This window comes from Nomascus leucogenys, chromosome 22a, assembly GCF_006542625.1.
Source record: "Nomascus leucogenys isolate Asia chromosome 22a, Asia_NLE_v1, whole genome shotgun sequence".
NCBI classification, from domain to species: domain Eukaryota; kingdom Metazoa; phylum Chordata; class Mammalia; order Primates; family Hylobatidae; genus Nomascus; species Nomascus leucogenys.
The window spans coordinates 81,377,038-81,521,216 of NC_044402.1; the positions used below are offsets into that span (position 1 = coordinate 81,377,038).

Genomic DNA, 144,179 nt, shown 5'->3' on the forward strand with positions numbered 1-144,179 from the left:
CTTTCAGAATGTTTCCTTAAAGTACATTTCTTTTGAAATGGAGAAATCTGGTCAAAGGATATGGCCACATTTAAGGCTCCTGAAAAAAATTTCCAAATTCCTTTTCGAAACATGTACCAATTTTCATTCCTACTAGAAATGGACAAAGGGATTTTTTTTAAAACCGATTTGCCAGGGATTATTATAATAACTAAAAATTGTTTTTGTTATTTTGATATATATTTCATTTCAACTTTCCTTTCTGGATAACTAGCAAGACTAAATTTTTGTTATAATGTTAAATATTTCTTTAAAAAGTTTTGCCTTTTGACATACTAAGGTGCTCATGGTTTTGTTTCATGTATACAGGCTCCTTACCATGACATGAGCCTTTTTTGGTATATACCTTCCCTGAGAGTTATCTCAAAAGAGAAATACAGAAAATAATCACTGAGTTATCTGATGTCAAAGCAAGGCTTATGCACCTTTCCAACTCCAGGGCCCAGCCCTTGGTGTAGCACACAGCAGGTTTTCCCCTCAGGATGCAGTGGAAGTGCACCCAGATGTCAAGCGGTGCATTGGATTCTGGGGGTCCAAAGACACGGGGACTAACAATGACAAACAAGGCTGTGTAAACTAAGGCTGAGCCAAGAAATACCTTCCTAGTAAACCAATCCAGTCTTTATGGGTAGAGAGACAAAATTTCTTAGCCAGAGGACTGACGATACAAGTAACTGGAAAGCATCAGAAACAGCCAGTAAAAATGAAGGGACTCTTAGAAAAGTTATTGACTGGAAGGAAACAAAGTACCTTAAAATCAACAAAATAAATTCATATTTATTCTACATTTTTTATGTGTGAGGGATGCTGCTGGTCATGGTGGATGAGTAGAGGTCTATACCCCAGCTTACATAATCATTCAATTCAGAAACTTCTTAGGTAACTCGGTGATAGATCCTGTGAAATTCTTAGTTATACATACTCACAGTTATGTACACAGATAACACTGAGACTCATTGAAAGGCGCAGGAAAAAGCATCTCCCAAACTAGGGAGGTGCAAAGGATTCTGGGGTCTGCCTTATTTGCCCTTAGGTAGGCCTCTTTTTGTCACAACATTTGGTGGATAAGGGGATAAGAGATAATCATTGTAATACTTACTGCAATCGGATTCGGCATCTTTCCTCTTACCACTGCCCTTCTCAGTGTTGTGAGAGGCTGGCACGACCCCACACCAAGAGAAAATAAAAGAGACTGAGAGGAAACAATCTTCTTTGTGGTAGCTGGTGTCTGCTTGTGGAACTATTCTGAGGGATCTTATGGGAAAAGGGCCCTTTTTATTATATATTTTATGAAATAATTGCATTAGGTCAAATTTGTATGCTCCCAAGAGTGCCTGTGAAACATGATCCTTAATTTCAAGGATTAACATCGCAAAAACAACAGAGAGAGAAAAAATAATTACAAAAGAGGTTGTCACGCGAGGAAGAACTAAACATTAGAAACAATTTATACCTTACAAGTTACTTCTGGTGGAGGTGATGCCATGTCACCTGGGAGAGGAGCTGTGAGCTGAAATCATTTGAGCAACCCCTTGAGTCAGCTGAATGAAGGCAGCCAGGCACCTCACATTGTAGGGGCGGGGCACTACTGCCCCTAACCTTACAGAGCTATTCATTAGGAGCCATTCATTATCTTTACGGTGACTTTAACAATAGGTATTATTTGTTGAACACCCAAATTCCAGGTATTTTGCCAAGAGCATTATCTATATTATCTACATTATCACTGGCCCTAGTGCTCTCTCCAGGACCAATCTAATGTTTCCTTCGTTGACGTTTACCCCATGCCCCACAATTCCAACCTGAATTAATAGTTCCATTATTAATTAATTGATGATTAGTAACGCTCTTTTCTCATTCTCTTTACTTCTTTAATACAGCACTTCTCATTCTGCAGGCTACGTTTCTGGCTGCCCCACCACAATTGAGCTTAAGAGCATGACCCATGTTTCACTCCAGTTTCCCAAGCAGTTAGTAGATCCTAAATATTCTGTTGGGTGAATGTTAAGTTAAACTCCATGACTTCAAATTCACCAAAGAATCACGGAATCATGGAATTTTTGAGCAGGAGAGGACTTAGAATCTTTGACACAATCTTCTTTTACATAAAAGTAATTGAAATAACTTGCCTGAGGTCATATGAACTTCGTAGAATGAGGATTAGAATACACTTCCCTTGCTTTTCAACCCAATACTATTTCTTCTATAGAAGATGTTACCAAACAACGAAATATCTTTCTTCCCTAAGCTCCTTACCCCACTAAATCCTATCAGCAATTGGCCTTTGGGCCTTCAGGCTATTTCTGTTCTTAAATTTCCTAAAAGAATCCATGTTTAACATACAGCTTTCCTTTTATATCTCCCCATTCCAAACAAAGCAAAGCTTCAACTCCAAGTTGGCTGGCTTTTGCTGTAACATCACATCGTGTAAAGCTGGGGGAAAATTCTGCTTTTATTTTCACTAACAAGCTTTTCCCACAAGCACTCTTTGACCCAGCCAAATCAAAATACTTGTCCACACACAGACCATGGATCTTTTTTGAGGCATGAGATATTCTATCTGTTCATTCTGAGTGGAATATCCTTAGTACTTATGAACCTAGCGAACTTTAATGAACTGTTCCCCTTCTGGACTAGGGGCTCTTAGCACAGAGTAGAGACCTGGCTTTAGTCACACAGCAATTGAATGAGTGTGTGTTCAGCACCTAGCAACATATAGCCCTCAATAAAGTTAACTGAATGACTGTGACTTTGGAAAATTACGGAAATGTAACTTACTCTTCAGAGTTGTTATCAAGCCTTTACCAAAAGTTTTCTATTAGGAGAAATAATAAGCAAATACGTTGGCTCACTCAGTCTTTGCTTCTTTCCCTTAACTCTGGTACATGTTTTGACTCTGCCATTCTCACTCACTCTGTGAACTGCACGTTCTCACAGCACCCCTGCCCCTGGACACTTGTGGGAGAGGAATCCACAAATTCCTTTGAGGCTCCATCACCGGAACAAGTTCTCAGTAGCTGGAGAAGGTCTGGGCGGCAAACAGGAAGTTTTTGTATTCTGGCTACTTTGTGCCGCGGGGTAAAAACCGCAGAGTCCACCTGAACACTGCAAAAAGAATGGTAGAACAAACGAAACTGTCACTATCTCCACCTAAAGCTTTTCTGGGTGGACATTCTGACCCAACATCACTCAGGACTTTTCTTTCCAGAACTGGCACCTCATGTGCAAGACAGAAGAGTCCCGCAGAAAAGTGTCATGTTTTAGCTCTCATTGCCATCCCCCCCCCAACCCCAAACTCTTCTCCTTCACTTTTAAGAATGTTGAGCGGGACATTTTAAACATTGTTTTGGATTTTTAAGGTTTCAAAGAATCCGAAGGACAGTTCCCTTTGGCAGCCACAGTTGCAAGCTATGAGCCAAAAAGAAATAGAGGTTGGTCCCCTAATCTCCAAATACATTCTACCCTCTTCAATTCCCAGGACCCCAACTTGTCCCTTTCTCCAGCTTACGCGAGGGGTAAGTGGCAGCTCTTCTCCGCCTGCGTGCCTGGCCTCGTCAACAACACCCATTAGTCTCCCGTCTCCCGGGGCGGCGGGGTACTCCCAACCACGCGCCCAGTGCCCTTGCCCAGGTACTGGGGCCCCGAGAGCCACGACGGCCCCCGTGCAGGCGGACGGGATGGAACCAGCCCTGGGCACGCGGGTAGCCCAATGGGCAGCCTCTGCCCGGAGGCGGGCCCAGGCCGGAAGCCATCCCGCGGCACAGCGGCCCCGCGATACGGTGCCCGCGCCCCCGCCTTCTCTGGCACAGGCTCCGCGGCCAAGGGCGGCAGGGGCCAGCCCGCCGGGTCCCCGCCGCGCTCTTTGTCCTGGCCGCGCGCGGGCGGACGCGTGCACCCCCCGGGTGAGGGGAGGTGCGGAGAGCGCGCGCGGGAGCGCGCGGGAGCAGCTCGCGCCCGCCGGGCGTCGGCGGCGCGCGCCCCTCCGCCAGGCAAGCAGCGAGCACGCGCGTCGCCGCCGCGCCCGCCCCTCCCCCCGCGCTCGCCTCGGAACTTGCTGACTGCGCGGCCGGGAGGAGCCCAGCCGGGCGGCGGCGGCGGGAGGCTACAGCGCGCGGGGGTCTCCCGCGTCCCCTCCGCCTCGCCGGGAGCTCGCGCCCTCGCCCAGCCGAGCTCCCACCACCCCCCCCTTTTTTCCGAAGGCGCTGGGCGGCGCCACCCTCCGGCCGGAGCCCGGCACTGCACAACCCCCTCCGACTTTCAATGTTCCACACTCCCCGGCCAGAGCCTCCTCGGCTTCTTTTTTTCCCTCCCCCCCCTTCCCCCCCCCACAGCTGCCTCCATTTCCTTAAGGAAGGGTTTTTTTCTCTCTCCCTCCCCCACACCGTAGCGGCGCGCGAGCGGGCCGGGCGGGCGGCCGAGGTAAGGCGGCGGGGCCGGGGGGCCGCGTGGGGGGCGGCCGGGGCGGCGGCGGTGGTGGTGGGGGAGGGGGCGGGGGCGGGCAGCTTTGTTCGCGCCGGGCGCCCGCGCCGCCGGTGTCCGCGAGCCGCGGCGAGGCCGGCCGGGCTGCTCGCATCACTTGGCGCCCGGCGCGGCGAGCGCTACCCGCGGCCCCCGCGCGGCCCTCCCCACAAAGGGCCGCGGAGCTGCGTGGCCGCCGCCGCCGGCCGTGGCTCGCCTCCGCGGGCGCGGAAATTTGTTGCACTTCTTGGGGCTTTGTTTATTTGTTTGTTTTTCCTCTGGGTTTCTTATTTTTTTCGTTATTTTGGACAAAATGTCGGTCCGTGATATAAAAATTGAGCGAGGAACCTTGGTGGCATTGGGAGCTTTGCAGAAGGTGCAGTTTGAATTCTGCTTTTCCCAGGGTGGCAGCTCGGTCTTGGCCGGATGAATCTTCGCTGTTGGCCGTGGAAACAGCTAGAGCAGCTCGTTAGTTGATTTCTAAATTTCCAAGTGTTGTGTTTAAAGGCTTTACGTGCACTGAGGAGGAATCGCCACCTTAAATAAGCATATGGACGATTAACAGGATGTGTTTTCCTCTCGGAAAGGGAATTTGGTAGCTTTGACCAATGTCAGTGTGTAAATATTTAGACGTTATTAGTGACTTTTAAACGTTTTTCAGCGAGATGTTATTTACAGTGTGTCATATGTTATTAATGCTTGTTGCCTAAGTTCCTTGGCAAATCTGTTTCATGCCTTCTGAGAAAGTAGACAATTGATAGATTGTCCAAGAGATGGAAAAAAATGTGAGTGGGTTTTCTAACTTGAGTTCGGCAAATCCCTGAACGCTGGCGTTGTGTGACATTTCACCTCCCCTGTACCTTCGTTGTACGATGAAATAAGTGTGAACACTTTTGAAGCTTTTTCATTACAAGACGATTTTAGATGACTAGAAGAAAATGCTGTTGGTTTATTTCCTAGATTTAACATTTTCTCCCCCTCCTCCCCTGTTCTCTTTAAAAGTTTTCCAAGAGATAACTTCACCAAGATGTCCAGTGATAGGCAAAGGTCCGATGATGAGAGCCCCAGCACCAGCAGTGGCAGTTCAGATGCGGACCAGCGAGACCCAGCCGCTCCAGAGCCTGAAGAACAAGAGGAAAGAAAACCTTCTGCCACCCAGCAGAAGAAAAACACCAAACTCTCTAGCAAAACCACTGCTAAGTTATCCACTAGTGCTAAAAGGTAATGTGTAAAATAAGGATCCAGCACACTTTGTCAGGTTGTCTTCCAGGTGGTTGGATGCTTTTGTTGGTTGTACCTCAATAGCAATAGTTCAGAAATATTTACTTCATTATCAGTTTAATTGTACTTGAATGAGTTGTCATTTTTTAGGTGGAATGTAAGCAACATTAGTAGAATTATACTTTTAAGCAAACTTAATTCTGTACTTCGGTAACTTCAGTTAAGAGTGTCCTTGAGTAGAGATTAGACTAACATTCTGACAGATTAAGGAGTTGGCAAGGAAAATTTGGTGAACCCAAATTAGATGGTACTTTGGGGATGTTTCCTTTTATGAGTCATAATCTTCTTTAATGAAATTGACACTTCCAGAGATTAGCAGTGCCTCTCTTCATGAAACTTAATGATCAGAAATGATCATATTTGCTAGAAAATTTGCAAATTCAGGCCTTTGCTATATTTGAAAGCAGATTTAAAATTGTGCTGCAAATCTGCTTACAGTTTTACAAAACATGACTTTAAATCATGTATCACAGGTAACTTTCGTGGTTAAATTATGATTATCCCTTCCTGTGCTTGTGAGGGCAAATCAAACTGAGAAGTAGCCCTTTACAATTTGAGGTGTCACTGGTGATAGAAAACTTTCATTGTCCTTGGCCCCCTTCACTCTGAAACTTGTGGATGTGCTTGACAAGTTAATACTCAATGGCAGGAGAAACATATTTAATTGGATGTAAGTGAAAGATCATTTGTTTCCTATTGATTTATATTTTCTGATGGAGAAAAAAAGATTCTGTCAATGAGACTCTATCAGTGGTAGTAGTAGTGGAATATCCACAGACTCTAGTAATTATACATAAAATGTATAATGTTTACAGCATTAACCAATTTTGACATTTTGTTAATTTTTATTGATGACAACTAAAGGAAAAAGAATATAAAAACTGATCAAATATTGCATTCTGTGGTGATTCATAAATGCTCGTATTTTTCTATGGATTTTCTCCTTTATTGTCTCAGTAATGAAGTATTAATAACTTGAGAATATTTTTGAATGGCAGCAGTCTTTGACATAATTTAAAATTCTCAATTTGGTATAGTGTTGATGCGGAACATATTAGACACATCTAAAGTTTTGAAATCATCTTAAATTTGCATCAAATCAGAGAACTGCTTTTCTCCCCCTTAACTCGGGCCTATGTATTTTCTCCTCCTTCTCTCAATGTTTATTAAATTTAAGTGCTGTACCTAAAATCAGGGAAAACAGAAATGGTTAAATTAGAATGTCAAGTAGTCTTTGAAAGTTTTTCACAAGTAAAGATATTTGTAAATTTTAAACTTTTTTTTTGACAGATAAAATATTGTCAGAACTGTCAATGTGCTCTTGCAGTAGCCTGTTAATTTTTACCTCAGTAAAAGTCACTTGAAGTCCTTGTCAAATATTCCAGTGGTTTCCCTCCTCCCTTTTTGTCTCATTTGCATATAAGCTTGAAAAGAGAATTTCTTTGGTAAAAAGTGTTTTGAAATAGATATTATATTCTTTACTGAGTACTAGTGGATGAGTATTTCTCCAATCAAGTGTAAATGACTTACTTGTTTGCAGCAGCAAGTGAGAAAAAAAGCTGCAAAGTTTCTGTTAAGGGATTTGGGTTATGCCTCTGAGAACAAAGAGGAAGCAGCCATGTTAGCATTACTGAAGGCAGAGCCAGCCTTGCATTTAACTGCATGGTGGTAGAGGGCAGTGTAATTCCCTGGTTATTCTGTAGACTATCTCAAATCCTTTTTGTCTCTTCTCATTTCACTAACAGAATTCAGAAGGAGCTAGCTGAAATAACCCTTGATCCTCCTCCTAATTGCAGGTAAGAAATGAATTTTGTTGTTTTGGTTTCAAATTGTGGAAAAATACCAAGAGATTGTTGTATTGTCTAGATATGTGTGCAGCAGAAGAGACAACATTTGCTTCTTTACAGCTTTGCAAGTGCATTAAACAAAAATTGTAGAAGGTGAACTAGATAAAATTGGGAGAAAAAATACTTTTTAGCATAAGTATACATTGTGGATTTATGAATATACTGATTTTGTGCTTCTGATATTCGTATGAATGGTGCTGATTTTTGTTCTGATGTATTTCTGTAGAGGGTGTTTATTCAGAAGTATACTGAAGAAACTTCTAAAATTTTGCTAAGCTTTAAAGTTACTGCTTGTGTGTGCAGTCTGAACTGACCTTCCACATTTAGAAATTGCTGAATGTGGTGTTACAAAATGTAAATGCAGTAAATAAGCATATAGTTGTTTCTGTTTGATTTATTCAGTTACTAGCCTTAAGGACAAATTTTATGGGCTAAGCTAATGGTTTTAGTCGTTGTTTTCTACAGAATGCATTGTTGGAGTTATTTACTTTTTAAGCAAATGTCCTGATTGCTTGGGAACATTTTTAGTAATTTTGGTAGTTGGAATATGTGTATGAAAAGCAGTAAATGAATTAGAATTGTGGGAATTCATTTTAGTGGAACTCAGGTAGATGAATTTAAGATTATTGGTTGGTATAAGATACATTAAAAGTAGCTGGTTGATTATTTTTTCTCCAATAATTTTTTTCATTTCATTTGTATAGCGCTCTATTCTTTTTTTTAATGACTGTATGGCTTACAAAATTGAACACACATAGAAAACAATATTGTAGATAGTTTGTGGAGAGATATGTGCTCAATAATGCGAGTGGCTGCAAGAAATTAGGCAGTTTTATGGTTTGATAGGAAAATGTTTTCGTGTTTAACCTGTATTTCTGCTACAAGTTATATTCACTTGGGATGATCAGACCCTATCTCTGAAGTCTACTTGTGATATAATAGGGTATAATCCAGTTGCTTCTTACTGTGTTAACTGGATCCTCAGATAAGGTGATTTGATCCTGATTTATCCACTGAATGAACAGTTTGCTTGTATTCGTAATTTCAGTTCAAACAGGAAACATGAATGTAAACTAATTTTAAGGAGATAGTGGTATGTGAGATCTCAAAGTATTACTTAAGAGCTAGGCTGTTCAGTAATGTAGCCACTTGCCACATGTGGCTATTGACCTCTTCAGTTGTGGCTAGTCCAAAACGAGATGTGCTATAAGGGTAAAATTTATACACATTGGATTTTGAAAACTTAGTACAACAAAAGAATGTATAATACTGCATTGACTTAAAAAAATGTTCATTAATATTAAAATAATATTTTGGCTATATTTGGCTATATAAAATGTTAAAATTAATTTCACTTTTTTACTATTTTAATGTGGTTATTAGAATATTTAAAATTACATATGTGACTTGCATTATATTTCTGTTGAACAGTGCTGCTTTAGAGAACAAGTAAATCAAAGTATTTTCCCTCCAGCCTTCTAAATGGTGTGTCAAATCTGTAGCCATTTAGGGAGGTCAAGTTAAATTTGCTCCCTGGAAGAATCACTTAACTTGCAGAGTGTATTCTGATATTTCCCATTATGAAAAATGTAAAGATCTATCAATTCAGAACTCTTAAATGTTTTAAAATTGCATGTAAGGTCAAACATTTTTAAAGGTTTCTGTTGATTTTCTGCAAATGGAACAAACTAATGTACGTGCATAAATCTAGAGAGCCTAGTAGACATGTGTTGAGTGCCCTCAGAGCAATAGCCTAGTGTTGCTTGCAGTTGCCAGAGAAATCTACTTTACATGTTTAACTCGGGAATGTTTCCTCAAGGTCACTGAGGATTATTTTAGAGGGAGTAGAATCTTTCAAATAGATGGGAGGTTTCACTTGTCTTTCTCTTTATATACCAGATTTCATTTAAGTCCTTGAAATAATGCTTCCTCATTTAGTGCTTAGACTAGTGAAACATCAGAACTGGGCTTTCTGTGAACAATAACATGGAACACCTCATCCCTGCTTTCTCTTGTCACAACCTGTGATGACTATCAACTGTTACAAATGACATCTTTCAATTCTCAAGTTCTTTTAATAGATGAGTTTATGTGTGGCTGTGCTATGTGAAAAAGAGACATACAGTATGTCTTAGTAGGGAACCAGGATAAGTTATTTCTTATTATTTGGAGGCAGTGTTTTTCCATATGCCTCACATGTAAAATATCCAGATACTTTGTTTGTCTTCAAATTCTTTTGGGTGGAAGAAGACCTAGTTTTTGTCCTTGAGTAGGAATTGGAATACTGAGTGTTTAGTAAAGGTGTTTTAGAATTTTGACCAATAAAAAGCCTGAATTTGTATTGTATTTTTGGCTTCATGTCAGATCTGTGACAGACTGTGGTGTTATGTTCTTTTAATTCACAAGTGCATAAATGAGAATTTTAGCTTTACGGTGATTGTACAGTTTAAATTTATTAATTTATGCTGTAATTAAAAAATGGAATCTATATTCATAAATTCTAGAATATGTGAATTCATATTGCCTGAGATCTATGAAACCTAATACATTTGGCTTTCGTGTGTAGTTATTTAATCAGAATTCCATTACAGTTTTGAATATGATTTTTACAAGCTTGTCAAAGTACATGACAGATTTAATTCTTCCTCAGGGAAGAAATGTAAAGTGTATCTGTGTACATTCAGGAAAAAGTTGAATGAAATAAAAGAAAACTCAGCAAAACCAAAATTATTCAGACTAGGATGATTTCTCTAAAATCCCTTCCTGTGTTTTAATTAATGAAATATTCTTTAATTATTACATAGTTATGTCTTGTACATACATACCCAGGGTGATCTTAGGATAGATTTAATTGAATTGTGTATAGCTTTATACATGTTTTAATATATTTTGATAGCATTGATATTTCTTTTCCCGATAGTGTAAAAGTTTGATAATGACGTTATTTCCAGTGATTTGCTGTTATTTTAAATGGTTTTAGGTATTGGAGGGCCATGGGCCATAGTGTACTAAACATAAGGATATATTTATTTATTGGTTTCAGTTTATGCTATTTACATAGAGTATAAATAATTGATACATCAATGAGAGTCAAGGGAAATTGTGTTATGGCATTTCCCTATTTGTATTTAGAGAGAATTATTGACTGGAATTGTTTAGTGATGTGTTATTAAGACATTTACTTTCCATCTGTTTCCCAGAGGGTGTCCTTGTCCTCTCCTAGTCACCACTTGTGCAAACAGCAAAAGTTTAGAAAGGTACTGGATTTCTAACTTAATCCTTAATTTCTTTCCATATAGGAAGAAGTACAAATATACACTCTTAAAATATTCATCAGTATGTTCAGATTGAATCTATTCTGAAGATATTTGGGGGTATTTGTATTAATAAATAGTTTCTTGATGTGGGAAAAGCCATATTGGGGGATATGTATTACAGTTTCAAGTTAATAGTATTAATATATTGACTAGCAAAACCTGAGATCAGGTAATTTCGTTGACTTTCTTCTTTAAAAATAAAAAAATAATGAAATCATAAAAGAAGCAGTTGTTTCTAAACCAGTAGTTGGTAATCTCTAGATTCCTCATTAGTCTAATTGTCTGAGGATGAATGCTACTTTCTTCTGAGGGTTGCTACCACTTTCCATCATTTTCTAGGGTGGACTAGAACTTTGCTACTTATAAGAGTGATCTGCTGACTGTCAGCATCCGCGTCACAGATGAGGTTGTTAGAAATTCAGACTCTTGCTTCCCCCAACCCCCAACCCAGAATTTGAATTTAACAAGCTTCCTGGTGAATTGTATATATATATATATAAGTAGGTTTGAAAAGTGCTGGTACTGGAGCAAGACTGTCTGGTTTCAGATCCATGCTCTGTCACTAACTTGCTATGTTATTACCTTAGATACATTTTGGAATATTTCAGTTCTTCTCCTCAGTTGTAAAGTGGGGATTAAAATGATACCCCCCTTTATAATAGGGTTATTGTGAGGATTAAATGAATTAATGTGTTTAAGTTTTGTAGCAGTGTAAATCGAGTCAGTAAAGTGGCCACAGCAAGATAAAAATGGGAGAGACAGTGTAGCCTGTAGCGATGTGCTCTCACTGTTGCTGGCATTTTCTCCAGTGCATTGACATCTTATGTGATTTTATCTTAGTCAGTTCACCAAATTATTGAGTACAAGTACATAACAAGCAATTTGTTTTTTAATGTCAGTAAAAGCAGTTCCTAGGAACTTGTGTAAAAAAGAAAATTAGCCTAAAAACTTCAGGCACAGATGAACAAATACTGTATCACTTTTAAAGGAACATGCATAAGATTAATGATATTTAATTCAACAGAGAATATTATGATTGTCCAGTAAAGTATAATAAACAATTTTTAGATGAGTAATGATTATGTTTTCCCCTTTTAAAATATAAGAATTTGTGATTTTACTGTGAATGGGATTATATCAGCAGTTGTAAAATTCACATTCTGGATTGCTGTTATCTGCATTACCTAATCCCATAGCATTCTTTCCTTGTCTGTGAACTAAGGAGAAATTTTGAAAGCCTTTTTCTGATTGGCGTATGAAAGCAGGTAATAATTGAAATAACATGTGATCCCTATATTAGCTTTGTTGGTTGCTTATAGAGTACTTGGTTTTAAACTCTCTCACACATATAGATAGACTACTTTTTCTTCTTTACTTAATACATTTGATTGTTTTTGTTTTAGTGTTTGCTACAAGATTGTATCTCATTAGTTATTTAGGCCTTTTATTTTCAACTCTTCAAAAAAAAGGTCCTGGAACCCCCTTTTTATAAAAATTAAATCTTAATTGGAAGCTTGACTGTAAAACAGATAAATACAGAACTACTCTGACAAAGTATTTTTCATCCCACTGTGCCGTGGTCATCTACAGATAGTTTATATTATTAGTTTTATTGTTAATAAATTCATTTTGGCATCAGCATAAACCTCAAAAATCATGAGGGTTTTTCTGGGGACTTGGGCGTTAGTGATAATTTTAAATGGTTTATGATCAAAGCAAATTGATGTTTTATTTTTCAATAAGCCAATAGTTTCTTCAACACAACTGTAATAAAGTACTTTTTTCATGCTGTATTATAATATTTGTCTACTTTCTGCAAGAGCGAGTGTTCCTTGAAGGGAGAGATTGTCTTATTCATTTTTGTATCTTTTCCTTCCTTCACATGGTGCTTTGCATGTGAAGGTCTGTTAATAAATTGAAGTCTCTCAAATTGACATAGAAATAGCAATTCCAGGCAAAACAATGACTTCAGAGAAAATTTATTAAATATCCTATTCATTCTTTACCTTTTTCATAATTATCATACTTAATATTTAATAACCTCTTCAAAGTTTACCTAGCTACTGTTTTTGCTTATAAGAGGAAATTGATACTCACAGTAGGCCTAGTTATTTCCTCCATACATGCCAATGTAGCAGAAATACTCAGTACTCTGTGTGACTGGAAACATTTTTCCAAAAGAGTGACCAACTGAAAATAATATTCTTCCCTGTAAACTTCACGTTTTTGTTAAGGATCTATTAAGTTCAATGCAGATAATGTAATTAGAAGGTGGGTAAAACAGCATGTGCTTTTAAAAAAGTTATGTATTTACTTTGCAGCTACATGCTGCAAATCATATTCCTCTCATAACCAGATAGTACTTTATGCTCTCCTTAAATGAGTTGCTGTAACAACAGATGGATATGTTTACTTTTCAGGAAAATCAGCAAGTCTTGCATAGAGTGTAAGGACATTCAGATTGAGAATGAAGAACTTGACCTTTCGGTCTCTTCTTCCCTATCAATATGAGATAAAAACATAATAAAATCACTTGTAAATCTAGAGAAATAGAAAGTGATTTTTTTTTCCACATACCAATTTTGACAGGTAAGTATGTTTGGGCATTTTAATTGGAGTCTGGAAGCTGAAACATCTTCAAACTTTTAATCTTTCTTTTGCCTTTGGATCAGTGGTTCTCAACTGAGGCAATTTTTGTCCTCCCCTTCCCCAGCCCCTAGGCTAGGCGACAATTGGTAATGCCCGGAGATACTTTTTGCTTTTCATAACTGAGGGAGAAGGGGGCTGCCACTGACGTTAGTAGGTAGAAGTCAGGGATACTGCTGAATACCCTATAATACATAGGACAGACTCCCACAATAAAGAATTATCTGGGCCAAAATGTCTAGTGCTGAAGTTGAGAGACCCTCCTATAGATATTTGCTCCTGTACTTTGCCTCTTGAATTTTTGAATAGTTTGCTTTTGACTGTTTTCCTGTCTTATTAGTGATGCCTCCTTAATATATTCACCTACACCTTCCTCAGCTGATTCTTCACTTCCTGCTACCTCTATGCATAGTTTACATATGTCTTATATTATTTGACATACGTGTGTGTTATTTTTTATGTGAAACCACAGGAATGACTACCTTGAGTACTTGCTAAATTATGGTCTTCTGAGGCCAGAAATGCTTACAGCAGTATTTTATTTCTTTTAGATCTTGTGCCAGTTAATTATATCCCTGCATGATCTAGCTTTACGCTGGTTATGTCTACTATGTTCTACTAGGAGTATTAAAGGAACATCATGGAGAAATAACATTGGACAGTCATCAAAATTCAGTTTGACATTGAATTACACACAGGTTAGAAATGTGTGCTCTTCATTTGGGTTTTATTTTCATCATTACGACAATACACAAGTTACTTCAATTTTTACAAGTTCATAATCCTTTATTTCAGACCCTTGGGGCCAGATATGTTTCAGAATGCAGAAATTTTCATGTTTTAGAAAGGTAATACGATGTGTTTGTGGTACTTTAAGTAATCTGTTCCACAGCATTACTGTTTCTCGACATTACTGTTTCCACACTAAAAATGTATTAATATTCATACAGGTGGGATAAGTAGAAACTACAAATAGTTTCAAGTCAGTTCAGATTTAGGGTTGCTACCAAATTATTTTGTAACAACCTTATTAAAAAGGCTTTGAGTTTTTTTTTTTTTTTTTTTTTTCAGAGTTTTGGGATTCTAGAATTCTAGATAAGCAGTTATGGTCCTATATAATAGTTCCCCCTTATCTGTGGGGAATACATTTCAAGACTCCCTAGTGGATGCCTGAAAGTTGAGATAGTATTGAACCCTTTATATACTGTGTTTTTTCCTATACATACATACCTATGATATGTTTACATAAGGGTTACAAATTAGGCACAAAAAGAGATTAACAACTTCCCGTTGGCATATCCAAACTGCCAGCATCACTACTCTTGGGCTTTGGAGCCATTGTTAAGTAAAATGAGGGTTGTTTGAAAATAAGCACTGCAGTAGTCTATAACCGATTCTAATAGTGGAGTCTGATAGCCAAGACCACTACCAAGTGACTAGAGCAAGCTTGTTCTACCTGTGGCCCTTGGGCCACTTGGTGGCCAGGACGTCTTTAATTGTGGCTGAACACAAACTCATAAACTTTCTTAAAACATGAGGTTTTTTTTGCAATTTTGTTTGTTTGTTTGTTTTAGCTCATCAGCTATTGTTAGTGTTAGTGTATTTTATGTGTGGCCCAAGAGAGTTCTGCTGCTGCTGTGGCCCAGGGAAACCAAAAGATTGGACACTCCTGGACTAGAGCGTATACAGTATGGATAAACTGGACAAAAATATGATTCAAGCCCAAGTGGGATGGAGCAGGGCAATGTGAGATTTCATCATGCTACTTAGAATGAGGTGCGATTTAAAACTTAAGAATTATTTCTGGAATTTTTCCATTTAATATTTTTGGACTGTGGTTGACCTAGAGTAGCTGGAACTGTGGAAGGTGGAACTGCACAGATAGGTAGGGACTGCTCTGCTACTTCTGTTACATGACCATGACTGAAATTACTTACTACTCATGATGAAAGGGTATTTTTATTTGCTTTGCTTTCTTTTTTACCTGTTTCCTAATAGCTGATTTTGGTTTCTCAGTTGTTATTTTTGGTTTGTTGGGTTTTTTGTTTTGTAACTTGTATGCTTAAGAGTTCTTTTCTCTTAAGGTGAAACTATCAGTGTCTACTCGTTTTTAAGTTGTTCTTTGTATATTGGGTTGTTTTTCCACTTTGCTTTCAATTACTGTCTTTTAATCATTCCATTCATTCTAGATACACAATATTACACAGAAAGGAAGATAATCTTTAATACTTAAACACAAGTATTAAGTAGTACTTAATACTTATATATGTATTTGGCCTTGCATTATTTAAGTGCAATTAGACTATAAAAGGAGACATTAAATTTTTCTGGTTGTGATTACAAACAAACCTAGAAGGCTCAGTGGCTCAATGTATAAAGATTTATTTCTCACTCATGTGAAGTCCACTGTGGGTCCAGGGACTATCTTGGGCAGCTTTTCTCTGTGTTGACTTACATCTGCATTATCTTGTAGCTCTGACATTTGGAACATATGTCCAGGCAAGACACCTGGAGGGTCATATGGCAACTTTCAAGTGCTTTGGTCTGGAAGTAAGGCATGAATTAGTCATCAGTGTAGAGTAACTGCAAAGTAGCTGAAAAATGTGGAGAAGTTACAGATATTCAGTGAGAAATCAATTTCCGTGCCATAAAGAAGATAGACTCTCTCTCTCTCCCTCCCTATATATATATATGTATATGAATAGGTGACTTTCACTCTCACTTCAAAAGCTTACAGAGGAAATAATTGAGTACCAGCTTGGCACTGTACTAGATTCCACAGTACAGTAACCTAATAATACGATATTTTGTTTTAATTCCCAAAACAACTCTATGAAGTAAATATCATTATTCTGTTTAGATTTCAAAACTGAATGTGAGTGTTGAGAAAATTGCCAAATGTCATGCAATGTGTATGTATATATGACAGATCCAGGGCAAATACCTAGTTTTTGACTTGAAATGAAAGCATTTTTGGTTTTGTACAGTGCTGTTTGAAAAATCTGGTAAAAGCAGAGTTGATATAAATCTTTGAGTACATGCTTAGTCTGAGTATATCCCATTCATTTGCTTATTTCTCAGAGGATCCAAAATACTGTTCCTGTCAGGCTTTACAGTCTGGCAAATAAAGTCCAGATGGTAAATTGGAGAAAGAAGAGAGTTTCCGTCTTTGGCTTGGGGATGCCAGGCCCTTCCTACATTTATCTTTTTAAAATTATCATTCAGAAGCATTTTCTTTTCAGGTAGTATTCCCCAAGTGGTCAGCTGTCTTTTCTTGTTCTCTTTGTAAGAAGACGGTCAGGGATTGAATATGATCATAACGGAAAAGGTAAATCTTTGTTTTCAGCCATGTAGTTCTTTATGCATGGCTTTCTTACAGGCAAAGGAGTAACTTTTAAATCTACCTTTACTTTTTTCTCCGGGGTATTGTGAAACATTCCATGTTTGTGAATTGCTTTGAAGTTGGAAAAAATCTCTCTGCAGATAAGAATTTTTGTGTTTTATGAGGAAGAACTCCAATCATGTAGAATTTTAAGGGATTTTTAAAGCTGATATCTCAGTAATGTGAGCATGTATTATCTTTTAATATGGATACCAGCTCTGATTTTTTTTTGCAGAAATTTGGATTTTTTATTAGGTCCCTCTTAATTTTGTCTTGTTTTATGTATTTCATAGTTTATTTAAACTGTTTTTCCCAAACTTGTGAATTTGTACTTGTGAATTTATATAAACTTATGATCATTAGTATGGGGATTTGCTTTTTCTTTTTTTCTTCTTCTTTTTTTTATTTGAGACAGGCTCTCTGTCACTCAGGCTGGAGAGCAATATGATCTTGGCCCAGTGTAACCTCAGCCTCCCAGCCTCAAGCAATCCTCCCACCTCAGCCTCCCAAGTAGCTGGGACTATAGGCACACCCCACCATGCCTAACTTTTTTTTCTTTTTGGAGAGAGAGTCTCACTCTGTTACCCAGGCAGGAGTGAAATGGTGCAATGTCAGCTCACTGCAACCTCCGCCTCCCAGGTTCAAGCAATTCTCCTGCCTCAGCCTCTCGAGTAGCTGGGACTGTAGGCATGTGCCACCACACTCGACTAATTTTGTATTTTTTTTGGTAGAGACAGGGTTTCACCATGTTGATCAGGCTGGGATTTGCGTTTTCCATGAGTCTCTTTGGAAGAGTGGCTGCTCCACTTTACAAAACAGAACTAATGTTCTCAGGGTGACCTACCACATTTATATATTTCATTTTAAATTGATGACAATAATGAGTTTTATGAATCAAATATGTGCCTTGCATCTTGTCTAAATGCAGTAGTAAAGTTAAATTGTAAAGCCTTGGGATTTTTATCTCTGTTGACATTCATTCTATCAGTTTTATAAGGGTGTATAGAGAAACAACAAAAGCTTGTTTATCACATCTGTTTTGGATGTGCCCGTCGGTAGGTGGTGATAAAGTAATACCAATAGTGAGGATCAGCTTAGGGTCATTCAATTTTTAAAAATCCCAGTTCCTTCTTTTTGGTCCTTGATGTATATAATAATTGTTTTAACTTTATGGTTATTCACAACAAATGAAGCTTTGAAAGGAACTGTGGTGTAGTCTGCCTTTTTTGGAAGCTTTTGGACTGGTTATGCCATTCCAAAGTTTGTTTGCTGCTTTAATGTTCCAGAGCAAATATATTCTGTCATTCTGTTTAACTTCCAGCTTGTCTGGGGAAAAATAAAGACATCTCTAGTCCAGAATTGCTTTTGGGAGTATAGTTCCACATCTTTTGGTCTGAATGAAAGGCCTAGGGAAACATGAATTTTGTTACCTTTTTATTTTTCCTTCACTTACAAATCATCATCATGATCCCCCTTTACATCCATGCGTTTCACTTTTTATAAACACTGTTTATTCCCTTTCTGAGGGTGGTTATTTGTAGTTAGTTTTGCCATTTACAGTCTTATAGGTCCTTTACAAATGGATCATTTTTTAACATTAAATTTTAGTAGGTCAAGAATCCATTTATTCAGGGTCCCGAAGAGAATCGATCTCAGAAGATTGTGGCTACATATTTTTTATGGCTTCCTATTGCTTTCTGTAGTCTTCTCAATTTAAACAGTAGCAACAACAAAATATAGAGGGTACCATAAGGCATTGGCTTTATGATTTATTCTTGCCTCATACTTGTTTCTTAGGGTATTGGTGTTATTTGTGAGATTTATGATATATATGCTTGTACTAAATTTACCTGGTATCACAATGAGAAGAAACCTGGCATTTGAAGGCTTTGAACACAAACTCAGAGACATGTAATCTATATGGAATTCAATGGCAGTTTTAACTAGTGTGCCTTTAATTTTTCTTCATTTTATATTTACACCAGTGTCCTTGTAAAATTTTAAAAGACGTTTTTCTCATCTTCCCAGGTGCTTACTATCCACATTTCCATTAGAAGATACCAAATACTCATTTTGTTCTTTTGAAAACCCTAAAATAAGCACGTTGCAATTATCACTTTTCCCTTCTGCCGAGGTTTCTTAATTTTGGAGAACTTGAAACATATACAAAAGTAAACAGGCTGGTATGATGAACCCCCATATATATAACCTTTATCCAGTTTTAGTAGTTACCTAATCATGAATCTGGCTTCATCTATGCCTCCCTCTGTTTCACCCTCCCATTATTACATTAAAACAAATCTCAGACATCATTTCATCTATATCTTAAAACATGCAAGTATTTCACTATGCACTTTCAAAAGATAAGACTCCTTTCAACTTAACCATAGTGACATCAGCATGCCTAAAAATTTTCAGTAGCTCGGTAATCAGTCATTGTTTAGGTTTACAAATGGGTGTTGTCCTTCCTTCCCCACAGTTATTTGAATGAGGATACAAATAAAGTCCAGTTGACCTTTGAACAGCATGGATTTGAACGAGTGGGTTCTTTTATACACAACTTTTTTAAATAAATGTATTGGAAAAATATTTAGAGATTTACAATTTGAAAAAAACTTGCAGGTGAATGGTGTAGCCTAGAAATAGTGAAAATATTAAGAATCCACAAAATATATGTGGATACTAGTTTGTTTTATCATTTACTACTATGAAATATACACAAATCTATTATAAAAAATTAGAATTTATCAAAATTTACACAGTCATTTACAGACCATACATGGTGCCATTTGGAGTCAAGAGAAATGTAAACATAAATATTAAATCATAACTGCATAAAATTAACTGCATAAAATTAAAAAACTGTGTGTTGCCAATCATTTGTGTATAAGCAGTTCATCACTCCAGTAAATTGTGTATTGCAGTAAAAAGTGATTTCTCCTGGTTCACATGTGTATTTTACTGTGTTTTGTGCAATACTGTAAACCTTAACACCATGGGACCTACGTGAAGTGGCACTAGTGATGCTGGAAATGCCCCAAGAAGCAGAGAAAAGTCATGACTTCACAAGAAAAAGTTGAATTGCTTGATATGTACTGTAGGTTGAGATCTGCAGCTGTAGGTGCCTGCCATTTCAGATAAGCTTACAATATTGATAAATACAGTATAGAACTGTAAATGTATTTTATCTGCCTTATGATTTTCCTTTGCTTATTTTACTATAAGAATACAGTATGTAATACATGTAACATACAAAATGTTTTTGTTATTGGTAAGGCTTCAGGTCAAGAATAGGCTATTAATTTTTTGGGGCATCAGAAGTTATACTCAGGTTTTTTCTTTTTTTTTTTTTTTCTAATCTGTAAGGTTCTCCTCAGTGTTGTCTTCATTTTTGCAATTTATTTATTGAAGAAACTGGCCTGAGTATCTTAGAGTCTGTTTTGCTTATTGGATTTCTATGGTGTAGTTTAATAATCTGTCTTCATCCTTAGTGTTTCTTGTATGTTTGGGAGTTAGATCAAGAGGCTTGATCAAATTCAGGCTGGAATTTTTTTTTTTTTCTGATAACTACCACTTTTTGTTTGTTTGTTTTGTTTTAACAAAACAAAACTCCTGGTGTGCTTTTCTATCAAAAGGCACCTAAGATCTGGTTGTTTTTCTGTGATGTTAGCAGCCATTGGAATACAGCTCTAAACAGAAACTTATTCTCATCTCCTATTTGGTTACCTAGTCATGTAAGTTACATGGTAAAGGTAAGATATGTGCTTAATTTTTTTCCCTTATCAGTTTTTTCTTCTTTTTCAAAATAATGAGTTGGTGTCCTAGTATCCTTTTCAGAATGATTGTCACCTCGTAATTGTGTTTCAACCCATTGTAGTACTTCAGTATATTGCTGTTATCATCTTTATAGAATTTCTTAATTTAAAAAAACCTTCAGCTTAAATTGCTTTGCTCTAGGAAACCTTAGAGGGTAAAAGTCATATGAACCTATTTGGTGTATAGCAATGCGAGTACATACATTCAACTTAACCATTGCTCTAGGTATTATTTTGAAAACTGAATACTTATTGAAGGTGTTGTTTGAAACATGACATTCTCCTAGCCACTTCCTTGTCAGTTGTCAGAGATAATTAAGTCTTGGCATTAGGAGAACTGAGATATCTTTATTAAAACTATAGGTCTGCTTTAAGTTTTGAATTAAACTGAGGGGGTAGATTAAGGTAGAACGCAAACCTTTATAAGAATCAAATTAATTTGTCACAATAATTGAACTTAAAAATTAACCCTGTTGTTAATATACAAGAAGCAGCCTCCTTTGTTTAGTGTTTCTCATCAGGGGCATCTTGGTTATTTTTGACTGGATTGTGCTTTGACTTGGAAGACATTGAACATCCTCGGACTCTGCTGACTAAATGCTATGTACTGGCCACCAAAACCTGCCTCTTCCCCCCATTTCCAGGTGTCTTGGAGGGGAGGGGCTGTGACTTGCACTTGCAAATTACTAGTCTAGATTCCACATTGTAGTGATAGCAAATCATAATGTTGTAAGAAACTAATTTTATATAGCATTACTTTGAGTAATATATAATAATTTGTAATAGTTGTGTTTCTTGCATAAAATGTATCTCGACCAAGATACATTTGTGTGATTTTTACTGCATATGTAATTGTCTAATATGCGAAAAAAAATTTCTTCCTCTAGCCTTTTAGTTTTTACACCTCCCCGCAATTCTGAATTCTCATAGTACATTTGAACTTTGCGCATGAGCTTAATGTGTACGTATGCACACATGGCTCTTATAAATATGTGACTCTGTGTATTCCTTTGATCTTTTTATTATTAATGAATTTTTTTTTTCACTTACAGGAAAACTTGTGTTCCTAAAAGGATTTCTGTCACCCCATTGCCTCAAACTACACTTTTTTTTTTTACTCTTCTAATCTCTTTTCTTTTGTTTAACCTCTTTCCTTTTCTAAGAGATTTTTTTAAGCTCATTTAATTCTTTCATCTTTTTCTTATTATCCACTATCCAGCTTCCCATTTATCTATCTATCTGTATTTATTTTTTTTCTTTCCACTTTTGTGTCTTATATTTCTTTCATATTTTTGTTATCTGGTTTTTCCTCTTTCATTTTCTTTTAGAAAGGTCATCTGGTAATATTAGCTGTTAGTATTTTTTCATATGACTTACTCTGTTTCTTATGCCCACGTTGTCTTCAGTTTCATCTTCTCTTCTGATGTACTTGAAATGTGTCTTCTTTCTCCCACTCTCCTTAGTATTTAGCATTTCTTTATGTATGTGATATATATTCTTTTTTCACCCTTGTGTCGTTTATCCCTTCTCATCTCCCCTAGGCTCTCACGCCACATTGTATCACAGCTGCTTTTTGGTGATGGATTTCCCTTAGAATCCCAGTGGTTGTCTATCAAAATTACCTGCATTTAGTGCTCTTAATTTATCTTTATTTTTATCTTATCTTTATTTTTTCTTCCATTATGTAGAAAAGTCTTATATTGTTTCAAAAGTATTGATTCCTATTACCTGAGTAAAAGTTGAGTTTTCTAGATTCTGCATCTTTGTTTACATCTCTCGTTGCTTAGGATGGCTTTCATCCTTCAAGTGGTAGTGATCTTTTAAAGCCTATTTCAAATGTTACATCTTTTTGTGAAGCCCTTCCTGCACATATCTCTTTTGAGAGACATTTGTACTACTCATATTTAATTCACTGGTACTTCCTCTTGTCATGTGCCCTTTCCTCCCAGCTGAACCGGGCACTAGGACTGGGTATAGCTCTTATGTTTCTTTATATTTTCATCTCAGTAAAATGCTGTAGCGCTATGAGAATAATTTTAATTAACTTAGTTGAAAGTACTTCTGAAACTTGCCAGACTCAAAGTGTAGAGCACAGCAGCAACAGTGCTTGACCGTACTCCTTGGTTTACATCTATTGTCTTGACAAAAATATTAATAGCATTTCCTTTTACTTTTAGAAATACTCGAATTTGTATGATAAATTTTAGGTTCACTTTACCCTCATGCTATAAATTGGTGGTGTTCTGGTTGGACTTGGTGAATCAGGAGATTGTTATAATCAACAATTACCCAAAGCAGAGATTCCGATTTAGTAGGCCAAGGGTGGCCTACTAAATGTGCATTTTAAGAAGGCATGTCTAAGGATTCAGATAGTAATGTGAGAAGCAGTACTCTGTTTCTGGTACTGAGGCTAATGGTGTTAGTTGGGATAAGGAGAGTGGGGAAGGGGCAGGGGGAGATGATGAAATTCATTTATCCTCTGTGAAGCTATGGAAGAACAATTAAGATCATGTTTCCTACTTGATTTTAATGGCTAGTCATTTCTTAATCTAAGCACCCCCTATAATTTACCTACGACATAATGCAAAATCACCATTGGTAATAATGGGGGGGCGGGGGGAGTCTATACAAGAATATTAAGGCCCTGTGTGTGAGCATGTCTGTAGTTAAAGACTTAATGAGAAAGCATCAAACTGTAGTGCAAACAGCGGAAAGCAGAAGTAAATCAGAACGTAATAAGATGCAACTTTGGAGGAGCTCAAAGCAACAGATACATTTTTATCCAAAAAGGAGTAAAACAAAAAAATCTTCAACGGCAGTTCCTTCAGATAATCAACAGATGATTCATTTGAAAACCATAATTAACTAGGTTCTTTGTAAACTAACTTTTTTCAATTTATACTTTTTAATGTTTATTAAATTACTTTTCTCTATAGATCTGCAGATAAGATGTTTTAAATGTGTAAGTGGTATAAATGTCCCATGTGTCTTTTATTTTAGAGCTTAAGAAAAGATGGGAAACTACCTCAAACTTGTTTTGAGGCAAATGTAATATGAATCCCCAAGCGTAACACCAGTACTGTTAAATGACAGTTATCTAATCTCACTGATGAACAAGAATATGAAAATTATAAAAGGTCAAATTTATTTATTATGTTAAGAGAATAATACCCCTCCACAAAGGGTATTACAAGACCACAAAGAATGGCAGTTCCCAGTACTCTGACATACCACAGTAGGCTAAAGAAGAAAAACTGAACATTTCAAGAAATACCACAATACCAAAAAAAGCATGTGGTATAGTTTATCTCCTCACCAGTTGTGAGCCTTTCGGTTGTTTCCACCTTTTGGGTACTGTGAATAGTGTTGCTATGAAGGATTCACGAATACACATCTGTTTGAATACATGGTTTTATTTTTTCACTGTTTATTCCTAGGAGTGGAATTGCTGTGTCATATGATAATTTCTCTGTCTTTGTGAGGAAACACTGAACTGCTTTTCACAAAAGCTGTACCATTTTACTTTCCCAGCGGCGTATGAGGGTTCCAATTTGTCCACATCCTTGCCATACTTATTTTTTGTTCATTATAGGCACCCTCCTGCCCTCCACCCCTCCCAAAAAAAAGAAAACCAAAATATAAAACAGACCTTGTTGTACATCGAGGACATCCACATGACTCAGATAAAGGGCTTTGGAGTTAGACAAATGGAAGTTCCAGTCCTGGCTTTACAATTGAGTAACTGTAAAAGCTTGAGCAAGTTATCTCCTCTGATTCTCAGAAATGTGAATAATAATCCTGTTTCATAGTTCTTAAGTGTTTTAGATATTATGTAACTGGTATATGTTACATATAATGATATAAAAAGCAGTTGTTATATGGACAAATAAACAGGCATGTTTATGAAAGATCATTTTGAAAAATGAAGTATTAAAACCAGTTATAATAACAGGATATATTTTTGAAAGTGGTTCTGGCCCACAAATAGCAATGATCAGTGATACAGAATAAAGAATATTAATACAGTTTGATAATTGTTTTGTGTTTCCAGCTGCCTTTTGCAATTTTTGTTCTTGGCATTTAACCCAATTTCTAGATGTATTAGATACATACATATTTATAGTTTTAAAGTTTTGTTCACTAGATGTTCAGAATAAGACTCAGTGTATTATAAAACAAACACCTCTTTAAAAAATCTGTTAAAGTAACTTTCTACAACATGGGGTTAAGATTATTAAGTAACACTGGGATACATAAATAGTAATTTAAAAAATTGTTAATCACAGCTTCTATAATATCAACACAAGATGGATGAAAATCTTACATTTTGTAAAGGGTTAAGGTATTGGAAAACTTTGCAAATAGGCATATATATTACTGGTTGTATCTAAAATGTTAACACTGTACAACTCCAGGGGGTACCATTCATACTGTACTCTGTATTCAGCATAGCACAGCACAGAGTAAGTATAATGTAAATGGTATCCCCTGAGTTGTATAGTGTGGTGGCCAGGATTAGACCTTAAAGAATAACTTTTTTTTTTTTTTTTTTTTTTTTTTTGAGACAGAGTCTCACTCTGTTGCCCAGGCTGCAGTGCAGTGGCTTGATCTCAGCTCACTGCAAGCTCTGCCTCCCGAGTTCACGCCATTCTCCTGCCTCAGCCTCCTGAGTAGCTAGGACTACAGGTGCCCACTACCACACCTGGCTAATTTTTTGTATTTTTAGTAGAGATGAGGTTTCACCGTGTTAGCCAGGATGGTCTCAATCTCCTGACCTCGTGATCCGCCCGCCTCGGGCTTCCAAAGTGGGAATAACTTTTTAAATTCATAAGCAAAATCATAAAGGCATTGACTGAAATTGTTATGTAAAGTAAGAATTCTTGTGCTTTGAAAAGGAACAAAATTTTAAACACATTAGCATTTGATGTGTGTTTAAAATATTTGCATCAGCCTTACAAATAATATATGTTGTGCATAATCAACTCATATCAGTAATAAAGATATTAAGATTTACTATGATGAGATGGAGAATATGACGCACTGACTCTTAAAGAGGCAAAAATTGGAAACAACTTGGGACGATTGCATTACTTGGACTCTTTCAAAAACCTGTTGAAAGTTTTGAACCACCACTTCAGAAGAATGCTGAAGAATTTTTGGTTTTCTGTACTCCAGAGTTCCTTTCAAGCTCTAGTGTTTTAGAAACATGAATTACTACATTTAATGTAAATTAGAGTGAGGAAATGAAATGAGGTAAAATATGTCACTTAATCAGGAAAGAGAGGTGGGAGAGAAATACAGATTAGCCTCCAGAAAGTTGAGAGCTTGGATTTTGAAAGTAGAATTTTCGAGCTTCATAAATGGCTGGGGAAAAGAAGCATACAATTATGTTTTGCCTTGAGTCCCAGAAGTCCTCCACCCCCAACTGTGAATGTAGAGGGTGGGACATCAAGAAGTGGAAATACAACAAAAGAGACAATTTGGAGAAGGGGTGGATTGATACAGCACCAGGTAAGTAGGTTTGCTTAAGCACAAGAGAAGGAATAGGCAGAAAAGTGAAGAAAAAAATAAAGGAGATTGGGAGCCTGAAATGGCCTAAGAGGCCTGTCAAAACTGAAGGTAAGGATTCTTACATGTAACGGCCATAGGAAATCTTAACAGGGTATTGAAAAGAGGAGCTGGGATTTAGAAGGTGAGAGATTAGCATATAACTTGAGTTGTGGTGGTTAAAGAGACTTGGGTAACAAATTGGGGAGGGCGGAGAGAAAGAGAACAAGCTGGATGCAGTTCACCTTTCATATCTGTTAATATACTGTTTTCAAGTATGGATGAGGGGATTTTAAATTTTTATTATTTTTTAATCCTCTAAAATGGCAAGACTGTCTTTACTATTAGGTATTTGTTGATGAAAAGAAATGTGTTTGTACATGTCTTTGCTTTAATAATGGAAGTTTACAAAGAAGTTGTAGTTTTCCAGCTGTTGCGTATGGTGATTGAAGGGCTTGAATATCCCAAGCAGCAGACAAAACAGTATCATAGAAGCCTAGTTGGCATTAGCTAGAAATACACATGGCCTTCCACACCTAGCATTTGCTGGCAAATGAAATAGTAGGGATGAGGTTGACTTTATGGCTGGCCTACCGATCACATCTGGAATGGATTTGTTTTAATGGATTTCTGTTTTACTGAAAATGTATGCATATCACTTGTTGGCTGCATGATAAGAGTACTAGTACACAGATTAACAATATAATGCCCTTTGATCTAGTTTCATGTTTAATCTATATTATTCATTAATATGTTTACTTTCTATTGCTCACTGCGTTAGGTAAGGCATCCTAAGAGGTTGTATGAAAATATATAGGAGGATAAAGTACATAGAGAATGTTTAAGCTGGCAGATACCTATCAATTCACAATACTTTTTTTAAAGACAAACTTAGGAATGATTACAAACCAAGAAAACCCTCTAAATTCATAGATTTAATTGCCATGATTTACAACAGTGCTTGCCAGTGAAAATGTAATGCATACCACATATGTAATTTTCAGTTTTCTAGTAGCCACATTAGAATTTAAAACAAAGGAAATTAATTTTAAGATTTTTAAACTCAAATATGAAAAATTACTAATTTTAATGTAATATAAAAATTAATGAGATATTTTATAATTTTTTTGTACAGTGTTTTTGAAATGTAGTGTTAAAATATACACCACCTTTTAAGGACTTAAAATAGCCACAGGTAGCTATTGGCCACGTATTAGCAGAGATTTACAATTGCTGCTCTGTGTTCTTCCACTTATCTTCGATTATCTTTTGTTCCCTCTTACCTCTTTTTATTGTGCATAGATTTCAAGAACTGGGTCACACCCCAGTTTGTAAAAAGATGGACAACCTTTCTTGGCTAGAGATAACTAGATGTGAAAGGTCTGAAAGAAAACTCAACACCCGGTACAAAAATGCAGGCTTCTTTTTAAAGGCTTTTGTTTTGAAACACATCTCTCTGCTTATGTGTCTTTGTTAGTGGTATCTTATGTAGTACATGTGTGCTTTTTGCTTTGAGAGCGTCTCTCTGTTCCTTTTGAGAATGGAGTGTTTGTCCTGAACATGACTTTTGTGACAGGAAGTATAATATATGTGGCTTAATTAGTATTCCCAGATGGAGGAGTTTATTTAGTAAGGAGCTTATATTAGCCTAAATATATTTTCATTGGTGTTCTGAGATGAAATGTTATTTGTTATGAGTTTAATTTTTTTATATTAACAGCATTTAAGCAAACATGAGCTAATAATGTATTTCTAACTGCTTTATCACATTATAGACAATCTTGCTATTAGCAGTATTCATGTTTCAGATGACCTTTAATGAGAAATATAGTATTCTCACTTGAGACATTTCTAGAAGTACTTTGTAAATAACTTTAAATCAAATTATGTATGTCTACTTTTGAAGAACTTCCAGGAGGGATGACGCTGTCTCAAGATTTAAAAACAATCTAATTACAATTGGACTTTATTTGATATAAATTAAGTTGTAGTTAGTTTCTGGATTTTTGGATTGTGATTTTACTCGGTACCCGAATGTCATAAGTCAGTTTGCTGGTTTTGAACACTGAATTTGAATATTATAAAACTTTATAAAACAAAATTTATTTGTTTGCACATAGTACACTGTGGAACCAGACTGTATTTTCTAAGACTTCTAGCCATGGACATTTTCATTGCCATTTACTTTCTCTTTATATGATGAATTGTTACAAGTATCACTTAATTGCAGCTATATATGCCCATTTGAATATGATTTCAAGTGCATTACATGTTCAGTGTGGTAGGTACAATTCTAAGTAATTTACATGTATTGTTGATATTTCTGCATTCTCCCAGGAAGATGTTACCATCTTTTTAGAAATGAGAAGAATAAATCCTTCAGAAATTATATAACTAGTCTAAAGACATACTAATAAATGGTGGAAGCAAGATTCAATCTTAGGTCTGTCTGACTAAAGGTCATGCTCTTCATCACACTGCCTGCATCAGGTGTGAATGTGTTTGCGGGAAGGTCTTTGCGAGGTTGGGGTGGAGAGTTAAGAAATATCTAATACTGTGAAGTTAAATTAATCAGTACAGCATAATACTTTGCTTCTCACTTCACTTTCCTCTGTATCACACAGAGTTTGAAATTAATTGACTCAAAGCAACTTTCAGAAATTATAATTTTTAGAATTGAAACCAATGGTGTGGTGTGTTCTAGTTGTAAAGCTTGATAACATAATGTTAATATTTTAAATTTCTTATTTGTACACAAAAAATTACCTCATTAGCTGTAGCTTAAGAAACAATATAGCCGAGTGTGGTGGCTCGCACCTGTAATCCCAGCACTTTGGGAGGCTGAGGAGGGCAGGTCACGAGGTCAAGAGATCGAGACCATCCTGGCTAACATGGTGAAACCCCGTCTCTACTAAAAATACAAAAATTAGCTGGGCCTGGTGGTGTGCGCCTGTAGTCTCAGCTACTCGGGAGGCTGAGGCAGGAGAATCACTTGAAACATGGAGGCGGAGGTTGCAGTGAGTTGAGATTGTGCCTCTGCACTCCAGCCTGGCGAAAGAGCGAGACTCCGTCTCAAAAAAAAAAAAAGAATTGTGTTAAGTAACTTTTGATTTGGGACTACATATGTTTAATACAAGGAATACTTGTCAGTTTATGTTTATGTCCTTTGCACGTGCCTACAGCATGTTTCTTTTTAAGAAGGCTAAGGCATCATAGCCTCCTATATTGTGAAAAAAAGTAATATATATATATTATGTAGTAGGTGACAACCAAGGCCTTTATTGTTTCTTGGCCTTTTGCCAAATGTAATTTTGAACGCTAGTGTTTGTATGGTAAATCTTCAGGCAGACAATGTCTTACGAAGAAAATATTTTGAAAGGATTTTAAGTAAAACCCAAAACATATTTGCATATACTTGCATACTGTCAGCCTACAAGACAAACTCAGCACTATGTGTAAGTTACTTTTAAAAATTGACTTTGAATGCCTGTATCAGAACTTATTTGGTTGCAACGGCATACAACTCAAACCAAACCAGCTTAAGTAAAACATGAATTTGTTGGCTCACATAACTGATAAAGTCAGAGTAGATTTGGCATTTGGCATGCTGTCAGCATCTGATTTACCTTTCCATTTGCTTGCTTTCCTTCCTCTTAGTTGACTCCATGATTAGACAGACTTTCTCCTTGTGATCATAAGATAACTGATAGTACCTCCCAGCTGTGTTCTTCAGATTGAGATGCAGTGTGAAATAGTGTGAATCTTGGCCCCAGTTTTTTCATCAGAAGTCTAATGCATTTCATTAGTTCCAGTTGAGTATATTATATCCATATGGTTCATGCCTAGGCCACTGCTCTATCCCCAAGATAGGAATGGCATTAATTCCATTGGAAGCATGTAGACTATGAGAAGGGGTGCAAAGGTGAACTGGGTTACCACAAGTTAAGTAAATGAAGCTGAAGCTGAGTAGCAAAATTAGTATGTATCTTTTTGGAGTGATAGGCATTATCTATTTCCCCATAGTCCTTACCTCTTCCTATTATTATGGTTCACTTAACTAATTTACATTACCTGTGTGTCACCTTACTGACATTTGGGTTTGATTCTTCTGGTTTATAATTTCCTGTTATCTATTGAATAATTCGTTACAGTTATATAGTTATATATTTTTTCTATTGAACAGACCTACATTTATAGCTTTAATCTTTTGTATATGTATTTAATATTTTTATGAATCTGAAGTTACCTTTGTTTGAGTTGTGAAATGGCAAGGATGTTTATAAAGGGTTGGGTTAATTAGTTTTTTCAATGACTTTACCAAACACAGGTTTATGTGTTGGTTAAAGCTCAGCTGGTAGTCTTGAACTGCTTCTGGCAATTTCTTAGAAGAGGCTGTAGCCCAGATTTTGGCTCATGTTTATAATTATAGCTAAGCCAAGAGCTGCTGATGTAAACATCAGTTTATGGGCTAAGGACTGGGAGGCTGTCATAGTTGGAACCAAGGAGGTCCAAGCCTAGTCCTGAGGAACAGAATTGGGAGGCATTTCCGGAGTCCGTTACTCTGACAGGAAGGCAGAACTGGAGAGGGTGAGGAGGCAAAAGTCTGTAGGGTCAGAATTCATATCACCAGGTTAAAATAAACAAAGAGTGAGAGCTAGAATTGAGCACAAATAGTACAGAAAAAATTCCCCAGTCGAGATTCCCTTGAGCTGGTATTAGGTTTAAGGCCATAGAGTTTGCTTAAATAGACATACTTTCACTTGTTGTAAAGTAAAGGCACACCTCTCTGTTCAGTGTATATGCATTCTGTTCATATTGTTTGTCATTTCAGATTTTGTTGCCTTCCACCTTTTGCCTTTCCAGATTCCATGAAGGATACTACTTCTGGATCTAGGATGGCCAGATAAAATACAAGATACCTAATTAAAATTGAATTTCAAATAAACAATAATTTTTATAAGTATGTTCCAAATGTACATGGACCATACTTATATGCATGTTAAATATTAGGAACATGCTAAATATTTCTTATTTAACTGAAATTCAAATTTGAGTAGTTTCTGTTTTTCTTTAATTAAACTTTTGATTTTGAGATAATTATAGATTCATATGTGGTTGTAAGAAAGAATTCAGAGAGATTTTTTCTCTATTTTTATTTGCTAAATTTGACAACCCTCTCTGGGTCTTTTCATCATAAAGCAACCCAACCTCCAAACATTTGTGTTTTGCAAATAGTGAATATTAGTTAGAAACCCTTTGGATCCTCTGATACTTCAAAGACTGATTTTTGAAGATCAATTTTTAAAGTAAGATACTACTAAAATTACTTAAACATTTTCAGTTTCTCAGAGTAAAAGCCATGCAGAATTTATAATATCTAACAATCTAATATTTCTAGCAAGATACTGCGTTGGAAATGTTAGGAAACAAATAATTTAGCTTGAGGTATCTCTGAGCGGGTAATATTTTGAACCATTCAGTCTCAGGTCTCTTTCATCTCCCAGTCCTTCAAAGTTCTTCCAACTCCTTTGACCTAAATTTAATCGTATTTTTTTTCCAGTAGTCTGTGGTGACTTTGTTAGTGATTTCCTAACTATGGGATTATAATTTGGATAAATCAGATCTTAATGCCCACCACCCCTTTGAGTAAACTGAGAGAAAGAAGTGACCCTGCAGGTTTTCAGAATTTTTGAGCCTAATTAAGATAGCTTGCTACCTTATCTTTTTCTCTCATCCGTACAGTAGGTGGTATGGTCTGGGGAGAAAGATGGCTAGCGTGTTTTCCACGCAATTACTTAGCCCTACATGTTGCTCCCTATTTGATAATCAGACCTTGTGAGTACTTTCATCATTTTATAAATATAAGAGAGTAGACTGGACTCAGGAAAAGAAGAGGAAGTGGAGATAAGTAAAACTGTGAACTAAGTATGATTGATTTTTTTTTTCTTTCTTTATACTTGGAAATACCTGGGCAAATAGCTATAGAACATTGTTCTCTAATGAGATGGAAATTGGAGCTGAAATTAATTGGTCCATTTGACCTTCCATTGATTGAACTTTGGTCTCCAGCCTTACCATCCTGGAAGGGGCAGTGCGTCAATGTATTCTTTCTACCAAGACTGTCGAGGGGGCCCAACAGTGAATGGAGGCCAGTAGAGCCAAAGGTGCTGCTGCAGGTTTCTGTCTACACTAGTGCTGGACAGGAGAACTTTCCACAATGGTAGAAGGGCTCGATATCTGCCACATGTGGGAAATCAAGCACTTCAAATACGGCTAGTGTGAATAAGAAACTGAATTTATAATTCAATTTTAATTATTTTAAGTGTATAAATAGCCACAGCTAACATATTTAATGAAGTCTTGAACCCTTATCAAGGAAGGTTTCTACAGGAAAAGCTTGTTAATCCTTATTCTTCAAGCATCCACTGAAATTAAAGCCAAACACAGTACTTTGTATTCTGAATTGTCTTTTAAAAAAGTAGGACTTGAAAAGTATTGAGATTTAATCAGTTTAAACTTTGGCCTTGGTGATAAAATAAGCAGTTGTGACATTATGGGATCTCTGCAGTATAGACAAATATGATGGGTATGCCAATCAGGCATATGTTATTTTGCTTATGGTGTTTTGTTTCTTCTGCATGAGGTTTGGATGGAAGCTGTGCAAATAATTCTGCTAATATTTATTGACCAACTACTGTGTGGCAGGCAATAGTGTAAGTCTCAAAGCAGCCTTATGAATGTTATCCTCATTTTGGGGTGAGAAAACTGAGGTACAGAGAGAAGTTCTTCGTAGGATCACATGGTTGGTAAAAGGTGGAAGCAAGATTTGAAATCAGGCAGTCTGGCTCCAGAGTTCATACTCCTAACTGCCACACTGCACTAGTCTTGTAAGTTGTTCTTAAAGTGGTCATAGATGCTTTGTATGTGCATTTCTAGTTCTGGCTGAGGTCCAACTGGATATATACAGCAGCCCTGATGGGGTAAGGGAAGGTTTCCCTGTTCCAAGCCATGCTCAGGGCAGCATTAGGGGCAGCCCCAGGTTCTAGCAGAGAGAGGAATTAGGCCTGGCTGTGGCAGAGTCTCTAATGGTGAGAGGAGGATGGAGGAATTCCTTAGTGGACCAGTTAAAGGGAATGTCAGTGGGAGTGCTTAAAGCAGGTCAGAGAGCACTGGGTGTGCCTGAGTCAGGTCTGTATCCCACAAGCAAATGTTAAACAGTTATTGAGAGTGATGGTTTAATTTCTTTTGAGCTAAGCTTGAAATAATTTTGTAGACAGTGACCATGATTCTCTGTTGCAGTCTTTGACAAAGTCAGTCTTGCAGTATGCTTTTTTTTTTTTTTATCACACTAGGCTATAATTTGTTTTATTTTTCATGGGAATGTAAAATTAGTTGAATGAAACATCATTGGATCTTGATGCATTAAACATTATAGCAGTGCTAAGGATGCTTATTCTAAAACAACATAAACAGATAACCATTTGTATAAAATCGCTAAAAGGTAAAGAAATAGTTATTTCTTCTAGCCAGTTCTACAGTTTGTCACTGTCCTTCACCTTTAGAATGTTCTGTCTAGTCCCAGATTTTCTTCCTTAGTAATTGTTAATGTAATGCTAGAGTGATTTTTTCCCCAGGTCTGTAATATTTTCAATGCTAAGAGATTGGACACATTATAAAACAAATAACTGAAAATCAGTGACCTCTTATACTATTTATCTATAAAACCAACTTTGAATTATTAAATTATCTTACCATTTTTGTTTATTTTGGTGTATACACCAAAATAAAAAATGCAGTTTTTACCCATTCACATGCAGTTTTTACCCATTCTTGATTACAGGAATGTTTTACTAACCAGAAACAAAGTAAGATGAAAGTCCATCACATACTACTTCTCCTACCATAATGGTGTAATAATTGGAAAATATATATTTGTACTAGGCTTTATTATTTTGTATTATTAATTGTGGTTCTCTATATAGTTCTTTTTCATTCAGATAACCAAATATATTTCAGTATACATCAAAATAAACACTTCACTGCTTGAGGTCAGTGAACATACTATTTTCTTTATTTTAGTGTTTGTTTTTCTAACTTCTACTTAAGTGATAATTGTGACAATTTCTTCTGAGTCCCATACTGTAAAGTACAAGCTAAGACTAATTCCTTTATGAAATGTAGAATGTACTATTTTATGGATTTGTTGATAACTAGAATGTAAGTTTGTATTAATAAAGTACACTGGCACTTAGCTATATACTTTATAAATGCTTTTTCTATTATTAATATATAGCCTGTTTTTCTTGATAAGCTAACTTTTCCAGTTTTTTAATACTTTTTTTACCCTTCATTTATTCTTCTCAAACGTATTTGTATTTTGATATTTTAAATACTATTTCTGCTTTGTTTTATGTTGCCCAGATATGTGGTTGCGAGTATAAACAGATTCTAGTCACATGCAGTTTTTACCCATTCTTGATTACAGGAATGTTTTACTAACCAGAAACAAAGTAAGATGAAAGTCCACCACATACTACTACTCCTACCATAATGGTGTAATAATTGGAAAATATGTATTTGTACTAGGCTTTATTATTTTATATTATTAATTGTGGTTCTCTATATAGTTCTTTTTCATTCAGATAAATCAGTAGGCTTAATTTCAGGTGTGTCAGCTAGTTACAGGGTTAATATGTTACTATGATACTATTTCTTGTCAGTCATATTCTGTATTTTCAATACAGATTATTTTTTTGGGAAGGATTTTTTTTTGAGGTGGTCACTTTAGCTGGTAAGTGTAGTGGGTTTACAAGTTGCGCTCTTATTGCAGCTGGCAGCATGTCAGTCTCATAATCTGAAGAGTAGTGGTTGATATTCTTAGCTGTAGAAGAAATCAGGGATATCAAAGGGATATTTGCATATTTCTAGATTCTGCCTGTCCTCCTGAATCTGTGTTCTCTAATGTAAGAAAGATAATCTGAGTTTCATAGGTAGATATAAAAGGAAAATAGTAGATAGCAGAATTTTTCCAAATGTCATCTTATACTTTACTTTTTCTACATTTGTATAAACAAGTGTTTTCTGGTGGGACTTCAGAATAACTAAAACAGCCTGTGACTGATACAATCAATTTAGAGACAGAAATCTTTGCTAAGAAGAGGTCTGATGTTATAGAATGTTGAAAATGTTTACCTCCTGTTGGTTGTTTTTGTTATATCCTCCTCTTTTTTTTTTTTTTTTTTTTTTTTACATTTTGCTGGATGTGTTTATTGGCAACATTCAAATCTGCCTCAGACTTTTATGTGTGCTTTGAGTACCTTTTTGCAAAAATGAACCTACTGATTTCTTTACTAGTGAGTGTCTTGAATTAAAACTTCCTGCTGAAGGCTTGTCAGCTTCAACTTCACATCATACAACAGCCAGAGCTTTCACAGACTTATCTAATATAAGCCCTTCACTTAATAAAATTAAAGAGAGACTAGGTGACTTGAGCACAGGGTCTTGACTTTTTTTTTTTTTTAATTAGTTAGAGCCAGAACAAAAATTCAGATTTCTAGGCTTCAGTCCTGTCTTAATCTGTTTTGTGTTGTTGTAACGGAATGCCTGGGACAGTAATTTATAATGGACAAAATTATTTGACTCATGTTCTGGAGGCTAGAAAATCCAATATTAGGGTGCTGGCAGGACCTTCTTTCTAGGATGCTGCTTATCCCATGGCAGAGTTCGAGAGAGGTGATGGGGAGAAAACGGGGGTGATAAGGAGGTAAGGAGAGATAACTAACTGCACACAAGGGCAAAAGGGGGCCAAACTCAGTCTTTTATAATGAACTCACTCTAGGGTAGAGCCCCCGCAGCCCAGTTACCTCTCAGAGGTTCTACTTCCTAATACTGTCACAGTGGCAGTCAAATCGCAGCCTGAGTTTTGGAGGGGACATTCAACCAATATAACCAGTCCAGTACTCTTCCCAGTGCACCTAAATGAAAACTAAGCCAAAAATTTTTTAAGAATAATAGTGCACTTGGCTGCACAGGAACGATGGTATAGAAGTGCCATTTTAACTGTTAGTTGCTAGGTAATATCTTTCTATTTTTTAACTTCCAGCTTAATGCCAGCCTTGTGTGAGCTGTAACAATTTAATCATTGAGGTCCTCTGGCAAGTAGTGTTACAGAAATTGGATCATACCATTATTTGTTGTTTTTATTTTGGCTTTTAAAATGAATGAACCATGTGTCCTCCTTTTAACTGATTTTAGGAAGAGCAAATGATAAGGATGGACTGTAACATTTTTTCCAGTTACTTAATTTCACTTTAAGAATAGTGATTTTTATTTGTTTTAAAATTTCCTGAGTGAGGGTTGTTAGGCAAAATGGACTCCATAGAGTGTATCATATTTTCCTGTCACTTTAGTGTCTCAGAACTAAACCATCATTTTATGTGGAAGCACAGCTCCGCTTTGCTCTACTGCAAGATAGAGTGCTCAGTTATTAGGTTGGAAGGAAACAAGTTAATTGATGTTTTCTTTTGAGAGAGGGCAATATGATCAGTCAGCAACTCCAGGTTTTTGTCACTTGTGATGACATTTTTTCATAGTATTCATGTTCCTTTCTTGCGTCAACACTTATTACATTAGCAGCACTGATTAGTTTCAGTAAATCTACGTGTATAACAAAGTATACATGTACTAGTATATACTGTAAATTTTCAAATATAACTCAAGCAAATATTTTGTCTTATGCAGTTGAGAGGGTATTGGTCAGTTACAGTTGTCATTTGAATCAGTGCTGTCTTATTTACATTATTTTCTAGATAGTTTGCTATGTATTTTAGGTACTTTAATAGCTCTTTAAATTAAAAAATGTCAAGGGATGTGTGTGGGTAGGTGGGTGTACACACACATGTACATGAGGTCGCTCATAGATTCAGGTTTGTGAGTGTAATTGATTTTAAGTCATTTATTTGACAACCACACATTGTCACATAAGCACACAAGAGGTTTAACATGTAATGGCCACAAAGTAATCTCTTTGTTATCTATGAAGCTGGTTTGGAATGTCTGACTGAGTAAAATGAGTGCAGTATATTCTGTGTAAACTAATAGTTCAAAATATACGTATATCCCATATCCCTGGTTGTTAATTATACAGATATTTAGTTGTAATTACAATCTAGGTTTTGAATTATGGTGTTAAACCATTTGGTGGCATCACACATTAGACTAAAGTTTTATTATCTAACACATGTATAGGCATGAATTTAGAGATACTAACAAGTATTGGTATTTCTCATATTGAATATTTATGGAGCCCCTACTATGTGTTAGACGTTGCTTGGTATTTAGAATATACCAGTGGACAAAGTCAGGCCTTGTCCATTCCCATATAGTCCTTCCTAACAAGGGATCAGGAAGACATGCACATTAATTTTTTTATTTTTTACATGGGAGTCTCATTATGTTGCTCAGTCTGGCCTCGAATTCCTGGACTCAAGCAATCCTCCCACCTCCGCTTCCCGAGTAGCTGGGACTACAGTCATGCACCACCTTGGCTGACTACATTCATTTTTTTAAATTGCAAATATGTTAAGTGCAACAAAGGGAAAATACTGGGTGTTATGATAGTGAACCATAGGAGTTGTGTTATCTATTGCTACTTAACAAATTACCCCACAATTTAGTGGCTTTAAATAGAAAACATTATTTTCTCATACTTTCTGTAAGACAAGAGTTTGGGAGAGGAGTAGCTGCTAGCTGGGTGGTTCTGGTTCAGGGTCTTCTATGAAATTGCAGTTAAGGTATCAGCAGGCTGTAGCTGTCTGAAGACTTGATGAGATTGGAAGATCTATTTTCAAGGTGGCTCACTCACATAAAAAGCTGTTGGCAGAAGGTCTCAGTTCCTCACTGGCTGTTGGCAAGTGGCCTTAGTTTCTTGACTTGTTGGCCTATGTGTAGGCTGCTTTAGTGTTCTCATAAAAGAGCAGTTAACTTCCTCTGGAGTAAGTGACCTGAGGGAGGGAAGCATGACATTTCCATGTAACCTGGACTTCTATAAACCTGATGGCTGGGTTTCAAGAGCAAATATTCTGAAGCAGGGGAACTGGGAAGAAGAGAGGGAGCTCATGTGTGTGTGTATATGTGTGCAGCAGATGAAATCCTCATTACTTTTTTCGACCTAGGCTTGGAATTCATACAGCATCACTTCTGCTTTTGGTGGAGGTAATCAGAAAGTTCCACCCAAATTCAAAGGGAGCAGAAATAGACCATGCTTCTTCATGGGGGAATGGTCAGGTTCTGAAAAAGCATTTGGACCAATATTATTGATGTGGTCATTTTTGGAAAATACAGTTTGCTACAGAAGGAAGAGCAAGAGCAGATGCTGGGAGATCAGTAACATGCTTCTAATAGTCTAGGAAGGATTTGATGGTAGTGGAGGTGGAGGTTGTAAGAAGTAGATAATACAAAAGGTGTGCCAAAGGATGGATAGCATCTATTGATTGAAAAGATGTGGATGGTGAAGGAAATGTATATGTCAGAGATGATCCCCGTGTTTCTGACATGAGTATTAAATGCAGTGCCATATTCGGAGATAGGAAATCCCGGAGGGTGTGAAAATGGAAGTTTTAGTTTTAGTTTTCAATGGTTGTGGTTGTGGTGGGTGGGGGAACATTTTAAGTTCATTTCTGAACAAAGTGAGTTTGAGTTACTTAAGGGATATTCAGTGGAAATAGAATGTTGCTAGTTGGCTACATTCATTCTGATACAGCTCAGAGAAGCAGCCTGGGTTGGAAATTATTTGAGTATTTTAGGTGTATAGATGGCAGTATGTATGAATAAAGTTCACTTAGGTGAGTGTAGACTGAGAGGATGAAAAGAGGGGAAGAAAGCTTTGAGAAGGGTTAACTTTTAATGATTGATTAGAGAAGCTACATGAGCAAGCAAGGCTGAGAAGGACTAACCTGAGAGATTGGAAGAAAACAAAGAGGTTATATGTCATGGAAACCTGAGGTAGAAAGTGTTTCATAGGTGTGCCAGGTAAGTTGAGGACTGGATAATCTTTATTGATTGTTGTCTCTTGGAGGTGACTTCAGCAGGGTTGTTTTATTATTTTTAAAATTTTTATTGATATAGTTTTACGTATTTTTTGGGGTACATGTGGTATTTGATACCTTTATATGATGTGTAATGATCAAATGGGGATAATTGGGATATCCATCATCTCAAACATTTATCTTTATGTTGGTAGCATTACAGATCTTCTCTTCGAGCTACTCTGAAATATACAATAAATTATTAACTATAATTTCCCACTGTATTATTGAAGTGGAAGTGAAGTCAATTTAGAATGGTGTGAAAAATGAGTGGGAAAGAAGAGAATGGTGATGCCTGATGAGGCAGCCCTTAAGATGTGTGGTCAAGCAGGCATTAGAGACTGAGGTCAATAGCTGCAAAGAAAAATGAAGTAAAGAGTTGTTTTTTTCTTAATTAATATTTTCTTCCCTTTTAAGATGGAAGGGGTTCAAAACCTTTATATGCTTATGGTAAGGATCTGGGAGACAACAAAAAGGGTGGAATCCTATACATGTGAATTTAGTATAAAATTCAGGACATGCAAAAACATATTTAAAAATTGAAACAGCATTTATGGCCCAATGTATTAAGCCCACATATAGTCACATTAGGACATTTTAAAATGAGGGCTTTATCACATAGCTTATATGTGTTCTTTGTGAAGTAAATTGGTGACTTGCATTTTTTTATTTCAATACATCTAGAACATTTTGTCAATAACTACAGTGTTTATTGAGACAAAGTAGGGATAGATGATAGTACTTAATGATTTTTGCAATAAAGACTAACAAAAACAAAAGGACTTTACTTATTAAAAAGACCAAGTGGTGAAATAAATGATAAAGTATAATCTGGAGGAAGTGCAGTATTAAAAGACAGTGTCAGAATTCTTGGAATAATGAACAGTTTTCATTATATGATAAAGGTAAGACTATTTTTTCCTTAAAATTTTTATAATAACAGATAAGGATAGAATAAAAGCAAGTTAATTGGCTTTAGGAAGTCACTAGGAAAAATCGACATTTAAAAAATAAATACCACAAATTCCATCAAAGCTGAATGGTAAGAGAAAATCTTAAAAGAATGCACAGAAGCCTGGACTGGAGTATAATCACTAAAACGATCGCATAGTCGTTTTAGTGATATATAGAGATTATACCCACAAAACTTACGTCACTAGTTTAGTAATTTATAGCTAACTATGCTGCAAGTGCCCAAACTAGAAACTGGGTACTCTTCTCACCAGCAAATGTTGTTTCTGTTATATAGTACCATGGAGCATGTTAGAGCAATGAGAATGAGACCAGAGTAATTAGCCATGAAGATTAAAATTTGTTCAGTTCAACTAGCTTTATAAAGTTATAGGAAATTTTAGAAAGATAAAATAACCACATGCTACTTCTGGCATTCATATGGCAGACCTTGAAATAAATACTAGTGAACAAGGTAGTGGGCCCGGTTTCAGATAACTGAATTTTAACCCTGAATCTGCCACTTTTCACTTTGTGAGCCTGGGCAAGACACTAACCTTTACCTTCTTTATACCTTTTTGGGGTTTAAATTTTTTTTTTTTTTTAATTTTTAGTAGAGACAGGATCTCACTGTGTAGTCCAGGCTGGTCTTGATCTCCTGGGCTCAAGCGATCCTGCTTCCTTGGCCTCCCAAAGTGCTGGGATTACAGGCATGAGCCACCATGCTTGGCTAATACCTTTTTGTCTTTATCAATAAAAATGACAGGGTTGGAGTCGGAGCTATAAAAAAACTCAAATTTATTGGCACCAACTATGTGGCAGGTCGTATCATTTTCTTAATATTTCTTATTTAATATGTAACACTCTATGAGGCTGCTTATGTCAGACTCATTTTACAGTTTAGCCTAGATAACTTGACAATTACCTGGCTTACAAGTAATGGAGGTAGAATCCCAGCTCAAGTCTGTTGACCCCCAAACTGATTCTTTTTGCAAAGCATCAGTGTCTCCCAAACCTTAATTTTGTACAGCTTTAACAACTGTCACCCTATCAGTCTCATGACTACTATGATTTACTAGATATTTTTCTTTAAATGTGTATTCATATATTTTACTTAAATATATTTCAGAAGGAAACTGCTTGATAAATAAGAACAAAACTTAACAAAAAATTGGTATGAAAGTCTGAAAAGATAAGGAACTCTTTCTCCCCTGAGGGGCAGCGGGGTGGATATATATGAAAGATAGGAAGGACCAAGGGCCCAGAGAGAGGGAACCTCTTTAAGTTAGAAGCCAGAGCCTGGAAATGCCATAACTGTTCCAAGAATTGTGCTTGAAACTGGCAATTTGATCCCATCTGATTGAGAACTTTATATCAGAGACAGAGTAGGGACAGTGAGAAGCAGCTGGATTTGATTTAAAAGAGAAAACTGGAGGTGGAGACAGAATTGGGCCAGGAATGCAACATGGGTTATAGAAGGGCCTGAGACTGATAGAACATTCCCTGAGAGTGGGGAGAAGGTTAAAGCCTGAAGGAAAGACACAGGGATCGGGAAGTATGGAAGAATCACAGGGGCTGGAAGTTTACATTAAAGTAGGATACAGTGGTCAGGACTCCTGGAAATAGATGTGTGCAGGTAAAGGCTGAGGTCCAGGAGGAGCCATTGGAACAAGTTCAGAGCAGAACCAGTAAAGGGGGCTCAGAAATGGAGCCTTAGAGATGGTTACATCTGAGGTAGAGATGGTTACATCTGAGGTTGGGATGGTAATTTTTGAGTTAGGGGCGTGAGAGGGGGGGGAAACGAAGCATGATCCCTCCTGGATTAAGCCAACACTTTTTCTTCTGAAACTGGACTACGAATGTGACAATTTTGAGCAGTTTTCTCCAAGGGAAGACAGTGTGTATGTGTATTGTCTACAGTCACCTCATGGAAATGCGGTAATATGCGTACCATCCTTTTGGGAAATGTAGCTTTTTCTAGACTGGATTCATCTATGCCTTCCTACTCTGGACTCTTCCTTGATCCATTTTTTTTTTTTTAATACGGAAGTGTCATATGTTGCTTATTTAACAACAGCATAAAAGGTTTTTTTGTTTTTGTTTGTTTCCTAATTTGTTTAAGTAATAGTTAGATCTAGTATGCTTTGGGCTTACCTTGTCTTTCAGCTCCGAACTAAAACGGGGATCTGCTAACTACAGGATAGAGGGTTTAAGATGCTTTTTTAAAGGGAATATTGATGAGAGCCCTGTTGCTACAGGATTTTTTGGTTAGAGGAATCCCAGCCTCATGTCAGCCATCATCTTCCAGCTCAGTCTTCTGAGCGTGACTCACTTTTTTCTGTATTTCTTTTCACAGTGCCTTTACTTTCTGCTTTCTGTTTCTACCTAGAAGACCACGCTAATTTTGTTTTTGTTGTATTTTTTACCTAGCTCTACATTACAGGACTGCTGCAGTGATTGTGCTTTGGCTTCATTTATGCCTGTGGGACTTTCGTTTTCTTTGCTCTTCTTGGTACTTTTTACTAGCTATCTTCTAAAATGAATATTCTTGAATGTATAATAAAAACCGTTATACTTCAGTAGCAATTTATGCCAATAAAATATAAAGAACACTACTTATATTTAGAGATTCTGTCCACCTTGGAGGAATGCATTCTGGTGATGTGCCTGTATACATAAATACATATCCACACATGTAAGCACCTGTGTTTACACATGTGTTTAATATTTTTATCTGTATGTGTATATATATATATATTTGATCTAGGAAGATAATATTTTTATCTGTGTATACATATATATTTGGCCTAGGATTGTATAGTATATCTATCTGGGTGCAGATACCTATCTACCTTTCAGTGCAGTTAATCTATTCTTGATGAGCTTTTGTGCCCGAGGACTCAGGGGAGTATAGTAGTAAAACTGTGTGCCCTTTTTATTTGCTGATCTCCCTGCATTTTGTTTCAATTTCTGTTTTTTTTTTTTTCTTTTTCCATTAGTAAGCTGATTCTGAAGAGCTTGAAGGAAGTCATTTTAATTGAAGGAGTTAGGGTTTCTTCCTTTACACTTTCCCAGTCCGCCTTCATCTTTGATTTCATACGGTTGGTAACATCTTAACAAATGACCATAGTATAATAATAAATATGTATAATTATTTTCTGCTGTGTCTGGAGGGTCTAGAAAAGCTCATGCCTTTTATATAGGGGAGTGTTATTTTCCTCATAAACAATTACGTGGGTTGGATGTCAGGTTAGATCTAGGTTCCATGCTCTCAGATTTTTCATTGTAAAGTAAGGAAGTTGGAAATACTACAACTCTTAAGTTCCTTTCTAGCTCTAAATTTTTTTTTTGAGATGGAGTTTTGCTCTTATCGCCCAGGCTGGAGGGCAGTGGTGTGATCTCCACTCACTGCAACCTCTGCCTCACAGGTTCAAGCAATTCTCGTGCCTCAGTCTTCCAAGTAGCTGGGACTACAGGCATGCGCCCCCACACCTGGCTGATTTTGTATTTTTAGTGGAGGCGGGGTTTCGTGTTGGTCAGGCTGGTCTCGAATTCCTGACCTCAAGGGATCCACCTGCCTTGGCCTCCCAAAGTGCTGGGATTACAGGCGTGAACCACCGCGCCCGGCCTAGCTCTAAAATTTATGAGAATACGGGTCCCTGAAATTCTTAGTTGATAGACATTAAATCATTGGAACATGTTCAGCCAGTGCTCAAAATGTGCTGCCCATAAGTGTACTCAGAAGCATATTAACTTTGCATTAATCTTTTTTCTACCTATAATACAAACTTTTAAACTTTCAAAATTCAGTGTTCAGTGTCATTTTTAACTTGACGGTTGTTTCATCTTGTTACTTTGGAAACCACAGCATAAATTTTATTTTTGTTTTGCATTTTGAAGGAATAATAGAAACTAGAAAACTCTCAGGAGATGGGAGCTTCATTTGTAATTATCTCAAAAATTATTTTCATTGGGGAACACAATGTACCAGTGATTTTTTTTTAAAAAGTCTACTTACTATTAGTTTTTTTAAACATAAAAAATAGCTTTATTGAGATAATTGACAAATTTGAATATTATATATAGTTAAGGTATACAGCTTGATATTTTGGTATATATATTTTGATACATGTATATTGTGAAATAATCACCATAAGCTGGTTAACGTAGCCTTCACCTTACATACTTACCATTTTCTTTTAATTTTTTCCTTTTTTTGTGGTGAGAACATTTAAGATCTACTTTCTCAGCAAATTTCAAGTGTATGATACAATATGGTTAACTGTAGACACATTGCTGTACATTAGATCTCCAGAACTTACTCATCTTGCATAGCTAGAATTGGGTACCTTTTGACCAATATCTCCCCATTTCCCCATACCTCAACCCCTGACAACTAGTGTTCTACTCTCTGCATCTCTGAGTTTGACTATTTGTATTTCCTATCCGTTTTTGTGGGAAGATTGATGTATTAGTTTCCTGGGGCTGCCATAACCAAGTACCACAAATTGGGTGACTTTGAACATAAATTTATTATCTCACAAATCTAGAGGCTAGTTCTCCAGTATAAGATGTGGACAGGGCCATGCTTCCTCTGAAATCTGTAGGGGCAGCATCCTTCCTTGCCTCTATTAGCTTGTGTTTTTGACGTCACTCTACCTCCATTGTCACATGGCTGCCTTCTTCCTGAGTATCTCTGTCTCTCTTCTCTTCTTGTAAGGACATAAGCCATAAAGATTAAGGGCCACCATACTCTGGTATAACCTCATCTTCACTAATTACACCTGCAGTGACTTTGTTTCCAAATATGCTCACATTTTGAGATACTGGGGGTTAGAACTTCAACATTATCTTTTAGGGGCCTACAATTCAAGCTGTCACAGTTGATTAAAAGATTTTGATCCTTAATAATAATGTAATAAAACTAGAATTATTTCCTTTCTTTTTACTTCATAGTGATTTCAATAATACCGCTACTACTTTTCCATCTGCTGAGCAAATGTTATCAAATACTTTGTTTCTTGTGTCTAAGTTCAAATAAAAGCCATAGTGGGGATTCAGAGGGAATGCCCAAACTAGTCTTCACATAGAGCTAAGGGAAAGAAGGTAAACGGTTAAAGTGGGTTTCATATGTAATGCATAAGAAAAAAAATAAGGTAGTCCTAAGAAGTAGACAACTTGAAATTCACCTCATTATATCTGGATTTCCCTGACATGGGTAAATCTAGTGATATGGTTGTAGGTGACTGGATGGATTAAGTTTTTTATTAAGTTTTTAGAGTTAGGGAATGGTAGAGGATAGAAAAGAGGAATTTTTATCCTTCCTGTTTTGTAATATTTTAGTTGGACATGTTTCAGTATTTTTGTGTATGCATTTTAAACTGATGAAAGGGTTATTACATACTTTGTCAATGATTTCGTACCCTACTATATGTGAAAAGTAGTAATTATTTCAGGGAAAGGTGGTTTAAGAAATAGGATAATAACTACAGCAATATACCAGTCTCTGTGGGCTTTCACATACAGTAATGTAGTTGCAACTACGAAACATGAGATTAGTCAGGATTGTGATGTTTTTGCTGACAAATAAGATATTAATCCTAATGGAGTATTGTTTTCCCTTGTGAAGTCAGATATTCATTTAAGTTATATTTTTCTGTCTTTATCCGAGTGTTAAAAATTGATTATCCAGATAACCTCACCATTACAATGTTTCTTCTTTTCTCTTCTTTTTTTCTTTTCTTTTCTCTTTTCTCCTCTTTTCTCTTTTCTTTTCCCCTCCCTCCCTTCCTTCCTTCCTCTCTCCCTCCCTCTTTCTTTTTCTCTTTCTTTCTTTCTCTCTTCCTTTCCTTTCCTTCTCTCTTCTCTTTTTTCTTTCATTACAACTTTTCTTTTAAATATCCTCCCTCCCTTCCTTCCTTCCTTCCTTCCTTCCTTCCTTCCTTCCTTCCTTCCAAACTTTTCTTTTAAATATACTATATCTATTAATGTCTGTGGTCATGGAACCATATAAAGTAATTTAGCAGTTTTTGACCAGTGGATTTCTTAATACTTTTGCAGACTAGCCTTCTATTTGTTTTTATTTTATCTTTTTCAAGGATTATAAGTAGGTTGGAAAATATTTCTGGATTTTGCTTTCTTAAGTGATTTTTAAATGCATCTAAAAGCTTAGAGTAAAAGTCCCCAGAATCCTTGACCTTAGTCTTCCTTATATGTGAAACCACCAATTTTTCCCTTTTGGTCAGTTTTTTACTGTTAAGGGTAAAAACTGCTCTGCCTTAAAACTTTTGTGAAGGTAAAATAATAATGTACGTTAACATTTTGGAAATTGTAAAATACAGTACAGATGTAATAAGATAGCATTAACAGTAATACTGGAAAGTAAATGGAACATTAAACTTTGATGTCCTATGATTAATATTGTTATGGCAAACATACTGTAAGTTTAGGAGTCAGACTGCCATTTGAATATGAATGTTAATAGTTATTTTATAGGAAATGTAACCTTTTTGGTTAGACTCTTGAAAATAAGATTAGTGTTATTGCTAGCTCTATTTCAGGAAGATTTATCAAACATTTAGAAAAATAAACACAGTTGATTTTCATTATTCTCAGTGGTGTTATGTTCCATAAAGTTGTCAAACACCGAATTAGCCAATACTGAACCATTACTCCTAGGGGAAATAAAGGATTATCTTTTTTGATATTCTAGTTAGAGCATTTTTGTTAAAAATTAATACATAACCATTTTATGTTTCTGTTGAAAAACATCTTTTAAACGTATGTTGTTGATTCATTAACATTTAACTCGTGGCCAACAGCACTATAAGCATGCCTGAAGGAAGCTTATCTAACATGTATTTTCTCAGTAAAGCATGTCACAGCCTTCTTGCACTTAGAAACACTAGATAGCACTTTAGCATTATGTTGGGGACCATTTCAGACAATGAAATTACTAACAAAAAGCACAAAAATGCAAAAAGCATGGTACTAAGTAGGCTGCAAAAAAAAAAAAAAAAAAACCCCACAGGTTTACAGAAAGAGAGCTGAAACAGAAGGCAGAGTGCTGCCTTGTTCAACCTCAGCTGGGACTCAAATTTTTCTCCACTCTGCACATTGTCTGCAAATGACTACAAAAGCCCCTAGTATTGATTTTTGGTTTACAAATACTAAATGTCCTTCAACTTACAATGGGGCTATGTCCTGATAAGCACTACTGGAAGTCAAAAATACATTTAATGCTGGTAATAAACCATAGTCCCCGACCAACAGTGGTTCCACTTAATGTTTTTTACGATGGTGAGAAAGCAATATACATTTAGTAGAAATCATATGCATTCAGTAGAAACCATAACCCCGACATGAGTAAGTTGTGAGGAGTTCCTTGACTTACAGTGGGGCTGCACCCTAATAAACCCATCTTAACATCTGAAAATCATTAAGTAGAAACATCAGGAACCATCTTTATATTTTTAGGAGTAGGTGAATTCACAGATACAAAATCCCCAAATAATGAGAATTGACTGTATGCCGAATAGTGAGAGAATGATTTGGATTAAGTTAGTATTTTAGTTGTTAAAATTCGATTTAGTTACTTTTATCTTGAATTTCTTAATCTTTCATAGTAAATAGAACATCCTCTATTTTTGTCTTCTGATTTCTCAAACAATGTATATTGCCACAGAAACTCCATTATCAATGATATTTGTTACAAATACTTAAAATTAATTCTTTCACTTTTCGTTTGATAAGGAGTCTGCTACTTAAAGGAATCATGAATTGCTTTGTGGCACAAGAAGAAAGAGGAATTTGGCCAGTGTGAGGCATCCCTTACCTTCTTTAACACAGCTGCCTGATAGAACAGTAGCCATGCTCTTTAAGTAACTCTACTCTGACAACCTCGAAGGATTTCTGGGCATAAAAATTGGGGGCATCCAATATAGCAAAGGGGTTGAGAGCATGGACTCTATCTTGGTACCATCACTTACCAGATGTATGGCTTTAGGTTCATTACTTAAATTCTTTGTGTGTTAATTTCTTTTAAATGACGATGATAAAATATCTACCTCATAATTTTGGTGTGAGAATTAAATAAATTTATACATGGAAAGTGCATAAACCAGTGCCCACCACGTAAGTTGGTGCTTGATAAATGTTAGCTATAATCATTACTGCTATTGTTATCCTTAATTTAAGTAGACTCTTTATTTCTCCCTACTCCTTACTGTCACAAGTGATAAAGCAACGAGAATACCTGTGTTTTATATTTCTTTTGCATTTGTAACCTCTCCCAGTACTCATGTTTGTTACTAATATGGTTAGTCATTTTTTTCCTATTGATACTGTTGTTGTAGGTCAGGTAAACATGTATGTTCAGTCCTTCACTATGAATGAGCCAAAAGTTCATATGAAGACTTCAGCATTGAGTCCCCAAAGGATTTTTTAGAAAGTTCATTAATATCTTCATTTGTCTTCTTCCAAGATTAGCCTCTTGACTGACTCTTCTCAGAAAATGATTGACACTTTATGTGAGAGTAACTCTTAAAGTGAGCTATGAATTAACATTAAAATCAGATTACGAAAAAGTAAGACTTCATCCTACCATTCTACCATCCTATTATCCACTCACCTTGTACAAAAAAAAAATCCAGAAACATTTTCAAAAAGGAAGGAAAATTCAATCAAGTATTTTGGAAACTGAGTTCCAGTCATGGAGTAAACAAGCAATAACCAGATTAGGTAGCGCTCCAATAAATTAAAATTGTAACAGAGCTATAAATTAGACTCTGAATGTTTTCTAAATTTATTTTCAAACTTTTAATATATATGATTATAAAGATGTAATGGTGATGTGCTATGTAGATATGAATCAGTGTTACAGTAATCTATTTTACTCTAACATTTTATTATGAAAATGTGTAAACATACAATAAAGCTGAAAATTTTAGTGACTACTTATATGCTTATCTAGATTCTATCCTTGAGTAATCTATTTTTATAAAGGTATTGATGTAACTATTTTATAAATGAAAAACTACACACTAAAAAACCACATATGTGATCTCCAGCATCACAGAAATGAAATAAGGATTTTTTTTAACTTAGGTAATACTGCTTGAACTGTAGTAATTCAAATGTAGCAATTTCAAAGGTAGAATTTCCCATGTATTACTATACTGCTTCACATCAGCTCTATTAATAAAAGTAGAACAGTTGCAAAGGAACTTTTATGATCTGTTTGACAGGACAGACAATTTAAAAAGTTGTTAATAAAGGTTTTTAGAATTCACTATAAGCCTTTAGTTAGTCACATGGAGATACGTTCTGGGACGAGAGTTGGAAGTATTCTCAAGAAGTAAAAAATACCAAATAATTTCTAGGGGCACGGGTGGTTTGAAGTACTGTTTAGGATTAGAGTGGGTCTTGGCATTTGTTTAGAAACCAGACTACTTTGCGCAATTATACTTGAATTCCTAATCATATCCACTAGCCTACTCTCTTAAATAGACCACAGAAACCTTGCTCTTAACGTAAGACAGTGGAGTGTCTTGCTTTCTAGAAATGCTTTTATTTTTATTACCACTATGCAAATAAATGTAATTTTCACAGTGTCATAACATTGATTTTGTCATTGAAGATATTATCTATTTTTTTCCCTGACAGTTCATGTTAAAATATATTTAGCTTTGTTAAGTAAGAGAACTTTGATACTTCCCTTTCCTATTTATTGTGTAAACAGGTGTATTTGCCTGGGATATATGGCATTTAAGGGTATTCTTTTAGAAGAGTTGTCTAAGTTGTTAATAGTTGTAAAATACCACATATTAATTTTTTTCTACATTTAAATGACCATCGTCCTGTGTTACTAGACTTGTCTCAGAAATGAGGGAAATATAGGGCCATTATTAATTTTGTATTTGAATCATATCATTGGCTATTAATGATCTTCTACAGTCACATCTACATATATTAGCAGTGAAGAATCATTTTAGTGACAACTTGTCTTCAAAGAGAAAAAAGAAAAATCTGAGTTCATACCAAGTCTTCTGTAAGAACAATTCTAATGTCAATGTACAGCCCTTTCTTTTTTTGTTTTTAAAACTCTCTAAGATAGCTCTACTTTATATGGAAGCAAATTTTCTAAAGAGCAGGCAATGGATTTATGGAAATTTGCACATAAACATGTCACATTTTGTCTAAAAACTGTAAAAATATTTTAACGTCATTCAAAAAATATGTTAAATGTTGAATAATACCAAGAAGCAATTTGATCTCATTTGCAGGGTCAACAGAGCAGTTAATACAATGACAGTAGATCTGGGGAGGCTTTTGCGTAGAATCAAATCTGTTGGGATAATGAATACTTAAATAGTTTTAATTAAAACAGCAGGAAAGATGAAAAAATACACTGAAGCCCTTTGGAAGATTAAGTTAAATTTTGAAAATAATGATTGAAGCTAATACTTTAGATATTTTCGTAGAAACAGAAAAACAAGTTGTTTAGTATAGCAAATATAGGTTACATATTCTGTAGATTGTCATGGCATTTTCTTGTAATCTGATTTTTTTTTCAATTTCAGAAGATAATGAATAAACCCTAGGTAACTCTTTCATTTTCATTCCCTTAAAAAATAACTGCAGTCTCTCATAGACTATTTTGATTCCTGCTAGTTTCTCCATCTTGTTTGTCTGAAGGTAGAGCAGAGACACCTCTGTGTATTGTATTTTCTGTCAGCTAGTTCTTAGATCTTTCAACTATTTTTTTTTTAAATCCTTGATACATGCTTTCCAAAGGCTGAGGAAACAGAAAGTGAGAGAGGGGTGAAAGCTGTATATAATGGGGATTAGCCGGAGATTAGTTAAAATTTCACTAATGCCATTAATTTAAATATTTGACTCTGGCCCTTTTGTGTATGAGATTTGTTCCGCCATTACTTCAGGTAGATTTCATTACCTCGACTGGACTGCCTAAATACAACTTTTGTGTCAGTCAGTATGGTTATACTTATACTTAATTTACACATGCTAATGGCAATATTAGATCTATTGAACATATATCATCAGTAAACTTAGTTAATGATTGATATTCACGTCCAACTTTGATTATTGATCATATAATATTTTGTGTAATTTCTGTGGTTATTATAAGTATATGATAACCAGTTATTCAGGCAATTTGCATTTAGAATTTTTTATGTAGATTTTACTAATCAGCTAGAAATATCTCTTCATGAAAGTAATTATTAGTAAGAAATTTGTGCAGAGAATTGCGCAGAGTATCTTAACTTTATTCTAACTTACCCTACTACTAGGAATGTTCTTAATAATCTTTATTAAAAACTTACTCAGTTTCTTAGATTGTCTGTACCTGTGTTAAAATGTGGTCTACAGCCGTTTAAATAAAGGGTCTCTATTTTATGACTTACGTGAATTTCGGATTTGTAACGTATATATGTATGTATATTTATGTGTGTGCATATGTGCATAAGTTAAATCTTTGACTAAAAGATGGACCGCAACAAGTGTGGGAAAGTGTTATAGTTACAGTATCCTGCTTTTTGCTTTTCTGTATAAGAGACTTGGTCATCCAAACCTCTTGTTTTAAATGAGAGACATAGTTAATCATAATTAAAAATGCTAAATAAGTTTGAAATAGGAACTATTTGACCCATTAAATAAAAAGATCCCAGGAATTCTTAGATGTAAAGTTATTTAATTCTTGAGATTTAACTTAAAAATATAATAATTTATTTATGGGTAGTTTTTTTTTTTAATTTGTCTTTCAAGCATTATGGAGATTAGAAATTTTGTGTTTTTTTTTAATTTGAAGGTCCTTAATAAAACAGTATGTAATTGTGAGAAGCAAGAGTGCTGCAGCATGTTGTATCTTTTAAATATCTTTGAGAGTAACAGAAAAGCCCAAATTCTCTCCTAGTGTCATTTTTAAAATCAAGTATTGAAACTGAATATAGTCCAGCCTAAGCTTTATTTGCTGTAACTCTTAACATTGCCATAACTCTACTTTCCTAGTCATTTGGCTGTACAGAAAAAAGTAAATTTTTATTACATAAGTGTACCCTTATCATCAATCATGTACTGCATAATGCATAGAAAAGAATACATGTAACATTTTTTGAAGCATAACAATAACACAATACTGATGATTTCTCACCCAGCTTAAAAACTAGATGGTATCGTTGAATCTCTGTATGTTGTCTGTCCCTATTCAGTCACTCTATTTCCCTTCAACCAGATGTGATCATTATTCTAAGATGTTTTCATTCATTTCCTTACTTCTTATAAAAATAATGGTTTCTGAATGTATTACTAAACAGCATATATTGTTTAATTTTGAGCACTGTACATGACAATGTAATTACATATTAATGTAATTATTATAATGTAATTATACTTTTTTCTCTTAAATCTTGTTTCAAGATTTATTTGAGTCTTGGCATGTAGCTATAGTTAAATTTCATGCTGTATACGATTTTATTATGTGGATATACTTGTATTCATTGTAGTAGGGTATATTGGGTGTTCCATGTTTATTTTGTTTTTTGTCATTATGAACAATTGTACTGTGAAGATTACTGAACATGTGTTCTAGTATATGTTAGTAAATTCTTTCCTTGTATATCTAAGAGTGGAATAGGTGAGTCTTACAGAGTATGTGCATATTCAGCCATGCAAGATAATGCCAAATTGGTGATACACTGATATACATTTCCACCAGCAAAGTGCAATAGTTCTCTTTGCGCTACAGGTTTATCAACTCTGACAATCTTCGACTTGATTTTTCCTAATCTATGGGTATAAAAATAGTATTTCGGCTGGGCGTGGTGGCTCACGCTTGTAATCCCAGCACTTTGGGAGGCCAAGGCGGGCGGATCACGAGGTCAGGAGATCGAGACCACGATGAAACCCTGTCTCTACTAAAAATACAAAAAATTAGCCAGGCGTGGTGGCGGGCGCCTGTAGTCCCAGCCTACTCAGAGAGGCTGAGGCAGGGAGAATGGCGTGAACCCGGGAGGCGGAGCTTGCAGTGAGCTGAGATTGCGCCACTGCACTCCAGCCTGGGCGACAGAGCGAGACTCCGTCTCAAAAAAAAAAAAAAAAAAAAAAAAAAAAATTGTATTTCATCATGGTTTTAATTTGCATTTCCTAATAATGAGGTTGAACATTTTTTTATGTTTATCTTCCATTCCCATTTTTGTGAAATGCCTATTTTTGTTATTTGTCCCTCTGCCCCCAATTTTGTTTTATTAGGAGTTCTTATGTATTGTGGATACAGATGCCTTTTGTTTATATATGTTGCAAAAATTTCTCTGTTAATGAGAATAACATAATGGTTCTTTTATGGTATATTAGTGAAAAGAACTGAATTCAAATGGTAGTTAAATTTATCAGTCTGTTATATGATTAGCACTTTTTGTGTCACGGTTAAGAAATTACTCTCTGTCCCAAGATCTCGAGGATAATATCTTTATTTTTTTTTCAAAGGCTTGCCCTTCATGTTTCAAATTTATTTGGAACTGATTCTTTGAAAAGGGTAAGGTAGTAGTCCAATCTCATTTTTCTCCATATGGATAACTGTTTTAGTAACTTTATTGAATAGTCCGGTGGCTAGAGTGCCATCTGTCATTTCATGATTCTTTTTTTGCTTGGTTCTGTGTTGGGCTCTTCCGTTCCATTCCTCAAGTTGTCTATCTCTGCACAAATAGTACATGATATAGTTTTAATTACTATAATTCTAATGAGTCTTGATATCTAGTAGGACAAGTATCTGTATTTTCACTAGGAGCTGCCTGACGCATTCATATAAAATGAGAATCAGCTTATCAAATTTCTTGGAAAAGTATTCTTGTGGTTTTAATTAGAATTTTATTGAATTTGAGAAATTAGTGGAATTCTTAAAAATGTTGAATTTTCTTTTTCATGAACATACTATATCACCCTCATTTATTTAGGATTTCTTTAATTCTGATTTTGCTTTGTAATTTTCTGTATACAAGTATTGTACATCTTTTGCTAGATTTATTTCTAGGTGTTTAATATTTTTGATGCTATTGTAAGTTTTATCTAAAAACTTGTTTTTTATCTAGCAACCTTGTATAAATGTTCTTTCTAATTCTAATAATTAGCTTATACATTCTTTGATTTTTATATGTAGCCAATCTTCTTTTTTTTAAGTTCTGTTTCTTACTTTACTGTCCAGGACAACCAAGTCATAATTGATCTTCTTTTCTTGTTCCGTATTTTAAATGGAGTGGTATAAACTTGTCATCTTTAATATTGATGTTTGGCGTGGGTGTTTGAAAAGGTATTCTTTATCAGTTAATTCGGTCACCTTTTTTTTTTTTTTTTTTGAGATGGAGTCTCTCTCTGTTGCCAGGTGGGGGTGCAGTGGTGCAGTCTCGGCTTGCTGCAACCTCTGCCTCTAGGGTTCAAGTGATTCCCCTGCCTCAGCCTCCTGAGCTGGGACTACAGGCGCCTGCCACCATGCCTGGCTAATTTTTGTATTTTTAGTAGATGCCGGGTTTCATCATGTTGGCCAGGATGTTCTTGAACCCTTGACCTCATGATCCTCCTGCCTTGGCCTCCCAAAGTGCTGGGATTACAGGCGTGAGCCACCACACCTGGCTTCTCTATTTTTCCATGGAAGTATTTTTGTTGTCTTTGGTGGTGGTGGTGGTGGCCTTATGTAAACTCTTCACTGGGCATTAAATTTTAACGAATACTTTATCTACTAAAGTAATAATCATATGGTTTTGCTTTAATCTATTAATATACATTGAATGTGTCTATTTTTCTTATTTATTTATTTATTTATTTATTTTATTTTTTTTTTTTTGAGACGGAGTCTTGCTCTGTTGCCCAGGCTGGAGTGCAGTGGCGCGATCTCGGCTCAGAATGTGTATATTTTTCTAATGTCAGACTAACTTTACATTTCCAATTTGGCAATATATATTATCCTTTTTCAATATGAACACTCTTGGATATGATTTGTTACTAAGAGTCTTACATGTCTGTTCATGATTTGAGATTGGCTTCTTTTTTTCTTACACCTAATTAGCCTGTTTTTAATACTGGCCTCAGAGAAAAAAAATTATTTTTTTATTTTTTATTCTCAGAAGTGTTTTAAGAGTGGAATGATCTCACTTGAAATTTGATAGAAGTCTCCTGTAAAACTATTTGGACCTGGTGGTTTTGTATTTGGGATAAGGTGGGGAAAAGGTGGAAATTAACTACAAGTCCATCTCTATATTGTATAACCAGTATTCACTTAGTCTGTTCCTTTTAGTAGGTTGAATTTTTCTAGGAATTAGAGCATTTATTTTTTTCATGTCTGTTATTTCTGTCTTCTCTCAGTCTTGTCACAAGATTTCTATGTTTTGTTAGTCTTGACCCAAAAATTTAAAACAACTTTTAGTTTTTATTGACACTACTTTGTGTTTCTGTTGTGTTTCACTAGTTTATACTATTACCTTTGTTACCTTTTCTATTTACTTGAGCTAATTTTGCTATTGTTTTTGTGATTTTTTTAGATTGGGTTCTTAATTTTTTAGCTTTTCTTCTGTAATACAAGTATTAAAGCTGTACATTTACCTCTAAGTACTGATTTTTGTGGCCCCTCATACTAATTTTTTAAAAAATTTGTTGAAAATTGCTTTTGGACCTAATGTATTGTTATATTTTATACGTATGTCCAGTGTGTTTGAGAAAAATATGTCTTCTCTGATTGTTACATATAGGGTTCACTATGTTTCCATTAAATCATGTTCATTTATTGTGTGGTTCAGATATTCTGTATCTTCATTTTTTTGCCTCTGGTTATCAAAAACAAAACAAGATATGTAGAAATGTGTTTGCTGTATTACTTTTTATTTATATATTGCTGTATAATCTTTGCTGTATTACTATACCTTGAGGCTATTTTATTATGTAGAGCAAGCTTATGTTTCAGTAGCATATATTTTTACCGTTTTTGTTTTTTTGTCATTTTAAAATACCACATTACTCTGTGTGTTTTTAAAATTTATTTAGTCTGACTGTCTTTTAAGAGTTTGGTTTGTTTGTATTCATTATGATAGGGGTTTGTTACTACCATTTACTTATGACTACTTTCTGCTTTTCTCTTTCTGTGCCCCTCCTCCTTGCCTTGCCTTTTTGATTGATTGAGGACTGTTTGCTTATTAGTTTTGGTGTTTTGTTTTGTTTTGCTCATAATTCCATTCCTTCTTTACACCCATTTTTGGAGGATATACACTATTTCTATATCCTTAGTGGTTCTGAAACTTTACTGTGCTTACTTAAAAAGAAGTCGTAAGTTAATAATCTTAACTCACTCTCCTATAAGACAATGATTGTGAAACAGTTTAATTTTAATCAGCTCCTTTCCTGATTTAAATGTTTCCAGACTAGTGACTTTTAAAATGCCAGTTGCTTCTGTTTAACTCAAAAGTTTGCCCGGCTCACAAATGCCATTTTGGAAATGCCATATAGCCTGTTCTTACAATCTAACAGTTTCTGCAATGGAAAACCATCTTCAGGGAGGTGCTCCATTAGGAAAATCTAAAAACCAAAAACTGTGGATAATCACTTTGCTGAGGTTTTTAATTCTCTGAAGAAGCAAAAGTTGCTAGTCTCCCTTTGAACAAATTTTATGCCTAGCTTTCCTTGGGTTTAGAGGGCAAAATTAACTTTTTTTGTTGAAGTAGTATGTTATGAAAGCTAAAGTGAACATCGTTATTTCAAAGGAAAAGTAAAATAGAATATGGTCTTATTCACCTGGTAGCAATTGCATAAAATAACATGTATCCAACATTAATTTGTAATCGGTAATATTTTTTCCCCTGGAGAGCCAGCTTCTGCTATCTGATAAAAAATATATATTATCCTTTTATATACATGGGTTACAAAAAAGTCATTTGACTAACTTATTCAAATGGCCCCTATTTAACAAACCTCTGTAGTAGATAGCGTGGATAAGATAATGAAGTTTCAAAGAAACATTTGAGTCATTTCGTATTTTTGAATATCTTTATATCTTAGGACTTTCTCATTTGTCAGTGTCTCATTTGACCCATTTCTTTATTCTTATTCTTTATTCTTAACTCTACATTTTTTTAACTTGATATTTCTTCTAAGAAAAATTTACCATCTATTCGAAACACTGTAATTTGGACATGCAAAGAAAACAAAGTTGAAAAAATGTAATTTTTAAATATGCCTCCTTATTCCCAACTGATTCAGAACCACTGAAATTTATGGGCAAGTGCTTTAATTTAGGATTATCAAACACTGTCTCAGCCCAAAATCTCCTTAAGCTGATAAGCAACTTCAGCAAAGTCTCAGGATACAAAATCAATGTGCAAAAATCACAAGCATTCTTATATACCAATAACAGAGAGCCAAATCATGAGTGAACTCCCATTCACAATTGCTTCAAAGAGAATAAAATACCTAGGAATCCAACTTACAAGAGATATGAAGGACCTCTTCAAGGAGAACTACAAACCACTGCTCAATGAAATAAAAGGACACAAACAAATGGAAGAACATTCCACGCTCATGGATAGGAAGAATCAATATTGTGAAAATGGCCATACTGCTCAAGGTAATTTATAGATTCAATGCCATCCCCATCAAGCTACCAATGACTTTCTTCACAGAATTGGAAAATACTTTAAAGTTCATATGGAACCAAAACAGAGCCTGCATTGCCAAGACAATCCTAAGCCAAAAGAGCAAAGCTGAGGGCATCACACTACCTGACTTCAAACTATACTAGAAGGCTGCAGTAACCAAAACAGCAGGATACTGGTACCAAAATGGAGATATAGACCAATGCAACAGAACAGAGCCCTCAGAAATAATACCACACATCTACAACTATCTGATCTTTGACAAACCTGACAAAAACAAGAAATGGGGAAAGGATTTCATATTTAATAAATGGTGCTGGGAAAAGTGGCTAGCCATATGTAGAAAGCTGAAACTGGATCCCTTCCTTACACCTTATACAAAAATTAAGTCAAGATGGATTAAAGACTTAAATGTTAGACCTAAAACCATAAATACCCCAGAAGAAAACCTAGGCAATACCATTCAGGACATAGGCATGGGCAAAGACTTCATGTCTAAAACACCAAAAGCAATGGCAACAAAAGCTAAAATTGACAAATGGGATCTAATTAAACTAAAGAGCCTCTGCACAGCAAAAGAAACTACCATCACAGTGAACAGGCAACCTACAGAATGGGAGAAAATTTTTGCAATCTACCCATCTGACAAAGGGCTAATACCCAGAATCTACAAAGAACTCAAACAAATTTACAAGAAAAAAACAACTCCATCAACAAGTGGGCAAAGGATATGAACAGACACTTCTCAAAAGAAGACATTTATGCAGCCAACAGACACATGAAAAAGTGCTCATCATCACTGGCCATCAGAGAAATCCAAATCAAAACCACAATGAGATACCATCTCACACCAATTAGAATGGCGATCATTAAAAAGTCAGGGAACGACAGGTGCTGGAGAGGATGTGGAGAAATAGGAACACTTTTACACTGTTGGTGGGACTGCAAACTAGTTCAACTGTGTGGAAGTCAGTGTGGCAATTCCTCAAGGATCTTGAACTAGAAATACCATTTGACCCAGCAATCCCATTACTGGGTATATACCCAAAGGATTACAAATCATGCTGCTATAAAGACACATGCACACGTATGTTTATTGTGGCACTATTCACAATAGCAAAGACTTGGAACCAACCCAAATGTCCATCAATGATAGACTGGATTAAGAAAATGTGGCACGTATACACCATGGAATACTATGCAGCCATAAGAAAGGATGAGTTCATGTCCTTTGTAGGGACATGGATGAAGCTGGAAACCATAATTCTCAGCAAACTATCACAAGAACAGAAAACCAAACACCGCACGTTCTCACTCACAGGTGGGAATTGAACAATGAGAACACTTGGACACAGAAAGGGGAACATCACACACTGGGGTGTATCGTGGGGTGGGGGGCGTGGGGAGGGATAGCATTAGGAGATACACCTAATGTAAATGACGATTTAATGGGTGCAGCACACCACCTTGGCACATATATACATATGTAACAAACCTGCACGTTGTGCACATGTACCCTAGAACTTAAAGTATAATAAAAAAATTTTAAAAAAAGAAATTTCCTGAAACTAGCATGTCAGAATACCATTTTATGCCCAGCTTAAAGTTTAGTGTGTACCTTGAATTTTATTTCGTTTCTATTTATATTAAAGTTTGTAAAGAACAAAAGTTTCCACGAAGAAATGTGGCTTTCAACAGGTGAAATGATTTGAGTAATAGAAAAAAATTAGAATTTGAAAAATTTGAAGAATTTAAAAAGTTAACATATTTGAAGAATATGAAATAGTAACATCAGGGAAGATTAGTTTGATACTTTTAATTTAGGAACTATTAGAGAAAGGGGAAAGACAACTAATATTTTAGGTGATTCTATTTAGTTAAATGGCAAAATCCGCCTTGGAAAAGCTACATAATAAATATACAAGTCATTTGTAAACTATTCGGATCACTTTGGTGCTTTATGGTTAGTATTCATATTTTTAAATTAATGTACATTATAGCAAAATAACTGTTTTGTTTTAATATTTATATGCATTCTATATAAGGGATAACAACCTTTTGAATTGTAAAAAGTGAAACCTACAAAGTAAAACCTACACCTATTATACTATGATTTGCATGCTGTAGGGCTATAAATGTATATTCCTTTTACTGAACTATTCTTTCAAGGGTTGCAGTAGTACTGTCAACTACTGATTTTTCTTTTTGAACTTAAACACAGCTTTTGTCATTGTCATGGAAATATTACCATTTTCTTTATTTTAAAATGTATTTATAAAAAATATGAATTACTTTTTAAATAGTAACAACTACTCTTACTAGTGATATATATTACTTTTAGTAGATGTATTATATATTACTCTTAGTAGTAATATTATATATGTATATTTTAATAAACATATGTAAAAAGCATGTAATACTAAGCTCATTAGTAATAGCGTATAGTAATATATTAGTAATAATACATAGCAAGCTTGTTCAGCCCATGGCCTGTGGGCCACATGCGTCCCGAGACGGCTTTGTAGCCCAACACAAATTCGAAAACTTTCTTGAAACATTAGATTTTTTTTGCAATTTTTTTTAAGCTCATCGGATGTCGTTAATGTTAGTGTATTTTATGTGCGGCCCAAGACAATTCTTTTAGTGTGGACACCCCTGATATATAGTTGTACTTGATTGTTCCCAAGGGTTTTTACCACGGGGACAGAGGAAGGTCACATAATAGGTAATATAAGCTGATGATGAATTTTACTCATAATTTAATGGCCAGCTGTCTTAGAATTTAAGATTTATTTTGTTTGGTGTTGAACTCTATAGGTATAAAGTAAACCTCGAATGTGGTAAGTGATGTCAGTACAGTGCATTCTTCAAACAGTAGAGTCAATCCTGATTTGAGTGGTATGTTTAAAATACCAAATTCCTTATTGAAATGGACAGAATGAAGGACTTGGCTCACAGCAGGCAACAGGCAACATCTTGTACATTCTAAGTTTTGCAAAGAAAGAACGAAGTTGGAGGACTCATACCACTTGATTCTGACGTACTAGGTAAACAGACAGTAATCAAAATAGTGTGGTATTGGCATAGGATGGGCATATAGATCAGTGAAACAGAATAAGGAGCCCAGAAGTAGATCCACACGTAAATGGTCAGTTGATTTTCAGCAGAAATGCCAAGGTAATTCAGTAGGGAAAGGATTTCAACAGAAAGTGTTAGAATAACTGAGTATCTATACACAAAATACAGCAGGTCCTTGAATAATGTTTCATTCAGCATTGTGTTGTAGTTATAACGTTCATGAGGAAGAAAACTGTTTCCTGGCAGGGGCCATTGTGTGGAGTTTGCATCTTCTCCCGTGTCTGTGTGGGCTTTCTCTGTGTATTCTGGTTCCCTCCCACATTTCAGAGATGTGCATGTTAAGTGAATTGGTGTGTCTAAATTGTCCCCACCTGAGTGAGTGAGTGAGTGAGTGAGTGAGTGAGTGAGTGAGTGGGTGTGGGGGGTATGTGAAAGTGTGCCCTGTGATGCGGGGGCATCCTGTCCAGGGATGGTTCACACCATGTGTTCTGGGCTGCTGGAACTCTTCAGCCACCCTCTACCCTGAACTGGAATAAGTGGATAAACAATACTCTAACTTCTTTTTTATTAACTTTTCTTAACTGTATGTGTAGCTCACATTTATTTCAATGCTTGATATTAGAAATATTTTGGTCTTTATTTAGTAAATTTTGGTGATGTTGTGACCAGAAATATGACATAGGAACTTAAATCTTGTTTATGTCAATTAGCCTGTGGTTTAATTGGTTTCAGTATATGTCATTTCACATAAAGTTGCAGTTTCTAAGAACCTATCCACAACATTAAGTGAAGACTTACTGTATTGAACCTTGATTGTTACCTCACATCATGCATAGTTATGCATTGTATAATGACATTTTGATGAACAGTCCTCATATATGATGGTGGTTCCAGAAGATTATGATAGAGATGAAAAATTCCTGTCACCTAATTGAGGTTGTAGTCATCGTAGCATCGTCAAACAGTGCATTACTCACATGTTTGTGGTGATGCTGATGGAAACAAACTCGTGCTGCCAGTCGTATAAAGGTATAGCACATACAATTATATGTAGTACATACTTGATAATAAACAACTATGTTCCTGGTTTATGTATTTACTGTACTTTTTATTATTATTTTAGAGTGTACTCCTTATTTTTTTAAAGTTAACTGTAAAACAACCTCAGGCAGTTCTTTCAGGAGGTATTGCGGGAGAAGGCATTGTTATCATAGGAGATGACAGCTCTATGTGTATGTTATTGCTCATGAGGACCCTACAGTGGAACAGGATGTGGCGGTGGAAGACAGTAGTGATATATATGCCCCTGACCCTGTGTGAACCTAGGCTAATGTGTATGTTTGTGTCTTAGTTTTTATAAAAAAAGTTTAAAAAATTAAAGTAACTTATAAAAAAGCTTATAGACAAATACAAAGGAAAATATTTTTGTACAGCTATACACTGTGTTTGTGTTTTAAGCTCAGTGTTACTACAAAAGAATGAGAAAGTTTAAAAAAATTTAAAGTTGACATAGTAAAAAAGTTACATCCAGGCTCACACCTGTAATGCCAGCACTTTTAGGAGGTCGAGGGAGGAGGATTACTTGAGGCCAGAAGTTTGAGGCCAGCCTGGGCAATATAGCAAGACACCATCTCTACAAAAAATTTAAAAATTAGCCAGGCATGGTGGCATATGCCTGTAGTCCCAGGTGCTTGGGAGGCTGAGGTGGGAGGACCACTTGAGCCCAGGAGTTCAAGATTACAGTGAACTGATCGTACCACTGCACTCTGGTCTGAGTGACAGAGTCAGATCTTGTCTCTTAAGCACAAAATAAAAGTTATAGTAAGCTAAAGTTAATTTATTATTGTGGAAGAAAAGTATTTTTGTATAAATTTAGTATAGCCTAAGTGTTTATAAAGCCTGCAGTAGTGCACAGATATATCTACGCCTTCACTACTCACCCCTGACTCACCCAGACCAACTTCCAGTCCTGAAAGCTCCATCGTGGTAAGTGCCCAATACAAGTGTACCACTTTTTATCTTTTATATCATTTTTACTGTACCTTTCCTGTGTGTTGAGATACACAAATAACATTGTCTTACAGTTGCCTACAGTATTCTGTATAATAACATACTGTATGAGTTTGTAGCCTAGGAGCAATAGGCTATACCGTATAACCTAAGTGTGTAGTAGGCTGTACCATCTAGGTTTGTGTAAATACGCTATGATGTTTGAAAAATGACAAAATCCCCGAATGACACATTTCTGAGATCATATTTTTGTTGTTAAACATAAAGTGACGCATGACCATACAAGAATTAATTCAAAATGGGTCATTGACCTAAATGTAGGAGCTAAAGCTATAACTTCTAGAATATAACATAAGAGCAAAATTTTATGCCCTTGGATTAAGTAAAAATTTCTTAGGACAAAAGCAAGAAATAAAATAATTGGCAGATGGAACTTAAAGTAAAAGACACTGTTGAGAAGATGAAAAGGCAAATCACAGAAAGGGAGAAAATAATTTCAAAACCTCTGTCTGATAAAAGACTTGTATCCAGAACATGCAAGTCTTCTATCTTAATAGACAAACCAATTTAAAATGGACAAAAGATTTGAATAGACATGTTACTGATGAAGCTGTATGAATAACAGTGGTGCTTACACATCATTAGTCGTTAGAAAAATGCAAATTAAAACCATGATGAAATACAACTACGTACTCACTAGAATGGTTAAAATAATTATAAAAAAACAGGATGATGAAGGATATATAGCCGTTGAAACTCTCATACATTACCACTGAGAAGGCAAAATGGTATGGCCACTTGGGATAACAGTTTTGGGGTTTCTTATTATAAACATACACTTATTACCATGTGACTCAGTGTTACTGGTGAATTACATCCTCCAAAATGGTATGTTTAAGTCCTAACCTCCAGTACCTCAGAATGTCACATTTTTTTTTTGGAAATAGGGTCATTGCAGTGGAATGAGGAAACATTTTTGGGGTGGCGGAAATGGTCTATATCATGGTTGTAGTGATGTTACAGGACTATACATTTGTCAAAACTTACCAATGTTTATTTCAAAGTGGTGAATTTTATTATAAATAAATTATACTTCAACAAAGCTGTTTAAAAACATTTGAAAAATATAATAAATGGCTACATTGAAAATGTAATGAGTATACTTTTAGATCAAAAAGTGGGTGCAGATGAGCATTCTGGCTCCTGGAGCAGCTGGGAGGGCGACTTATAACTAGAATGCCTGTGGTCGAATGTAAAAACATTGTCTTAAGGGTGTACAGGGACTGGTGTGGTGGCTCACGCCTGTAATCCCAGCACTTTGGGATTTCGAGGTGGGCAGATTGCTTGAACTCGGGAGTTTGAGACCATCCTGAGCAACATGGCGAGACTCCTATCTCTACAAAAAAACAAGTGTACAAATGCTAATTTTGGCCATGATAAAATTTCTAGTAGTGTCACTTGCAAAGTCAAAAAATTCATCTCAATAATTTTATGATGACAAAGACACTGATGTCTAGGAGTTGAATAAAATTTTCATAAAATGTCATCCCTTGGGGGTATGGTTCCTTGGTATCCTTGGGGGATTGGTTCTGAGACTCCCGCAGATACCAAAATCCTCAAAATACTCAAGTTCCTTATATAAAATGGCATATTATTTGCATATAACCTATGTATATCTTCTGGTATACTTTAAATAACCTCTAGATTACTTATAATACCAAATACAATATAAATAATGGTTGTTAAACTGTATTGGCTTTTTGTGTGATTTCTTATTAGTTTTTTTCTGCATATTTTCTGTTTGTGGTTGGTTGAATCTGTGTACGTAGAACCCATGGTTACAGAGGGCTGCCTGTATTTATAATTTACCATATGGGGTGATTTTTAATATCTGTAGCTAATAATTATTTTAAGTGGCCATTTGACTGTTTCCTCAAATTCCTAAAAATTTATATACTTAAATTGGGGAGGAAAATATGTTTGTGTTCTTCTTAGTGGATAAATGGAAGATTGCTTTATAGTCATATATTCATAGAGCTTTCTGATACACCCAATTAAGCAATTTTGATACATCCTTCTTCGTCCTTCCACGGGACGTTGACCTGTCTCTAGTTCTGCACGTGTTACACTGTATTGCGTTTAGCCTTTTCATAACAATAAATTCAGTTAGATGGCATTTATTTCTTTTATCCCTACTACAGTGCCTAGCTTATGGTGTACATAAAATAAGTATTAGTGGATAGGAAATTTTTTTTATAAAGAATCAGTTTTGTGCCACAGTGCATTTTTTCATGGTTGACATTTATTCAAGAAGCATTTATTGAGCAACTGTTATGTGGAAAGCATTATACTGGCTGCTTTGGGATATATAAAAGAACTATAACATCCAAACATTTAATGTTAGAATGAAATGTAATTTCTATTTAGTATAGGGTATGCTACAAATTATAGGATGAAGGTGGGTAATCACTAGAGATTTCAGATGGATCATAGGTAAAAAATACTGGAAAAACGGTTTAGTCCGATGACAAAGGAAATCACTTTTTAGTAGCTATGGTATTCAAAATAATCGTAGTTTAAAATGTCATTTAACAGTTTCTGGAATTTTTATAAAATCATTCTCCTTACTGTCATATTGTTAGGTCCAGAGAGTTAGATTGTGCAGTAAATGAGCTATTTTTTACCTTAGAAGAGCAGAAGACTTGAATTTTCATAAGTAGACTCTTAGAGGTTCCTTCTGATGCTTCAGTGCATTTCCTTTTCTCTAAAGAAATGCTTCAGGGCCGAGCGCAGTGGCTCACGCCTGTAATCCCAGCACTTTGGGAGGCCGAGGCGGGCGGATCACAGGGTCAGGAGATCAAAACCATCCTGGCCAATGTGATGAAACCCTGTGTCTACCAAAAATAAAAAAATTAGCCGGGTGTGGCAGCACGTGCCTGTAGTCCCAGCTACTTGTGTGGCTGAGGCAGGAGAATTGCTTGAACCTGGGAGGCAGAGGCTGCAGTGAGCCGAGATCATGCCACCGAACGACAGAGTGAGACTCCGTCTCAAAAAAAAACAAAAAAAAAAAGGATAGATTTTTTTTTCCTTCATATAGAGTGTCAAATAGCACTTGAACCAAAGCCCTTTACCTCTCCTCATAGGGACATTGAACAGTAATAGAAGCTTAGAACATACTACTTTTTATATAGATGATCAGTATAGATCTATTTTAATTGTTAAAATGGATGTCAGGGTTTTCTGTGAGCAGTGTGCAACATAAGGATTTTTTTTTTTTTTTTTTGAGGTGGAGTCTCGCTCCGTCACCCAGGCTAGATTGCAGTGGCACAACCTCGGCTCACTGCAACCTCTGCCTCCCAGGTTCAAGCAATTCTCCTGCCTCAGCCTCCCCAGTAGCTGGGATTACAGACAGGTACCACCATGCCAGGCTAATTTTTGTATTTTTAGTAGAGACAGGGTTTCACCATGTTGGCCAGGCTGGTCTCGAACTCCTGACCTCATGATCCGCCTGCCTCAGCTTCCCAAAGTGCTGGGATTACAGGTGTGGTGTTGCACACTGCTCACAAAAACTGTGGTAAGCTCTTGTCAAATAAGAATTACATTTTTGGCCAGTGCTTTCACTAAGTGAATTGAATGACAACCAAACCACTGTCAGGAGGCAGCGTGGTCTGGAAGAGCAGTGGAATGTGAGTCAAAACACCTCATCGTTGCCATCACAAAGTGTGGAGAGTCATCTCAGCAGACCCTAGGAGTGTTGACTATAAACATTATTGTGATATACCTACCCTAATTTAGACTGGAAAGCAACTGTAAATGAGGATATAATTGTGGAGCCTTCTGCATTTGTCAAAACTAAGAAATTAATATGGGCAAATTAACTAAACTCCTGGCTTTATACCAGTTTTTTCACTAATGTCCTTTTTGTTTCAGGATATCACATTGCATTTAATTGTCACATCTCTTAAGTCTACCCTATCCCCATCAGTCATTCTAAGCTTTCCAGATGTTTGAAAATTAATGTTTGCCTGTCTTAGGAATCAGAGAATATGTGCTGAGCGTTGCTCAGTCTTTCCTTGTTAATTCAAGGGTATTGTGAAGCATCAGTTAATATTCTGTGCCTTCAGGGGCTGTTTACATGTTTAAAGTTTTCTGACTTAACTTTAAGTGGCTGTGCTCTTCTGGTTAGCCCTCCATCAGTGTGACCTAATCAAAAAGCCAAACAGCAATCTGTACTAGAGTTCAAAAAGAGGGAGAAGTCCCTTTTGGAATTAGGGAAGGCCTTCTATTTATTAATTGAATTCAGATAAAGAATATTGAAAGAGGCAGTAGTAATCAGAGAGGTAGGAAGAAATGGCATGAGCAACGTCCTGAGAAGTTTTCTAAGGATGCTGGTGAAAGAGTGCCAAACTGGAAGTCATGGAACAGGTTAGAATTCAGGTTCTGCCACGTATTAGCTCTGGAGCCTTGAGCAAGCACCTGACCTCAGTTTCCTCATTTGTAAAACCAGGGACCCATACTAAATGATATCTAAAGACCTGTCAATTCTAAACATCCATAATTGAGTCCCAGGCCAAATGTGCTAAGTATCTGGGTTGGAAGTAGTGATAAAGAAAATTACATAATAGTAGGAGCTGTCAACTTCACTATAACCCCAAAGGCAGGTGCCATCGCATACAGATGGAGAAAAATTGAGTAATTTGCACAATGTCACACATCTGGTAAATGCAACCAGATTTTAGATCTTGTGTGATTTCCAAGCCTTTTCAATACAATTTACTGCTTCCTCTCTATTGTTACAACAAAGATTGTTCAGAAGAACTTTCAGGATGTCTGGTGAGCAAGGAAGCTTAAAAGTCAAGTTTTATGCCTGCATGACTGGAAAAATAAATGAAAGTGCCATTTAAAAAATTGTTTTAAATAAAAGTATAACAGGTTGAGCATCTCTGATCTGAAATCTGAAATGCTCCAAGACGTGAAACTTTTTGAGTTTCAACATGATGCCACAAGTTAACCTGAACACAATTTTCACTGTATCTATGGTATGTTCTATTTTTTACTGAATATTTACATGTGAATAAATATAAGAAAATGGATGCTTACCAGTAGCATATAAATTCAAGAGTCAGGAATGATGGTGATGCCAGTCAACCAGATTGTCCACGAGTGGCTGAGATACAGTGCTTTCTGATGGCTTAGTGTGTCAAATCTGTTTCATGCACAAAATTATTTAAAATATTGTATAAAATTACTTTCAGTCTTAGTGTATAAGATGTACATGAAACATAAATGAGTTTTGTGTTTAGACTTTGGTCTCATCCCCAGTATATCTCATTATGTATATGCAAATCTTCCAAAATTCAAAAATATAAAAAAAGTTAACACTTCTGGTCCTAAGCATTTTGGATGAGGGATACTTAACCTGAATTATTGTAGAATATTTGATAAGACAAAAACACAAGAAAGTAAAATATAATAATTAATGATAATCACCATAGACATAACCAATGTTATTTCCACCCATCCTCTTTTAAAATACACATAGACGTACTGTATACACATATACAAATTGTTTACACAATATGATTACTGCTGTGTATGTATAGTTTTGTGATCTACTCTTCTTTATCTGTCATGAACATTTCTCCATGTCATTAAACAGTCTTCAAAATCTTGAATTTTGTTTCAGTACCTACATCATGATTGATTGAAAACCATAAGTGATTTAACCATTATCATTTCGTTGGACATTTAAGCTATTTTGAGTTTCACTATTGTTATTTTGCTTTGAGCCTTCTTATACAAAAACTTTTATTCACATCTCTGTTTTTTGTCCTAGGATAGCTTCTTGGATGTGGGATTACTTAATCAAATGACTCTTGATACATGTGGCTAAGAATCTTTAAAAAGCTGTATTTCTCCTCTGATCTAGTAGTATTTGAGCATAACTGTCCCTCCACATTTTTCCCAAGTACTACAATTTCTGGTCTTTGGCAGGGCCAGATTTTATGTTAAAGATTATTTTGATTTTGTTGAGTTTGAGATGACGGTTGGTCAGAAAAGCAAAAAGTGAATAGTGCAAAATATACAGTGCTACAACTAAAAATTTAGAAACTGACTCTATGTAGTTTATATAAAACAGGATGAAATCTCTAAGCGATAAATGTGTATAGTTTGTATTATCTATGGATAGAAGTGGAAAAAAAGAATCTTTAGTGGTAATAGAGAATACTAGAGGTGACAGATAGAATGCAGGTTTACTTTAATAGGAGATTATGTTTTCTATAAGGCTTTATCCTAAGGAAGATTCAGTTTTAATTTACTGTGTAGAAACTACTTTTTGTAATTTCAAGATTTGTGACATAATTCCACTATTATGTCGGTATAATTTTTTGTGTCACTAGCTTAGTGTTTTGATCTTCTTAATGCACCTTTTGCTGTTTTGTGTGCTTATAGATGGTAATGTAATTCCTAAAGTCCCTGTGAATGGTTCTTATATTAACCACTATGTTAAAAGTCTTAATTGCTCACTAGTTTCTGATTTAGCTTACTGTACTCTCCAGTAATCGTTCAGTTCTAAGAATATTTTATGGCATAGTAGTTATATAATGTCAGTGGTGCACTGGTTAATGTTCTAGAATTAATAATAATAATACATTTTCTCTATTTTCATGTTATGTAGAATTTTCTGAATGTTAGAATTTAAAGTCAGAGAACTTACTAAATGTTTACATAGGGCACTAAAATAAGATTTTACCTTCCTCTAGTGGTATACCTTGTGTTTATGCTTTTAAGTCTGCTGCTTTGTAAGCAGAAAGAGAGGGAGGGAAATGGGAAGAAAGCATACAGCAGGAAGAGCTGAGAATCTTAAACTGTCATAATCTACTTTTTAAAGACAAATGTATAGGCAAAATTACTTGTGCTGTGTATGAGTAAGAAGATTGTAGAGACGTTTTCTCATTTGGTCAATTTTAAAAAGCTGTTATGCTGATTATCATTACAGCTTTTTGAGGTGGTGATAGGGAGGTTTTCCAAGGAGGCTGGCATGCCCCTGGCTGAGCCCAGCAAAGCTGTATTACCTTAATAAATTCACCACAATCTAAAGATGTTAATGAGTTTTGGCAAAAGTTATAATAGCTTCTTATATCTTTCTGCACAATGGGAGTAACAGTTACAGAGCCCAGGCAATTATGTCATATCTGAGGATTGGAATACTTTCTTGTTTCCATTCTGTTTTTTCCCATTCTTGCTGCATATCTGCTCTCCCCGTCCCCAGTTGTTTTGAATCATGGCTGAGCATTTTATCACCTGATGAGTTTTTAAAGCTCTGTAAGCTCAGACCAAGCCCCAGACTAATACATCAGAATCTCTAGGGGTGGGACCTGGTATTGGGTAAGTTTTTAAACTCCACAGGTGATCACATTTGGCAGCCAAGGTTGGGACCCATGGTTTCAGATGTAGTAACTACATCAATTAACTTAGTACCTCTTAAGAAGGTTGCTTATTAGAATAACCTGGGAGATTTTCTCCACACTGTTCACTCCCTTCCACTTCCCGTATTAATTTAGTGAGCCAGTATTAACTGATGGGAATATACACATTCCCTTGGATATGTTGGGACAAAAAAAAAGACAACAATCAATTTGTTAAGTACTATTTTTCCTACACTCTTTTTGGAATATAGTCTGCTTATATAAGTGACATTGTATTTATCCAGCATTATTTTATGTGAATAATTGTGTGTTGTTCAGTATTTGCATAACCACTGTGAGGGCAAGAACCTTGTATGTTCTGTTCATCACTGTATTTTCAGTACCCACTAGTGCCTAGTACATGGTAGATAATCAGTAAATGTTAGAAGAGTGAATCAGTAACAGAGTACCCCACATATGTGCCAACTATATTATGAAGCTTTGTAATTACATTGTCCACCAAGGAAAAAGATCTTCCATAAAGCCACGGATAAGCAGGAAATAGATTTATTGAATTTTGAGTCTTTTGCAGGTCAGGGATTCTGTGTAGGCATTAAGGTTCTGAATAAAAATGTAGCACAAAACACAAATACTTGCTGGTAGAAGATACATTTCCATACCTGCCCTCGTCTATCAAACTGCAAAACATACAGAAAAAAACTAATGGACAAACAGGTGCTTTTAGAGATTGTGCTTAGTTTAAGCCTCATGATAAACTGGGCTAGAGCTTGACACATTTATCCACTGTTAGTTGTATTTTACCTAATCATAGCCTGTCTTAAAGGCAGAAAATGAAAACAAGATTATCTGTCACATATGGTTAAGTTGTAATTCAGATTTACAATGTATTGGCAAAATGGCTTCAATTTTGGATGAGCCCTTAAACTGTACAGTGTGCAAAGAATGGGGGGAGGGAAGATACCTAAGAAGGGTAAGTAATCTTAGCCAAGATTTCTGAAAGCTCTTATTAATCTGATTTTTCAGAATTAGAAAATCTCTGTTGCCAGAGTTCGCCAGTTTGGGGTTTGATAAAAAAAGCATATCATAGAAATTACTCTGCCTACCTAAAATCCTTTATGGTTTAGATTTTATTCTGTAGTGCCTTTACAACACTCTTAGTGCTTCAGCCATAGCCCCAGTTTTGACTTACTGGGCCCCTGTCCCTCTTATTTTTCAAATTAAAAATTACACAGAAAACTATTCAGAGTGGAAAGAGTATATAGTGAAAACTAGGTTTCCTTTTCACTCCAGAGCACCACATCCTTCTTAGAGGTACTATTAGCATTTCCTTCTGTATTTTTACAGAAAGAGTTAGTTCATATTGCCAGCATACACATGCAGATAGTTATTGTAGTTTATTGGTATGATCCCCACAAGACTAGATGACGTCTTTAGTTTCTAACACACTTTTCAAACCCAGCTTCTTTCCATATCTCTTCATGTAATTAATCTCTCCTCTGCTTTGTTTCCATTTGCTTTTTTGTCCCTCTGTTAAACACCTGTTACAGGTCTGACATATATTATTGGGACTTAGGTGTGGTGGTCTCATCTCACATATCATCTCGCCTTCTTACTCTGTACTCTTTACCTAGCCTGGCTCATCCCACCTGCAGGACATTAAGGACCTGTGTATCAAGATCTCACAAATTTATATCTATAGGACCAGGCCCCTTTATCTTACTTGTCTGTCTCTTTGACGTACTTATCTTTTGGATATCTCATAAACTTCTTAGTCCCAGTGTATCCAAAACCAACTTTTTTTTCAACATCCATATCTTAGTTAATGGCATATACATTATCTCAGTCATACCAGTCTGAAAACTATAAGCTATTCTTGATACCCTCCTTTTCCTCACTTGTCCTATTTCAAAACGTAAATCTGGTTGATTTTTTGTTTGTTTGTTTTTTTCCTCCTAAATAACTCTCAAGTCCCTCTTCTTTGTCTCTGGTACCATATTAGTCTAGCCTATCGTCATCTTTCACCCAGATTACTGCAGTGGTCTACCCACAGCCCCTCCGGGCCTCTTCCAGACCATTTTCCACGGAGCAACCTGAGGAGGCCTTGCAAAATGTCCATATTAGTTTAACACTCTCCCTTTGTTGCTTAAAATCTTTTGATAGCTGCCTATTGCTGTTAATATAAAAACAAGTCTCCTTCATGTAGCCTTACAAGGTCCTCCCTAGACGTTTGTTACAGCTTCCCTCATCAGGTCATGTTTCATTGTACTTAACCATGTTCTCTTCCCTTCTGCCACATTGTCCTTCCAGGCCCTGCTACCTGTTCCTGATAGCCTCAGGGCATTTGCATATGCTATGAAGTCCTCTTTCCCACCTTCTTCTGATAAACCCCCACTGGGGTATTTGAAATAATCTTTTAAGTATTGCTTCCTCTGACTCTTCCCTTATCTAACATTTCCCCGGCATTCAACAAAGAATACCTTGCCTTTGTAGCATTTTCTGTTTTATGTTTTTTTTGTGAGTTTATTTGATTAAGATGTATATCCTCAGCTAGGCTGAAGTCTCTATTGTATATTTAGTTTCTTGTACAGATTCCTAGCCCCAAATCGTAGACACTCAATAACTCTTTAATGAATGAATGAATTTGTTTTCTTTATTGAATCTAACAAGTACTGTATTTTGTATATTGTTAAAGCTTAAATACTTTTTTTGATTCAAACTAAATTCATAGGTTCACAAGGCATAGTATGGATTAATGAGGAATACCATTTCCTGGTTGGTTGTAATAGAGATTACGTAAGAATTCACACATTTACCAAAAAGAGGTCATTCTTGGGAAGAGGAGTAGGAAGATAAAATCATTGGAACTGCTAGCACTTACCTAGGTCTGCCCTTTTAGTTAGTAGAATGATTTTTCCATATTATTTCCCCAGCCACTCCTCTCACCCTAATTGTCTGTATTATAGCTTTCCCTAATTGTGAACTCCTAATTGCTTTCAACCTAAATAAATATGATTCTTTCTAAAACACTCAGGAATAACAACTGTTCAGTTATAAACAGTTTTTGAAGTTTGGAAAGCAATATAGAGGTTTGACTTTCCTTTAGAAAAATGTTACAAAAGCTACCTATGTTCTCCGCCTAGTTCACACATGCCCATTTAGCATTTGATGTACTTCATGTAATTAAATTTGTTCTGCATCCTAAGGATATTCCTAAGTCCCAACCGCCTTGATAAGGTTGTTAAAATGAACAACTCATTGCTAAGATTACCTTTTCTCCCTCTCTTGGGCAGTGAAGATAGAACTCAGCTGAGAGAGAGAATAGCGGCAACTAGGAGAAGAAAGGGTGATGGGTTGAGATTTCTGGAGATTTCAGCTGAGGGAGTAAAGAAGCTTCAGAGGGTAAAGGTATTCTTTATGTCACCATTAGCAGAGAAGTCAAGGATCTTCTGGACAGAGCAGCTTTTTGAGTGTAGGTATTTTAGCTAAGTTGGATATTATACACCACAATGAATGTGAATATAAAAAACAAGGGATTTAAGTGTGAAATTGTGACCACAGTGTTAGCTAAAGACAATATAGATGTTGATATTTAATTTCACCACACCCACAGTTTATCCTGGCATCCCAGTGCCTGGTCCATAGTAGTCATTCACAATGTTGTTTAACTGACGGGACTTGGATGTGTGTTTGCGTGTGTTTTTTAAATTATTTCACCTTGCGTATGGTTGTACTTTTAGAAATGTTTTCATCTACATTTATATAAGTGTACAGTACTTTGCAATGAAAAATACCTGTACCAGAATTCTTCTCATACAAAGTGTTTCTTATGATTATACACAATAGGCTTGACTGCATTTGGATGATGAATGTCATAATAGGCCTTAAGATAGACAAAGCACAAGCTTTATAGTAATAGCTTTGAAGAAAGACTATATGGTAATTACTAGATCAAGAAAGCATTATTGCATTATCTGTGCAGATAGAAGCCTTTAGGCAGATGCCATAGTTTTTTTTACTTCATCAGTCTTTTTATATGTACACCTGACTGCCAGAAATAGTTATTAATTCTTTAATGAAGATGGTTTTGCAGACTGAATTTATGTGTATGTATATAGCACGCACACCCAGCCATTTTATTTTTGTGTTCAATCTAATGCCTTTAAACAAAAGACTATGAAAATACTACTGCTTTTCTGTAGACCATGTGATAAGGTTGTTAGGGCTGGACAGAAAGAAAAAATATATTTATTTGCCATACCCTGAATATATGAAACGAAGACTAGATTTCAAAAATCATACTTTCAAGCATGACAGTAATTTACAAAAGGGCCAATGAGTTACACAAACATTTGTAGTAATTTATGTAAAAGATGTGAAGCTGGTAAGGGATGGTTCAAAAACTTAAGAATCAGAATCTGCTTAATACAAATTTTAGGAAAAGAATCCACTTCTTTACAAGGCAGTACTCTGATCACTATTTCCTGAACAGTTATTGAAGGTGTTTCAGGCAAGAGTTACATACTAGTATAGATTTTTAATGCAAATGACCATATTTGTTTTGAAGGTGATACCTTGCGGGTTTTCTTCAACTCTTTCAAAACTTGAATTTTATATAGTTTTGTTTTTCCTCCCATCCCCACATCCTAAGTGCTAAAAGACTCTAAAACTCATCTTGTCACCTGCTGTTTTGTTCAACAGGATTCTCTTCAGAAATATAATCCTAAAGTTTGGGACGGACTCTTAGAGTAGACACTTAAAACAGAGATGGAACAAAGAATTAATAATCCAAATTATATGAAGCATTTAAAAGTCTGTAGAGTAGAAGCCATTACAGAATCACCTTTAGTACGTGATTAGATACCTTTATTTCTGAATCTGTTTACATTTTATTTTTGGCAGGAGCTGGGTAATTAAAAATATTTGTATGGATTTATTGCTTTCAAATTTGTGATGAAGACGTTTTAGAAGAGAATCTTAGCTCTGCATATACAACCCTAGGCAAGTCACTTAACCTTTCTGGCTCGGTTTCTCATCTATGAAATTGTGATAAAAATACTTGAACAGGATTACTACTATTGAGTTAGATGTGATATAAAGCACCTGGCATAGAGTGGGCACTCCATAAAATGTTCTTTCTTTCTTTCTTTAGTTATGTTAATAGTAAAATAGAGCTCTGGTGTGCTTTGAAACTTCCTTCTTTTTTGTTTCAACATGCAGTAGTAAGAAAGACTTGAGTAATAATCCAGTAATCCTTTCATATATTCTAGCTTGAACTTTTTTTTTAAAGGAAATAAAACTATATATAGTTGAAGTTTCTTCATACTTTCTTCCCAGTCTCATTCCTTTTCCTTCCTGCCCAGAGGCAGTAACTATCCTGTATTTTTGGTCCATGATTTCTATATAAGTTTTCATACTTTCACTGTGTATGTATGCATTCATAAACAATATGTGGGATCTTTTTTATGTTTTTAAAACTTGAATAAATGGTATTAAATTACATGTTTAATCCTTCAGCTTAACTTTCTTCACTCAGCATTATTTTTGAGATCTGTCTCTTGCTGAAAAATATAGGTCGTTCATTTTAATTGCTGTCTAATTATCTGTTTCCTTATTGGTAGACATAGTGGTTTTATGCAGTTTTTTCAGTATTTTAAACAATGCTAGGTTGGATATCTTCTCATTTTTAATATTCTTCTTAGAACTCAGGTGTACTTACTGAGTTGCAGCTTAATCCCTGAAATGTGCATTACTGACCTACAAACGTTTATAATGAACTTATTTATAATCTTAATTACCTGACTCATTCCAGTCTTTTCTAAAGATTGGTCTAATTTAAGGGCTCCTCTTTCTAATCTCCCCTACCCCCATTACTCATACTGAGATGCTAACTTGATAACCTCATTGTGGAAAAGTCATATCAACATTAGGAACAGTTATTGCTTATTTTGGTGATACTAATAGTGATTGATTTTAATTTTTCAATATTATGCATTTTAAATATACCAATTCTAAAGTATACTTTTGCAGTAGAATATGTATGCAAATTCTTAGGACTATTAAAATACTTAGTCCAACCTAATAGAGTAACCTTTTGTGTGTAATTTCTTTTTAAATATGTATTTGTAGTGAATACATGAGCTAGTTTTATAATTATTGTTCTCTGTGTTTTCTAGACTGCTTCTTTTTTGTGCAGTACGGCATTGTACCTAAAATTTTGTATTTCTGTTTTTAAGTCAAAAATACATTTACCAAATAAAATTATTTTGTATGGACTCTGAAGACATTGGATACATTTCTGAATCACTGAGGTATTTTCATATAGTTTGGCACAATGTAAAAATTGTGTGATTTAACTTAATTATGACTGAATCATGGTGCTGAAATGTCTCCTTTTATTAGCCATATTATTAATCTGAGTGAATCTTATCTAGTTGTTAAGGTTGAGAAAAGGTGGCTGACACAGCCACATCCTATAAGAAAATTAATACTTAAATTACAATCATTAAGGTGTAACCAATTCTCCCATTTAGTTAGGATGTTGGTGATGTCAAGAATTAATTAAAATACTTTGCAGGGGTGTCCAGGGGAAAGAATACAGTCATAGGTTCTTGAAGTTTCTGTTTCCGGTTAGGCCAGTAAAGCCCCTTCCTCATCCTCTTTTTCTCTTATCACTAGAGACAGAAACTAAAACCCGTGGCTTTAGGCTGCTAAAAGCATAAAACAAAACAGCACAACAACAGCGGCAAAATAAGGCAGGTTGGACAAGTTTGCTAGAGTCTGTGTGGCATTTAAATATCTTTGTCAACCCAGCTGTTTAAGGTATATGCTCATTGCTTTTCAGAAATTTTGAATTTTAAAAATATCTGAAAATGGTTGAGTGTTGAAAGTTAACAGTGCAGGCAGTTATCACTGAGAACACCTGACTTGCACACATTTTAACACCACTAACATTGGCTAGTCCTTTTTATTGTCTAGTAATAGCCTCAGAAATACTCCTTTCCTGTTTACCTCCCAGTTTGTAGTTTTCTGTCCTCATATCAACACCTAGTTCTTAATCACTTTTGCTAAAAGGTCTGCCCACTCTTAAGTCCAGGGTAGACTCCTTGTTTTATTTTCTTTGTTCTGCTTCTTCTGCCTCTGCTGTTCTAGGAGAGTCTTCATTTTCCTTTCTGCTGTGAAGTGCTTGCTGGTCACTTTTCTACCTTGGTTTTCTTTTATCCTTACCTCCCTTCTATCTGGCTGATTGGTGGGCTTTCCATGTAGCCTCTCTGTGCACAGGACACCTCGCCATCACTTTTACAATGCTGTTCCCTCTTAGCCATTTCTTAGTCATTTCAGCACCCTTTAAGTTTCCAGGAATAATCTTTTTCTTTTCCTCTCATTCTTTGTAACCAGAATTTCCTTATTTTTACATCTCTTTTCTCCTTGGTTTATAAAGATATGTTTGAAGGAGTAGGAAAAGATCAGAGGCCAGAGTGAATACCTGCCAACTACATGAACTTTGAGAGCCAGAGTGGTCAGTTCGAAGGTACTCTGGGTTATGTAGTTTTAAAATGTCTAACCATATATCATACTTTTCAGTATTTTTTACTGCAGATATACAGTACCTTATTTAATGTTATAGAAGAAATAGTTTAAATAAATTTTGTGGACCAGGATTTAAACCACCTTAGTTCTATGGTCAAAATGTGTTTCAAGTTCCAAAATACGTGATTTCAAAACAAATTTTTGGCACGTACTCATTTATAAAAGTTAGTAACTCTTTTTATGAACCATTACTTAGAGAAACATTGACTTCTTATTTTAATATATAAATATTTGCTTGTTCTAAAATTTGTATTTTTTAAATTAATAGCTTTTTCTGGGCAGTTTTAGGTTCATAGCAAAATTGAGTGAAAATCCCTTGTCTCTCTGCCCCTGCACAGACACACAACCACCCCTGCTATTATTGTCCCACACTGCAGTGGTATAGTTGTTACATTCCGGTCGATAAACCTACATTGACACATCATTATCATGCAAAGTCCCTAGTTTTCATAAAGGTTCACTCTTGATGTACATTTTGTGGATTGTTACACATATATAATGACATGTCTGCCATTCATACCGTACAGAAAAGTTTCACTCCCTTAAAGATCCTCCGTGCTATGCCTCTTCATCTCTTCCACCCCACTAATCCCTGGCAACCACTGATATTTTTACCGTTTCCGTAGTTTTGCCTCCAGAATGTCATATAGATGGAGTCATACAGTATGTAGCCTTTTCATATTGGGTTCTCCCACTTAGTAATATGCATTTAAGTTTCATCCATGTCTTTTCATGGCTTGATAGCTCATTTCTTTTTAGCACTGAATAATATTTCGTTGTCTGGAGGTACCGCAGTTTATATATCCATTCACCTACTGAAGTACATCTTGATCAGCTTCAAGATTTGGCAGTTATGAATCAAGCTGCTATTCACATCTACATGCAGGATTTTATGTGGACATAGGTTTTCAGTTCATTTGAGTAAACACCCAGGAGTGCGATTACTGGATCTTATGGTAAGATACGTGTATGTTTGTAAGAAAATTCCCAAACTGTCTCCCAAAGTGGACATCCAGATGCATAAAAATGAACCTAGATATTTTGCATTTCCTGTACCATTTTGTATTCTCCACTAGCAGTGGATGAGAGTTCCTGTTACTCCACATTTTCGTCAGCATTTGTTGTTAGTGTTTTGGATTTGAGCCATTCTAATAGGTGTGTAGTGGCATGTTTTTCTTATTTTAACTTGAAAATTCCCTAATGACATGAGTTTGAACAGTTTTTCGTATGCTTACTTGCCATCTGTTTATCTTTGGTGTGAGGTATCTGTTCAGGTATTTTGCCCATTTTATAATCAGGTTGTTCATTTTCTTTAGTTTTAATGGTTCATTGTATATTTTTGATAACAGTTCTTTATCAGATACATCTTTTGCAAATATTTTCTCCAAGACTGTTGCCTGCCTTGTTCTCTTGACATTGTCTTGCAGAGCAAAAAAAATCTAGGCTGCAGTTACAGATGTGGAAGTTAAGAGCATATTGGTGCTGTTGGGAGCCATAAAACTGCATAAGATAACCAAAACAGTGTATGTAGGTAGAAAAGAGAAGAATGTAAGGTCTTAGCTCTGGAGGACTGGTGATATTTAAAGCTTAGGGTGATAAGGAAGAGGAATAGAGAGTGAGAAGGAGGGGCCAGGAAATGTAGGAAAGCTAACAAAGTATGTTATTCTAGGAATGAAAGAGAAAGTGTATCAAGGAGGATATGATTGGCTGTGTCAAATGTTGCTGGACCAGTCAAATAATATGAAGATTGAGAAATGATCATTGGGTGTAGTGATGAGGTCATTGGTGACCTTGGATAAGAACTGTTTCAGTGGAGTAATGGGAGGAAATGCCTGTTTGGAATGAGTTCAAGTAACAACAGAGGAGAGAAACTGAAGATAGCAGGTGTAGATAAGATTTCCAAGGAGTTTCGCTGTAAAGGAAAGATGATTGAGATGGAAGCTGGAAGGGATAGAGAAATAGAGATTTTAAAAAATAATAATAAAGTTGGGAGAAATGGCATTGTTGGATTCTTATTAGCATCACTCACCAGAGAAGGAAAAATGGATGATTCAAGACAGTGGAAGAGGCAGAGAGAGAGAGTGTCAGTCGGTTGCTAGCCTCTAATATGGTTTGTTTAAATTACAGTGGACTCAGCCCTGCAGTGGCTCATGTCCCTTCCTGACCCCTTCCCATCTTGTCCCATGTTTTGACTAACAGATGGTACATTTATGAGAATGAAAAGAGGCCCGTAATCCAGACAGGTAGCCAACACTACCTGGATTTTAGGACTGGATTTTAGCCCTCACTTGTCCTAAGCTAGGTGTCTTTGGGTACAGCAAAGTAATCATACTACCATAGCTTCTCTGCTTAGTCTACTCCAAGACAATAGGCAAAGTTGTTTACTATCCTGTAATAGTTAAATGTCCACTTTGTCCTATAGTTAAATGTACACTTTGTCCGATGGCAAATAGCATGATAAGTGGGAAGAGAGCACATTTAAGAACTAAGAATTTGGTGTGGGAATCCAAGCTCTTCTATCAACTGGCAGTAAAATATATTTGAGGAGAGTTTAAGGCATATGAGTCGTCTTACCAACAAGTAATTATGAGCTTAGATTTTATTTGAACTATCTCTCTTGTTTGTATTTTATAAAGTAATGGTGTGTTAAGCGCAGTGCACCAAAATGTAACTAAGACTTAGTAGCACCTAGGACTCAGATCTTGGTTTTTCTTACAACATTCACACTGAAAGGAACCCTGGCTCTTTGGAAAAATGGCTGATTCCAACGATGGGATTCCTTATGCCAAAGGAAGGAAATGTTTAAAAAAAAAAAAAGATGCTAACATGTTGCAAGGATATAGGAGTCATTTTGAAAGGGTTCCCCATTGGCCAAATCTGCGATAATTTGGGTATCAAAATAATTAAAGTCAGTAATGACTTACAAAGCATTGGGAAAATATGAGACCATACCAAAAATACTTACTTCTGTACATATGTGCAGGCAGGAGAAGAGGCGCAAGGGGTAACTGTTAAGTGTAGAGAAAGTTCTAGAATTGGAAAATCATGATTTTATTGCTGTAACAGAGTACCTGAGAACTGAGTAGGTTATAAGGAAAAGAGGTTTATTTGGTTGACCTGATGGGCATCTGCATCTGTTGAGGGCCTCAGGCTGCTTCAACTCACAGTGGAAAGGCAGGTATCAAGTGTGAAGAGATCACAAAGCAAGAGGAAGCAAGAGAGAAACCAAGGAAAGCCACTCTTTTCAACAGTGAGTTCTCTTGAGAACTAATTCATTCTCGCTAGAGTGAGGACTCACCCCTGAGGGAGGGCATTAATTTATTCATGAGGGATCTACCCCTCTGACTCAGACACTTCCCAACATTGCCACGTTTGGGGGTCAGATTTCAACATGAGTTTTAGCAGGGACAAATCAAACCATAGCAATCACAAATGGATGCTAAATCTTGGGAAGAAATTTTGATGAGAAGCAGGATATTTGCCTGGTCTTAAAGTGTCTGTCCAAAGATTGCTTATTGGTTTCAGGGAAAAGATAGTAACTAAGCAGTAGGAAAATTGGATAGCAGTTTGTCTTGATGAAACTTAACATCACCAATGAGGTACAGGTAGATGCTATGTGCCTCCAAATGTGATACCATGAGAAGGACACATCACTCACATACTATTTCAGCCAGAAATGTGTTACATGAATCAAATCATGAGGAAACATGGCAAGCTCAAAATGATGAGCATTTTTAAAAAAAGAAGACGAGATTCTGCAAAAAATGTTAATGTTATAAAAGTTAAAGAAAGACGGAAAGGACCCATATTGAAGGAGAATAAAGACACAGGAAATACGTGGTTCCAAGACTGGGTCCTGCATCCGGAGAAAAATTAATTTTTTAAAAGGGTATTACAGAATCAGTTGACAACATTATAATACAAATTGTAGTTTAAAGAATTGTATTAATGTATTTACTGAAATTGTAACTGTATTGTGATTTATAGGAGATTATTTTTAGGAAATGCACACTGAAGTGTTTATGGGGAAAAGGCCGTGTGCAACTTTCAAATGACTCAGAAAAAAGCATGTCTGTATGCATGCTTGCAGGTTTAGAGGGGTGTGTGTTTCGGGGAGAGAGAGGAGCAAATGGGGCAGAGCAGAATGCTACTGGAGACTGGGTAAAGTTATACCAATTTTCTTTGTACTTTTCTTGCATTTCCTCTGTAAGTTTGTAATATTTCCAAATAAGTTCATACACACATGCACACGCAAACACATTGGGGCTTATTTCTTTTATACTTATTTTACTTCTTATTGCTCTAGATTGCTAATTTACCTTTAACACTTCCCTGGTTTTAGGATGTTAACTTTCATTGCTAATATATGTACATACTGATTTTTAATTTCTTTTAAATAGTGCTGGGCCTAAAGGAGATAACATTTATGAATGGAGATCAACTATACTTGGTCCACCGGGTTCTGTATATGAAGGTGGTGTGTTTTTTCTGGATATCACATTTTCATCAGATTATCCATTTAAGCCACCAAAGGTAAGAAGCTTGAAGTGCATTCTTTAGTATTTAATCCTTCTTCTCTAAAATTGGTTATTCTAGAACTTAAATGTGTATTGATGCAGTTATTTTGATTTCATTGCTTTTCATGGATTGATGCGGAAAATTTCACATAATCAAGAATTTCAAAACAAAGTGACTCCTTTCACAAATAATTTGTAATAAACAGAAAGTTTAATTCTTAATTGTAAATAAAACTATACCTTGCACATCAATAAAGCAGATAAATTTTATGCTTATGAGGGAAAAGATCCTATGAACCTTCATTACTACCTTAATTAACTATTAAGGTAGTAATGAAGGTATTAAGATAAAAAGGAAAACTGTTTGACAGCTTCCAGAAGTAAGGGTTTAATAATGTGAATTTTGTGCCGAATACCTTTATAGATAAGCATAAACTTCATAGCCAAGAAGAGGGAAACTAATAATATTTAGTAAATTCATTTTGTACCTTCTGTGGATATGATGTAGTAATGGGAACAGAATGCCTGAGTTTTGTTGGCTCTGAGTTCATTTGAAGTATGAATTAGATGGGTAACAGAGAATGGGGTGAGTTGTGCCTTGTAATGACCGTCAACTTTGCAAAGCTTAAATACAACAATTACTTGAATGGCTCCCTCCGCTAACTTCTGTTTCTACAATGGTCAAGTCAGCAGGTAAAAACCACTGGAATTAAGCATGAGCATTATTATGCTCTTGTTACAGAGATGTCTGCCACTCCAGGGGAAAGTGTATTTTCAAGTCCATAGCCCTTAACTAGGGTGAAATGTTTTTCTTTCCAACGTGGTAACTTTTGTTCTCTGTACTTTTAAAAATTTATGTTGCAGTCTATACCATTTAAAATTTATGTAGCCTGTGTATATGTGCATATAAACAGATTTATTTTGTGAATAAAAGAGGGTTCTCAGGAACGTATTGTCTAACAAGGTAACAAGAGTGCCATCTAGTGGTATTTACCCCAAACCGCAGACACCATTTACTCTCAATTACAGCTGTTAGTGTTTAAAGTGCTTTACTGTGTGGTCCCATTAGAATGTAAGATCTTGAAATTATTTTTGCATATGGGGAAGATTAATTGAAGAAGAAGACTCAAGTTTTCCTGGACACCTTTTAATGAAAAACAGAAATTGACTAATATGAGAATTTCACACTATATAGTACTGTATATGATTTACCAATAATTTTGATTAATATAATGATTATAAATTTAGCATGTTAATTTTTTGCTGAAATTGCAATATATTATCTAATTCTTTAGTGTTCACTCTGTTGCTAAGATAATACAGTATTAACCATTATTAAGAGCTATAGTTGGACAAATGAAAAATAAGACTTCTGGTATAATCTTGGTATTTGGAACAATTATTTCTCTGCAATGCTAAATCTTTTTGAAGTTTGGAAAAGTTGAGCTTCTTGAAGGATAATAAATATTTAATAGAAATCTGTTCATGAATGCTATTCTGTTCACTAGTTATAGCTGAAAATATATTTGTAAATCACATATGTATTGAGTAGTAACGTCAGCGATCTGAACATAAATTATTTCTATATTCTGGAGCAGCATTAATGGAAATACAGTAAAATCTATATGTATAATTTTAAATTTTCTAATAGCCACATAAAACATAAAAAGAAACAAAATTTTAATACTATATTAACCCAGCATATTCAAAATATTGTCATTTCAACATATAATCAATGTAAGAGTATTGTTCATGAAATCTTATACATTTTCTTTTTGGTACTAACTCTTTGAAATCTGGTATTTATTTTACACTTTTAGTTCGTCTCAATTCACCTTGCCACAATTTAAGAGCTGTATATGCACATGTAACTAGTATATGCTGTATTGGTCAGAGCAGTTCTAGAGGGGCATACTCTCCTCCTCCCCCGCTAAACTAGTATGTTGGTCCCCTACCCCCTCCCTGTCATGCATTCTTTTCAGAAGGACACTTTTGAGAGCATTTAATATTTTCCTCCCAGATTCCACATTTGCGCTCACAGTACACTGCTAGTTTTCAAATGATCAGAAATTGTTTTTTTTTCTCGGCAGCTCCAATTATGAATTAGCTATCCAATTAGTGTTTGTGATTGTTTTGAGACTTGGCAGTGTTTGTTCTTATGATTTATCTTCTTTTCTCACACATTTCAGGGATATATTAGTTTCCTTTATCCAGTAGCTAAAAACCTTATTTTATTTTAATATTTTAGCCTAACGACAGTGAACCAGCTGTAGAAATAAAAGGCTAAGAAACAGAAGGGCAGGTAGTGTAAATGATTTTACCAACCTTTTTCTAAGTCCTCCAGTATTTTCTAACGTTTGGTAAGAAATTAGCTGAATTGATACTGATCTTTTCTACTAAGAAACTGATGTAACTTTTATGTTTTAAAAAAAACCTTCATCAGTTCATCTTACCTTCGGCACCAAAACATTTCTCTTCTTCCTCACTTTCTGTCTCTGTATGTATGTACACACACAGTTGTATATGGTGTAGATGTGTATGCAAACACACGTGCCCGCACACATAGGTAGAATTACTGTATCAGTTATTTAAGTATAACTGATCGGTTCCTCACTTTAGTTCTTTCCATACAGGGTAAAAACAAAAAATTTTTTTCAACTGAGTCAAAACCATTTAATTTTGTTATTAAACCTAATCTAAGTTTAGCTCCAGTCAAATAATTTAATATCATCTATGATATATTACCCTTCATTTTTTTTTAGTGTGTTAGTTGGTAATACAGCATTCATTTTCCTTCTGTTTTTAATGTGACTGTGCTTAGGTTACTTTCCGCACCAGAATCTATCACTGCAACATCAACAGTCAGGGAGTCATCTGTCTGGACATCCTTAAAGACAACTGGAGTCCCGCTTTGACTATTTCAAAGGTTTTGCTGTCTATTTGTTCCCTTTTGACAGACTGCAACCCTGGTAAGCAAATCTTTATTAACACCTACGATAAGGCTACAAAAACCAGTGCTGTTTTTTTTTTTTTTTTTTTTTAGTTAGCTTTAAATGTAGATTGAGAGGTAAATGTTATTCATGGAAAGATCCCCATAAAACAGTTTGTGAGGAAATTACCAATGCCATTTGAAGTAGACTAGGCCAAAAGTTTCTCAATACCTTCATTTAATTTGTTAATGGCAACCACTCTATAATTATTTTGTCACCATCATTAATGGAATCTCTACTTTTAAAACTATTTAGGTGCACAGACCACTTCTAACAAGAGTAAAGCAATGTCTCTGAAACTGGTGCCTCCTTTTCCTGCTCGTTCCATGCTGCCGTATGCTTTTAGGCAACTACTTTAATAATAGAGGGCTTCTTGTTCTCCCTTCCTTTTTGAATTAGTTAGTTATATTAAGTGTAGTAGTAATGGATATTAAAATGATAGCCAATGAGAATTGAACTAGATTATGATTATATAACATCAGAAATAAAATCATTTGTGTATAATTCATAACTTTAAAAAGTGCCTGCCACATGTGAACTTCAGAAACTTGGGTAGCTGACTTGATAAAGTGATGTTTAGACCTGAAATGTCACACATTTTGTTTCGCTATGTGACCTTTTTTTTTTTAAGTTGACTTACTTTTTCTAAATATTTGATAAGTCACTAAAGACTGTTACTGTTGTTACCTTGTGCTCGGCAGAGATACATATGCAATAGATAGCGACAGATGGATATTCATTGTGGTATCATTTATTAGAGAATTGGAAACAACCTCAATGCCCGTTAATAGATGTAACTTTTTAAAAGAATGTGACAACTCTATATGAACTAATAGGGAAATATCTTCAAGATGTATTAAGTATAAAAGGCACTGGAAAAAAATACATATACACAACAGAATATTCTAAATGCTTGTCAGTGCATGTAAGAACTCTGGGAAGTAATGTTGTAAATGGGTAACAATTGTTTGCCAGGGAAAGAAACTTCTAAGCAGCTGGAGTCAGGAAGGAAGATAGTTTTTTTTTTTACTGGCTATGGGTTGGTACAATTCAAATATTGTACCATATGTACATATTTTTTTCTTTTTAAACATCAAAATAAAAATTTATATCAAGTTCACTTTCTAGTTCAGAATTCTACTTAAAACAAAATGGCAAGTAAGTTTTCAAGTGTTAATATTGATAGTGATTAGAGTCATATCAGGCACAGAATGAAGGAAGCATTTTATTTGAAATAGCATGGTATTGTAAGACTGGGGTTTTATTTTAAAATTACCGTTTTTGAACTATTCATAAGCAGAAATATAACCACCTAGTATACTTCCATTGTTGAATGAAAGGCCAAAATTACAAAACAGTTTTTGTATATTAAAGACACATCTTTTATAAAAGTCAAATCTAACTTTTTATATATAGCTGAAAATTCATTTTTTTTTTTTTTGCTGAAGGTGGCTTTCCTAAATTGAATGTTAAAATATACGTATGATCATGTTACTTTAAACTTTTTCTTTTGAAAATCTAGCTGTTATATATGAAGATACTGCTGAAAAATAAGCATTTCATTGTAAGAGAATATTAGAACTATATCTTGGAGAAGATACCACAAAATAGCTTTTAATGTTCTTTCTACTTTTCCAGCGGATCCTCTGGTTGGAAGCATAGCCACTCAGTATTTGACCAACAGAGCAGAACACGACAGGATAGCCAGACAGTGGACCAAGAGATACGCAACATAATTCACATAATTTGTATGCAGTGTGAAGGAGCAGAAGGCATCTTCTCACTGTGCTGCAAATCTTTATAGCCTTTACAATACGGACTTCTGTGTATATGTTATACTGATTCTACTCTGCTTTTATCCTTTGGAGCCTGGGAGACTCCCCAAAAAGGTAAATGCTATCAAGAGTAGAACTTTGTAGCTGTAGATTAGTTATGTTTAAAACGCCTACTTGCAAGTCTTGCTTCTTTGGGATATCAAAATGTATTTTGTGATGTACTAAGGATACTGGTCCTGAAGTCTACCAAATATTATAGTGCATTTTAGCCTAATTCATTATCTGTATGAAGTTATAAAAGTAGCTGTAGATGACTAGGAATTATGTCATTTGTATTAAACCCAGATCTATTTCTGAGTATGTGGTTCATGCTGTTGTGAAAAATGTTTTACCTTTTACTTTTGTCAGTTTGTAATGAGAGGATTTCCTTTTACCCTTTGTAGCTCAGAGAGCACCTGATGTATCATCTCAAACACAATAAACATGCTCCTGAAGGCATAGTTTCCTGTCGTAATATTTTAAGTCAGTCTTGTTAGAAGGTGTGTCTGAGATGATTGTTGATGAAATAAAAATGTGGCTATGAAGATTACTAAAGACTAGCACAAATAAACCCATTCTTAAATTGAAAACATTTAAAATCCTATTAAATGCATGGAGTTTTTTTCCTTTGTTATTGAAAGAATGACCTTAAATAATCGAAAGTGGATTTTAACCCATTGGTCTCAAACACATAAAGTTGTACTTCGGTAATATGATGTTTAAGCCAAAAAAGAATATGAAATCCTGGCTCACTCACTCAGGAGTCTGGTAATGTCTTATGGAACATGTTGCTTCCAAATTGATAATTTTTGTTCAGCATTGGGCAATATTGTCAGATGGTAACTGTGATGTGGTAGCTAGTCTGTGATGCACTTTTTACTTCTAATCCTGGTCTTGAATGTTCTTGTTGTGTATTACCATTCTTACTATGGCAAGTGGCCAGCAAATACAGCCAGAGGCAGAGTTGAACACAGAAATCTTTGTCTGCCTTGAAGGTAGACTAGAACTGTTAGTGTACAGATGTGATATTATTTCTCAATTGGTAAAATACCAAATTGTAAGGTTTTTAGAAGGTTAAATTTCTTCTTTCTAGTTGTAATTGTGAAGTGTTCGATTTCTTGAAAGTTAGAATTACTTTACAGTATTTAGATTTGCTAAACAGAGTATAATTGTGTGTGGTGGTGGTGTTTTGTTTTGTTTTGTTTCCCTGTGACTAAGGTTATCATCTCTGGTCATGTAACCAAGATTGTGGTATATGGGGCAGGTGTCTTCTCCAGTCCTCAATGTGGAAATCATCTTAAAAATGTATAGAGTGAAAATATTAACATAAAAAAATGCTTCCGGATAAAGGAAAACGTGTAGTTGTGTGTGTCACTAGAATAGCAGACTTCTATTTGTCAGTAGAAGTCTTATATCAGAGTAAAATTAAAATTACACTTACATATCTGTTTTTCACTTAAACTCCCCACCCCCAACATTATTACAGAGGAGCACTATAGAAAGGGACTATTTTGAAGAATTCAGACTTTACCTCTGTGAAAACCTAACTATTAATTTATAATGGAGTCCAAGTCAATGTGATGCAAGTGGAGACCGTTTATTAAGTTGTAAGGTTTTTTATCAACCGTGGGTGAGCTGTAGAAAGTAGTTTTTCCTCCACTGCCAAAATTGTACATTCTACACCCTAGAGTAATAAACTTCTCTCTTGGTGCTAGAAAAACTTAAATCATACTGAATGTTAGGATGTTTGGGGATGCTATGATTAGACTTCCTTTAGTTACCATGAGCCTAATTACCACCGTCAACCTATTTTGCTTACTTGTTGGCTGTGTCCATACTGGTGTGGGATAAAGTGGAGGGAATTGGTTACTTAAAATATTTGCAGCTCTTCCACAAACTACCATTGTGGCCTTAAATAAGACACTTTAACTCTTTGAGTTTTAGTTTGTTTATATAGGAGACAGAAGAGTTGATTGGATAATTTCCCTCTTTGTTGGCCCTCAAGCTCAGTAATTTTAATCTTGTAAATTTTGTTGTGCTTGTCCTGCTTTTTCTTTTAGGGAACAGGCTACTCTTTGAAGTGGACTAGTAGTATCTTGGTGTTCTAATGAACAGATCAACCTATGACATGAGAGCCACTGCATGCCAGGGCACTGTTCAGCCACTGATGTGCCTTATCTCATTTGAGACACCTAAAGAGCTTTAGGAGAGCAGACACTGATGAATCTTAGATGACAGTTGTCAGTGCGCATAGACAAGTTTAAATAACTTGCTCTATTGCTCTATATTACACAGCCAATAACGGTACTTCCTCTCCCCCTGCACCTTCATGCTTTCCCGCAAAGAGTTTTTGTTTATAACGTCACAAATTTATATTGAACACGCACACACAGAGACACACACACACACATATAAAGTATTTTTTAATTTTAATTAAAATATACTTTAATACTGTCATGTCTCCTTTAATTCCCCATGTTGATTCAGTGCTTTGTATGTGGTTGGTGCCACGTACACAAGTTATAACTGTTCCCTATAAAAGTAGATATTGATAGATTATAGCTTCTGGAAATTATAAAGTACAATATTGCATTTTAGCAAATCTTTAATATTTTATTTTAGTCTCAAATGGAACCTTACAAAATATAACTGCGGTTTGCAATGAATATGAGGTAGGTAGGTTTGTATTTTCCCTTAGATATTTGTCATAGAAATACTTTCAAAATCACAGATTTCACTTTATCAATTTGGAAAATGAGATAAACAATGTTATTTCAAATTTATCCATATATTGCATAACCACATCAGAAAATTTATATTGATAAATAAAGCAAGCATTTAATAAGGTGGTGTTTTCTGATGCATACTTGAAGAACTTGGAGTCTGCCCCACTAACTTGTCTAAGTGTTCTTACAACAATATAAGAATGTGACTGTATGGTAAGATTTAAGTCAATTTCAGTCCTGTGACTTTAGATGGTAACCTACATTATAGTGATATACGTGCACCACATTAACACAATTTTATTAACATTTACATTGTAAATTCTTTGGACAGAATTATGGCATGATGTGAAACGTCAATTATTTTTCTCAAATGTTTATAAATTGTCTTAAGAGAGTGAGATAATGGTTCTACATAAGCATTATCTACTTATATTCCAGTTAGTGGTCTTTATTTTAGGTAAATACAATATACAAATAAATTCATTTGTTTCATATTTAAATAAATTACTAAATTTTCTCAAGTAATAGCCAAGTAAAAATTACAATTACATTCTAGTAGATATTCATTATTTGAAATGAAACAAAATTTTTCTAACTGGTTTGTCAACTTCTTCTTGTAAAGTTCTTCAGTGATTTAAATGTGTATCTGCAACGTGTAATGGGATGTTTCTACAGAGTAAACTGATAGTCCTTTCAAAATGGCTATAAAACGAATGACTGGGAGTGGCATTTATAACTGCATTGCTGATAGTAATAGGTAATGATAAAGCCTTTGTCTTTATCAAACAGAATCAGTCTTGTTAAATTAGAAATGAGGAGTGATCCTGTAAGGTGTATGCCTATCATATCTAAGGCATACACACACAAGCCTCACTTCCTTCTTTTTCTCCCTGACTCTCTTATGAGAGCTCCTAAACTCATAAGCATTTCTCTTAAGGGAATATCCTTGGAACTCCAGCAGTATCTCTTACTTCAGTTTACCACCTGCTGGGCTCTCAGCTTCTGTGGTTCTGTTAATTCACGTAACAGGAAGCCCAAGGTGATTTTTAAGTAGCAACATCCAATATATTAATAAGACCATATATTGAAAAGCTAAGTTTTGAAAAGAAAAAAAATAAGCAATAGATTACCCAGATTCAGGCACAAGTACAGTATAAATAGTCTTTAATAGTCTTTGTTGTTAATTTAACTATACATGAGAAAGAGTGATTAAACCATGATTAGGCAGCAGAGCTTTGGTACCTAGTCCTGGATATATTTTGAAGTAAACAGAACAGTGCATAGCAAAAGGAATTTTTGACAAATGTAGGTATTATCATTGACATGTATTTACGGAAATTTAAGTTCACACTAAATCTTCATATCTGTAGGGTTACCTTGTTGAAATCTGGTGAAGCTAAAGCCAATTACGCAAGTCCTCCAAACACAGGTCACTAAAAGCAACTTTTTTCCCCAAATCCTCCAATCTCTAATCCCTAAAGTTTATCTCAAGTCCAGCTCCTTTGATGGAAACCTTTCTGTTACACTGCTCTCACATACCTGTTGGTCTGTTTCTCTGAGATGCCTTCTTCACAAACATCAGAAATAATAAAAGGGAATCAAGTATATGCATATTTCCAAGTGCCAACAACAAGCCAGGTGCCTTCCTCAACAATTTGTGCCCTAAAGCCAAGAATTCTTTTTCCTTTTTTTTTTTCTCTTTGGAAGGGGGTGGGGGGAGATGAAAGGTGGTTATGCTATATAACTCCTTAGCTGATCTTCACTCTGAGTTTATCTGCTCTACAAATTTTATGTGTTTGCTAATTACAAGGTTCTTTCTGGCACTGTGATACATACAGAGATGAATACATCTTCACATCCTTAAACAGTTTATCATTTCCCTGTCCAGATAGACTTTTCTCTTTGCTAATGTATATCCATTTTTATTGAATGAGAAACTGAACAGATGTTCCTGATGATTTAGCAATGAAAATATTAGTATAATATTTAGTAAGTTTTACTCTATATATATTAAATATACTTAATACTATTTGATGCTTTTAAAATAATTATTCTTTCTTAAACTACACTTAGTACCCTATGTTTCTAGCATGCATTTTGGCATTTTATTCAATTTTATTCCATATCCATATTTCTGGATAATGAGCTTTTGGAGGATAATATCCATGCTCCGTGTCTCCTTATTTTAGTATCTAGCCCAATATGTAACATGATAAATGTTTGCTGAGTGAATGATAATTATATCATGGGTGTAAGTCTTCTCCATAAGGTTATCCAGAGACCATGCGAAGCATATCTGTCATGTCTCCTTTAATTCCTCATGTTGATTCAGTGCTTTGTATGTGGTTGGTGCCACATATATTTAAATCGTTAAATTGAAACTGTTAAATTGAAATATGGGAAATAGCAATGGGTTATTCATATAACCTACTTAATGACAATGTGTTTAAAATAGAGACTGACTTAATCTTGTAATTTTAAACTTCCTTAAATTCACCAGAATACTTTCTGTCCTACAAAGTTTACATAATTTCTCATTATCATTACTGTCTTCTTAATGGATATTTCTCGTATCCTTTTTTATTGGTAAAAAGAAAACAACTAAATACATGTATCTGCTTGCTGTATTTTAAGGAAATCTAATAGAAGAAATGAAAACTGATGGCCTTTGAGAAAACCTTTTAAGATAAATATTTTAGGGAAAGGGAACTAGTATACCATTTGGTAATGTGGAACAGAGTATTCTGGAGTGTTGGAAGTCATTTATTGAAATATGTTTCAAGTCTTTTTGTTTTCTATATGTGCGTGTGTGTTTTTCAATTCTCGCTTCTGGGAGAAAAGGGAAATGGGGTAGGGTAAAGAGTCACAGGGTCATTTTTTTCTGTATTGCCCCATGTTCTTTCTTTGCCAGTAGGTTAAATTGAAAGGTAACTGGGTAAGAAGCGCCCTAGTTTCAGAAGTATAATTTCAACAACTTCTATTTTGTCTCACACCATGAATATTTCTTAAGTTAGCTTAGCAAACTCAGATATGTTGGCTGCTCCCACCTCAGTCCAAGAGAAGGAAAAGGTAAATCTGTGGAGGAATGGGTTGCCAAGAGGTGTGTGGTACTGAGAAGTCCTGACAATTAGGGGGCCCAGGTCTGTAAGGAAAGTCAGGGATTCTCTAGTGATTGAGATTGGGGTAGTTAAGTCTTCATATGAGCATTTCAAGTTTTCATCTACAAAGCGATGAAGAAGAGTAGTAATTTATGAGATAAAGGGTATGAGGGGATAACACTGTAGGGCTTTCACTGGCACCCCTTACCTGATTCCTTTATCATCATTTGAAGAGCACTTTTTAGCCCTCTGCTAAACTCTTGCTGTGGTCACACAACTCTCAAATGGTGAAGGTCATTTTAAATATGCATGAGAGACCATGTTTTTTCTTCCATGGTAATTTTTTTTTCAAGGACACATGTAATGTTTTACTTGTGTATGTATATCATCTCACTTAATTATGAGCCCCTAGAAATAAGGGATCCAATTTATTTCATTCAGTAAGTTATTAGTTGTGGACACTGGAATATTGGTTTGGGTGCTTAGGATTAGCAGTGAATAAAACACGAAAATTCCTACGTTATGGAGTTTACTTTCAATTGCTAGGAGACAGACCACAAAAATTTTAAAGTATATATATGTGTGCATGTGTGTGTGTGTATGTGTGTATGCATACACACATTCTCACACACACACACATATATGTATGTTAGATGGTAAGTGTTAACGGAGAAAAAGTAGGGAAGGGAAATAGTGTGTGCAGTGAGGGAGAAAGAAAGGGGAGGTTGAATTACAGTTATAACAAGGGTAGTCGGGGAAGACCTCACCTAAAAAATGAGTCAAGAGCTGAAGATGGTGAGGAATAAGCCACATAGGAAAGAGTCCTACAGGCAGAGGGAATACCAACTGAAAAAATCTTGTGGCAAGAGCATGCCCAATGCATTCAAAAGGTAGCAAGTGCTTAGGAGGGCTGGAGCAGGTGAGCAACTAGGAGAGGAATAGGAGGCCAGGTCAAGAAGATGACAGGGGCAGATCACATAGGGTCTTGTATTTCATTTTAAGGAGTTTAGCTAGTATTCTAAATAAGATGGGACACCACTGGAAGCTGTTTTTTGCCAAAGAGCAACAGGACATGATTTATTAGAATCTGATCAGTCAGGGAAAAACTTGCTGTGGGGCTAAGGAATTGGGAACAGGGGGACCAGTTAGGAGACTAATGCAGTAATCCAGGTGAGAGATATCAGTGACTTCAACCTGGGTGGTGGCAGTGTAAGTAGTAAGAAAAGGTCAGGTTCTGGTTAAAAATAGAGCTAAGAAGATTTGCTGATAGATTGAATATGTGGTATGAAAAAGGAGTTACAGTTTAGGGCCTGAGCAAACTAGTAGGCTGTAGTTGTCATTAACCAAGGTGAAAAACTCGAGGGTGAAGCAGGATAGGGAGAAAGATTATGAGCTTAGTTTTTGACAGGTTAAGTTTGAAATGCCTATTAAACATCCAAATAGAAGTGCAAGATTGGATATACAAATTTGGAATTCGAGAGTTCTGGGCCAGGGATGTATATTTGTGACACATGAGTGTGTAGCTGTTATTTATAGCTGTGAGACCTATGATCATTCATTCAAGGGAATGAGTGCTGCTAGAGAAGAAAGAAGCCTAGGCACTCCCAGGATTAGGAGGCTGAGGAGAGATGAGTCAGCAAAGGAATCCAGGAAGGAACACTCAAGAAGTGAAAGGAAAATCAGGAGAGTGTGAGAACCTGAAAGGGAAGTAAAAAGTTCAAGGAGGTGGGAATGATCTACCCCATGAGAGACTACTGATAAGCCAAATAAGATAAGGACCTAAATAGCCATTAGCAACTCAGGAGTCGTAGACACCGGTGATTTTTATATTCAATTTTGTTGGAGCAATGAAATTAAAGCTTTTTTGAATAAAGTAACAAGGAATAGAGAACTTGGAGACTCCTCACAATTTTGCAGTGAAATAGAGAAGTAGGGAGTAGTTGGAGTTTCTTTAAGATGGGAGAAATTACAGCGTTTGTATATTGATAGGAAAGATTAGAGAGGAGGAAGTGGATGGTGTAGGGGAGGAGGAGCAGTGTCCTTGAAAAAGTTATCTGCTACATCATTTATTCAGGGTGTTTTCAAAGCTCTGCACTACCTTGGACATCTGTCTTTCTCCCTGACTAGAGTAGTAGCTCTTTGGGAAATGCAGCATCCAGCACTTAACAGCAGCATTGTCATTCACCAAATTCTTGAGTTCCCCTAGATAAGCAAGAGGGGATAGACACAAGTGAGGTGTTTGGCCCTTGTTGTGAATTTGCAGAGGACATGGTCATAGGTGAGACTGGAGGGTAGATGTGGTTAGTAGGAAGTTCTTTGGTAGCTTCTACTCCTCCACGACACAAGAGATGTTATTGGCTGAAAGTGAGAATGGGGAGACCGCAGTTCATATATCTGTGTGACCCATTAATGTCCAGCAGAGTAACTAGTCGTTTGTGGTCAAGTGTAAAAATGAATGATTGAGTTGTCTATCTGGATGAGCCTTTCATTTATTTCATAGTTATGTTAATGAACATGCAATTAAAACATCCATATCAGCTCGAATGGCTCCTCTTTTTCATCAGGTATGGTTTAGCAGTTGTTTGAATCTTTAGCACCTTAATTTTTGTTTCATTCAAGTGATTTTCCTGAAGTCATTGAAGAATCTACCTTGACACCAATTTTAACTAGAGAAATTCAATTATTTGCTGAAAGTTAATACTGCTTTAAATGCTGGACACAAAAATAGTTATGCTCTGTTTCCCAAAGAGGTCGTCATAGTCTAGTCAAGAAGAGGGATGTCCAAGGTGAGTTACACAGAGCTTTGGAAAGGCCTCAGTGGATGGTGTGGCAGATGACGTCCCTGAGTTTGCTAGAGGAAAAATGACTAGAAAACTGAGTATTCTTCCCAGATCTATTTTATGGATGTGGTCAGAGAAGGACATAGTGACACTAATTTCTGTGACCCTCACTTCCACCATTGGTCCCGTGGCAATACCCAGTTACAAGCCTTCTCTCCCTTTGGACTGTACCTCACTCAGGAAGTAGGGAATTTGGAGATCAGATTTCATTTCCAGAAAATCCATAAGGCAGTCACAGCTTATGACCAAGGCTCATACCTTTTTTTCTGCTTACCCTTCCCTGCTATTGTCCTGACTTCTTGCCTCCCAAGATTGATAGGTAAGAAGTAGGGCCTTTTTTTTGCTTTTCTCTGAAAAACTAGTCAGCAAAGAGGTTGGAATTTTAATTGGTTCAACTACTTAGAAAGCCAAGAGTTAAGAAATACTTAGAAATGAAACTTTTTTTTTTCCCTGATTGGGTCTTTCTGAACAATACTTTTGCTGTGATTATTGCACATTTAAGCCCAACTATACTTTTTATCTGAAAAAAAATAGGATATTAACTTTCGTAAGCAGATTACAGTAATATTCTTTAGAACACGGGTGTCTAATCTTTTGGCATCCCTGGGCCACATTGGAAGAATTGTCTTGGGCCACACATTAAGTACACTAGCACTATAACGGTAGCTGATGAGCTAAAGAAATGGCCCATGCATAAATCTCGTAATGTTGTAAGAAAGTTTACTAATTTGTGTTGGGCTGCATTTAAAGCCATCATGGGCTGCAGGTTGGACAAGCTTGCTTTAGAATATTTCACATTTAGAGTGGCAGTTGCTTGCTTTTTTTCTTATTTCTGAAGGAAGTCATGTCTTGATTCTGTTCTCTTCCTTCCACTCCTACTGTCTCATTCAGGCCCTTGGTTATTCCTTATCTAAAGGAACCCTTTAAAAGTTATCCTCTTGTTCATCCAAACAGCACCAACCCATTCTTCACACCATTATCACATTAATCTTCCCAGAGTAAACTGTTTATCAGGACAGCCCCTGCTTCACCTTCCGTGGTTGCCTGTTGTTTACTGAATACACTCCACACTCCACTTTCTGTCATTACATCAGTGTACTCCCTGGATGAAGCAGCATCTATTTCAGTAGCAGCTTCGGATGCATTCATTTCCTAGTAAAATACCAGAGTCACTCTTACCAATGGCAGCAGTTCCGTATATCACTGCAACATATTTCCTCAGAGAAAGTGATAGTGACTCATTGAGAACATTTCCTTAATTTACCGACTCTTCAAGGTTTTCTGCTCATAGGACTACAACTCTTTGATGCTCTGACGTTTTTATAATTTTACTACTAGCAGTTGAAAGTATTGATGCATGTAACCTTGTTGCTAGCCGTGTTAAGTTTCAATCAAGCATCAGAAAATGGATTGCTTAAGATACTTGGCTAGGCACACCAGTATTTTAAATGTGAATTGATATACTTGGTGCTTCAAGACAGGTGGTGCATTGCTTCTGTGCCTAAGAGCATTTGGCAGCGCTGAAATTGAGCCTTCTGTTCAGTTCAAAATAATTCACTCATGAGTGGGCAACTTTATACTTTTTTGAGGTTTTTTTTTTTTTTTTTTTTTTTTTTGCTGAATTTGAGTATTGGAAGTGTTTTAGCTTACATGTTAGCTATATGTAAGCACCTTCAAAAAATGACACTACAGGCATAGGCAAGTACATAATCGGGATAAGTACTGTATATCAGTTTGACATATAGTGCCACATGTTTTTATTTTTATTATAGTGATATGTTTCTAGTAAGATTTACAAGTGCATTTGACCCTTGAACAACACGGGTTTGAACTGCACAGGTCCACTTAATATGCAGATTTTTTTTCAATAAATGTATCCGAAAACTTTTGGAAATTTGTAACAATTTGAAAAAACTTGCAAACCATGTACCCTAGAAATATTTTTTAAAATAGTTATGTCATGAATGCATAAAATATATGTAGATATTATTTTATTTATGTGTTAACCTACTTCGTTATCAGTAAGACTCCTGGTCCACTGTAGGCTATTACTTTTGGGGAGTCAAAAGCTATGTGTGGGATTTTCCACTGTGTGGCATCACCCCCCTGTGTTGCTCTTCAAGGGTCACCTGTTTGGCCACATTTAAACATGGGCCCAGACTTTTCAGATTTAAAGTTAACAGGCTGATGTTAGTTAAGCTCAGAGGGAAGGCTTTTCAGTGAAATGAGTTTAAGAGATCAGAGAATTTTAAATCTCATGTTGGTCACGTCTCCTGTTTCATGTTGTTAATACTTCTCCTCAGGCACCTTGCTAAAACAGCGTTTTCTTATTTAAGGCTTTGCTGGACTATTTCCATGAATAGTATCTCCGAAGTCTGTAGTTAGAGAATAGCATCTCTGAAATCCTATATATTGTTAACTAAAATTAGAAATCATTTGTATTTCTTTTGACTTGCAGCTTGTTAGAGGCTAGAGGCTTCTTAGTCATTAGCTAGAAATGTATTTTTTCTCTTCGTGTATTTTCAAAGAAGGATTTATGTAACCATGTTGTTGTCATTTGGGAGGCACTGAGTGTTAAATATCATAGGATGCCAGAAGCCCACAAGAAGATAAGAACACTCCGGTGAGGTCCTCTGAAGAGAAACAGCAAAAGCATCTCCATCCTGCACTGAGTTGTGGGTTATTATTGTCATGGAGGTGAATAAAGGATGGTTTAGGAGATGATACTATAATGTGGAGGAAACATCCAGCCCATTTATGGTTTGGGAAAAAGGTTTACTCCTTTGAGCTTGGTTGGGTTAAAACATTGTATTGCCTGCTCTCATAATACTGGAAGGATAAAGAGATCAATAAAGTTTCCTCAGATTCTATAAGTTAGACTTGTCTCTATTTTCCTAACATTTCCAGGGAAGTCAAGATCACAAAAAGTGGTTGATTCTGGTGGTGGGAATATTGATATTGATTCTATAATATTACCGTAAATTCTTTCTCCGAGATTAAATATATTGTGCACAAGTACTCTGACCACATCTCTAGATTCATTTTATGTAACCTGCTCGTTGACTGATCTTTGAATAGCCACCTCTTCTTAGAATCTGCAACTTTGGACATGTCTGGAAGACTCATTTCCTGTCTAGGACATGGCAGCATGTCCTGGGAAAATGGAATTAGAAGACCTATTTAGGAGGATACACAAACACACATGCCCCCTCTCCCCCCACAAACAACTAGTGAATTCTCTGAGAATCACTGGAATCTGCTTCTTCTGCACTGTAGGGACAGCAGCCTTAGTTCCAAAGTTGGGATCCTGCTGGGAAATCTTTAAAATCACCATCTGTAGAACATACCCAATAAAATCTATATTACACTTATACAAAAACTAATTACCAAGGGTTGGGGCCTAACACATTTTGACACTTTCTCATGAAAGAAATGAATATGGAGATCACAACTTTTAAATGTTAGTTATATTTTTGGAATAATTATAGGTCATTGATTTATCACAATAGTTTTTTAGTGAGTAAAACACTTCAATAATAGTTGATATTTTAAATCTGACTTCTGGGTCTTTAGAATACTGAATTCCGGAGCCAGAATAGTTTAATTAATTTAACCACCAGCCTATAATAGAGTAAGCTTTCTAATGCCTTATTTGCTGCCTTGCTCTGTAGCAAGGAATTCTTTTTTTTACTTCTCTGGGCCTGAATTTCCCCAGCTATGTAATTGAACTAAAAACAATGAACAACGCTGCAGAAATGTAGTGAAAGGAAAATTTACCTAGTGGTAAAACAATGGGCAGTGTGAAGTGTCTGAAAGACTTTTTTAAAGCAGTAAAATATACAATTTTAAGTTGTATGGATAATTATGCATTTGAGTGCAGCATGAAGCTTCACTGTTAGAACATTGTTTTTGCTTGTGCTAATAGGTTGTGTCGCATCTTTTTTTGTTGTTTTTTTGTTTGTTTGTTTTTGTCTCTGGGCTCTGAAGATTGAAGTTTATTAATTGCTGAGAAGGAAATAAGTGAGTATATTTCTTTTTAAAAATTTAACAACACCATCAATGGATGCATATTTATTTAAGGACATTTGGTTATAATTAAGCAACTTGGCTGCCTTAAGATTATTTTAGGGCCAGGTGTGGTGGCCCATGCCTGTAATCCCAGCACTTTGGGAGACTGAGGCAGGAAGATCGCTTGAGGCCAGGAGTTCAAGACCAGCCTGGGGAACATAGCAAGATCTTTAACTCTACAAAAAAAAAAATTAAAAATTAGCCAAGCATAGTGAGCACACCTATAGTCAAGCTACTTGGGAGGCCTGAGGCAGGAAGATTGCTTGAACCAGGAGGTCAAGCCTGCAGTGAGCCATGATCATACCACTGTATCCAGCCTGGATGACAGAGCAAGACCCTATTTCAAAAAGAATATATATATTTTTAGGATTTTACACTTGAGAGCTGGTCTAACCATTTCTGGATGATGATTCTTATTTCCAGACATAATTGAAAGAGTGAATTAAAGAATTTAGCATTCTGGGTGTGGCAGGAACAACATCATACACGTTCTTCTCGAGAAAAATCATACATTTCCTAGTTCTTGAGGATTTCTTTTAGTTCCATGTTTTCTCCAGGCCAACAGTAAGATGTTTTCACTTTTCTTTCTTTCTTTTTTTTTTTTTTTTTTTCCAGAAGAGGTGTGGTGGAAAGGTCTTCCAGAACCAGAGGCTAAGCACACAGCAGTACAAATATAAATTCTTTATTCCAGCTTCCAGAATTCCTCCTCTTCAGCCTTGCCTGCTCACTGGAATAATGAAGCAATTAAACAGTGGTGTAAAGAAGTTCCATCCAGTGGTTGAAGTTCAATACAAAACAAGGAAATAGGCTGATGTATATCAAATATGCCATCTGCACTCCGAGTCCTTCCCAGGTTCACTAAAGGGGGAGGAGGGGACACTGTTTTAGATTTAATTTGTACTGTACCGGTTATGATATAATTGTGATACTTTTCCAATGAATAATTATTAATCTTACCTAATTAAAATAATTATATGTTAAATAAAATATGCAGATGTTAAATTGACTTCCTCCTGGGGCCACTTAGCATTTATTTCTTGTTACCTGTGGAAGGACAGAAAGGAAACACAGAAGCCATGTTTTTACTGATGGTGCTAGGCATTGGGAAAGCCCAGGGTAATAGAAACATTTTGTTGTATATTTTTATTCCAAAGTAAATACAGTATATTAAATGAGTAGTTTTAAATAAATGCTTAGTGACATGCCAAATAGCTTACATATATATTTGCTTAAAGGAGCTTTCCTTCTGGAATTAATAAAATTCTAACCACAAGGAGGTGCAGAAGTTAATTCAAGGGATGTAGTGGAAATCCTGGAAGGCTTGCTTCCCATGTCCCCTTCCCTCATTTCTCCTCCCCTCCACTTCCTTCTTCCTTTCTTCCCTCCACCGTTGCCTGCATTCACCATAAAAAGTAAATAGGAAGTGAGCACATAATTACATCTTGCTCCTTTAAATTCTGAATTAGTGGGATATTTTTTGGGATCTCTGAAGCCACAACATGAAACAGTTTTTCACCACTCCCACCTCTAATATTCCATCTTTTTATTTTATGTTTTGTGAATTGGCCAGTGTTTCTAATTGAACAAGCAAAACTTAAGTATACAAGAAATGCACATTTATTTAATATTTTAAAAATCTTTTTCTTGATGCCTTGCATAAAAAACAAAAAGGTGCTTTTTCTTTCTGCCCCATCAGAACTGTGGTTATTTTTGGGTGTGTGATATCCTTTCACACACCATAAATCTCCACTAGATGTCAGTGTGTCACTAAATGAAAACAGTTTAGCATGCTCTCCAGACTTGTTCTTGAAACATGCTGGAAAGGTAAACTCATTTATAGTTTTTAACCAGAATGAAACAGAGATGTTTTAGTAGGACAAGTTAGTAATAAGTGGTATTTATCCTAATGAATATTAATAACAAATGAAATCTTCTGTTTAAAAAATCAAGTATCTTTCATCTGAGGATGTTGAAATGCTTATGAATATTGCTTTTTTGCCATCATATCCACAAAGAATTAGAATGCTAATAAGATCTTCCTTTTACAGTAGACTTAACCTGAATTGCGTGGGGCCAAAATGATAGGCCCAAGATGAATCACAGTCAATGTATGGTGGAACCAGACTGGTACTTCTTTAATTGCAGACCCTACTCTACCTAGATAACGCTGCCTTTCCTTTGGTGTTTATGGTGTACTTAGATGCAGATGTCCTTTGAAGAAGTCTGTCATTTGTATTAATGCCTTCCTTATTCAATAAGCTCAACAAGAGTGGAATAAGAACGATGAGATAGTTGGTTAAGTTACTATGGGATGTTTATACCAGAAAACTTAAAAAGCAAAGCGTATACAGGAAAAAGTACTAAAATTACTTGTGGAAAAGACATTTGATAATAATTTTAAACTGTTTTATGGAGATTTGAGAATCTGCATTAATTCATAATTTTAAGATATAATGATTGCATAAAAATAATGCTAAGCAACCAAGAAGATAACAATATTTTACATATACTCTTTTAGGGACAGTGAACTCAAAGAGAGCCTCGTATTAGTTCATTTACTCAAGTGGAGAAGGAAGGAAAGGAAGTTGTAATTTGGTCTGTTGGTTGAAACTCTTAGGTCTATGAGGATTATGGTATAAGTTTTACACTGTATAATTTCCTTAAAGAGAAGTCTGCATAAATTCTTTATATTAGGCCTTAAATAGTGATTTCCTCCAAATTGTATGAATACACAGGTTACAACTATGTACAAAGTATGTTTGTGGATAAAGATTAAGAGAATGCATAGAAAAAAAGGTTAGAGAATAAAGATTAAGAGAATACACAGAAAAAAAGGAACTATGGGTAAATGTAATTTCCTCTTTATTTGGCAATATTGTTTTTATAAATATAAAGGGAAAAATTGTTTTTCCTTTATTGTCCGTGTTGTAAAAATTTGCCACAATCTCAACTTTAGAAGGGCTTACTCATATCATTGAGGTACATTGTAAACAATTGTAATTCAAGAAGATAGGCTTCATGCTTAGTTTGCTTACCTGTGTTTCAGTTTAAATCATAAAAATCAAAGTAGAAGTACCTGGTCAGATTTTCAAACTTTAAAGTTTAGGTAAAGATAAATGATTGCCCAAATCCCAGCAGCCTCTTTGCTGTACTATATATTGCATTATTGGTGTTCAGTAAATTTTGATGAAGAAATGTTTAATAAATGAAGCTATCCTTAGCTTGTGTTTTCATTTTAAATGGTTTAATTTTAAAACAGTTACTAGCAAAATGCAAGAGAATACCAAAATTAAAATTGCTATTTATTTTGCATGCTTGGACCTATATTTAGATGCAGAACTTGTATTATAACAAATCATGCATCAGATTGAAGTATAAAATGGTAGCATTTCATATATAGAAAACTCATATGTCTTATTCAAGTAATAACAGTATAGTCACCATTGAATTATGCATGAAAACTTTATGAACAGAAACAACTGGTCAGTGATTATCAGAATTGGCTAAAAAACTTGTGTATTATAATTGGCTAAAAAACTTTAAAAACCATGCCACCATCTCCATCCTATAATCATAATGTTTGGAAACTTAGATTTCCAGATTTGGGCATAGGGTGGATGGAGGAGGCAAGAGTGTTTGATTCCAGGACTTTCCAGGGTACTGTAAAGTGCTGATGTGTATAGGACTTTCAAAATCACCCCAACCCCTAGGTGTATATTTAAGTTAATTTTTGGACTCTTGAAACCACTGCAGTGTTACTGGCTAGACCACCTAGAATACTGGGCTCATACTGGTCTGGGGTTATCAGATAGTTGAAGAAAATCTAGGTGACAGGTCAGTGGAGGCAAATTCTTTGTGCAATCATTTCTTGTTTATAAAGGAAAGGAGTCAACATATTCATGTCTGATTTGTAGAATATAAAAACTCCAGCCCCCACAAAACCTTGAGTTACTCCACCAGTTTCTCACTCTGCCTAGAATCTCACATTAGAGAGTCATTCAAGGAAAAATGACAGAAAAAAAAATCCAGTTTGAAAATGGGCAGATGATCTCACTAGAGATTTTTCCAAGAAGAAGACAAATAGCCAATAACTATATGAAAAAGTGCCTAAAATCACTAATCTTCAGGGAAATGCAAATCAAAGCCATAATAAGATATCTTCTCACCCCAGTTATAATGGCTGTTATCAGACCAATGAAAAACAATGCTTGCTGGCGAGGATTTGGAGGAAGGGAAACACTCCCACACTGTTGATGGGAATGTAAAGTAGTACAGCCATTCTGGAAAACAGTCCAGAGATTCCTCAGAAAAACTAAAAATAGAACTACCATACAATCCAGCAATCCTACTTTTGAGTATTTATCTGAAGGAAAATAAATCAGTATATCAAAGAGATATCTGCACTCCCATGTTGCAGCACTATTCACAGTAGCCAAGATAATGGAATCATCCTAAGTGTACATCAGTAGGTGAATGGATAAAATGTGGTATATATACACAATGCAGTACTATTTAGCCATAAGAAATACACATCTTCACTCATGTAATCTAAAAAACATGATCTCGTAAAGGTAGAAGTAGAGAGTAGAATAGTGGTTACTAGAGGCTGGGAAGGGCAGGAGAGAAGGGATGGTAGGGAGAGGTTGCTTAACAGACAAAATATTACAGCTAGATAAGATAATCAGTTCTAGTGTAGTGTTTCATAGCATTCTTGAGTGACTATAGCTAACAGTATTTATTGTATATTTCCAAATAGCTAGAAAAGAGGACTTTGAATGCTCCCAACACAATGATAAATGATTGAGGTGATGGATATGCTAATTACTCTGATTTACTCTGTTAATTATACTTTGTATACATGTATCAAAATATCACTGTACCCCATAAATATGTACAATTATTGTATCAATTTAAGAAAAGCCTGAAGAGATAAAGGCTTTTTATAGAAGCTATATATATATGTAGTCATCTCCAGAAATCTTTTTAATGCCAATATTATAGGAATTCAAAGCACATTGAATTTTACCAGTAACTATACACTAAAACTTATTAGCTCATAGAAATCACTTCCTGTCTCTGCACCTGCCTGAAACACGTTGGGTAAATAAGGATTTTGGTATGGAAGAGGAGAGAGAGGCCCAGGGCACTGTAGCTACTGCTAGACAGGACAGGCCCCTGGGGGAACACTCCCTCAGAAAACAGGAGATCAGCATCCTTTCAGTTTCCAACTTGGACTTGAAATCCCGTAGGGACCTTCCTAAAATGTAGAGTGATTCTGTAGGGCTGGGGCAGAAAACTCTGCGTTTCTAACAAGTTCCCAGGTGATGTCTGTGTTGCTGTTATGGGGGAACAAACATAATCTGATTGTCCATGGCAAGCCTTGTAACCTGGCACCCAGAAGTCCTTTAAACCAGAAGTTCTAGCACTTAAGTGAGACTAAGAATCACCTGGACACCTTGTTAAAACAGAGATCCCTGGGCCCCATCTCAGAGGTTCTAATTCAGCAGGTAAGGGTCACAAATCTATTTTTAACTGCTGATGCTAGGGCCAGGCTTCAAGTAGCAATGCTTTAGACGAGACATTTCCAAGCCATATGTGCAATCCTGACAGAGCACCTGATATTCCAATATATCCTTGAGTTCTAAGCTATAGATGTTTTGTGACATGCTGCAAAGGTGAGCCCAGCATTCTCGTTTTTGCCAAAATAATAATTATCCAAAGGATCTTTCCATTCAAGCTCTCAAGAAGTCTTTCGTGTCTTTTTAAGCTCAGCCACTAACAGGAAGATAAGATGTAGTACTGATGGCTTGTATACTGTTATCGGGAGGATAAAGAAAAGAAATTCAGTGGGCACTAGATCATCATTTACTGGCTGTGGTGCGTTGCATTGTTTGAAATCCACAACTTGCTTAAGGACATTTAGCCAGAGTTAGCAATGATACTGTTTTAAATGTTGCAGACCTTCCTTGGCAAAATCTTTCCAAAATTGATAGAAATATTTTAAGAACTTGGAAATGTATTGAAAAAAATATCCATAAGCAACTGGGGAAAACTTCTTAAAGTTATTATCTCCTTAGAGCAATGTTTATTCCATTCTTAAAGGATAAAGATGGAGCTGAATATAGAAGTATTTTAACTGCACATAAATTAATATGAGAGAAAATTTCAGTCAATTATTATTGCAATAGCTTAAAGTACAAAACTGTTACTTGATTTTTGTTTCCAACCAGCAGTTCCCTTTTTATTTTAATCAGTTTTATTTTCTTCAGTGTTTCTGAATGTATTATTATGAGAAAATATGGTTATAGTTCCTTGATATTTACATAGCGGTATTTGATAATAATCTCTTTAAGGATTATCAAATTTTAACTTTTCTCAAAGATTAAAGCATATTCAATATGGAAATTATATTTTTCTCATTTTTAAAAAAGTTTTACTTTCATTAATGTACAGTTATTCTATTTGAGCTATAGTGTTCGTAATTTGTAAAATTTCTCTCGGTAGGCATGCATTTAACAATATTAGCTTTCCCCATTGGAGGTTTGTGAGAGAACTAATAAAGTATTCCATGCCACAACTGGGTACTACAATTGGAAATAGCTAAGCAACCTTGGTTTCGTAACATAACAACATGTACTATTTGAAAACTACAATAATAAGATTTACCAAATATTGCTTGTTAGAGGCTGGTCTAAATAGCAATGCTATTCTGAACAAATCTATCCAAAGCATATTTTTTTCCTTCCATAAAGTAAAAATCTCTAGGTTATCTACTATATTGGATGGATTTCTTGGATAACTTTCAACGTTAATAGTTTAGTTACATACTATTTTATCAGTATAAAAGATTTTAAAATGAGAAATCGCAACCTCATCAACCCAATTAGTTCCCAGCTGTTTAACCTAGGGAGCATTGCTTAACCAATTTCCTTTGTTATATGTTATAACCAGGCTTTTTCCTTAATAGAAATGACTTCAGTGGGTCATTAGGGTATTTCCTCATTTGTATGACTATTTGATTGTCTGTCTTCCCTGCCTGGACTTCTGAAGCACATGAGCTCAAGGACTAAAGCTTCTCACTCTTCATTGCATCTCCAGAGTCCCGCATGTTGTCTAACTTTGTAGTAGCTCAATAAATACTTAGTAGTTATTTGGAATTAAAGACTTATCTATACTCATATGTAACATATTATTTCCTTAGACCATCAGCCTTCGGAGCCAGTCAGAATGTGTATTAATTATTTTGTGCTTCAGTCCCCAAAATTTCTTTCTCTAGTTCAAATAAAGGAGGACTGATTGCTTGGAAACTTCCCAACTGCCATATTCCTTCTGTTAAAATGTGGTTGCTTTGACATTCTCTGATTGACTTTCAGAGTAGCCCTGAGAACCTACAGGCCATGGCTGCTGCAGCAGTTGGAGCTCCCACCACCCCTGGACCTGGGGTGCCTCACTTCACATGAAGCTGCCTTCACCAAGGAGATGGGAGCTGTCAGATGCTTGCGGAGTCGACTTTCTCCTCCATGTCCGTACTTTTCTGCTTCCACTCCCTGTAAACCCAGCAGCCCCTCCATAGCTAGGGACTGCTGAGATGTATTTGTCTCATCCTAGGCTACAAATAGGCTCCTTGGAAACAGGGTTGTCATTTTTCTATATTCATTGTCTAACTTGATGACATACATTTTTACGCGTGTAACAAATTATGCTAACAAAGCATATTTGAGAGAGATTTTCCTATTTCTGTGTCCAGGGACTTGGGGCTTTCAGGTCTGTTTCTTCTCCTGGAAACTAAAATTCTCCAAAGCCTAGCACCAAAAGGTTTACCTAAGCACAGTTTCCGTGCTTCCGAAGTCATTTTGTGAGTTGTTTCTGGCTGTTCTCAACTCAACCCAGCCTAAGAATTTTCTTTCCCTCTCCCTCTGTTTCCTCCCTCCTTCCCTTCTGGATCTTCTGCCTGGCCAGCCAGGTGTCTCCCACTCCCTGGCATAATTTCCTGTGGGAGAGAGGAAGAGGACTTTTGACTACAAAAGTGTGAACTCGTATCTTAAAATATGACATCAAGAAATATACAGAGGCAATGTTTTGCATCAAATTTGTTTCTACATTTAGTATTGTTGCTATTTCTTTGAGGTTGTAGATATAAAATACATGAAGACTTTTACAAGTTTAAAATTAAGAGATACGTAAACCAGGTCTTGGATTCATATTATCTTGGGCCATCTGTATAGTTTGAATTTCTTTTTTTATCAATAGGAAAACTTTGTTTTAGACCTCAAGAACACTGGCCATCCCTGTCATTTTCATCTAATCATTTAATTCCTTTATCCTTGTATTTTTTACAGTGTAATCCACTTAATTGTATTAATTAAATCTTTAGTTTTATCCTCTGTAGAAAGGATGAATGATTTGACAGTTGCCTTCAAGCTTTTAACAAGATTTTTGGTGGGTTTTTGTTTGTTTGTTTCCAGTTTATGAGAAGCAAACAGAATTTGCTGAGGGGAAACTTGATAACAAGACTGGGCATGTAGCGTGACAGAGCATTGGGCTCTCCAACCCTCACTAGCTGTTTAACCTTGGGAATATTGCTTAACTCTCTGGTCTCAATTTTTCATCTGTAAGATGCAAATGTCAATAGTACTTATTTTGTAGAGTTGCTATAACGATTGAATGAGATAATGATTGTAAAAAAAACAAACACGACCGGGCACAGTGGCTCACGCCTGTAATCCCAGCACTTTGGGAGGCCGAGGCGGGCAGATCACGAGGTCAGGAGATCGAGACCATCCTGGCTAACATGGTGAAACCCCATCTCTACTAAAAATACAAAAAAATTAGCTGGGCGTGGTGGCAGGTGCCTGTAGTCCCAGCTACTTGGGAGGCTGAGGCAGGAGAATGGCATGAACCTGGGAGGCGGAGCTTGCAGTGAGCGGAGATCATGCCACTGCACTCCAGCCTGGGTGACAGAGCGAGACTCCATCTCAAAAAACAAAATAAATAAATAAATAATAAAAAATAAATTAAAAAACCCACAATATCAAACGGCTCCTTCAAGTCTTCATTTTCAGAAAAGGAACCTTATTTCCTAGACAATCTGACTAATCCAGTTCTTTTTCTTGCTTTAATCTCCTTATTAACTGAAACGATTCCACTTTGTCATAGGTAGCTTATTTATTTATTGGGCATAAGTATTTCCAACCATAGATAAACTTTTTTAAAAACCTACAAAAAAATGGGAGATTAGAGCAGTCAAGTAAATTGTCATGATGCCTCATTGTCATGAGGTTGCAGAAGGAACAGGCCTCTGCCTGAATCCTAGAATGCACTCTTGTCATAACCTCATCAAACTGCCTTGTATTCGGCAAATGTTTGAATAAATCTGTTAATCTCTGGGAAGTCCTAAATGTGTTTATCCCTTTTGAGGGCAGATTTCCTAGGCCATACACAAAGAACCTGTCCCAGGGTCTCAAGCAGGCTGGTTTTCTTTTCCTACTAGCTCTAAGTTTGCCACTGCTGGTTTTATAACTGTGCTGTCAATAATTGGCATCACTCCTTCAAGACAGTTCTAGGAGTTGACAGCAGCAAGAATAAGGCAACAGGATTCTTGTTTTTGGATCATTATATTTTGTATAACTATACTCTTTAATATCTAGGTTCAACATGTACAACAGATATATTAATTTCTGAAAATCATTTAATGTTTACTGGTTTTCTAATGTGTAGTCTCTGTTGTTTAGCTTTCAGAAATGATTTGGAAGAACCAAGGTAAGAAGGTAGGGTAGTTACACTTTAAGATAAATCTTTTGAGATGTTATTCATTCTTACATACATCATTCATTTTTTTTCTACTTTTAGAGAAATTTTTTTCTCTGAAAATATCTCTTGATTCCTTTTTTCCAAGCATCTACATTTCTGATTAACATAGCTATTTTTTGTATCTTGATTCCCTTAATTAAAACAAATTCATACAAAACTTTCAGTCAAGTTGAAACAATGTGTTATAGCTCATAGTGTCTGTAAAAGGAGAGATTTGTTTATCTTACCTGAAGAGTAAGCTGGCAGTGGGCTTTTATTTTTTATTTTTTCCTTTTGTGCAGGTGGCCTTAGGAGCAGCAAAAGAAAGAAGGGGCAAGTATTGATTATATACATTAAAGATGGTGACTCTTCAGGACTCTACTGGGAGCTCTTGTTAAAAGGTTGCTCTGTAACTCCTACAGCAGTGATCCAGATGAAGGAACACAACCACGGGGAATAACCAAGGTGCACCAGGGCATAGTCTCCACTGTGGTCCTGTGTCATTCAGCTTCCTTGTTACCCTGGGGAAGACTGTGCTGCACTGAGTAATCAAAGGCTTTTGACACTCAAAGCATGAAACATCGCTGTCTTCCCTGTAGAGGAATGGAGAGGACAGACATTCTAGTTAAAGGACACATCACGCTTAGAGGCCTGTTAGAGCAGATAGCAGTCAGTGAGGGTTTTAGGAGCAGAGTTCATATACTTGGTGACTAATTGGATAAGAAGTATGAAGAAGGAGGTGGATTTTTAAAAGACCCTAAGTCTTTTAGTTCAGATAACTTGCTGTATCAATCAAGAAAGGAGTTATCACTAAGGAAAAGAGTAAGAGCAGGAAAAGGAGAGAACTCGCTACTACTGTGCCTGGTCATCGCCATATATGATTTCATAATTCTCTGAAAATTCCAATGAAGGAGACATAATAAGACTAAGTGGTTTGTCCAAGTTTACAAAGCTAAAGAGACCAGGATTCAAGCTCAGGACTTTTTAACTGCAAAGCCAGTGGCCTTTTGTTACAACATCATGGTGAGTAGAAACATAAGCCAACTATCTTGGTAAGGATGCTAGTAGAGTTGTGCCCCAATCGTATAACACAAACCTGTCAAATGAATAGAACTATGCCCCAAAAAAGAAAGTAATAGTTATTGTAAAGACTCGATGTCTGCAACAACCTGCCCATTCATACTTTCTCAATTTGCTTCAAATGCTGAATATTTAATTAAAGAGAAACTTTCTTGGGCACACAATTGAATCACTGAAAACACAGTGCTGCAGTGTTTTGCTGTTTTACTAGTTATAAAATTGGCCACAGACCTTGAAACTAAGTATCAAACATTCCTGTACTGAAGCAACTGCCGTTAGTAAGCTGTTCTTATATTGAACCTTTGTTCCTGGAAATTTTTGCATTAGAAATCCTTCCTGGCTGGCTGCGGTGTCTCACTTCTGTAATCCCAGCACTTTGGGAGACCGAGGCTGGTGGATCATGAGGTAAGGAGATTGAGACCATCCTGACTAACATGGTGAAACCCCTTCTCTACTAAAAATACAAAAAATTAGCTGGGTGTGGTGGCACACAACTGTAGTCCCAGCTACTCGGGAGGCTGAGGCAGGAGAATCACTTGAACCCAGGAGGTGGAGGTTGCAGTGAGCTGAGATAGCACCACTGCACTCCAGCCTGGGTGACAAAGGGAGACTCCTTCTAAAAAAAAAAAAAAAAAAAAAAAAAAAAAAAAAAAAACAGGAAAAGAAAAAGAAATCCTTCCTACACTAGTTCAACATGTTGCTTCAGACAGGATAAACTGCCATAGAATACAGATTGGTTCAGCTCCTAAACAATATTGGGGGAAACTCATCATTACCTCCATTTCCCATCATACAGAACATAAGAGTCTATGTTGTACAAGATCCAAAGCAGTGTTTCTTAAAGTGTGGTCCGAGAACACATCACTTTAGTTGGTAGTTAATATCCAGGCACCTGGGCTGTGCTCCAAATCTCTAAAAGAAATTATTGCAAAGTGGCCCAGGAATGTGCATTTTACTAAATGTCCAATATCATCTTTATGCATACAAATGGTTGAAACAACTGGTCAAGAAGTGGACAGGTTGAAACAACTGGTCAAGATGTGGATCGTGGCCATATAGTGCTTTTCAACAGCAGAGGTATTTCTCCCAGAGTAATAGACAAGAACAGATCCATAGAAATAGTTTCTCTACAGCCATCTGTTGTTCATTTTTCTTCTCTACATCCTGAGATGGGGCAGACAAGAAAGTCATCATTTTTATTCGGTAATAACCACTGCATTATTTGGTAACAACCACTATAGCATACCTGCCTCCTAAAAGGATGCCTCTTGCTGGTTAAACATCTATGTGCTTTGTGTGAGAGGGGCATTTCATATGCCATAAAACACTGGTGTTCCATTTTCATGGCTTTATTTTTTTTTTAATTTCTGTACTTGTAATTTTCAGTGATTTTTAATGGAGTTAGCCAAAAAAATAATGTTTCTCCCAAGTAGTGCTCTATTATAATGCTGTTTAGTGCTACCCCAATACAATGCTCAATCAATGAAATGAAGCAAAAATATGTCCCATACAGAGCACAGCATGCCATGGTCACTCTGACTTCTTAAGTGATGTGAAACAAAAAATAACCAAGAAAAAGAAGACAAAGTGTTTGTGGGGACAGCTTTATGGCTCCAAAATTCCATTTTTACATTTATAGAAAGATAAACAAAAATTCCCACAGGAGAAAGGAAAGATCTAACATTGACACCCTAACATCACAATTAAAATAACTAGAGAAGCAAGAACAAACAAATTCAAAAGCTGGCAGAAGCCAAGAAATAACTAAGATCAGAGCAGAATTGAAGGCAATAGAGACATGAAAAACCCTTCAAAAAATCAATGAATCCAGGAGCTGGTTTTTTGAAAAGAGTAACAAAATAGATTAACAAAATAGACCACTCACTAGACTAATAAATAAGAAAAGAGAGAAGAATCAAATAGACACAATAAAAAATGATAAAAAGGGGTATCACCACTGATCCCACAGAAATACAAACCACCATCAGAGAATACTATAAACACCCCTATGCAAATAAACTAGAAAATCTAGAAGAAATGGATAAATTCCTGGACACATGCACCCTCCCAAGACTAAACCAGAAGAAGTCAAATCTCTGAATAGACCAATAACAAGTTCTGAAATTGAGGCAGTAATTAATAGCCTACCAACCAAAAAAGCCCAGGATGAGACGGATTCACAGCCGAATTCTACAAGAGGTACAAGGAGAAGTTAGTACCATTCCTTCTGAAACGATTCCAAATAATGGAAAAGGAGGGTCTCTCCCTAGCTCATTTTATAAGGCAAGCATCATCTTGATACCAAAACCTGGCAGAGACACAACAAAAAAAGAGACTTTGAGACCATTATCTCTGATGAACATCAATGGGAAAATCCTCAATAAAACAATGGCAAACCAAATCCAGCAGCACATCAAAAAGCTTATCCACCATGATCAAGTCAGCTTCATCCCTGGGATGCAAGCCTGGTTCAACATACGCAAATCAATAAATGTAATCCATCACATAAACAGAACCAATGACAAAAACCACATGATTGTCTCAATAGATGCAGAAAAGGCCTTCGACAAAATTCAACAGCCCTTCATGCTAAAAACTCTCAATAAACTAGGTATTGATTGAACATATCTCAAAATAATGAGCTTTTTATCACAAATCCACAGCCAATATCTTACTGAATTGGCAAAAGTTGGAAGCATTGCCTTTGAAAACTGGCACAAGGGAAGGATGCCTTCTCTCACCACTCCTATTCAGCATAGTATGGGAAGTTCTGGCCAGGGCTAAGGCAAGAAAAATAAAGGTATTCTAATAGGAAGAGAGGAAGTCAAATTATCTCTGTTTGCAGATGACATGATTGTATATTTAGAAAACCCCATCATCTCAGCCCCAAAACTCCTTAAGCCGATAAACAACTTCAGCAAAGTCTCAGGATACAAAATCAATGTGCAAAAATCACAATAATTCCTACACACCCATAATAGACAAACAGAGAACCAAATCATGAGTGAACTCCCATTCACAGTTGCTAGAAAGAGAATAAAATACCTAGGAATCCAACTTACAACGGATGGGAAGGACCTCTTCCAGGAGAACTACAAACCACTACTCAAGGAAATAAGAGAAGACACAAACAAATGGAAAAACATTCCATGCTCATGGTTAGGAAGAATCAATATCATGAAAATGGCCATACTGCCAAAAGGAATTTATAGATTCAATGCTATTCCCTTCAAGCTACCACTGACTTTCTTCACAAAATTGGGAAAAACTACTTTAAATTTCATATGGAACCAAAAAGGAGCCCATACAGTCGAAACAATTCTAAGCAAAAAGAACAAATCTGGAAGCATCACGCTACCTGACTTCAAACCATACTACAAGGCTACATTAACTAAAACAGCATGGTACTGGTACCAAAACAGATATATAGACCACTGGAACAGAACAGAGGCCTCAGAAATAACATCACACATCTACAACCATCTGTTCTTTGACAAACCTGACAAAAGCAATGGGGAAAAGATTCCCTATTTAATAAATGGTGCTGGGAAAACTGGCTAGCCATACACAGAAAACTGAAACTGGACCCCTTCCTTACACCTTATACAAAAATTAACTCAAGATAGATTAAAGATTTAAATGTAAGACCTAAAACCATAAAAACTCTAGAAGAAAACCTAGCAATACCACTCAGGACGTAGTCATGGGCAAAGACTTCATGAGTAAAACACCAAAAGCAATGGTAACATAAGTCAAAATTGACAAATGGGATCTTATCAAATTAAAGAGCTTCTGCACAGCAAAAGAAACTATCATCAGAGTGAACAGATAACCTACAGAATGGGAGAAAATTTTTGCAATGTACCCATCTGACAAAGGGCTAATATCCAGAATCTACAAGGAACTTAAACAAATTTACAAGAAAAACACAACCCATCAAAAAGTGGGCAAAGGATATGAACAGACACTTCTCAAAAGAAGACATTTATGCAGCCAACAGACACATGAAAAAAAGCTCATGATCACTGGTCGTTAGAGAAATGTAAATCAAAACCACAATGAGATACCATCTCACGCCAGTTAGAATGGCAATCATTAAAAAGTCAGCAAACAACAGATGCTGGAAAGGATGTGGAGAAACAGGGACGCTTTCACACTGTTGGTGGGAGTGTAAATTAGTTCAACCATTGTGGAAGACAGTGTGGCAATTCCTCAAGGATCTAGAACCAGAAATACCATTTGACCCAGCAATCCCATTACTGGATATATACCCAAAGAATTTGTAAATCATTCTACTATAAAGGCACATGCACACGTATGTTTATTGCAGCACTATTTACAATAGCAAAGATTTGGAACCAACCCAAATGCCCATCAATGTTAAACTGGATAAAGTAAATGTGGCCCATATGTGCAGTGGAATACTATGCAGCCATAAAAAAGCATGAGTTTATGCCCTTTGCAGGGACATGGTTGAAGCTGGAAACCATCATTCTGAGCAAACTATTGCAAAGACAGAAAACCAAACACCGCATGTTCTCACTCATAACTGGGAGTTGAACAATGAGAACATACGAGCACAGGAAAGGGAACATCACACACTGGGGCTTGTCAGGTGGTGGGGGGCAAGGGGAAGGATAGCATTAGGAGAAATACCTAATGTAGATGATGAGTTGATGGGTGCAGCAAACCACCATGGCACGTGTATATTTATGTAACAAACATGCATGTTCTGCATATGTATCCCATAATTTAAAGTATAATAACAAAAAAAGGAAATCAGATTCAAAAAGTGAATTCATTGAAAACTTGTAGGTTCCTTGGGACTTTATGGGGTTCAGGCAACACCTTCTGTTCTAGGGTTTTTAAAATATATGCCGCTGAGAATAAAATACCTATGCACAAATGAGAGCCCATCTTACCATCTTAGCTTAGTGACATCTAACAAAACTCCAATGTATGAGGCATTACATTTTTTAGCTACTCTACTATCTGAGGGTTCACTGATGATTCATGTCACCTCATTCTAGGCTTTTTTTCTATCTTGCTGGCTTCTCTCCTTCCCTCCTTTTCTCTGACCTTTACTCATTTTCATCTCTTTTATCCAGAAGGAGAAAAAACAAACAAACACACAAGAAATTCCTCCCTTCATCTCCTGACAGCTTCCCCTTTCTCTGATATCTTGTTTACTGCTGACGTCCAGGCTCTGCTCCAAGTGGGGAAGGAGTAACCAATCAAGTTATTTTCAAATAAAGACCATTTTCTTCCTAACAGACTTAGTGCTGGCTATTAAAATCTTAATAAAAATTTAACATCATTGCACATACAATGACAAATGACAAATGTAACAAGTAAGTATAATCCCCTTTTGTTCCTGAGGTCTCTGCCTCACTAACTTGAACACTCCATCTACATTTTCTTTCAAAGTGGCATTGTATTATTTTCAGGTTATCAGTGTTCTTTCTCTGCCCTCTCCCTTCTCCTCTCTCCTTTTCCCCCCACCTCTCCCCTGTGACGATGAGAGGGATATTAAGCTCTCTCTGTCAGGAAGAGTCACTTAAGACTTGGCATCCTTTAAACTGCTCCTTGGAAGCAACTAATATTCATCACTTTTTAACGACTTCTTGCCCACCTGAATGTGAGAGAGGTATAGTTATCCTTTTTTTTTTTTTTTTTTTTTTTTTGAGATGGAATCTCACTCTGTCACCCAGGCTGGAGTGCAATGGCATGATCTTGACTCACTGCAACCTCTGCCTCCCGGGTTCAAGTGATTCTCCTGCCTCAGCCTCCTTGGTAGCTGGGATTACAGGCATGCACCACCATGCCCGGCTAATTTTTGTATTTTTAGTAGAGACGGGGTTTCATCATGTTGGTCAGGTTGGTCTCGAACTCCTGACCTCATGATCTGCCTACCTTGGTCTCCCAAAGTGCTGGGATTACAGGCTTGAGCACCACACCCGGCCCCCATTTTTATAAATGTGGTAACACAAGATTACAGAAATAACCGGTTCAAGACAATACAGCAAATTCAAGACAGAGTAGGCCTTTGAAAGTAACTCTGTCCTCAGGGGTTTGAAAGCAAGTTTGTGTGATTTTGAAATACTTTCTATTATTGCAGCTTCTCGTTTTTCTTAAACATTTGGCTCGACTGAAAGAATTACAGTTGCACTAATGTAAAATAGCTACCAGTATGTCATCTCTCAAATTACTATTAAAACTCAAATATTTCCACAAATGTACCTCATATTATGAGCCTTATTATGCAATTTTCTGTACTCCAATCACAGAAAATATCTAACCAGTAGATATTTCCATTCTCGAAGGACCTTAGAGAATATCCCAGATTTCTTAGTTCAGACTCATTCCTCCCAGCCTTCAAGTCCCTTCTCTGTATGTCCTTAAACACTACTGTATTAGAGTTCTCCAGAGAAACAGAACCAATAGGGTGTGTGTGTGTGTGTGTGTGTGTGTGTAGAGAAAGATTTATTTTAAGATACTGACTTACATGATATGGCTGGCAAGTCCAAAATCTGCAGGGTCTACTGGCAGACTAGAGACTCAGAGAAGAGTTACTGAGTTCTAAGACAGCCTGGAGGCACAATTCCCTCTTCACTGGGGAACCTCTTTCTCTTAAGGCCTTCAACTGATTGGATGAGGTTTATCTATGTTAGGTAGGGCAATCTTCTTCACTCGAAGTCTACTGATTTAAATGTTAATTCTATCCAAAAAATATTTTTACTGAAACATCTAGAATAGTGTTTGAACCAAGTTTCTGGGTATCATGACCTAGCCAAGGTGACAGAATTAACCATCATAACTACTTACCCCTAAGCTGCTGTTTTTCTTAGATTTATATCTTTGTGTGCAGAGAAAAATGTCGGGAAGAATATACACTAGAATGTTTACAACTAGAGAGAATGTGCCACCTTAGACTACGGAGAAGAGGGAGAAAATTAATTTTGGGTAAGTACCATTTTGTATTGCTCAAATTTTTTGAGTGCATTGTTATTTTCAAATTAATTTTAACCAAAATAACACATCACATAGTTAAAGTAAAATAGTACTACAAAGCTTGTGAGGAAGTTCACAGGCCTCTTTTCTACCTCTCCAGGCTCTGATTCACATTCCCCACAGGCATTCACTTTCAACTCTTCAAGCTATTTTTTCTGGTTTTAAACTCTATATTTTGAATAACACATTTGTACTGCTATTTCTTGGCTTTCCCATTTCAGACATTATCTATTGACATGACATTCCACCATGGAAAATGGATATTTATACTAATCTCTTACCCAGCCCCATACACTCTTCTACTTTCTCTCACTCCATTTCCCTCAAATCATGTCACATTTGGGTCAAATATATATTGAATGTTACATTAATATGCCAGCATAAATATAGCAATGTAGTACACTATATTGCTTCCATAGCAAAGCAATATAATGTAGTATAATGGCATCTTCTTCCTTATACAACTTTCTCCTCCTGAAAATCACTTAATTTTATTTTGCTTACTTGCCTTCCTATGTTCTTATTGATAACTTATTTCTAAACATTTATTAGCTCTCTAAACATCCTCTTAATGTAACAGTTGGACACATAGCTAATCTATCAGTTTCTTCTTGAAACAAATGATAATGGATACAGCAAAAGCAATACTAAGAAGGAATTTTATAGCTATGAGTGTTTTTATCAAAAAAAAGAAGAAGACAAATCTTCAACTGAACAATCTAATGATGCATCTTAAAGAATTAGAAAAGCGAGAGCAAACCGAACCTAAAATTAGAAAAAAAAAAGATCAGAGCAGAAATAAATGAAACTGAATTGAAAAAAAAAATACAAAACATCAATGACACCAAAAGTTCGTTTTTCAAAAAGTTTAAAAAAATTGGCAAACCTTTAGCCAGACTAAGAAAAAAAGAGAGAGATCCAAATAAAATCAGAAATGTAAAAGGAGACATTACAACTGATACTGCAGAAATTCAAAGGATCATTAGTGGCTACTATGAGCAACTATATGCTAATAAATTGGAAAATCTAGAAGAAATTGATAAATTCCTAGAAACATACAATCTACCAACACTGATCTGGGAAGAAATCCAAAACCTGAACAGACCAATAAGAAGTAATGAGATTGAAGCTGTGATAAAAAGTCTCCCACTAAAGAAAAGCCCAGGAACTGATGGCTTCACTGCTGAATTCTACCAAACATTTAAAGAAGAATTAATACCAGTCCTACTCAAACTATTCCAAGGCTGGGTGCTGTGGCTTACACCTGTAATCCCAGCACTTTGGGAGACTGAGGCAGGTGGATCACCTGAGGTCAGGAGTTCGAGACTAGCCTGGCCAACATGGTAAAATCCTGTATCTATTAAAAATACAAAAAAAAAGAAAAGTAGCTGGGTGTGGTAGCACACACCTGTAATCCCAGCTACTCAGGAGGCTGAGGCATAAGAATCACTTGAACCTGGGAGGTGGAGGTTGCAGTGAGCTGAGATTGTGCCACTGCACTCCAGCCTGAGGTAACAGAGTGAGACTCTCTTAAAAAAAAGAAAAGAAAAGAAAAAGAACAGAAACGATTTTGAAAAATAGAGGAGGAGGGAATACTTTCCAATTCATTCTATGAAGCCAGTATTATCCTGATTCCAAAACTGGAAAAAGACTGTCAAAAAAGAAAACTACTACAGGCCAATATCTCTGATGAATGTTGATGCAAAAATCCTCAACAAAATACTAGCAAACCAAATTCAACAATACATGGGAAAGATTATTCATCATGACCAAGTGAGATTTACCCCTTGGATGCAAGAATGGTTCAACTATGCAAATCAGTCAGTGTGATACATCATATCAACAGAATGAAGGATGAAAACCATATGATTATTTCAATTGATGCTGAAAAAGCCATTGAGAAAATTCAATATTCCTTCATGGTAAAAACCCTCAAAAAACCTGGGTGTAGAAGGAACATACCTCATAACATAATAAAAGCCATATGTGACAGACCCACAGCCTGTATCATGCTGAATGGGAAAAAATTGAAAGCCTTTTCGTCTAAGATCTGGAACATGACAAGTATATCCATTGTCACCACTGTTATTCAACATACCACTGGAAGTTCTAGCTAGAGCAATCAGACAAGAGAAAGCTATAAAGGGCATCCAACGTGGAAATGAAGAAGTCAAATTATCTTTGTTTGCTAATGATATGATATATTTGGAAAAATCTAAAGACTCCACAGGAAAACTATTAGAACTGTTAAATAAATTCAGTAAAGTTGTAGGATACAAAAGCAACATACAAAGATCAATAGCATTTCTAAATGCCAACAGGGAACAATGTGAAAAAGAAATAAAAAAATTTACAATAGCCACACATAAAATTAAATACCTAGTAATTAACTTAACCAAAGAAGTGAAAGATTTCTATAACAAAAACTACAAAACATTGATGAAAGAAACTGAAGAGGACACAAAATATTGGAAAAATATTTCATGCTCCTGGACTGGAAGAGTCGATATTGTTAAAATGTCTGTACTACCCAAAGAAATCTACAGATTCAATGCAATCCCTATCAAAATACCAGTAACATTTTCTATTTCTATTTCTACAGAAATAGAAAAGGCAATACTAAAATTGATATGGAATCCCAAAGACCCTGAATAGCCAAAGCTATCCTAAGCAAAAGGGACAAAACTGGAAGAATCCCATTACCTGACTTCAAATGATCTACAGAGCTATAGTAATCAAAAAAGCCTGGTCCAGGTATAGAAATAGACACATATACAAATAGAACAGAATAGCAACCCAGAAACAAATCCACACATCCACAATGAACTCATTTTTGACAAAGGTGCCAAGAACACACACTGGGGAAAAGGCAGTCTTGTCAATAAATTGTGCTGGGAAAATTGAATATCCACATGCAGAAGAATGAAACTAGACCCTTGTCTATCACCATATACAAGAATCAAATCAAAATGGATTAAATACTTTAATCTAAGACCTCAAACTATGAAAGTACTACAAGAAAACCCTGGGAAAACTCTCTAGGACATTTGTCTGGGCCCATCTTTCTTGCATAATACCACATAAGCATAGGCAACCAAAGCAAAAATGGACAAATGGGGTCACATCAAGTTAAAAAGCTACTGCACAGCAAAGGATGCAGTCAAACAAAGTGAAAAGACAACCCATAGAATGGGAGGAAATATTTGCAAACACCCCATCTTACAAGGGATTAATAATCAGAATATATAAGGAGCTGAAACAACTCTAGGAAAAAGTCTAATAATCCAATCAAAAAATGGGCAAAAGATTTGAGTAGGCATTTCTCAAAAGAAGACATACAAATGGCAAACAGGCATATGAAAATGTGCTCAGTATCATTGACCGTCAGAGAAATCCAAATCAAAACTACATCATCTCAGCCATCTCAGCCCAGTTAAAATGGTTTATATCCAAGAGACAAGTGATAAAAAATGCTGATGACATTATGGAGTAGTGGGAATCCTTGTACACTATTGGTGGAAATGTAAATTAGTACAACCACTATGGAGAACAGTTTTGAGGTTCCTCAAAAAAAGCTAAAAATTGAGCTACCATATGATCCAGCAATCCCACTGCTGGATATACACCCAAAAGAAAGGAAATCAATATATCAAAGAGTTATCTGCACTCCTGTGTTTGTTGCAGCACTATTCACAATAGCTAAGATTTGGAATCGACCTAAGTGTCCATCAACAGATGAATGGGTAAAGAACATGTGTTACATATACACAATGAGGTACTATTTAGCCATAAAAAAAAGAATGAGATCTAGTCACTTGCCACAACACGGATGGAACTAGAAATCATTATGTTAAGTGAAATAAACCAGGCACAGAAAGACAAACGTCTCATGCTCTCACTTATTTGAAGGATCTAAACATCAAAACAGAACTCATGGACATAGAGAGTAAAAGGATGGTTACCAGAGGCTAGAAAAGGTAGTAGGGGGATAATGGGGAGGTGGAGATTGTTAATGGGAAAGAATAAATAAGACCTACTGTTTGATAGCACAATAGGGTGACTATAGTCAATAATAATTGTACATTTTAAAATAACTTAAAGAGTGTAATTGGATTGTTTGTAACCCAAAGGATAAATGATTTAGTGAATGGATACCTCTTTCCCCATGATGATTTTATTTCATATTGCATGCCTGTATCAAAACATCTCATGTACCCCATAAGTATATTACTACTGTGTACTCACAAAAATTTTTTAAATTAAAATTAAAAAATCTGTCAGTTTCATTTTTTCCCTCAAAGTCAGCACTCTTGGACCGTTTGTCCTCCAGTTCCAGTTTGAATTCCACACTATTTGTTATTTAGTAATGATATGGTTTGGCTCTGTGTACCCACCCAAAACTCATGTCAAATTGTAATCCCCATGTGTCAGGGGTCAGGGGAGGGACCTTGTGAGAGGCAATGGATCATGGGGGCAGATTTCCCCCTTGCTATTCTCATGATAGTGAGTTCTCACAAGATCTGATGGTTTAAAAATGTGGTGCCTCCCGCTTCACTCACTCTCTCTCTTGCTTCTCTGTGGTAAGACATGCTTGCTTCCCCTTCACCTTCCACCATGATTGTAAGTTTACTAAGGCCTCCCAGCCATGCAGAACTGTGAGTCAATTAAACCTTTTTTCTTTATAAATTACCCAGTCTCAAGTAGTTCTTTATAACAGTGCGATAATGAACAAATACAGAAATTTGGTACCAAGAGAAGTGGGACATTTGTATAAAGATACCTGAAAATGTGGAAGTGACTTTGGAACTTGGAAAGAAGTTGTAACAGTTTGGAGGGCTTAGAAGAAGACGAGAAGATAAGGGAAAGTTTGGAACTTCCTAGGGACTTGTTGAATGGTTGTGACCAAAATGCTGATAGTGATAGGAACAATGAGTCCAGGCTGAGGTGGTCTCAGATGGAGATGAAGAACTTATTGGGAACTGGAGTAAAGGTCACTCTTGGTATGCTTTAGCAAAAATGCTGGTGGCATTTTGCCCCTGCTCTAGAGATCTGTGGAGGTTTTAACTTGAGAGAGATGATTTAAGGTATCTGGCAGAAGAAATTTCTAAGCAGAAAAATGTTCAAGAAGTGATCTGGCTTTTTCTAAAAGTGTACACTCATAGCATGAAGAAAGAGATGGTCTGAAAGTGGAACTTAAGTTTAAAAGGGAAGCAGAGCTTAAAAGTTTGAAAAATTTGCAGACTGACCATGTGGTAGAAAAGGAAAACCCATTTTCTCGGGGAGAAATTCAAGCCAGCTTCAGAAACTTACATAAGTAATAAGGAGCTGAATGTTAGTAGCCAAGACAGTGGGGAAAAAGTCTCCAGGGCATGTCAGAGATCTTTGCAGCAGCCCCTCCCATCAGATGCCCAGAGGCCTAGGAGGAAAAAATGGTTTAGTGGGCTGGGCCTAGGGCCCCACTGCTGCTCTGTGCAGCCTTGGGACTTGGTGCCCTGCATCACAGTAGCTCCAGCTCGAGCCATGGCTTAAAGGAGCCACAGTACAGCTCAGACCATTGATTCAGGGGGTGCAAGCCCCAAGCCTTAGTGGCTTTCATGTGGTGTTGGGCCTGAAGTTGTGTAGAAGTAAGGAGTTGAGGCCTGGCAGCCTCTGCCTAGATTTCAGAGGATGTATGGAAATGCCTGGATTTCCAGGCAGAAGTCTGCTGCTGGGGCAGAACCCTCATGGAGGGCCTCTATTAGAACAGTGCAGAGGGGAAATGTGGAATTGAAGCCCCCATGCAGAGTCCCCACTGGGCCACCACTTAGTGGAGCTGTGAGAAGAGGGCCGTCATCCTCCACACCCCAGAATGGTAGATTCACTGACAACTTGCCTCATGCACCTAGAAAAGCTGCAGGAGCTCATTGCCAGCACATGAGAGCAGCAACAGGGGCTGTTCCCTGCAAAGCCACAGAGGCAGAGCTGCCCAAGACTGTGGGAGCTCACCCTTGGCATCAGTATGCTCTGGATGGGAGACATGGAGTCAAAGAAGATTTTGGAGCTTTAAGATTTAATGGCTGCCCTGTTGGGTTTCAGACTTGCGTGGGGCCTGCAGCCCCTTTGTTTTGGCCAATCTCTCCCTTTTGGGATGGGGACATCTACCCAATGCCTGTGCCCCAATTGTATGTTGGAAGCAAATAACTTGTTTTTGATTTTAGAGGCTCATAGGCAGAAGGGACATGACTTGTCTCAGAAGAGACTTTGGACTTGGACTTTTGAGTTAATACTGGAATGAGTTAAGACTTTGGGGGACTGTTGGTGAGTCATGATTGTGTTGTGAGGACATAAGATTTGGGAGTGGCCATAGGCAGAATGATATGATTTGTCTCTGTGTTCCCACACAAATCTCATGTCAAATTGATTTCCCCACATGTCAGGGTAGGGGCCTGGTGGGAGGTGATTGGATCATGGGGGCAGATTTCCCCTTTGCTCTTCTTGTGATAGTGAGTAAGTTCTCACAAGATTTAATGGTTTAAAAGTGTGCCACTTTCCTCTTTGCTCTCTCTCTCTCCTGCTTCACTGTGATAATACATGCTTGCTACCCTTTTGCCTTCTGCCATGATTGTTAAGTTTCCTGAGGCCTCCCCAGCCATGTGGAACTGTGAGTCAATTAAATCTTTTTTTCTTCATAAATTACAGTCTCAGGTAGTTCTTTATAACACTGTGATAATGAACTAATACAAATAATGTCTTCCTTGTTACTTTATCTGCTTCAGCTTTGTAGAACTCTTATTAATGAATGTTCAAACTCCTAATTTGATTCTCTTATTTTGTCTGTCCTACTCTTCATGCTTTTTCTCAGTGTGTGGTTTTTATTTTCTTTTAAGAGACATCTCAAAATTACCTCCCACCTGTCATTGAATCTTTTATTTTTGTTATTTTTTTATTTTATTTTCAGGAGCTCTTTCTTGAATGTTTTGCTTTTCTGGTGTTTTGCTCTTCATGAATGCAATCACAATCTTTCTCTCTCTCTCTCAACCTCTCTTAACTTCTCTTCCCCTTACTGCATTGTCCCTGATTCTTGAAAATTTTTTTTTCTTGCTTATTTGCCTTGATTTCCCTCTTTCACATCAGAAAATGTTCTTAAATGCCAGCTGATTCTTGGCTGTCGATTCATATTTCAGAGTTAGTCACTACAATGCTGTTTGGAAGGTCTGTGTGTGCATGGTTGTGCGTATTGACTGGGTATGATTCACCCTAAGATTATAAGTATTTTCAAAGACAAAACACATATAGGCCAGTATACTTAGACCTTTTGTTTTAGGCTTAGCTTAGTAATCAAAGGAATCTTCCTGTTTTCAGCCTGGGAATAGAATCTTGTTTGCCAAAAGCTGGGAGCAGAGTAGAGCATAGGGAGGGAGGTGACTGTAATGTTATTGATTGTGTGCAGATTCTTACATAATACTCTTACTTTCCTTAGGTGTCTCACCTTTTCTTCAGCTATGTCTGTTGTCCCTCAGACACCCATAATATGAGAAATAGTGGCAAGCTGTATAGGGTGGGGTTGGGAATCTAAGTGTCTGATTGCTAATTAGACAAACTTAACTTTCAACTCATGCTCCTGTTTTCAGGAGCCCTTGCCTGTGCCATGCTCTTCCTTTTCAAGGAACCAGTGCTTCCAGTTCTGGAGCCTTTCTGTAGACAAAAATACAGATGATTAAAATAAAATTTAATGATCCAGTCTTCTAAATTATGTTTTGCAGTTGATGCAAAAATTATAACACTGCCTGATATGGTTTTAAATGATGTGAAGGAAATATTTGAGACAATTATAAACAGAAGGAGGTAGAGGGAAGTAAAGGGAGGTAAGGTTTTTATATTTGACTTGAACTGGTAAAAGGTTAACACCAGTAGACTTTGATAAATTCTTTATATATAAAGTAATACTTAAAGCAACTACTAACAAGGTATACAAAGAAATATATTAAAAATTATTACAAGTGAATTAGAATGTAACTCTAAAAAATTTTCAAGTAACTCACTGGAAGCCAGAAAAAGGAAACAGAGAAATGAAAAGCAGAACAAGCAAAATAAAAAACAAAATGGCACTTTTCCAATGGTCTTAGCAAACAGCACACCAGGAGATTATATCCCGCGCCTGGCTCCACAGGTCCCACGCCCACGGAGACTTGCTCTATGCTAGCACAGCAGTCTGAGATCGAACTGTGAGGCGTCAGTGAGGCTGGGGGAGGGGTGTCTGCCATTGCTGAGGCTTGACTAGGTAAACAAATCAGCCTGGAAGCTCGAACTGGGTGGAGCCCACCAGAGCTCAATGAGACCTGACTGCCTCTGTAGACTCCACCTCTGGGGCCAGGGCATAGCTGAACAAAAGGCAGCAGAAACTTTTTCAGACTTAAAAGTCCCTGTCTGACAGCTTTGAAGAGAGTAGTGGTTCTCTCAGCATGGAGTTTGAGATCAGAGAATGGACAGATTGCCTCCTCAAGTGGGTCCCTGACCCCTGAGTAGCCTAACTGGGAGATACCTCCCAGTAGGAGCCGACTGACACCTCATACAGCCAGGTGCCCCTCTGAGACAAAGCTTTCAGAGGAAGAATCAGGCAGCAACATTTGCTGTTCTGCAATATTTGCTGTTCTGTAGCCTCCACTGATGATACCCAGGCAAACAAGGTCTGGAGTGGACCTCCAGCAAACTCCAACAGACCTGCAGCTGAGGGTCCTGACTGTTAGAAGAAAAACTAACAAACAGAAAGGAATAGCATCAACATCAACAAAAAGGACATCCACACCAAAACCCCATCTGTAGGTCACCATCATCAAAGACCAAGGTAGATAAAACCACAAAGATGGGGAGAAACCAGAGCAGAAAAGCTGAAAATTCTAAAAATCGGAGCACCTCTTCTCCAAAGGATCACAGCTCCTCTCCAGCAATGGAACAAAGCTGGATGGAGAATGACTTTGATGAGTTGACAGAAGTAGGTTTCAGAAGATCAATAATAATGAACTTCTCCACGCTAAAGGAGGATGTTCGAACCTGTCGCAAAGAAGCTAAAAGCCTTGAAAAAAGATTAGAGAAATGGCTAACTAGAATAAACAGAGTAGAGAAGACCTTAAATGACCTGATGGAGCTGAAAACCATGGCACGAGAACTACATGCCACATGCACAAGCCTCAGTAGCCGATTCAATCAAGTGGAAGAAAGGGTGTCCGTGATTGAAGATCAAATGAATGAAATGAAGTGAGAAGAGAAGTTTAGAGAAAAAAGAGTAAAAAGAAATGAACAAAGCCTCCAAGAAATATGGGACTATGTGAAAAGACCAAATCTACGTTTGATTGGTGTACCTGAAAGTGACGAGGAGAATGGAACCAAGTTGGAAAACACTCTTCAGGATATTATCTAGGAGAACTTCCCCACCTAGCAAGGCAGGCCAACATTTAAATTCAGGAAATACAGAGAATGCCACAAAGATACTCCTCAAGAAGAGCAACTCGAAGACACATAATTGTCAGATTCACCAAGGTCAAAATGAAGGAAAAAATGTTAAGGGCAGCCAGAGAGAAATGATGGGTTACTCACAAAGGGAAGCCCATCAGACTAACAGTGGATCTCTCAGCAGAAACTCTACAAGCCAGAAGACAGTGGGGGCCAATATTCAACATTCTTAAAGAAAAGAATTTTCAGCCAAGAATTTCATATCCAGCCAAACTAAGCTTCATAAGCAAAGGAGAAATAGAATCCTTTACAGACAAGCAAATGCTGAGAGACTTTGTCACCACCAGGCCTGCCTTACAAGAGCTCCTAAGGGAAGCACTAAACATGGAAAGGAACAACCGGTACTAGCCACTGCAAAAACATGCCAAATTGTAAAGACTGTCGATGCTAGGAAGAAACTGCATCAACTAACAAGCAAAATAACCAGCTAACATCATAATGACAGGACCAAATTCACACATAACAATATTAACCTTAAATGCAAATGGGCTAAATGCCCCAGTTAAAAGACACAGACTAGCAAATTTGATGAAGAGTCAAGACCCATCAGTGTGCTGTATTCAGGAGACCCATCTCACATGCAGAGACACACATTGGCTCAAAATAAAGGATGGAGGAAGATCTACCAAGCAAATGGAAAGCAAAAAAAAGCAGGGGTTGCAATCCTAGTCTCTGATAAAACAGACTTTAAACCAACAAAGATCAGAGAGACAAAGAAGGCCTTTACATAATGGTAAAGGGATCAATTCAACGAGAAGAGCTAACTATCCTAAATATATATGCACCCAATACAGGAGCACCCAGATTAATAAAGCAAGTCCTCAGAGACCTACAAAGAGACTTAGACTCCCACACGATAATAATGGGAGACTTTAAAACCTCACTGTCAACATGAGACATCACCAAGAGACAAAGTTAACAAGGATATACAGGACTTGAACTCAGCTCTGCACCAAGTGGACCTAATAGACATCTAAAGAACTCTCCACCCCAAATCAACAGAATATACATTCTCCTCAGCACCACATCACACTTATTCCAAAATCGACCACATAGTTGGAAGTAAAGCAATTCTCAGCAAATGTAAAAGAATAGAAATTATAACAAACTGTCTCTCAGACAGTTGAACCAATTAGAACTCAGGATTAAGATACTCACTCAAAACCGCACAACTACATGGAAACTGAACAACCTGCTCCTGAATGACTACTGGGTAAATAACAAAATGAAGGCAGAAATAAAGATGTTCTTTGAAACCAATGAGAACAATGACACAACATACCAGAATCTCTGGGACACATTCAAAGCAGTGTGTAGAGGGAAATTTATAGCACTAAATGCCCACAAGAGAAAGGAGGAGACATCTAAAATCGACACCTTAACATTACAGTAAAAAGAACTAAAGAAGCAAGAGCAAACACATTCAAAAGCTATCAGAAGGCAAGAAATAACTAAGATCAGAGCAGAACTGAAGGAGGCAGAGCCACAAAAACCCTTCAAAAAATCAATGAACCCAAGAGCTGGTTTTTTGAAAAGATCAACAAAATTGATAGACCACTAGCAAGACTAATAAAGAAGAAAATAGAGAAGAATCAAATAGATGCAATAAAAAATGATAAAGGGGATATCACCACTGATCCCACAGAAATACAATCTACCATCAGAGAATACTACAAACACCTCTACGCAAATAAACTAGAAAATCTAGAAGAAAAGGATGAATTCCTGGACACATACCCTCTCCCAAGACTATCAGGGAGTTGTTATATCGACTATAGAATTTTCACGTACTTAATAAATGTATAAAGAGAAATGGTTTTAAACGGTGTTTTAATTCAAATTGGTAACATGCTATGAATTTTATGAGGAAGTATGTTAAGATCTGAAAATTATATGTGTACTTCTTTTTGCTTTTCTTTGTTAGTTTTTATTTTCTCCTCCTTTTTTTTTTCATTTTCATGGTCTTCTCTTTTTCTTTCCTCCTGACTTTCTTACTTTTCCTCCGCTCTCCCTTCCTTCCCTCTTCTTTCCTTCTATTTGGTTCTTATCAATGGTCAGATTGAGAGCCCTGTAACCACTAGGTGGTGGTACAAGAACATAGGGAGAAGTATTTTTGTAAACAGACTGGGAATTTGTTTTGATTTCCTACTCAGTTTTTAAATTGCTATACCCTTGGGCCCTTAAATACCTCCTAAGGGATGCCATTGTGATTGCTGTTTAGTAGTTGAGCCAACATAAAATTGATGTTGAGCTTTACAACAGCTGTTGTAGACCACTTTATGTTGATGCTGAAACTATTTAAAAATGCTACTTGCATGAAAACGTTAACTCTTCGATAGGAATCTGTTAAGTTTTCTGAGAGATTTGCAGGCCTTGCTTATATTTCTGGCTGATTTACAGATCTTACAATGTTGCAGTTGAGACTACTTAGAATATATATTCCTGCTTTATTTAGCTGACTGAATTTTCAGTAAAGACATGACAGTTTCCTAGCTACTTTCTATGGAAATGACAAAAGGCAGCTGCCCGCTATGATTTTACCCTATTGACTGCAATTCAGTGTTTATGCACAGCCTTGTGACATTGATCTTCATCTTAATGGCTAAAATATATTTTTTAAATGTTTTGAAATTTGAGGTAAAAATATTTTTCTGTATATGAATTACCTTAATTTTTGGAAATGTACCTTTTCTCTTTTAATATTCTGAATATGTGCTTAGAAATTTTGGATCAGTTAATTCTCTTTAAACCACAGAAGAAAGGAATCACTATAAATATTGAACAATCTTTGCTTACATTAGAATTGTATGATCATTTCAACACTTAAACTCTGCTGAAATTGTTTAATGCATTTGGTACAAGAGTGTGGTTGTAGTTATCCTGTAAAACATTCTTCTCAGGGCTAGCAGATGTTCTAAACTTACGTAGTGTCCTTGTTGGATTTGTAGAAAGGGATCTACAAGGGCTCCCCTGCTTTGTCTTAGCATCTTTATGTCAACTTGAAAATCCCTATCTTCCTAAGAAGTAACCTTACAACAAGGTACTTACTGATTTACTTGGATGAGTCAGTTATTTTTGGATAAGTGTTGAGGCATATCACCTCATTCTCATAGGGATTGAGAGTTCTACATATCATTTTTATTAGCATTCCCTGGGTTAGAAAATACTGTTAGCATTTTAGCTAAGTTGTCTTACAGGTTTTGATGATAATAGGTCTTTCTTACCATTTAACTTGTAGTCTTCCTAATGAAATTCTATGATTTGGTATCTTTTAACATTAAACTTGAAGACTTCATTTAAGGCATTTGGTGTTTAACTAAAAGCAAAATGGCTTCTTTGTACCTGTTTACACATTAGGAAAAAAAACAAAAAATGAGCACAGACTTCAACTCCATGGAAGAACACTGTTAAAAGAAGCATCTCTTAGATGATGAAAGCATTATAGCACTGTTCCAGTAAATAGCACCAACTGCAGCTGATTCTTTGGTTTTATTAGGAAAGATAGCCCATTTTGTGATCTGCAACGTTTAAATCAATTGAACTATAGTGAAATCTCTCCCCTGAAATGGCTATTACACAGCTTGCAACCTTTTGTTTAAGAGATTAAGTTTGCATCTCCTCACATTATCTCCTTGTAATTGGAAAACTTTCATTTTGACAGAGAAAATGTGCCAGTATCCCTGTGAGCCTTGCCACAAGCCAATGCAGAATGCCATCTGGAGGATGCATGCCCAAGTCATGCAACAGCCTCCTGTCGGGATGTATCTGGAACTTTGCAACAGAACAACTAATAACATCTTAAGCTCCATTTGTCTAGCTCGCTAGTCCTCTTGGCAGAGGTCATACCAGCAGTGGTTTTGTTGATTTGCTGCATCAAATGTAATTAGGTTAAAGCACTCACTGACAGAGCCTCTGATAATGGCATAAAAGCCTCAGGCTTAAATTTACCCATTGAGTCAAATTTAAGTGGATCAACAAAGACATACTAATTTCATCACTAGAACAATAAAACTTAATTATTTTTAAAGGTGCTTATTTGGGACAACAAGATTTTCCTTTCTTTGGATCTCATAATTGTTTTCTTTTTCTTTTTATTTTAATTTAATTTAATTTATTTTATTTTACTTTTTAGTTGCTGGCTTCCAATGAAGTGGTTGATGTCTCTGGCTAGGAAAGATGGTTTCATGCGTACACAAGCCATATATCCCTTCTGAATCTTACTCTTGAGTACCTTGTGGAAAATGATGAGATGTTTTTGTCAGGTTACATCCAAATAACTTTGAACTCTACCAATTGCATACTCATAAGGGTAGCAGTAACATTATTACTGACCTTTTAACCCCTGCTTACTGGAAAACTCCAGTTGTACCAGTGGCCTCTTTATAAATGAGTCACTTTCAGGCTATGACTAAGATGAGGAAAGCATTACTTAGGGTTAAATTTAGGGCAAGTCTGGGCCCAGAGCACAAGACAGGCTTTAGCTATTGTTAAGAGCCATAAGAAAACTTTGAAAAGCATTTCTGCCTTATGCAGAGAAGGAACAATTCAACAGAAATAAGGTTTAACAGTTTCCTGCATAAATATTGTAAAACAAGTCAGCAGGGGTCTGTGTTAGAGTGAGAGAGAGCTTGGAGGTGGTCTCAGCAGGAAGGTAGCACTTCCCTGGAATGCCTATATGGATGATCTGGATGAAGCTTTTTAAGAATTAGCAAAGAAATTAAGTATGATGGAATAAGCAAGATAATAATAATATGTGAAATGTACTCTTTTAATTCATTTCTAAATTTTCTCTCGTGTTCACTGGTTTTCAAATATACCACCAGCACTAGAACTTCCTAAGAAATCACTCTGAAATTTCCAGGGCATGGCAATGATTTCTGGGGACTTTGTACCTCATCGTGGAAGTTGACTTAGTTTGAGTTCTAGGTATACTGCTTTTGATGATAGCAATAGGCACACGTGAGAATGAGGTTAAGTAAGTGTTTATTTGAGGATTTAATATTGTACACACTCTAGTAGTAAAGCAATTATCATGCTGTTAATTTCATATTCATGTATGGCTTATTTATTTGTTGTTTACCTCTCTGCATAATGAAAATGCCATGGAAATCTGCTTCTTTTAGCACTCTAATTTTAAATGAAGCTAAATGTTATGTATAATTTCAAGATACAGATTGCTAATTTCATTCTATTTTAAATACTGTATGCATGAGAAGCTTCTATGTTCTTGCAGAATCCATCTTTAACCAGAATCAAAGCATAATTTTCTAAGTAATTATGGAATAGATAGTTAATAGATTAAAATATGAATCAGAAGCATCATAGGCATATTTTGAACCATATAGTTTTCTAAACCTATATATATGTATATATGTGTGTGTCTGTGTATTTCCTATCTCAGAATCAGCACCTTAGTTACTTTTCTGACAAATATAATATAGTCAGGACATAATCTCTCTTATTGCTCCTACTGATAAATTATTTGCATCTGGCTTACTTGTAATTTGGTGGCAGAATCAATGTTTGGTGAAATGATTCTGAAGACTTCAGGGGCACTACAGTTTTCATTTATTTACATGACATGCTATTTTTAAAGAACCAGTCATTGCCAGAATTCGATGTTAGTCCATCTTCTGAGAATATAATGGAAAAAAAAAAAGAAAGAAAGAAGTTCATATCTAATGTACATGGAGTTTTCTTCTCCAGTCTGATAATTCACTCAAGTAACATGCCTCAAATTTCACTTCCAGGCCCACCCTTGCTCGTCTCTGCTCAATACCAGAAACTAGAGTTGTGTGTCATCCAAGTTTTTCTAATTTTTAATTTTTTCAGCAAGTATCACTGTGTGCCCACCATGTGCATGAATAAAGTCCCTATTTCTGGGTGGCTACAGCCCAGTTGTGAAGATAACACATAGATATGAAATATTGAATAAATAATACCACAAGTCAGTATATATTTAAATATGCCAAAGGCAGAAATTGTTGAGGAAATTCACTTCTGAAAACTCTTAACATAGTCTGTAAAGCTTAATATGTGCCAGTTGTTCCATTTCCATTGTTATTTACAAAAATGCAGCTTTGAATTAAGAAATAAAAAGCACCATCTGCCTACCCATGCAATAATGCTTGGTTTTATTCCCAAGCATATCAACCACTGGCTTGGCATTTTAACTAACTGAAGTACTTTTCTCATTAGAGTGTGTCTGTGCCTACAAAATACATTTTTCCTGGTTACTCAATTTTAATATTTCTGCTCTTTAGCTCTGCCTATGCTGGACTTGAAGCTTTCTGTCTGTAGGTACAGCCACCTTGTTAAATGACTCATACTTTGTAGGTACCTCAAGTGCAGACTATACCTGATGACCCTTGTTTTCCAGTTACTTATTCAATCAATCCCATCAATCCTTTTATTAATTGATTGTTTAGTCAATATTTATATTGAGTACCTATTTTCTGTGGGCACAAACGGCATGTACAGGCCTTTAAAGATACAGAGAAATGTAGAGTATGATACCTGCCCTCAACTACATTTCAAAGAAAAAGTGCATATAAAAATATTCTGTCTGGGCTGGATGTGGTGGCTGATGCCTGTAATCCCAGCACTGTGGGAGGCTGAGGTAGGTGAATCACTTGAGCTCAGGAGTTAGAGACATGGCCAACATGGCAAAACCCTGTCTCTACTAAAAATACAAAAATTACCTGGGTGTGGTGGCACACACCTGTAACCTCAGCCACTCCGATGGCTGAGACATGGAGAATCTCTTGAACCGGGGAAGGGGAGGTTACTACGAGCCGAGATTATGCCACTGCACTCCAGTCTGGGCGACAGAGCGAGACTCTGTCTCAAAAAAAGAAAAAAATATCTGTCTTAAGTAGAATTTTCTAAGTGTCAGAGGGAATGTTACACATTTATTCTTTCAGTCCATCAGTTTATTTAGCAAACATTTATATTTACTGAGCATTGTGATATGTCAAGCATTCTGACTCACTGGAGATACAAAGATGAGTAAATCATATATGGTGCCTGCCTGCCTTATATGAATTTAGAGTAAGTCGATACCATGGTAGGCTAGAACCTTGTTCCTCAACGTTTGTCTGAGAACCAGGAGCATTGGCATCACCTAAGGGCTTTTCAGAAATAAATAATTTTAGGCTCCATCCAGATGTAGTGAATCAAAGTCTGCATTTTATCGAAGTGCCCAAGTGATCCAAAGTGAAGTTTGAAAATCACTGGGCTAGAAGGATTACGGAATGCTTTTGTGGAGGAGCTGAAATAAGTAGATATCATCAAGTTTTATTAAAAGAGGAAGGAAGACTTGTTAAAATGGATTGGATAAAATCTGAAATCTAATTTAGGATATGGGGTTTTCGGAGCTATTGGGAATGATTATTCAAACAATGATGGGAAATGACCCAATAGTTGGTTGATGATCCAGAGGGAGAGTAGTGGTGGTAATGTATGATAATATGGCATTCAAAGCTGAGAGAAAGATGAATGGTCTAGATTCTAGAAGTAGCAGTGCGGTACTGATGGTGATGCAGTGGCTAAAGCCCAGATTTTCTCATCCCAAGCATGTAGAGGTAAACACTCATATTCTCACAGGTGATATTTAAATTAACTTTTAGGATTTATGTTTTTTGAATCCTAAAATTATAGTGAAAGTCAATAAGTAGATACCAATACAGCTAGTAAAATGTTTTTATATATGCCGGTTTTTTTCAAAATACATTTAATTTATTGGACCTTAAATATGAGAAAAAAAGGAGGTAATCTTAATGGAGAAAGGCTGTTTACATCTTTATCTACATAGAGTTATGTCTTCATAATCAAGACAAGTCCCACACAAGACTGTGAGAAAATGAAGTTTATCTGTAGTGGCTTTACATACTTTAATCATCTTTTTGTTATCTTCCTCTCAGTTTTTGTAATCCAACACAAGGAAATGAAGACACCATATGATCGGAAGTCAATAAGGGTAATATTGAGGGAATGGTGACCTCCTCAAATGCATTGGTTTTTGTTTTTGCTTGAGACAGAATTTTGCTCTGTCATCCAGGCTGGAGTGCATTGGCATGATCAAAGCTCACTGCCCCTTCCCATGCTTAAGCTATCCTCCCATACTAACCTCTCAAGTAGCTGGGACTACTGATGCGCACCACCATGCCTGGCTAATTTTTTAAGTTTTTTATAGAGTTGAATTCTTACTATGGTTCCCAGGCTGGTCTCAAATTCCTGAGCTTAGGTGATACCCCCACCTTGGCCTCCCAAAATGCTGGGATTACAGGTGTAAGCCACCACACCTGGCAAATGCATCATTTGAATCACAGGATCTCAACTGGCTTCTGTCCTCCTGTGAGGTCCTCCACACAGGGATATTTCCCCTCACAGGTTTGAAAGAATTTAAGGGGCCAGTGCTGTGTAACCTTATGACAATCATAGACAAGGTACCTTTGCTCATTGGGCCCTTAAGACTGCCTCTGCAGATGATTTCATTTCCAAGATGCTTTAAAAGTGACATCCATATCTCCTATTTTTTTTTTTGACATCTGTTAGTGTGGCTTTAACATATTCAGTGTGCTTTAAACACATGACTTATCTGCACGCAAACCTGAGCTGACAGGGAGAAGCCTGCAGCTCTCCAATAAATGACAGACTTAATCAGTGAGACGTAGAGCCTAGAGCAGTGTCTTGGATAAAGTCTACCTTACAAAGCTCAGAGACAATCAGAATACTTTCATTGCTAATGTTTCAAACGTTCTGCACAATGATAAATTATTTTTTCTATGAATAGAGTGCTCTGAAATAACTTGAATGGTAAATCTAGAATTACATATTCTTAGCCAATAATACTTTCTAAGTATAGAAAGCTGGAGAAGTAATGGGGCTACACGGGGTTTTGGAAAAAAGAGTTTGCTAGCTAGAAGTAGTGTCCCTCGGTGAAAGTTTTATAGCAGACTTAGAAGGTTAATTATATCTAATAAGTTGGAGTGCTATCTATTTTCAAAGCTAAATTATTTTATTGTAATTCAGATAGATCATGTTTTGGGATAAACTTTTTTTACATAGCCACAGAAATGTCCTATCATGAAATAAATTAGCTATATTGAACATGAGTAAAGGTACAGTGTTTAAGGGATAATATTTTTCATTACTTTGAGTTCTACAAGTAAAGGTGTTTGTTACACTACAAATATGAGTTAAATGGCAAATGAATATGTCACTGATGGCAAATCTTCAATATTTAATGGTAGATTTGATATTTTACTTATAAAGGTCATCTGGAGCCATATACTGTATAGTAAATTACTCAAATGATTGATTTTTTAAAATATTGTTTTAGGTCAAAAAATAGAAGATGGAAGGAAGGATGTACGGAAGGAAGGAAAAAAAAGGAAAGAACCTGTGACTATGAAGTAAGAACAATTCTCCTCATTTGTATTGAAAATTCTCTTTCATTCCAAATAGCAACAGCATTGGCTTCATGATTCCTTCTAAAGAAACTGTGGCTGGTGCGGTGGCTCACTCCTATAATCCTAGCACTTTGGGAGGCCAAGGCCAGCAGATCACTTTAGGTCAGGAGTTCGAGACCAGCCTGGCCAACATGGCAAAACCCCTTCTCTACTAAAAATACAAAAATTAGCTGGGCCTGGTGATGCCCCTCCCAGCTACTCAGGAGGCTGAGGCAGGAGAATTGCCTGAACCCAGAAGGTGGAGGTTGCAGTGAGCCAAGATCGCACCATGGCACTTCAGCCTGGGTGATAGAGCCAGACTCTCTCTCAAACAAACAAACAAACACAAGAAACTATCATATCATGGCCACAAACCTTTGAATATATGTGTTCCATTTCCAGTGTGTTGTCCCAAATAGGTTTCACTGTTCTGCAGTTGGTTTCATGTTTACATGCTACTTAATCTCACTTATCGATCATTATTTCTACAATGAAAGCCACACTATATATGTGAGTACACTATCTATATTATTACCAATAATATAATTTTTAGCTTGATTTTTTTCATGTAGGAAAATGAGAATTTATAAAATAACAAATCATATAATTAAAACTATAGAGTAAAATATTCTCCTTTATTCCTCAAAAGATAGCTGCATTTTAATAGAAATTTCATTAGGATTAACAAATATCACTTCTGAAAATATTAAGTGTAGAGTCAAAAATTATTTTTCTAACCTTAAAATTAGTTTCATTTTTTTTCCTAAATATGTTGGAGATCTCAAGTACTGTCAGCTCTATATTTTGTTTCTCTTTTAGCTCATATTTTGTTTTCATTCAAACTTCTTTCCCACCACATGAGAGTACCACCAGTGAGGACTCAAAATAGCTTTCTCCGTTAAGGAAAAAAAAAAAAAGTGAGAGCTGATAGAATGGCTGTTTAGTGACTGGCTACTTGATCCAGCCCATGGAAGAGAAAAGTGTGGTAGCAAAAGTGGCACCACAGAAATGATTATCAGTGGAAAAAAATGTCACACATCATGTGGCCTCTGTCTGTTAATTTAACATGATGCATTTGAGTGTAAACATAATGGGCTGTGTCAGCCTTACTAATTATCTATGATTGTTGTAGAAGTCAGGATCATGAAGTGCCTACAAACCACATGATTTAACAGGCTGTTTTAGACCTTTACTTACAAATCTCTAAGCAAGCAATTGGTAATCCCATTGGAAGGCTCTTCTTTAGTTAGGGCTGCTGTACTGAGCTGGACTTGAATAACACCAAAAGTAGCTGCCAGATGGTGGAATAATTGATTTTCCGTAGTGGGTTCTTTAGCCTGGTAGGACAAGTTTCCTAGTTAATGAAACTGTTTTGATGTTGAAGCACTTCCCTATCTCATACTGCCTCTGTTTGTCCATTATAGTTTAAATATACTGCATTGTTCTTGCAAGTTCATAGTCAGAATGTATATATATTGTAATGTATATATACATTAAAATGAATATATATTTAAACTATAGGTTAATCGTGGAAGCAAATTAGCCTACTTACATGTGCTTCTTTGGTGTCATCTTTAACATGACCTTTAGAAAGCAAGAACACGGTCAGGAGATCGAGACCATCCTGGCTAACACGGTGACACCCCGTCTCTACTAAAAATACAAAAAATTAGCCGGGCGTGGTGGCGGGCACCTGTAGTCCCATCTACTCAGGAGGCTGAGGCAGGAGAGTGGCGTGAACCCGGGAGGCGGAGCTTGCAGTGAGCCGAGATAGCGCCACTGCACTCTGGCCTGGGCGAAAGAGTGAGACTCCATCTCAAAAAAAAAAAAAAAAGAAAAAAGAAAAGAAAGCAAGAACACAAGCTGGCCAGATAGTGCTTCAATATTGGAAACTATTAACACCTGAGAATTTACTAGTGGACCATTTTAAGAGGGAGAGGTTTGTGAATGGGATACTATGTAGAAAGACCTTGCCATTGAGGGCCATTTTTTTTCTAATTTTTCTAGCAAGCTGGTCAGTGTGCGTGTGTGTGCGTGTGTGTGTGTGTGTTACAGTCATATTTACATTTCGACTACAAACTTGCAAGAACATCTCTTTGTTCATAACTTCCCTGGATCTTGGCACTATCTTGGGTACCCAGTGACTCTGTAATGCATGTTTATGAGGGGTAGATGTTCTAGTGAAAGCACATGAAGATTGGGATGAGAAGCCTGGGTTTCAATTCTCTTTGATGCTTACCACCTGTGTGACCTGGGTAAGTCACTTAACCTCTTCAAATCTCAGTTTATCACCTCTAAAAGAACTATAATAATATCTTTTCTATTTATAACATTCTAATTTGTTTAAAGATCAAATTTGATTATGAAAATAGTAATAATAAAATGGTCTTAAGCCCTCTATTATTATTAATAACAGTAAGTAAACTTTAAAATATGATCTAGCCTTATAAATTTTTAATATTGTATGATCCTTCTTACAAAGTTTAGAGGAGCATTTTCTTGCTAATATTTTCTATGCCTCTACACTTGTATGTAGTATCCAAGGAATATAATCTTTTTAGATCATTCTGGAAAGAAAAATCATTATTAAGAAGGAAAGAAAGTGAGAGCTTGGTTAAATATCCAGGTTCACCTGCCATCTAAGAGTTATGAAACAATATAATCAGATGAAGACCATTATTTATATAGGTTCTCCCCATTGTAACTAGATTGATAACCAGATTTAGATATGCCATTTCAATGCATGTCTCACCAACATGAAATAATTAGTAAATTAATATACATCAATGATGCTTCTTTACTTTTTAACAGTAAAATCTAATTGTTGAGCTAATGTCCGCATTAGGTAAGCCACTTAACCCACTCAAGCTTCAGCTTTATTCTTATAAGGTGAGAAAGTGGCATTGAATGATCTCTAAGGCCTTTTTTGGCTCTGAAAAGATTTGGATTTCTGATCTTGTGTGTCTTTGAGTATGTCATAAGTAAACTATGCTTTCACATCAGGAAAAGAATCATTTTAAACTATCTAGAAGTTATTCTCAGTTCGATTATAGCTCTTATCACAGCCTCTAATTATCATGTTTATTTATTTGTTTTCCTGTTTAGGGTTTGGCTTTCTGTGAGACCTGAGACTGTCTTGATCACAGGTGGCCAATGCCCAGAACAGGGAGCACCTGGCATATAAAGGAGGGGTCCAGTAAATATTTGTTGAATGAATGAATTAAACTTTATCTCCAGGGTGCCGTGTCTTTATTCTTTATAATAACATCACTGGGAGTTCAGTAGGATGTAGTAATGGTTGAATCTACTATTTATGTAAAATAATTAATAGAGGAAATGATTAAATGTTTTGCTTTCTATGTGTGAGAACCATCTATATTTTACTAGTTTATGGCTTTATTACTTTAGCTAATCCAGAGTGGGATTTTCATAAGAAAGTTGTTTATGTATTTGGTTTCTTTAACACTAAATTTGATTAGCTATTTTGTATCTAAAATTTATGATTGGCTGACATATTTGAGTACATTGTAATATCTAGATACAGTCTTACATTAGGTAAATAAACTTGCCTGTTATTGGCATGTATTGTCTTATGACAGAAGAATGTTTGTCACCATTAAATGAGAATTGTAAATTTTAGAATTCATTGTGAATAGCAATATATCTTGAAATTTCCTATTGAGATATTAGAATATACATACTTTTCCACACCTCACTCATGTAGTTTCCCATAAGATAAAAATGTTTGAAAATCTTGTCATTTATCCTTCACAAACTGACCGAACTACTTTGTCAACATAGATTCAAGTTAAGGTCAATCTGGTTGCTATTTTCTCAGCTTTAAATTGGTTGGAATAGTAGCTCTTTATTTGGAAGACGTTAAACAGTGAGCATCACCAATGAAACTTTTCTCCCGGTGAAGTAAACCTTTTCAAATTAGAAAAAAATAATCAAATTGCTTGGGAATACAGAGTCACAAAAATCAGTGACAATTGAGCCTGTTATTCCCTGTTATGGGACTCTCTAATAATAAGTCTCTTGAAAAATTAAAAAGGGCATTATCTTTCATTGTCATTATTTATATACAATAGGAACTAGTTTTTCTAACAATGCCAGTTTCATCAGTGAACTAACAATTTTTCTTCATTCAAAAGCTGTCAAGTTATGGTGGAGTGTAACTATGACAGTTTGTTAGAGGCAAACATTTGTAGCTTTCTATTATGACTTGTTCCCCAGTGGATCTGGGAACCATTCCTGACAATAAAGCTAAGCCTATGTGTGTTTCATAATCACACTTCAGTTTACAAATTAGCCAAGAGGTAAAAACAAAGCCAGTGAGACATTAAGGAACACAGGCTTTGGTGACATGGCAGAGAAAACAGGACAGAAAATAATTTACTTGCTTGTAAGACATTTGTAGTGCCTTGGCCACTGTGGACAAAATCACTCTTCAGTATATCCTTGCTGTGTAGCAAGAGTTGAACAAGAGACTCTCATCATAAACTTTTCTTACTATCACACCTGCATGTATACATATTTATGTGATACTTTTATTTTGACTATTTTTGAACTGCAAAACATTGCATATAAATTGAGTAAAACTGGTTTTGAATTGTCTTTTTAAAAGGTGCAAATTATGGTTTCAAAGTGACCTGATAGAGGTGCAAATGAATGTTAGCACAACATTTCTAAAATGGAATTATTTTAAATATATGCATATAGATATGAATTCAGAATTGGTCTACTTCATTTTTTTGGTTGAGGGTTTACTGCCTTAAAATGGGAAATAAATGTGTGAATTCTATCAAGGGTGTGAAATTCTCCATTTGTACAGACTGGAAACTTGGTAATAATTATGAATATAGCAATAGCAGAAATTATATAAAAGTTTAGCAACATTTTAATTTTAAATGCAAGTATTTCAAGAGTTTAGAATCTACTTGGAGAGGTTTTCTTGCAGTCTTTGATATTAAAAAGTTAGAGATTTCTGAACAGCCTACAAATCTAATTTTCTTGTAATTTTAAAACAGAAAATTGCATTGATTCACCTTTCCTATTTCTAAAGCTGCTTATTCAAAGTGTGTCTGAATCTGATAAACCCATGAGCCCCAACTTCACCCAACCCAAGCGAAACTTAGCCTTTTCTCTCTTCTCACATCAGCGGACAATGGGCCTCAGCTGCAGGGAGCATTAGAGAAGCTTGCCCAATCTTGAGGCCAGCTGGAAGGCCAGCTTCCTTGCTTGTCAGCCAAAGAGACACTTGGCACTGAGTTACCTTAGGGCAGAGGTTTAACATGGTTTGAATGAAGCTTGGATTTTGAAGTATCTATCTCTTTAGGTTGATGTCACTGGGAGTCCAAGACCCTTCTTTCATTAACTGGCCTCTCACATAGATGGCAATGATGACAGAAAACAGCCAACCACTAAAACAGTTGGTCCTTTTTTTATTATTTGTAATTTTGTCTATTTGCATGAGAGCCTGGCAGCATATGGCCTGATGAATTAAAAAAAACAAAACCCTGTAAACTCTCATCTACTGGCCAGAGCCTCCAGCTCATAGCATTAGCAGGGGCTAGTGCTGCTCCACCTGCCACTTGTCTGGAGGGTGGGGGAATAAACTGATGACCTACTAGGCTTCCACAGCCAAATAGCACTCAGCTAATGCCATGATTTAATTCCTAACAGTACTGTCAGAAATGACTAGAAGTGGTAACACCCACTGTTTCGATAGTAAATCTGATTGGCAAGCTACCTGATCTCTGCCCTACCTAATATTCTACACTAATTATACCCTATCAGACCAGCAGGAATTGTGAGGGAGCAGAAGTGCCTCTAATCCAATGCACGCAGATCAATTTTGAGTAGAAATACATAGAGATGTACACTCACATGATCATCTCAGGATAAAAGGGAGTAGCAAGTAAACTTAGGAAGAAACAAACAACTTCACAGTGCATCTATTTACTTAATTATACACTTGATCTTTTCAAAGTCAAATATTGATATGCTTTTTGTATTTTTATATTTCTGAATTAGCCATTTTCTTTAAACATAAACTTGGGGAAAGGGAATTTATCGTATTATTTATCTTGAGAACTAAACCTTTCTTTGGTTAAAATAAGGAAATTACAATTATTTGTTAATATCTTATAATTAAAAACAATCACTAACCTTTTTTTCTCTCTGTTATTTTGTGTGTATTTAACTTATGATTATACAGCATCAACAAACCATACAAGTATATAAACAGAAACAATGTATAGGCTTTCATTAATTAAATGGATTGGTGTAAAAGTAAAAAATAAGTCATTCAAAATTCAAACTGAGTCTGCTAACCCATTTTGATCTAGTTGAGAAATTTTTTCCCTACATTTTAATATTGCTAATTACATTTACACTACAGGCATGAATCAGCATTGCCAATGATGACTGTGCATCTTTAGTATAAATGCAAGAAAGGAGGAAATAATTTGGGAGTAAAAGCTTCTATGACCTTTTCACGTGAGGATTTTCTTGATAAGCCACAGTAGACAAACCTAGCATTGTCAGATTGGGCAGATAAGACAGCAAATCCTTGCTAATCCTAGGTATTGCTGTCTCACTAAGTCCTGAAACAACAAACAACAAACAACAAAACCTCTATGAGGTAGGTAAGAGGGAATTTAAAAATATTTAACAACCAGTAGAAAGGGGACTGACCAATCAGGATGGCAGCACTGGAGTAGAATCCCAGAAGCCCCTTTACTTGTTGAAGCATTGATGCTTTGCTTCCTGAATTTGGGGAGGTCAAAGGGTTCTGGTATAGAATGGGACATGAGGACTGGTGGGCTTTCGTAGCAGCTATTTACCAAGGTATGGAAGTGTTTCACTGTTGGTTAAACAACATGGCAGTCAGTACCTCTGTGTGCTGGCTGAACATCAGTCCCAGAGGCAGGCCTTATTTTACAGATGAAGACATTGTGGCTTAGAGAGGTAGATTAGCTTGTTCAAAAATCATCCAGTTAACAGGAGACAGAGCCAGGATTTGAATCCATAGCTATCTTGCTCTAAAGACTGAGTCCAATCTTTTTTACTGAGATTCCCTCTGAGTAATGTGGATAAAGACATCAGATACACCCTAGCAAGTCATAAAGGTTGAGCGAGAGCAGAGAAAATCTATTTCAAACTCAACTGGTTCTTTGATA

The 144,179-nt window shown here is 36.2% G+C and overlaps 1 protein-coding gene across 3 annotated transcripts; it reads left to right on the top strand.

Moving 5' to 3' along the window:
* The first annotated feature begins 4,024 nt into the window (after nucleotides 1–4,024).
* UBE2E3 (ubiquitin conjugating enzyme E2 E3) lies at nucleotides 4,025–87,903 on the top strand. Of its 3 annotated transcripts, none has more exons than XM_030802718.1 (6): nucleotides 4,025–4,458; nucleotides 5,500–5,718; nucleotides 7,524–7,574; nucleotides 82,522–82,654; nucleotides 85,460–85,607; nucleotides 87,267–87,903. In XM_030802718.1, the coding sequence occupies exons 2-6, from the start codon at nucleotides 5,525–5,527 to the stop codon at nucleotides 87,362–87,364; spliced, it is 624 nt and encodes a 207-aa protein (XP_030658578.1). In that variant the 5' UTR covers nucleotides 4,025–4,458; nucleotides 5,500–5,524; the 3' UTR covers nucleotides 87,365–87,903. The 3 variants fall into 3 exon arrangements, with proteins under 3 accessions (XP_030658578.1, XP_003253847.1, XP_030658579.1); XM_003253799.3 differs by lacking the exon at nucleotides 4,025–4,458 and adding an exon at nucleotides 4,595–4,965; XM_030802719.1 differs by lacking the exon at nucleotides 4,025–4,458 and adding an exon at nucleotides 4,630–4,873.
* The last annotated feature ends 56,276 nt before the right edge of the window (nucleotides 87,904–144,179 follow it).

Coding starts and splice junctions, on each gene's coding strand:
- UBE2E3 (XM_030802718.1), top strand. CDS start 5,525: ATGTCCAGTGATAGGCAAAGGTCCGATGATGAGAGCCCCAGCACCAGC. Junction 7,575..82,521: donor GATCCTCCTCCTAATTGCAG/GTAAGAAATGAA, acceptor TCTTTTAAATAG/TGCTGGGCCTAAAGGAGATA. Junction 82,655..85,459: donor ATCCATTTAAGCCACCAAAG/GTAAGAAGCTTG, acceptor GACTGTGCTTAG/GTTACTTTCCGCACCAGAAT.